Source organism: Piliocolobus tephrosceles, chromosome 4 (genome assembly GCF_002776525.5).
Source record: "Piliocolobus tephrosceles isolate RC106 chromosome 4, ASM277652v3, whole genome shotgun sequence".
Classification (NCBI taxonomy): Eukaryota; Metazoa; Chordata; class Mammalia; order Primates; family Cercopithecidae; genus Piliocolobus; species Piliocolobus tephrosceles.
The window spans coordinates 150,501,612-150,645,790 of record NC_045437.1 but is presented as its reverse complement, the minus strand read 5'-3'; the positions used below and the strand labels follow the sequence as shown (position 1 = coordinate 150,645,790).

At 43.5% G+C, this 144,179-nt stretch overlaps 2 protein-coding genes, 1 long non-coding RNA gene, 1 other non-coding gene and 1 pseudogene across 12 annotated transcripts in view; all 5 read left to right on the top strand.

The window, feature by feature from the left end:
- Positions 1-23,917: 23,917 nt before the first annotated feature.
- LOC111530970 lies at positions 23,918-24,014 on the top strand (annotated as a pseudogene).
- Positions 24,015-72,829: 48,815 nt separating this feature from the next.
- LOC111528539 lies at positions 72,830-92,447 on the top strand. 3 transcript variants are annotated; one of them, XR_002727052.1, is made up of 5 exons: positions 73,135-73,234; positions 75,164-75,193; positions 77,420-77,501; positions 78,127-78,205; positions 92,031-92,447. It is a non-coding gene; the product is annotated as an uncharacterized LOC111528539 (long non-coding RNA). The 3 variants fall into 3 exon arrangements; XR_002727055.1 differs by lacking the exon at positions 92,031-92,447 and adding an exon at positions 82,138-82,544; XR_002727049.1 differs by lacking the exon at positions 92,031-92,447 and having other exon boundaries at positions 72,830-73,234; positions 78,127-78,712.
- LOC111531044 lies at positions 77,858-78,058 on the top strand. The gene has a single exon (XR_002728118.1). It is a non-coding gene; the product is annotated as a small nucleolar RNA SNORA74 (small nucleolar RNA).
- A 3,790-nt stretch (positions 92,448-96,237) lies between the features above and the next one.
- On the top strand, positions 96,238-134,166 carry MATR3 (matrin 3). Of its 7 annotated transcripts, none has more exons than XM_023195251.2 (15): positions 96,238-96,393; positions 110,171-111,259; positions 117,541-117,602; positions 118,565-118,606; positions 118,941-119,053; positions 119,909-119,961; positions 120,460-120,585; positions 121,472-121,597; positions 121,894-122,061; positions 124,051-124,182; positions 124,650-124,693; positions 124,785-125,154; positions 127,804-128,170; positions 128,675-128,796; positions 132,156-133,481. In XM_023195251.2, exons 2-15 carry the CDS (start codon positions 110,348-110,350, stop codon positions 132,204-132,206), a joined length of 2,688 nt encoding a protein of 895 aa, XP_023051019.2. In that variant the 5' UTR covers positions 96,238-96,393; positions 110,171-110,347; the 3' UTR covers positions 132,207-133,481. The 7 variants fall into 7 exon arrangements, with proteins under 7 accessions (XP_023051019.2, XP_023051034.2, XP_023051028.2 ...); XM_023195260.2 differs by having other exon boundaries at positions 96,239-96,393; positions 127,948-128,170; positions 132,156-133,253; XM_023195256.2 differs by having other exon boundaries at positions 96,371-96,616.
- Positions 134,167-142,732: 8,566 nt separating this feature from the next.
- PAIP2 (poly(A) binding protein interacting protein 2) overlaps positions 142,733-144,179 on the top strand; it is a 28,038-nt gene continuing 26,591 nt past the window's right edge. Inside the window, exon 1 of the mRNA XM_023195239.1 lies at positions 142,733-142,863. The gene's annotated coding sequence lies outside the window, so the exon portion shown is untranslated. The remainder of the gene's footprint in view (positions 142,864-144,179) is intronic.

The window sequence follows — 144,179 nt, the reverse complement described above, 5'->3', positions numbered from 1 at the left end:
ACCTGATGAATAAAATGACTGCCCCCTCCTCCCCTCAGAGCCCCCACACAGTGATTCCTGGTCATTCATGAGTGGAGAAAACAATAATCCAGACAGTGCAGACAGTGACCTCCCCAAAGGGCAAGTATTCCCCAATAGCAAACAACCTATCTCTGGACTTCCTTTCCCTTTTCCATGTACTCTGCCAGCTTCTACCACTCAATTTACCTTCTTGATTATGTTTACTTCAAGCAGATGGGAAACTTCACAGCCACTGAGCAAACCTTGGTTACTAGTATGGGAAAGGAGAACAAGCCCCTGGGCAGTAGTTCAGTGAATAGTGCCAACTTATGAGAAAGGTCTAGATAAAACACCTGGGGCCTGATTTGGAAAGAGAACAGCTCACTTTTTCCCTGGAACACCCGCAAGACCAGTGAGAAGAACTGGGCCTAAGAATAATTCTAGCTTATGTCACTGCCTAGTACCATGAGTACAGATAATAAATGTTCAACAAATATCTCATGAGTGATAAATTACAGAATGAACATATAAATTATAATAGAGACTGGCACAAGTTATAAAAAAGATATTAATACAGTGCTACAAGAGTAAGAGCCTTAAAAATAGAATAAGCTCAAATCTTCTAATAGCATGAATAAATGAATGCTTGAGCCAAGAGAAGAGGCCAGCTGAACACAGCTGCCAGCGCTCAAAGTGGGGCCTTTCTCCTTGGGACAGATCTAACCAGCTCAGGGATGTGATAGGAAAGGGATAGTCTGTCTCCCACTGCCACCCCACGCCCGGTCTCCAAACCTTGAAAAGCCCTGCCATGGTCTGAATGTTGGTGTCTCCCCTAAATTCATGCATTGGAACCTCATATCCAATGTGATAGTGTTAAAAGGTGGCCAGGTTGGGCTGGGCGCAGTGGCTCACGCCTGTAATCCCAGCACTTTGGTAGGCTGAGGCAGGCGGATCACAAGGTCAAGAGATCGGACCATCTTAGCCAACATGGTGAAACCCCGTCTCTACTAAAAATACAAAAATTATCAGGGCATGGTGGTGCACACCTGTAGTCCCAGCTCTCAGGAGGCTGAGGCAGGAGAATCGCTTGAACCCAGGAGGTGGAGGTTGCAGTGAGCCAAGATCACACCACTGCACTCCAGCCTGGCAACAGAGCAAAACTCCATCTCAAAAAAAATAAAAAGGTCAGGTTGAAGGGAGTTGCCTTGCCCCTTCTGCCATGGAGGGACACAGTGATCTTCCCTTCCACCATGTGAAGCAAGGCAGCAAGGCCCCATCTTTGAAATAGAGAGCAAGCCCTCACCAGCCCCTAAATCTGTTGGCACCTTGATCTTGGATTTCCCAGTCTCTAGAGCAATGAGCAGTAAATTTCTATTTGTAAATTACCCAGCCTAAGGTGTTTGTTATAGTAGTCCCAACAGAAAAAGCCATACCCTGACAGAACTACCTATTCAGAGGAACTTGCTCTGAAATCAAGCCTGTTGAGCTGCTGAAGCCAGTGTGCAGGGTTGAACCTAAGCAGACAGCCTCTACTTACACAGCCTTAAGCAAAGAGGCCCACTGTAAAGGTGAGAAGTTTGAAGTCCAGTGATCACAGTGGGTGCTGGGATTTTGGTAGTCTCCTCTCTTTGTTTCCTTATATAAGTCTTGTAATTGAGCAAAAGTAAGTTTAAAATTTCCTTATGGGCTGGGCGCAGTGGCTCACGCCTGTAATCTCAGCACTTTGGGACGCTGAGGCGGGCGAATCACCTGAGGTCAGGAGTTCAAGACCAGCCTGGTCAACATGACAAAACCCCGTCTCTACTAAAAAAATACAAAAATTAGCAAGCCATGGTGGTGGGCGTGTGTAATCCCAGCTACTCGGGAGGCTGAGGCACGGAGAATTGCTTGAACCTGGGAGGTGGAGGTTGTAGTGAGCCAAGATCACATCGCTGCACTCCAACCTGGGCAACAGAGCGAGACTCTCTCAAAAAAACAAAAAATTCCTTTTAAATAAGTAACCAACAGGCTAAAAACCATCTCTCTTGCAGTTCTGTTGGAGAGTTTCTAGAATCCCTCTTCCACTCCCTCAGAAGAGCAAAGGAAGGCTTGGAAGGGTAGAGAGCCTGAGGAATCACCTTCAACCCAGCCACCATCAATCAAATCAAAGGAAACCACAGCACCCACCCCCAGAGCCCTGCCAGGCGGAGATTTTTAAGATCAATTTGGCCTTCCTCAATGAGCAGAATGTGTTGAGTAGATCATTTCTCCTCTGATCAGCCTTTCTCAATTAATCTCCCACAAGCCTCATACCCTGTTGTGTGAAAGTATTCCTGGCTTCAGGAGTTGGCTCCCTGCTCTCTCTGGATGGGTCTCAAATGCTGAGTGGGGAGCAGGAGCCCTCACTCTGTCTCACCACTGTATTGACCTGCCTCCTCCCTTCGTCCGCTTCCTCTTTGCCCACCCAGCTTTCACCACACACCTCAGATCCTGCTGCCAGGAGTCCTTTCTGGACTGCAGACATTTTATTCACTTGAACATGAGCACCAAGCTACATGCCAGCCATTGGCTGTGGGGGTACAACTGTGAAACAGTCCTGCTGGTTCTTACCCTTGAAGAGCTCAGGGTCAAATGAGAGACACAGAAATGTAAACAGATCAAAACAGCCTGGCAAGCACCATTTAACAGAAATATTAACAGGCTAGGTGCAGTGGCTCATGCCTGTAATCCTAGCATTTTGGGAGTCCAAGGCAGGCGGATCACTTGAGCTCAGGAGTTCAAGACCAGCCTGGGCAAATGGCAAAAACCATCTCTACCAAAAATAAAATAATTAGCTGGGCATGGTGACACATGCCTGTGGTCCCAGCTACTTGGGAGGCTGAAGTGAGAGGATCGCTTGAGCCTGGGAGGTGGAGGTTTCAGTGAGCTAAGATCGCACCACTGTACTCCAGCCTGGGTGAGCGTGAGACCCCATCTCAAAAATTAAAAAAATATATATATGTGTATATATGTGTGTATATATGTGTGTATATATATATATATGTGTATATATAAACAGAGTTGTATGAATAAGCCCACTCAGTTCACACTGCTGTCTTTTCAGATCCCTTTTGTGAGTAAAGTCCTTTCACGTTCATCACCTTGTTTGTTCCAGACACCTCTGTGAGGTAGGTGGGGCAGATTTATTTCACAGATAAACAAAACCTCTTCCTACTGAACTCTTCAGAGCTGTGCTGTCCAATATGGTAGCCAGTTGCCGCATGTTATTTAGATTTAATTAAAATTAAATAAAAGTTAAAATACAGTTTCTTAGTTACACTAGCCACATTTCAAATGCTCAGTCCACTATACTGGACAACAAAGATGATGGAACATTTCTATCAAAAAGCTCTATTGTGGCCGGGCACAGTGGCTCACGCCTGTAATCCCAGCACTTTGGGAGGCCGAGGCAGGCAGATCACCTGAGGTCGGGAGTTTGAGACCAGCCTGACCAACATGGAGAAACCCTGTCTCTACTAAAAATACAAAAATTAGCCAGGTGTGGTGGTGCATGCCTGTAATCCCAGCTACTTGGGAGGTTGAGGCAGGAGAATCACTTGAACCTGGGAAGCAGAGGTTGTGGCAAGTCGAGATGGCGCCGTTGCACTCCAACCCAGGCAACAAGAGCAAAACTCCATCTCAGGAAAAAAAAATCTCTGTTGTATAACAGCGCTTGAGAGATCCTGAGAGGCAGTGCTAGGGCGGGGGTGTGAAGCCAGGGCACTCAGCATTCCCAGAAAAGCTAAGTCAAGCGGCCAACATGGAAGAAGCAGGAAGCTAAGGTGCATTCCAGGGGAAATCAAGAGGAACTGCTCCCGAACCAGATTCCTGCACTTCCTGGGCTGCACTCAGATGGAATGGGTTGCCGCCGCCAAGGCAGGGCAGAGACCAGATGATCTCTACTGTGAGACCCAAGCGGCACCTGAGCAGCTTCTTCCTGGCAGTCAAGAATTCTAGGTCTCTCCACCCCAAGAGGCTTCAAGGACTCCAGTAACTGTGCTTTTCTCTGTCTCTGGCTCATTTCTGAAGGCCTCAGAAGAAGAAAAGGGGGAAAAATAAAATAAATAAAAGCATTTCCAGCCCCTGTGAAACGGATGTGAGGGTTCTAGATGGCAGCTTCCCGCCTGCTGGAAGTCTTTGGCAGCTCCAAGGGGCTTGGACCAGAAGAAGGTCAGTAAATTTAAGCTGCATTTGCTCTCAGCTAAACAAGCCTTTCGGGTTCAAAGGAAAAACACTCAAAAGAAGGGACCCAGAAGACAGACAAGATTTCAAAGTGTTCTCACCAAATAGCTTCCCACCGAGGCCAAAGCGAAGCCCCAAGAACCATGACTCTGCCTCCAGAAGTGCCTTCAACCACACACCTATTAATGTACACAGACACCTGATACCAATGCACTGCTTGCAGACACCCACAAAACCACAGAATCACAGGAATTCATACACAGGGCAGACACAGCCACAGCCCTGTCCCAGTTATCTACTGCTGCGTAAAAAAGCATCCCTAACTTGGTAGCTTAAAACAACAATAATTTATTTAGCAGTTTGGACAAGGCTTAACAGGGAAGAGTTGACTCTGTTCCACATACTGTCAGCTGGGGTGGCCCAACTACAGGAAGATGCTCACCCTCATGGCTGGCAATTGATGCTGGCTGCAGGTTGGAACCTCAGCTGGTACTGTCAGCCAGGACACTGACAAGCGGCCCCTCCAAATAGCTACTTGGCCCCCTCACAGCTTGGTGGCTGGTTTCCAAGAATAAGCATCCCAAGAGAACACGGCATAAAAGTGCGTGGTATTTTTATGATCTAGCCTCAGAAGTCATGTAGCATCACTTCTGCAGCACTCTATTGGTTGAGTGAGTCACAAAGGTCAGCCACATTCAAAGAGAGAGAAAGAGAACCCACCTCTCATTGAGAGGAGTATTAATACTCTATTGTAAAGAGAACGTGTGGGATGGGCTGTATCCTGGCAGACACTTTTGAAAAATACTGTGTGCCACAAGCCCTGACATACACGCTTGTGAACACAGCTTACACATTCAGACTCATACACACAGCACATAGACATGTTTATATATGTAGATAAATTAAAACATTCTGCATCCACTTACATGAACACTGTCACACAAAGATATGCACGTTGCTACAGGTGTATTAATTATACAACTAGACATGTATAATCAGATGTGCCAACACACACATATAGAGTAGCCTTGAAAACTCTAAGAGATCCTAAAGAAATCAGGCTGGAAGGCCAGGCACAGTGGCTCACGTCTGTAATCCTAGCACTTTGGGAGGCCGAGGCAGGCGGATCACCTGAGGTCGTGAGTTCAAGACCAGCCTGACCAACATGGTGAAACCCTGTCTCTACTAAAAATACAAAATTAGCCAGGTGTAGTGGTGCATGCCTGTAATCCTAGCTACTCAGGAGGCTGAGGCAGGAGAATCGTTTGAACCTGGGAGGCAGAGTTTATAGTGAACCTAGATTGCACCATTGCACTCCAGCCTGGACAACAAGAGTGAAAGAAAATAAATCAGGCAGGAGAAGATGGAGTATAACCTAGATGTCAGCTGTTCCCTCCCTCTCCTCTGTTTCCCTACCAAGAACTGATACCTACAAAAGTATGAGTGTGAAATGCAGAATTTACCAAAGGTATCATAGGGGTGATGGAGGAAGAAGTTAATATCACTCTCTACAAGCAAACAACTTGAAAGCCCGCAGGAACAATCCTCTCCCCACAAGTCCCTCTCCCGCCCCGTAAGGCCTCCATGGATCACTTTTTACCTCCTCTTTTCTTTGCACCGCACCCTTTCAGCCTGGTCACATCTCTTCGTCACATTCTCCCTCAAGCCTCCAAATTCCTCACCCTTTTCTCATACAGAGAGTTCAGATTTGCTTTGACCCATAAAAAAGGGTTGATGTAAAGACAGACATCAGATGTAAAGGAGACAAGGCTCCCTCTCATGGGCCACTTGTTCTCTCACTCTTGTCATCTGCATCACACCCAGGAGTCTGATGGGCCAAGAGCAATTCACTCTACGTTCCAAATTTGGGACGAGCCAGGTTGCCTGGTGACATAGTTTGGATACTTGTCCTCACCTAAATCTCACGTTGCAATGTAATCCCTAGTGTTGGAGATGGGGTCTGGTGGGAGTGTTTGGGTCATGGGGGCAGATCTCCCATGGCTTGGTGCTGTCCTCACCATAATGAGTGAGTTATCATAAGATCTGGGTGTTTAAGTGGATAGAACCTCCCCCGGCCTTGCTCCTGCTTTTGCCATGTGGCATACCTGTTCCTGCCTCACTTTCCTCCATGAATGAAAGCTGCCTGAGGCCTCCCTGGAAGCTGAGCAGATGCCAGTGCCATGCTTGTACAGCCTGCAAAACTATGAGCCAATTAAACCTCTTTTCTTTATAAGTTACCCAACCTCAGGTATTTCTTTATAGCAATGCAAGAAGGGCCTAATACAACTAGAATAGTTCATTGTAATCCTCACCACCACCACCCTCGCCCCTGCCCAACCTGGAAGAGTCCTATAAACCAAGCCACTGCAGGGCTGTTGTAGGGCAGCCTATGTGGACCCCATCCCTGTTCCAATCTATGCCTACCCTGACACAAGAGCCAATGCTGTTTCCTTGAGCAGGGAGCTGCAGAAGGGATGGTGCTGTAAGAAAATCCTGGGCATGGTGAGTGCAGTAACTGACCACACCAGCACAGTCCTCGGTGACCCTTCCCTCTGCTGACACTGTCTCTAATAAAGGTTTCCAAGCTCCAGAGCTCTGGGAGACCACATGTGGAGAATAAAGATTGCTGTGCAGCCTGTCTGAGAACATTAGATAATCGAATCCAATATAATTGTCATCAGAGAATGTGAATTTGGAATTCTGTAGCAGTTAAGACAACTTTGGAATCAGAGCCAAGTCCTGACTGCCTCTCACTAGCTAAGCAAGTCGCTCAACTTTAACCAACCTTAGAGACTAGCTTTCTTATCTGTAAAATGGAGATGATATCAGTACTCATCTCAACTATTATCATGGAGATTAAATGAGATAATAATACAAGTAAAGCATTCAGCCTAGTGCCTGGCACACAGGAAGTTCTGAATATATCTTAGCTTTTTTTTTTTTTTTTTTTTTTGAGACGGAGTTTCACAGTTTCACTCTTGTTGCCCAGGCTGGAGTGCAATGGTGCAATCTTGGCTCACTGCAATCTCTGCCTCGCAGGTTCAAACAATTCCCCTGCCTCAGCCTCCCAAGTAGCTGGGATTACAAGCATGGGCCACCACTTCTGGCTAATTTTTTGTATTTAGCAAAGACAGGGTTTCACCACGTTGATCAGGCTGGTCTCGAACTCCTGACCTCAGGTGATCAACCCTCCTCAGCCTCCCAAAGTGCTGGGATTACTGGTGTGAGCCACCGCGCCCAGCTGATCTTAGCTATTATTAGTACTACTCTTTTCCATGCCTGTTGGCTACACAGACATTGTGCTAGAGACTGAGCAAAGTTAAATCACACACAAATACATGTGTGAGTACTTACAAACTCACACAGGGGATTCTGCTTTATATCCCTACTTAACATTCCAAATAATTACCTCACTCTCAGACCTACACGCACATTATACATCATGCCCAGGCTATATGGATGCTTTCATGGAAAGGTTGAAAGAAGAGGTATTCTTTGTCTACTCAGGTAGACAAACCCTCCCTCCAGTTGAAAGTGAGACACACAGGAAGTGAGAAGTGTGGGAATGTTTCTGGACCAGATAATTTTGGGGACTTTTCTGGGGAAAGGAATACTGCATCTTCTGAGCTGGGGGAGGATGACAAGTTGAATGTGGCTTTTCTCAGAAACGTCTTTATTACTCCACATATTGGTGCACAGAATAGGCTGACTCAGACAACAAGAGGTTGGCCACATGCAACTAATCATTCTTATTTGTTTAGCTATTGTGGCTTCCCATTTCACCATGACCTCTGCAGAGACGCCCAGGGTGAGAGGCATTAGCTCCAAGATCATTATGGAATTATGAGACCCATCGAACCATCATTAGAGCTACTGTTGGGAAGTAAATCTTCCTCAGCTAGGACTGGGTTGCATAGCTATAGGAACCCTGCTTCATTCTCCTAACACCTGCTCCTCAGGAACTGGCAAAGGTAAGAGCTGGGGAATGGAGTCCGGTTGAAAGGCACTTCCCCAGGGCAGGGAATCTAAGGGCCATGGCCTTGTCCACACCTCACCCTGGGCAACAATGACAATAATAACCTAATATTGAGCAGAATATTACCGTTAACAAAATTTGCTCACATTCCTTATGCCATTTAATTCTCACAGGAATACCATGAGATACCTGTTTTATTGCCCCTCATTAACCAAAAAGGAAACTGAAGTCCAAATGTGCTGAGAGATGCAGCATAGTGCTGGGCGCACGGCAGCCCCAAATTGGAATGTGTGGACCTAAATGCTCCCTAAGGGTCCAAGAAGCCCTCAGCCTTGATTTAGCTCCAAATCTAATACTTTCGTATTACAGATGGGTCAGATTCCACCTGCCAGAGTATGTTCACTAGTTAACAAGTTTACTGAGTTCATGTGCTGGGTGCTGTGCTACGCGCTGGGAATACAATTGTGAGTGAAGAGACTGTTAAAGATTGCCTCAAATTCTTTGCCACTCCTCTCATCAGGAGATGAGGTATCTTTCGTCTCCCTTTGAATCTGGGCTAGCCTGTGATTGCTTTGACCAATAGAGTACAGAAGAGGTGATGCTATCCAGTCATGAGGCTAGTCTTTTTTTAAGACAGGGAGTTTTTAAAAACTCCCTAGGCTGGAGTGAAATGGAGTGATCTCGGCTCACTGCAACCTCCGCCTCTCAGGTTCAAGCAATTCTTCTGCCTCAGCCTCCCGAGTAACTGGGATTACAGGCACGCACCACTGTGCCCAGCTAATTTTTGTGTTTGTAGTAGAGATGGGTTTTCTCCAGTTGGTCAAGCTAGTCTCAAACTCCTGACCTCAAGTGATCCGCCCACCTCAGCCTCCCAAAGTGCTGGGATTACAGGCGTGAGCCACCGCGCCTGGAAATGAGCCTAGTCTTTAAGAGCTTCCACTTCAGTCCCTTGGAGCCCTTAGCCACTCTGTAATAACTCCAACTACCTTGACAGAATGTGAAAAGGGAGAGGGGCCCAGCTGAGAGCAGCTTTCCAGCCTCCTACTAAAGCACCAGACATGCGAGTGAAGCCCTCTTGGATCTTCCAAACCACACCAGCCTATAGCTAGAGTGCCACTGAGAGGCCCCCGTCAATATCACATAAGACGGAAGAACTTGCCAGCCAAACCCTTTCTGAATTCCTGACCCACAAAATTATGAGATATAACAAAATGATTGTTTCAGTTCATGGGTTGACAAACTTTTCCTATAGTCTTTCATGGGTCACATACCATCTCTGTCACATATTGTTCTTGTTTTTTGTTTCATTCTTTTTTTGTTTTTGTTTTTGTTTTTTTCCCAACCCCTTAAAAACGTTTTTTTAAAAAAATTATTAATTTGCCAGCTATACAAAAAACAAAAAAAAAAAATGTGGGCCGGGCACGGTGGTTCATGACTGTAATCCCAACATTTTGTGAGGCCAAGGCAGGTGGATCACTTGAGGTCAGGAGTTCAAGACCAACCTGGTCAACATGGTGAAACCCCATCTCTACCTAAAATACAAAAACTTAGCTGGGTATGGTGACGCTCATCTGTAATTCCAGCTACTCCAGAGGCTGAGGCAGGAAAATCACTTGGACCCAGGAGGCAGAGGTTGCAGTGAACCGAGATCACACCACTGCACACCAGCCTGGGCAATAGAATGAGACTCTGTCTCAAAAACAAGAAACAAAAACAGACTGTGGGCTGGATTTAGTACATGGGTCCTATTTCATCAGCCTGTTTTAAGCCATGAAGGTATAGGGTAGTTTGTAACCTAGCAATAGCTAGCCAGAACAGTCCCTTCTTTCAGGAAACTAAAATTCTGCATGTAAGACAGGCATGAAACAAAAAAATAAACAATAATTAGTAATTAATCAAATTATTACACATAAAGGAGATAAACCAGGTGCTGTGGGACTTAATGTCATTGGGGGCTCCAGGAAGCACTTCCCCCAGAAAGCAACACTTATGGTTGAGATTTGAAGGACCACTTGAAGTTTTCAGATTAAGAAAAAGAGGGAAAAGTATAGTGGCTCAGCCATTTTGGCCCAACGTGGAAACTTCTGAAAGGCAATACTTTCTCCAGAACTCTCTACTGAATTGGCCAAGAGCCTGCATCATATTTAACTTCTTCTTCTGCCCAATTCTGCTTCTGCCTCCTTCTTTTCAAAGGTGTTGTTCCACAATAAATATCTTGAACCCTAAACTGTCTCAGTGCCTGCCTCCAGAGAACCCAACTTGTGATGCTGGCAAAAACAAAAAGAGATTTTTTTTTTTTTTGAGATGGAGTCTCACTCTGTTGAGAAGCTGGAGGGTAGTGGCGCGATCTCAACTCCCTGCAACCTCCGCCTCCCGGGTTCAAGCGATTCTCCTGCCTCAGCCTCCCGAGTAGCTGGGATTACAGGCACGCACCACCATGCCCAGCTAATTATTTTTGTATTTTTAGTAAAGACAGGGTTTGACCATGTTGGTCAGGCTGGTCTAGAACTCCTGACCTCATGATCTGCCCACCTTGGCCTCAAAAGTGCTGGAATTACAGGCGTGAGCCCAACCTTTTTTTTTTTTTTTTTTTTGAAACAGTCTTGCTCTGTCGCCCAGGCTGGAGCGCAGTGGCAGGATCTCAGCTTACTGCAGCCTCTGCCTCCTGGGATCAAGCGATTCTCCTGCCTCAGCCTCCTGAGTAGCTGGCATTACAGGTGTGCGCCACCATCCCCAGCTAATTTTGTACTTTTAGTGAGAAGAGACGGGGTTTCGCCATGTTGGCTAAGCTGGTCTCGAGTTCCTGACCTCAAGTGATCTGCCCACCTTGGCCTCCCAAAGTGCTGGGATTATAGGCGTGAGTCACCTCGCCCCACCAAAAAGAGAATTTATTGACTCATGCACAGTTATGCATTGCTTAATGACTGGGATATATTCTGAGAAATGTGTCTTTAGGCAATTTTGTCCTTGTGCAAACATCATAAAATGTATTCACACAAACCTAGATGGTATAGCCCGGGGTCCTTAACCATGGACTGGTACCAGTCCATGGCCTGTTAGAAACTGGGCCTCACAACAGGAGGTAAGCAGCAGGTGAGTAAGCAAAGCTTCATCTGTATTTACAACCCTCCCCAATCGCTCACGTTACTGTCTGAGCTCTGCTTCTTGTCAGATCAGCTGCAGCATTAGATTCTCTTAGGAGCACGAACCATATTGTGAACTGTGCATGTGAGGGATCTAGGTTGTGTGCTCCTTATAAGCATCTAACTAATGCCTGATGATCTGAGGGGGAACGGTTTCATCCTGAAACCGTCACTACCTTCCATACTGCCACCCTACTCCCCACATCCATGGAAAAATTGTCTTCCATGCAACCATCCATGGTGCCAAAAAGGCTGGGGACCACTGGTATAGCCTACTACACACCTAGGCTATACAGTATAGTCTATGCTCATAGGCTACAAATCTATACAGCGTGTTACTATACCGATTACTGTAGGCAATTGTAACACAATGATAAGTATTTGTGTATCTAAACATATCTAAACAGAGGACCGGACGGTGGCTCACACCTGTAATCCTAGCACTTTGGGAGACTGAGGCAGGCGGATAACCTGAGGTCAGGAACTCGAGACCAGCCTGGCCAACATGGTGAAACCCTGTGTCTACTAAAAACACAAAATTAGCCTGGTGTGGTGGCGGCTGCCTGTAATCCCAGTTACTCGGGAGGCTGAGGCAGGAAAATCTCCTGAGCCCAGGAGGCGGAGGTTTCAGTGAGCCGAGATTGCACCACTTCACTCCAGTCTGGGTGACAGAGCGAGACTCCATCTCAAAAAAAATCCAAAAATACAAAAATTGGCCAGGTATGGTGGCACACACCTGTAGTTCCAGTTACTCAGGAGGCTGAGGTACAAGAATCGCTTGAACCCAGGAGGGAGATGTTGCAGTGAGCCGAGATTGCGCCACTGCACTCCAGCCTAGGTGGCAGAGTGAGACTCTGTCTCAAAAAAAAAAAAAAAAAATTAAAATTAAAATTAACATATCTACGTATAGAAAAGGTACAGTGAAACTACGGTAGTATAATCTTATGGGATGACCATCACCTATGTGATCCCTTGTTGACCAAAACATCATTACATGGTGCGTGACTGTAATTGAAAAGTCCACAGGTAACATCTTGAGCTTCAAGCAGAGGTGGATTTGGAGCTCCAGCTTAACATGATATATAGACTTTCAGTTCTAAAACCAGGAAAGTCCCAGGCAAACTGGGACAATTAATTACTGTAGCTCCAATGTGTAAACAGGTCTCCGTGTCTCCATTTCTTGGCTCTGCTTTCAGCTGAGTTGGATAATTCAGTCTCCGGAGCTACACATAGCAAGACAGGACAGCAGCTCCAGACTCTATATTCTCTCAAGTTAGAGTCCTCAAAGAAAGGAACTAGTTTACTTCCCTCATGACTCCAAAGAATTAGAGTGGGTCTTACTGCCTCTCATTGATCTACTTGAGACATGTGTCCACTGTTTTATCTGATTTAGTTTTTTAAATTAAGATATAATTCACATTCCATAAAATTCATCTTTTTAAAGTATGCAATGCAGTAGTTTTTAATATATTCACAGTGTTGTGTGATTATCATCACTATCTAATTCCAAAATATTTCTATCACCCTAAAGAGAAGCTCTAGGCCAAGAACAGTGGCTTACGCCTGTAATCCCAGCATTTTGGAGGCTAAGGCAGGCAGATCACTTAAGCCCTGGAGTTTGAGACCAATCTGAACAACATAAGAAACCCCTTCTCTATAAAAAATACAAAAATTAGCTGGGCGTGGTGGCGAGTGCCTATGGTCCCAGCTACTCCAGAGGCTGAGGTGGGAGGGGTGCTTGAGCCTGGGAGGCAGAAATGGCAGTTAGCCATTGCACTCCACCATGGGCGACAGAGCCAAACCCTGTCTCAAAGAAAAGAAAAGAGAAACCCTATACCCAGTAACAGCCACTACCCATTCCCCCCTACTCCAGTGCCTGGCAACCACTAATCTTCTTTCTGTCTCCATAGGTTTACCTATTCTAGATATTTCATATAAATGGAATCAAATAACATATGGCCTTTTGTGTATGTCCTCTTTCACTTAGCATAATGTTTATAAGGTTCATCCATGTTGTAACATGAATCAGTACTTTATTCCTTTTTATTGCTGAATAATAGCCCATTGTATGAATATAAGAAAGGTGTACATGAACGTTCACAGCAGCATTCTGCTGCCAAGTGGTGGACAGTTGGGTTGCTTCCACTTTTTGACTATTATGAATAATGCTGCTATGAGCATTCATATACACTTGACCCTTGAACAACACACGTTTGAATTGCAAGGGTCCACTTATACGCAGATTTTTTTAACCAAATGCAAATTGAAATTACAATATTCACAGGATGTGAAACCTGAGTGTATGGAGGGCTGACTTTTTGTATACTCAGGCTCTGCAGAGCCGACTGCAGGACTTGAGTCTGCGTGGATCTTAGTGTACTCAGGTGTCTGGAACCAATCCTCTGCATACACTGAGGGTTGATTATACAAGGTTACCTATAAGTGGAATTGCTGGATCATACGGTAATTCTATGTATGTCCCCATTCTTGAACCAATCACTGTGGCCTGAGAATAGAATGGTAGGAATGATTTAAACCTAAGTCATATGTTCTATTTTGTTTGTTTGTTTGTTTTTTAAAGACAGGAAACAAACAAACAAAAAGACAGGGTCTCACTTTGTTGCTCAGGCTGGAGTGCAATAGCACAATCTTGGCTCACTGCAACTTCTTCCTCCCAGGTTCAAGCAATTCTTGTGCCTCAGCCACCTGAGTAGCTAGGATTACAGGCATGTGCCACCACACCCAACTAATTTTTGTATATTTAGTAGAGACAGGGTTTTGCCATGTTGGCCAGGCTAGTCTCAAACTCCTGGCCTCAAGTGATCCGCCTGGCCCAGCTTCCCAAAGTGCCAGAATTACAGGCGTGAGCCACCATGCCCAGCTTACGCCACATGTTCTACTCCTGGTGCTGAGGATGGAGTTGGTTTCATTAAGACCACATGGAATGAGAAGAAAATGATGGTTCACCAGGAATAAATGGGGTACAGTTATCAGATGGAGGATGAATGGAATCTAGGCAGCAAATCTACAGATGGTCCTTGCAAATAGCTGTATTAATTGAATGCTCACTATGAGCCCGGCACTGTGTTAAGTACATGCATTATCTCATGTGACTTTACAACAACCTCATAAGGATTCTGTTATTCTGTTACTCCCCTACAGATGCAGAAACTGAGCTCAGAAAAGTTGAATAAGTTGCCCAAGTTTATATAGCTGAAAATTGAGTGTTTGAACCCAGGTCTGATGCAAAGTGTCAGAGAAAAACAGATCTTGAGTTAGGCTAAAATACACCTGCTAAAGCCTCTTTTGCATCATTTGCCCAATATTTTTATAATCATCAGGGAAGAGTCTGTGTAACCAAAAATTTCCTTTCACACCAATGACAGGGAAGAACAGGTTTTTATCATGAAAAAAATCATAGTTGACATTTTTTCCCTTTAGATTTCCAAGTAAGCGTCCCAATTTTGTCAGATATCACATTATTGGCATTGAGATTAAGCAGCTATATTTCTCAGAAAGTCTCCATGCTTTTTGTCACCACTCATCTTTTTCTAACAGGCCTAGAAATTCAGCTAAATTCTACTTGTCATGAGATTAGGAAGTGCAGAACTCCACACCATGCTCATAACCTTCTCCAGATATGATTTACGAGAGCTCTTCTGTAGTCCTCATGATGAGGACCTGGGGCCAGGGATCTCTGACTCCCTACTCTCTACTCCTGTGGACCAGAACCCCAATGATGTGAGATGGGTGGGACAGAAGATGTGAGGCAGCCAAAGAGTTGAAGAATATAAGAAGTTGCATTTCATTGCCACCACCCACCACCAATTCCGAAATGTCAGTCCTTAGAGTATCACAGGAGAATAACCTCATATTAAACTATGTACTATATTAAACTTCATACTAAGCTGCAAGCTTATAGCACCACACTGACTCCTCCTTGAGAGACCCCATCCCACCACCCCCTCCTCCCTAGTACACACACATCGCCATCAAAGCAACTTGCATCCCAAACCCTTGAAAGATTTACTGCCAGAACTGCAGACAAATCAGTGAATACACGGCAGTTGATTCCAAAGACAGGATGCTCATTTGCATGAGGAGTTGCATGTCATTTGCATTATATTTGCAATCCATTTGCATATCACGTCTGCCTGTCAAAATGTACATAAATGCTTTATACTTTCACTTTTTTTATTTTCGAAAGAGGACTACGCCCCCACATCCTGCCCAGACTGTCTGGGAAAATTACTAGTTGAGTATTCCCAGCTTAATTGTGAAGAGCCTCACGTGCCATACTGAGGCGATTTCAAACTGTGGAAAAGCCCCAAGGATCTCAGAAGCTAGCTTGAGAAACTTCATTCATTCATTTATTCAACACATCTTTATTGAACACTTATGATGTGCACTGTTGTTCTAGGTGCTGCATATATATCTGTAAACAATGAGATGAAAATAGTTACAGCATTAAAAGTTAAATGCTGTCATTTCACAAAATCACTTGGCACCAACCCAATCAATAAATAATACAAGTGCAAAAAAAAAAAAAAAAAAAAGGCACTAAAATCTCCTGAAAGTGCTTGGTTATGAGGTCATCCAGGTGTTACAGACTATGCTTATGTTGTTATTATTATTTTGTTAAGATTAATCCTGGCCTGGCATGGTGACTCAGCCTATAATCCCAGCACTTTGGGAGGCTGAGGTGGGAAGATTACTTGGGCTCAGAAGTTCGAGACCAGCCTAGGCAACATGGCAAAAACCCCATCTCTACAAAAAATACAAAAATTAGCCAGGTATGGTGGCGTGTGCCTGTAGTCCCAGCTACTCTGGAGACTGAGGCAGGAGGATCACTTGAACAGGGGAGGTCAAGGCTGCAGTGAGCCATGATCCTGCCACTGCATTCCTGCCTGGGCAACAGAGCGAGACCTTGTCTCAAAAACAAAACAAAACAAAAGATTAATCCTGAAATTAAAACAATAGTAAGCTCCTTATTTTTTTCTTTTCTTTTCTTTTTAAAATAAAAACAGGGTCTCACTATGTTGCCCAGGCTGGTGTCAAACTCCTGGGCTCAAGTGAACCTCCCACCTCGGCCTCCCAAAGTGTTGGGATTACAGGTGTGAGCCATTGTGTCCAGCCAGTAAACTTCTTAAAGTTTACTCAAGACACCTGAGAACCAAGGGACTCCATGAACTCCAAGTTTGAGAAACACCAATTAAGGAGCCATTAAACAATTTAAATAGGGAAATAGCCTGGGTTTACATCTTAGAAAGATCACTCTGCAGCCATGTGGAGGGAATGCTGGAAGGGGTGGAAGGCCAGAGGCAGATAGACCAGTAAAAGGCTTCAATAATCTAGGTGTGACTCAGATGTGGGATTGTTCACACTGTCAGCAGCATAAATCCTGTGGCCCCTTCACTGATGTGCATCTGAAATTAAGTCACACCACACACTGGGTGGCTTTGGAAGTTTTCAGTGAAAATTTGTACAGTCATGGGGGGATCATAACATACACTGTTTCCGTTGAAAATTCAGCTTTGAGGTGGGCGCGGTGGTTCATGCCTGTAATCTCAGCACTTTGGGAGGCTGAGGTGGGCGGATCACTTGAGGTCAAGAGTTCGAGACCAGCCTGACCAACATGAGGAAACCCTGTCTCTACTAAAAACACAAAAATTAGCTGGGTGTGATGGTGAGCACCTATAATCCCAGCTACTCGGGAGGCTGAGGCAGGAGAATTGCTTGAACCCAGGAGGCGGAGGTTGTGGTGAGCCGAGATTATGCCATTACACTCCAGCCTGGGCAACAAGAGCAAAACTCCATCTCAAGAAAAAAAAAAAGAAAGAAAGAAAATTCAGCTTTGGACATATCTCTCCAAATTCTCACACAGTCACTAATACTTCTCAGCTCTTCCTTCACCCAGCTGTCAACTGACTCTAGTCTCTTCTAGTTCCTCTTTTCTTGATCTCTTAAACCCTGGGACTCCAAATTCATCATCCCTTTATTTTGTGGGGCAATTGAGCTTCTATTCCAAAATCCCAGGATGTGCAGGAAAACAAAGGGCCCTTTGGTTCTAAGACATACCCTATGGGAGGTTACAAATAACTTTTTAAGGTCTATCCTTAAGAAAAAGCTGGTAAGGTCCTTATCAAGAGCAAAGCTCTGTAATGGAGACAAGAGATGGAGACATGGCAGAGGGAGAATCAGGAACATGGCAAGGAAAACCAGCCTAAGGCCCAAACGCAAGGGTTCAAGGGGTGGATCACAAACAGTTCTCATTAGGTCTCAGAAACACGGTTAGGGCCGGGCACGGTGTCTCACACCTGTAATCCCAACACTTTGGGAGGTCGAAGCAGGTAGATCACAAGGTCAGAAGATCAAGACCATCCTGGCTAACATGGTGAAACCCCATCTCTGCTAAAAAAAAATTTAAAAAATTAACCAGGTGTGGTAACATGTGCCTGTAGTCCCAGCTAATTGAGAGGCAGAGGTAGGAGAATCGCTTGAACCAGGTGTAGCAGGACGAGCCGCAGACAAGAACCCCTCAGACACCGAGTTGTGGAAGGAAAGAGCTTTATTCAGCTGGGAGCATTGGCGGACTCATGTGTCCAAAAACCGAGCTCCCTGAGTAATTCCTGTCCCTTTTAAGGGCTTACAACTCTAAGGGGGTCCATGTGACAGGGTCGTGATGGATTGAGCAAGCAGTGGTGCGTGACTGGGGGCTGCATGCACCAGTAATCAGAACGGAACAGAACAGGACAGGGATTTTTATAGTGCTTTTCCATACACTGTCTGGAATCTATAGATAACATAATCGGTTAGGTCAGGGGTCAATCTTTTAACTGCCAGGCCTGGAATACAGTGCCGGGCTGTCTGACTACTGATTTCACTTTTGTCTTTTCCTTAACTCCGACTTTTTCTTTGAGGCAGAAATTGATCATAAGACAATATGAGGGGTGGTCTCCTCCTTACAGGGAGGCGGAGGTTGCAGTGAGCCAAGATCGCGCCACTGCATTTCAGCCTGGGTGACAGAGTGAGACTCCATCTCAAAAAGGAAAAAAAAAAAGAAAGAAAGAAAGAAACACGGTTAGAATGGATTGCCTGGTTTATGCTCAGAGGTGCCCAGACAGAGTCTGGTTCAAAACCCAGGGTGATACCAACATATAAAGAAAAGAAGGGTAGTGAAGGGAAGCCCAAGGGGAGGAAATGATGAGTGGGGTAGAGAGAAAGTATAGCAGAAACCAATAGAAGAGTTTCAAGAAAGAGGGAGCCAGCAATACAAAACTCCACGGAGAAGTACAGTATGAGGAAAACTGGAGAGAAGTCATTGGGTCTAGCAATTAAGGTGACTTTCTTAGAACAGTTTTGATGAGGTCTTATTTAAGACACTCTTGATTACAGATCCAAAAGCCATTTTCCCACTCTTCTTCCTTACTTTCTGAGACCAGCTCGGTCGTGGAGACCCTAACCCACCGCTGCTAAAGGAATTAAAGACACACACACATAGAAATACAGTGTGTGGAGCCAGGCGCGGTGGCTCACGCCTGTAATCCCAAAACTTTGGGAGGCCAAGGTGGGTGGATCAAGAGGTCAGGATATCGAGACCATCCTAGCTAACCCCGTGAAACCCCATCTCTACTAAAAATGCAAAAATTAGCCGGGTGTGGTGGCGGACGCCTGTAGTCCCAGCTACTCAGGGAGCTGAGAATGGTGTGAACCCAGGAGGCGGAGCTTGCAGTGAGTCAAGATCCGCCATTGCACTCCAGCCTGGGCACAGAGCCAGACTCAAAAAAAAGAGAAAAGAAATATAGCGTGTGGAGTGGGAAATCGGAGTTTCACAGCCTTCAGAGCTGAGAGCCTCCACCAGAGATTTACCCACATATTGTCAGCAATCCAGTGATAAGTATTGTTTCTATAGATCGTAGAGTAACTAAAAGTATTCCTTGCCGGGAAACAAAGGGATGGGCCGAAATAAAGGGATGGGCTCTGGCTAGTTAACTGCAGCAGGAACATGTCCTTAAAGCACAGATCGCTAATGCCGTCCTGGGTGGGCCAGGTGTTCCTTGCCCTCATTCCAATAAACCGACAACCTTCCAGTGTGGGGCGTCATGGCCATCGCAAGCATGTCACAGTTCTGCAGAGATTTTGTTTATGGCCGGTTTGGGGGCCTGTTCCCAATACTTACTGGCAGGGACTGCCTCACATTGTAAGGCCTCAAAACTGCTAGATACTTTGCCAACACCCCTCCCCCAACCTCCTTTAAACCTAGGGGTGGACATGTGACCCAGTTCTGGATAATGAAACTTGGGAGGAAGTTTTCTGGAAGATTCTAAAAAGGATTTTCCTCCCTAAAACAATAAATATGTTCAGGGAGAAAGCTTCCTTTTTTTTTTTTTTTTTCTTTTTTTGAGATGGAGTCTCCCTCTGTTGCCCAGGCTGGAGTACAGTGGCATGATCTTGACTCACTGCAACCTCTACCTCCCAAGTTCAAGCGATTATCATGCCTCAGGCTCCCAAGTAGCTGGGATTACAGGCGTGCACCACGACACTCAGCTAATTTTTGTATTTTTAGTAAGAGACGGGGTTTCACCATGTTGGCCAGGCTGGTCTCGAACTCCTGACCTCAAGTGATCTTGTTGTAACCAAGCAAGTTATAGAGAAACGCCATACTCTGAGACTAATTCAGGAGTTCTTTATTGCTGGCGACCCAAAGACACTAGAGCTTAAAATTCTCTCGGCCCCGAAGAAGGAGCTAGATTTCTTTTTACACCTTAGTCTAAATAGGGAAGGGGGAGTCTAGTTGAAGCAATTTTACAGAAGCAGAACGGGCAAAAAGTTAAAAGATAAATAGTTACAGAAATCAGTTACAGAAATATAAACAGTTCCAGGTGCAGGGGCTTAAACTATCACAAAGAGATAAATGCAGGGGTTTTGGGTACCATCAACCAAGTGCGTTCCCAGGAGCTGCTGGTACAACTTGCCTCACTATCTTATTAGTAAGTGCATTCCTGGATGTGCTTGGAGTCAGCTTGCACCAGTTATGTCCTTAAGTGGGGGGGGATAAGGGGCTGCAAGTGAAGAAACCAAAATGGAGTCTGTCTGGCTCTCTCAGCTAAGAGAGAGTCAATCAGGTTAAAACAAGGTAGGGTATCACAATCTGCCCACCTCAGCCTCCCAAAGTGCTGGGATTATAGGCAGGAGACATCCCTTGCTTTTCTGCCTTGGGAGTTGCCATGTGAGCTCATGCTATTCAGAGCTGTGACAGCCATCTCAGGACTATGAAGAATAAGCCCAAGAATGGAGCAAATACTTTGAAGACAGTGAAGAGGAAATGAGAAAAGCCTGGCTATTTGATGACATTACTGATGGCTGAATTAACCAAACCTGGACCCACCTATCTCTGGGTTTCTTGTTATATGAGATAAAAAAATGTCCTTACTACTTAATTCACTGTTGGTCAATTATTCCATTATTTACAACCACAATACATGGTGGCCAGAATTACAGTTATTGAAGAGGGAATGAAAAACAAGAAAGTAAAGATACTAAGATATTCTCCAGTGGTTTCTAAATGCCAGTCAAAAAACCACCTACATTACAATCACATGGGGCTGGACGCAGTGGTGATCAGTTTACATTCCTGTAATCCTAACACTGAGAGGCTGAGGCAGGAGGATTGCTTGAATACAGGAGTTCAAGACCAGCCTGGGCAACAAAGGGAGACCCTGTCTCTACAAAAAATAAAAAAATAATAATTAAAAAAACTTAGCCGGGTATGGTGGCATGTGCCTGTGGTCCCAGCTACCTGGGAAGCTGAGATGGAAGGATCACTTGAGCCCAGGAAATTGAGGCTGCAGTGAACTGTGATCACACCATTGCACTCCAGCCTGGGCAACAGAGCAAGATCATGTGTCAAAAAAAAAGAAAAGAAAAATTACATGGGAGCTTCTTTATGTCCTCTATTCTGATAATATTCTGATTCAGTAAATTCAGCACAGAGCCCAGGGATCTTCCTCTTTAATAAGAGCCTCAACCAGTACACCATTTTGGAAAATCATTGTCACTTTTGTTTGTTTGTTTGAGACGGAGAATCTCGCTCTGTCGCCCAGGCTGGAGTGCAGTGGCGCAGTCTCAGCTCACTGCAACCTCTGCCTGCCGGGTTCCAACGATTCTCCTGCCTCAGCCTCCCAAGTAACTGGGACTACAGGCATCTGCCACCACACCCGGCTAATTTTTTTGTTGTATTTTTAGTAGAGCCAGGGTTTCATTATGTTGGCCAGGCTGGTCTCAAAATCCTGACCTCGTGATCCCCCTGCCTCGGCCCCCCAAAGTGCTGGAATTACAGGCCATGAGCCACTGCTTCCAGACTTTGTTTTTTTTTTTTTAATTTTTTTTTTAGATGGAGTCTCGCTCTTGCTGCCCAGACTGGAGTGCAATAGTGCGATCTCCGCCTCCCAGGTTCAAGTGATTCTCCTGACTCAGCCTCCCAAGTAGCTGGGATTACAGGTACCTGCCACCATGCCCAGCTATTTCTTTTTTCTTTTGTAGTTTTAGTAGAGAGGGGGTTTCACCATGTTAGCCAGGGTGGTCTTCAACTCCTGACCTCAGGTGCTGGGATTACAGGCATGAGCCACCATGCCCAGCCTATTATCCCTTTTTTTTGGGGGGGGGGGGGGGGGGGGACAGGGTTTTGCTTTGTTGCCTGGGCTGGAGTGTAGTGATTCAATCATAACTTACTGCTGTCTTGAATTCCTGGGCTTAAGCAATTCTCCCACTTTAACCTCCCGAGTAGCTAGGACTACAGGTGCACACAACCATGTGCAGATAATTTAAGAAAAAAAACTTTTTTTTTTTTTGTAAAGATGGGGGTCTTACTCTGTTGTCTCACTTTGATGGAGTCTCTGAGTCTCCGACTCCTGGCCTCAAGTGATCCTCCCACCTCGGCCTCCCAAAGGGCTGGGATTACAGGCATGAGTCACTGCATCCAGCCTCATTTCCTTATAAAACTAAATATACACCTGTCCTATGACTGGCAAATCTACCCTTAGATTTTTTACAAGAAAAATAAAAACATATGTCTATAAAAAGACATACATGAGAATGTCCATAGCAACTTTTAAAAAATATAGATAGGAGCTGGGCACAGTGGATCATGCCTGTAATCCCAGCACTTTGGGAGGCCAAGGCGGGTGGATCACGAGGTCAGGAGAATGAGACCATCCTGGCTAACATGGTGAAACCCTATCTCTACTAAAAATACAAGAAAAATTAGCCGGGCATGGTGGTGGGCATCTGTAGTCCCAGCTACTCGGGAGGCTGAGGCAAGAAAATGGCATGAACCCGGGAGGCAGAGCTTGCAGTGAGCCAAGATCACACCACTACACTCCAGGCTGGGTGACAGAGTGAGACTGTCTCAAAAAAATAAAATAAAATAAAAAATAAAAAATAGATAAAAACATAAAAATATAGATAGAGGTCTTGCTTTGGTGCACACGCTGGTCTCAAACACCTGGCTTCAAGCAATCCTCCCGCTTCAGCCTCTCAAAGTGCAGGGATTACAGGTGTGAGTCACCCTGTCCAGCCCATAGCAACTTTATTTACAACAGCTAAAACTGGACACAACCTCAAATGATCATAACAGAAAGACAAAATACATTGGAGACGGGAAAATCTATTATAAGGATTACCAGCCAGATGTGGTGGCTCATGCCTGTAATCCCAGCACTTAGGAAGTCTAAGGCAGGAGGATCATTTGAGGCCATGGGCCTGAGACCAGCCCTGTCTCTACAAAAAAAATTTTATTTGTTTTGTTTCTTGTTTTGAGATGGAGTTCTTGCTCTGTCGCCCAGGCTGGAATGCAGTGGCGTGATCTCAGCTCACTGCAAGCTCCGCCTCCCGGGTTCATGCCATTCTCCTGCCTCAGCCTCCCGAGTAGCTGGGACTACAGGCGCCTGACAACAAGCCCGGCTGATTTTTTTGTATTTTTTAGTAGAGACGGTGTTTCACCATCTTAGCCAGGATGGTCTCGATCTCCTGACCTCGTGATCCGCCTGCCTCAGCCTCCCAAAGTGCTGAGATTACAGGCGTGAGCCACCGTGCATGGCCAGTAAAAAAATTTTAAATAGACATGTGTGGTAGCACACAACTGTAGTCTTAGCTACTCAGAAGGCTGAGGTGAGAGGATTGGTTGAGCCCAAGAGTTCAAGGCTGCAGTGAGCTATGATTGTGCCGCTGCATTCCAGTTTGAGCAACAAAGCAACATCCTGTCTCTTAAAAAAAAAAAAAAAAAAAAAAGGCCAGGCACAGTGGCTTGTATCTGTAATCCCAACACTTTGGGAGGCCGAGGCAGGCAGATCACGAGGTCAGGAGATCGAGACCATCCTGGCTAACATGGTGAAACCCTGTCTCTAGTAAAAATACAAAAATTAGCTGGGTGTGGTGGCGTGCACCCGTAGTCCCAGCTACTCAGGAAGCTGAGGCAGGAGAATCGTTTGAGCCTGGGAAGCAAAGGTTGCAGTGAGCTGAGATCTCACCACTGCATTCCAGTCTGGTGACACAGAGAGACCCCATCTCCAAAAATAAAAATTAAAAAAAAAAACTCCCTTTGCCAGCACATATACTAAAATTATAAAGATACAGAGAAGATTAGCGTGGTCCCTGAGCAAGGATGACAGCAAATTTGTGAAGCATTCCATATCTTTAGGAAAGGATTACTAAGTAGCATTGAAGGTCTGATCACAACTGAAAATCAGACATTGGAGCTAGCGAACATAGTTTTTAGTTTTCTCTAGTAGCCTGAAGGCAAGAGGCAGAAACAGAGAAAACGAACCTTGTCTGATCTAACTTGTGGAAATTAGAGTAGGAGGGACAAAATGACCAGAGGCAAAGGAACTGGAGGTAGTGGTGAGAATGGAGGGAAAATGACTCCATTTGTCTGAGAGCAGTTTAGAAACATACTGTCTGGAGCTTCCCTTGTTCTGTTCCCCACACTTCTGTGCTTCATGCCTCCACCTGGACTCAAAGGTAAGAAAATCAGCTAATCCTCTTCGTACATTGGGACTCAGGCTTAAAGGAGAGAAGGTAGTAGAAGCCACAGTTTGTGTTAAAAGGAGGCTCAGCAACAGATCCAGGACAAGGCAGGGGTGCCCCTGAGATGTTGCTCTAATCTGGGAAAGCAAGGAAGGGCAGAGGCAAATCCTGACTTTGTGTGGCCACCAAGGAGGATGATGCTGCTCTGAGGGTTTGAGGAGCCGTCATCTGTGATGTGTGGCAACTCACGGCCTGAAAAATTAATTGGGCTGTTCCAGATAGGAAATAAAATGGAAATTCTGTCCAAGCAGGTGTCCCACTAACTCAGCAGGAAGCTGGGAACTGATTTGCACGTTCCAAGTTCCAACATCCTCTTCTCTCTCCCTTCTCCCTAGTCACAGCTGGTTTTACACTGCTCTCCGGGGAGGGGCATCAGAGATGTACAGTCTTACAGAGCTGGGAAAGAGGCTTCCTTGGGAGAGAAGACCAGGAAAAAAGAATGGAAATGGTTGTACCATTACAACTCTAATTTCACTTCCTCTCTGTTCCTGCAGGTTCAGTAGAAGGAAAAAGAGGTAAACTAATACTTGCGAAAGGTCTACTTCATGTTGGCTGGGCATAGTGGCTCATGCCTGTAATCCTAGCACTTTGGGAGTCCGAGGTGAGTGGATCACTTGAGGTCAGGAGTTCGAGACCAGCCTGTCCAAAGTGGATCACTTGAGGTCAGGAGTTCGAGACCAGCCTGTCCAACATGGTGAAACCCTGCCTGTACTAAAAATACAAAAATCAGCTGGGCGTGGTGGCAGGTGTCTGTAATCCTGGATATTTGGGAGGTTGAGGCAGGAGAATCACTTGAACATGGGAGGCAGAGGTCGCAGTGAGCTGGAATGGCACCACTGCACTCCAGCCCGGACAACAGAGCAAGACTCCATCTCAAAAAAAAAAAAAAAAAAAAAAAAAAAAGGTCTACTTTGTGTCTAGCCCTATGCTGAAGACTTTCACATTAATCCTCCCAACAACTCTGGAAGTCCAAAATCATACTCGTTCTTACACATAAGGAAAACGGAGTTTGGGGGAGCAGAAATGTCACACAGCTAGCAAGGGGCAAGCCAGGGACCCAACACAGGGCAGTCTTACTCAAACTCTGAACTTTTTCTACTCTAGTAAGCTGAGTCGTGTTTTCTGTGTGTATTAAAGATTAATTGGCCCTATGGTTAGTGTAGGCACTGCACACAGTTTGTCGAGCACTGACTTGTGGGAGAAGGCTCAATTACACAATTCCCAGGGCACCTAGGGACACACAGACCAATGACTGAGACTGTTATTCACCAATAATAATAACAGCATCAACCATGAGATCCACCATTTCTTGAGATTTTACTAAGTGGTGAGCAACTTTTTAAGTGCTGTATATGTATTATCTAATATTTATTCTCACCATAACCCCGAGAGGGAGCCAACAATTATCCTTTCAAGAATCCATGGAACATCTGAAAAAACTGATCACATGCTAGGCCTGAAAGCACATCTCGTCAGAAACCAAAAAATCAATTTGTTAGCAGCAGAACATAGCTGAGTCACAAGTCATGTGGCACCAGAGTATATTATCAGTGGCGAATCTGTATGGGTCTGCAGCGATGTTGATCCTTGCCTCCTCAGAGGAAATAATTTGACCAAGGGGCATAAGGCAGAAGGAGAGACCGAGGCAAGTTTTAGAGCAGGAGTGGAAGTTTATTACAAAGCTTTAGAGCAGGAATGAAACTAAGTAAAATACATTTGGGGCTGGGTGTGGGGGCTCACGCCTATAATCCCAACACTTTGGGAGGCAGAGGCGGGCAGATCACCCGAGGTCAGGAGTTTGAGACCAGCCTGGCCAACATGGTGAAACCCTATCTCTACTAAAAATACAAAATTAGCCGGTCATGGTGATGTGCGCCTGTAATCCCAGCTACTTGGGAAGCTGAGGCACAAGAATCGCTTGAACCCGGGAGGCGGAGGTTACAGTGAGCCAATATTTGGGACTCTGTCTTGAAAAAAACACAAAGGAAGTAGAGTACACTTGAGAGATCACATGCGTGGGTTTTATATGTTGTCATACTTCTGGGGTCTTGCATTACTTCTCCCCCGATTCTTCCCTTGGGGCCTTGGGGTGGGCTGTCCGCATGAGCAGAGGCCTGCTAGCTTGGGAAGGGAGCATATGCAGTGTGCTTACTGAAGTCATAGCATGCTCGCTTGAGGCGTTCTTCCCTTACCAGTCTAGCATTTCTAGAGCAAGGTCGCATACCAGTTGAACTCCACCATTTTGCCTCTTAAAATGAATTCTTGGGCCCCCTCGCCCAACTCCTGAGATCTTACCAGAAAGCGGCTGATAGCAGTTTCAGGTGTTTTCTATATATTAGGAGACTCCCCTTCCCTGGTACTGGCTCTGACCAATTATTAGTTTAGAGAGACAGTTAACAACTGCCTAGCCATCCCCTGATGGTCACCTGGCATTCCTGTTGTGTGCATGTTGAGAGGAACCCTCTCCTGCCCTGCTTATGCCTTACTAAGCTACCTACTGTAACACATTGACTTTCTCTAATCAAAATAGAATTCAAGGCCAGGCATGGTGGCTCATGCCTATAATCCCAGCACTTTGGGAAGTATTTCTGAGGCACACAAATCAATGCAAGGTGGAGAATGGCAAGAAGAGAGGGTGGAGGAGTGGCCAAGGTCCAGGTCATCGCAGGCACTTTATGTCATGCTAAGGAGCTTAGACTTTACCCTAAGGGTTTAAGCAAGGGAGTGACACAGACATAATAGTATTTCACAATAATTCTTCTGGCAGGAATGTAGATGGTGGTGAGGATGGAAACAAAGCAGAAAGCGGAGAGATGAGTTACAAGGCTTCAGCAGCATCCAGGAAAGAGAGGAAGACAGCCTGCACTAGGGCAATAGTAATTGACATGAAGAAAAGGAAATGGATTTGAGAAATATTTGAGATGCAAAATTGGCAGGACTTAGTGGTTGATTGGATGTGGGAGGTGAAAGTGTGGAAAGAATTATGAATGAGGCCCCTCATCACCTAGTTTTTATCCTGAGTGACTAGAGAGTATAGTAGTGGCGGCAATGTCCATCCATCTGTTTCTCAATTCATTCATACACCCAATAATGTATGAATCTGGTTAGTATTAATTAATTCATTTGTCCATTCATACATCCATGTATCCATCTATCAATACAACTATACTTTGATCAAATTCTTATGACATAACACCATGAGGAATGCATATGTAAAAAGGCACAATACTTGGCCTCACTAATTTATTCATTCATTAACTAAGCTTTTATTGATATCCTCCTATGTGCCAGATACTATTCTAGGTAATGAAGATACAGCAGTGAACAAGCAGAAAAGGTCCTGATTTTAAGGGCCTAATGTTCTAATGGGAGATACAGATAGAATGCAAAGAAATAACAAATTTTTTTTTTTTTTTTTTTGATACAGAGTTTCGTTCTTGTTGCCCAGGCTGAAGTGCAATGGCACTATCTCAGCTCACTGCAACCTCCGCCTCCTGGGTTCAAGCGATTCTCCTGCCTCAGCCTCCTGAGTAGCTGAGATTACAGGTGTCTGCCACCACACCCAGCTAATTTTTTGTATTTTTAGTAGAGGCGGGGTTTCACCAGGTTGGCCAGGCTGGTCTCAAACTCCTGACCTCAGGTGATCCACCAGCCTCAGCCTCCCAAATTGCTGGGATTACAGGCGTGAGCCACCGTGCCCAGCCAGAAATAACAGTTTTAGATATGAAACATATTTGTAATAAAAGAAAGCAGGTCTCCTTGGAAATATGGCTGATTTTAGGTTGGGGCAGGAAATATATAATGCAAGCCTGGAGAATCTTGTAGTATCAGAAGGAAAGGAAGAGTTCAGACAAAAACACGTGTTGGGAGTGTGTCAAAGGGACATAGGAACCAACTGAAAGAACTACCAGTGACCAAAATTGGAACCATTTGAGCAATAAAATGAAGCATTATTAGATTAAAACCCAAAGTACAAAATAAATATCCATAAGTATATATGGACATAAATGAATTAACTAAATAAACAAATGGCAAAGAGAAAAATCTTCCTTGCAGAATTCCAAATAATTTATTTAGACACTTCTCCCTTAAGGACATGGATTACAACTCCCCACTCCTTCAGTGTAGGCTGTGAATAGTAACTTCATTCCAAAGAGTATAGGATGGGAAGAGGGAGATAAAGGACTAACTTTATAGTGTAGAAACCTGGCAAATGTAAGCTTAGGTGATCAAGCTTAAAATCAATAGTAATAAGTCATGTTGCTTGATATGATGTGATGAGAATGTCACTTTACTTCTCTGGTCTTTCTTCCAGAACTCCATGACCCTAATTCATGAGAAAAACTTAGATAAATTCCAGTCAAAGCACGTTCTACAAAATATTTGACCAATACTCCTCCCAACTGTTAAGGTCATTAAAAATGAAAAAAGTCTGACTTGCCAGACGCAGTGGCTCACACCTGTAATCCCAGCACTTTGGGAGGCCAAGGCAAGTGGATTGCTTGAGCCCAAGAGTTCGAGACTAGCCTGGACAACATGGTGAACAGCCCTGTCTCTACAAAAAATACAAAATTTAGCGGGTGTGATCATGCACACCTGTAGTCCCAGCTACTTGAGAGGCTGAGGTGGGAGGATCGCTTGAGCCTGGGAGGTTGAGGTTCAGTGAGCCGTGATTGCGCCACTGCACTCCAGCCTGGGTGACAGAGTGAAACCTCGTCTCAAAAAAAAAAAAAAAGAAAAAAGAAGAAAAGTGGCTCAGAGCATGTGAGGAATGTGGGGATCTGCAAAATTTATCAGGCACAGAGAGACATGAGCCTGAGACTCAGTTACATCCCCCACCCCATGCCTGGTAGAAATTGTTTAAAGGTATTTTGTTTTTCTTCTTTCCTTTAGTTTCAGATTAGCTGATAAATTATCTAAAATGTTCCCACAAGTTGCACAATTTGATCCTCACTCATTATTTTCATGTTCCTGGAATTTGTGATACAAAGAACAATGTATAGTCAATCGATAGCTTATGTTATTTTAATGAACCAATAAATTATTGGTAAACAATTTAGGAACTATCCTTTCATTTTTTTTTTTTAAACCTTTTAAAAACTCTCTTGTAATTGCTGCTAATTAGAACATATATTCAGGGCAAATTGAACCTATGACTCTGGGCTGTGGTTTTCAACCATGGTCCAAATAAATTATCTATATTAATTTGCTTCATTTTATTATTTTAGATCAACAGTGCTTTACTAATGTAAGATGATAATAAAGAGGGAAACTGGATGTGCAGTATGTAGGAACTCTATATTGTCTTGCCAACTTTTCTGTAAATCTAAAACTATTCTAAAATTACAAGTTTGCCCAGGTGCCATAGCTCACACCTGTAATTCCAGCACTGTGCCAGGCCAATGAGGGAGTGTTACAGTTACAGTCTCACCAATGCACCACAGTGTAGCAGTCTCTTGTTGTGAGGTATCACCTGGAGTTCTTTGATAACCAAGATAAATAAGGAGAACAGACACAAAAGGTGAGGTTGGAGTGAAAGTTTAAAAAGTCAAAGAAGCTTGGCCGGGCATGGTGGCTCACGCCTGTAATTCCAGCACTTCGGGAGGCCAAGGTGGGCGGATCACCTGAGTTGGGGAGTTTGAGACCAGCCTAACCAACATGGAGAAATCCCGCCTCTACTAAAAATACAAAACTAGCTGCGGGTGGTGGCGCATGCCTGTAATCCCAGCTACTCGGGAGGCTGAGGCAGGAGAATCGCTTGAACCCCGGAGGCAGAGGTTGAGGGGAGCCAGAGGTTGCAGTGAGCTAAGATCGCGCCATTGCACTTCAGCCTGGGCAATGAGCGAAACTCGGTCTCAAAGAAAAGAAGAAAGAAAGAAAGCTCTCAATAGAGGAAAGGGAACCAGAAGAGGGTTGCCGTATTTACAGTTGAATGCAAAAACTTTTATAAGAAACAGATGAGGGCTTGGCATCTCATTTGCATGTGGCACGAATTTCTGGTAGCTCCACCCCATCCTCCTAGTGCACATGCAGGCCCTTAGCTTGAGTTACTCTATATTGCTTTGTTCCCCTTATTGTGCATGTGTCAGAGGACAGAATTTTCCATTGCGGGCATGTGTGGGCAAGTCTCCTGTGTAGCCTTTCTTATCTATGCGGCTGTGGGAATGTCTTAGACAAGCCCCTTTGTGCAAGTTCTTTTGTTTGAAAGAATTCAACCAAGGACCCACCCTAACTGCCTGCCTGACCAGCTTCTTTCTTTCTCCTCTCTCAGGCGGATCCCTTAAGGCCAGGAGTTTGAGACCAGTCTGGGCAATACGGTGAGACCCACTTCAAAAAAAAAAGAAAAAAAAGGCCGGGCGCTGTGGCTCACGCCTGTAATCCCAGCACTTTGGGAGGCCAAGGAAGGAGGATAACAAGGTCAGGAGATCGAGACCATCCTGGCTAACACGGTGAAACCCCCTCTCTACTAAAAATACAAAAAATTAGCCGCACGTGGTGGCAGGCGCCTGTAGTCCCAGCTACTCAGGAGGCTTAGGCAGGAGAATGGCGTGAACCCAGGAGGCGGAGCTTGTAGTGAGCGGTGATCGCACCACTGCACTCCAGCCTGGGCCCAGCCCAAGTTTATTTTTTAAAAAGCGCTTTGAAGACCAGGCACGGTGGCTCACCTTGTTTGTTCCAGACACCTCTGTGAGGTAGGTGGGGCAGATTTATTTCACAGATAAACAAAAACTCTTCCTACTGAACTCTTCAGAGCTGTGCTGTCCAATATGGTAGCCAGTTGCCGCATGTTATTTAGATTTAATTAAAATTAAATAAAAGTTAAAATACAGTTTCTTAGTTACACTAGCCACATTTCAAATGCTCAGTCCACTATACTGGACAACAAAGATGATGGAACATTTCTATCAAAAAGCTCTATTGTGGCCGGGCACAGTGGCTCACGCCTGTAATCCCAGTGCTTTGGGAAGCCAAGGCAGTTGGATCACTTGAGGTCAGGAGTTTGAGCCCAGTCTGGCCAACATAGTGAAACCCCATCTCTACTAAAAACACAAAAATTAGCTGGGCATGGTGGCAAATGCCTGTGATCTCAGCTACTTAGGAAGCTGAGGTACAAGAATCACTTGAACTCAGAAGCCAGAGGTTGCAATGAGCCAAGATGGTGCCACTGCATTCCAGCCTAGGTGACAGAGGGAGACTCTGTCTCAAAAACAAATGCTGAGCGCAGTGGCTCACGCCTGTAATCCCAGCACTTTGAGAGGCCGAGGCGGGCGGATCACGAGGTCAGGAGATCGAGACCATCCTGGCTAACACAGTGAAACCCCGTCTCTACTAAAAATACAAAAAATTAGCCAGGCGTGGTGGTCCCAGCTGTAGTCCCAGCTACTTGGAGACTGAGGCAGGAGAATGGCCTGAACCCGGGAGGCGGAGCTTGCAGTGAGCCCAGATGGCGCCACTGCACTCCAGCCTGGCGACAAAGCGAGACTCCGTCTCAAACAAACAAATAAAAAACAAACAAAAAAAAAAGTGCTTTGAAGAAAAATAAAGCCAGCAAGTGCTGGAATGGTGCCTACCTTAACTAATGGTGGTCAAGGGAGGCCTCTCAAAAGTGATACTAGAACAGTCTGAGTGAAGTGAGAAGATGAGCCAAGGAGATATTACAAGAAAGACTTGACTGGACAGAAGGATCAGCAGATGCAACGATTTTGAGATTAGGGCATGTTTAGTGTGCTCTTGGTTAATGAGCTGGAGCAAAGGAACTGTAGGCAAGGGCCAGATCATGTGGGGGCTTAATTTTATTTTATTAATTGTGGCAAAATACACATAACATACAATTAACTATCTTAATCACTTTTAAGTTACAGTTTTCAGCCAGGTGCAATGGCTCATGCCTATAATCCCAGGCAAGTTGGGTGGATTACCTGAGGTCAGGAGTTGGAGACCAGCCTGACCAACATAGTGAAACCCCATTGCTACTAAAAAATGCAAAATTAGGCCTGGTGTGGTTGTTCACGCCTGTAATCCCAGCACTTTGGGAGGCCAAGGCGGATCACCTGAGGTGGGTCACCTGAGGTCAGGAGTTCGAGACCAGCCTGGCCAACATAATGAAACCCCGTCTCTACTAAAAATACAAAAAATTAGCTGCGCGTGGTGGCAGGCACCTGTAATCCCAGTTACTCAAGAGGCTGTGGCAGGAGAATTGCTTGAACTAGGGAGGCGGAGGTTGCAGTGAGCCAAGATCATGCCATTGCACTCCAGCCTGGGCAACAGGAGCAAAACTCCATCTCGAAAAACAAAAACAAAATACAAAATTAGCTGGGCGTGGTGACACATGCCTGTAATCCCAGCTACTTGGGAAGCTAAGGCAAGAGAATTGCTTAACTCGGGAGGCGGAGGTTGCAGTGAGCTCAGATCACGCCATTGTACTCCAGCCTGGGCAACAAGAGCGAAACTCTGTCTCAAACTAAATAGATAAATCAAACAAACAAACAAACATAGAAAAGGTACAGTAAAAAACAGTGTTATAATCTTTTTTTTGGGGGGGGGGACGAAGTTTCGCTCTTGTCGCCCAGTGCAACCTCCACCTCTCAGGTTCAAGTGATTCTCCTGCCTCAGCCTCCTGAGTAGCTGGGATTACAGATGCCTGCCACCATGCCTGGCTAATTTTTCTGTTTTTAGTAGAGAAGGGATTTCATCATGTTGGCCAGGCTGGTCTTGAACTCCTGACCTCAAGTGATCCACCCACCTCAGCCTCCTAAAGTGTTGGGATTGCAGGCATAAGCCACTGCGACCGGCCACAGTATTATAATCTTAGGGACAACCATTGTATATCTGGTCCATTCCTGACCAACATGTCATTATGCATATACAATACTTTTTGTATTTTTTGGTAGCAATGGGGTTTTGCCATGTTGCCCAGGCTGGTCTTGAACTCTTGAGCTCAAGCGATGCCCCTGCCTCAGTCTCCCAAAGTGTTGGGATTATAGACGTGAGCCACCATGCCTGCAGCTGGCCTAGATATGTTTAGATACACAGATACTTACCAGTGTGTCATATATTCAGTATGGTGACATGCCACGCAGGTTTGTAACCTTGGAGCAGTAGGCCTAGGTAAAGCCTAGGTGTGTGGTAGTCTATCTAGGTTTTTTTTTTTTTTTTTTTTTTTTGAGACGAAGTCTTGCTCTGTCGCCCAGGCTGGAGTGCAGTGGCATGATCTTTGCTCACTGCAGCCTCCAACTCCTGGGTTCAAGCAGTTCTCTTACATCAGCCTCCCAGGTAGCTGTGACTACAGGCCTGCACCACTATGACCCGCTAATTTTTGTATTTTTTTGTTTGTTTGTTTTGCTTTGTTTTGTTTTTTTGAGATGGAGTTTCACTCTTGTTGCCCAGGCTGGAGTGCAATGGCATGATCTCAGCTCACTGCAACCTCCGCCTCCTGGGTTCAAGCAATTCTACTGCCTCAGCCTCCCAAGTAGCTGGGACTATGGGCACATGCCACTGCACCCGACTAATTTTTGTAGCTTTTTGTAGAGAGAGGTTTTGCCATGTTGACCAGGATGGTCTCAAACTCCTGACCTCAGGTGATCTGCCCACCTTGGCCTCCCAAACTGCTAGGATTACAGGTGTGAGCCACCATGCCCAGGCCCATCTAGGTTTCTGTGATGCTTGCACAATGACAAAATCACCTTACAACTCATTTCTCAGAGGGTATCTCCATTGTCAAGCAAGTCATGACCGTGTACCACAGTTGATTTAGCCATTCTCTCATTGCTGCGTATTTGGGTTATTTCCAACTTGGGGCTATTATGAGGAAGATTTCTTTGAACATGTCTTTTTGTAGATGTATGCATTCATTTATCTTCGGTAGTTACCTAGGAGTAGATTAATAGGTAATACAAAAGGTGTATGTTTAGCTTTAATAGAAACTACCATGTACCTGCCTTACCTAAGTACCTACCATGTACTTACCTAAGTGCATGTATCGATTTACATTCCCACCAGTAGCAGGTGAGTATTCCAGTTGCTCCATATCCTTTCCTACACTTGGTGTTGTCAGAATTTTAGCATTCTGGTTGGTATATAATGGTATCTCAATGTGGATTTAATTTGCATTTCTGAAACTGCCTTTGTAAAATTAAAACAGTAAAAGAAGTCTGACATGGCTCATTCTGTCTTGCTTCTAACCTGTAAGCTATCTGTGCTCATTCCTGAGCATAGGCCAAGCCAACTATGGGAGGAATTATAGTTGATAGTTTAACTTGAAAGCAAGGATGATAATAGTCCTTCCCTAAAACTAACCACTTCCTTACTCAGGGACCAAAAACCAGCTTTGTAAAACTAATGAAAGACCACGAGATTAGGATTATGGGAGGAGGCTGAATTCTGCTAAAATGTAGGCATAGTTTCTATAATCCCTTACTATTCAGGAATCATGTGACCAGAGGCCACAGGATTTGTGACTTCCCCAGTTGCTCCTATAGATAACGTCACTATTGTAGAATCTAAGATTAGTCTTTTGAGATATTTTTAGATATTCTGGCAAACAACTGATCCTGCCCAATCCTGAGACTCATGACTTAATGGGTCCTGTGACCCCACCCAAAGGTAGACTCAGTGCAGGAGAACTGTTTTGCATACCCCAGTGATTTCATGCCCAACCAATCTGCAGCACCCATTCCCTGGCACCCTGCCCACCAAATTGTCCATCAAAACCATCATCTCTGAGTTCTTAGAGAGATTTCAGTTCTCCTGTGTGGCCTTGCATCAATTAAACTTTTTTGTTGTTGAGATAGGATCTTGCTCTGTCACCTAGGCTGGAGTGCAGTGGCACAATCTCAGCTCACTGCAGCCTCAACCTCCTAGGCCCAAGTGATCCTCCCATCTCAGCCTCCTGAGTAGCTGGGATCACAAGCACTCACCACTTTCCCAGTATTTATTTATTTATTTATTTATTTAGGTAGAGATAGGGTCTCCCTATGTTGCCCAGGCTGGAGACTCTTTCTTTACTGCAATACCACAGTTTCAGTGAACTGGTTTTGTCTGTGCAGTGGGAAGGAAGAACTTCTTGAGTGATTACATTTCCTCAAAGAATAATAATGTTGAGTACCTTCTCTCTTTTTTTTCATGAATAAAACAGGATGCATTTTTTTTTTTGAACACCTTCTCATTGGACAACTTTGAGAAGAAGGCAGATAAGATTTGTCTTAACAGTGGGTTTTTTTTTTTTTTTTTTTGAGACAAAGACTCACTCTATTGTGCAGGCTAGAGTGCAGTGGCACAATCTCAGCTCACTGCAACCTCCACCTCCTGGATTCAAGCAATTTTCCTACCTCTGCCTCCCCAGTAGTTGGAATTATAGGTGCCCACCACTGTGCCTGGCTAATTTTGCTATTTTTAATAGAGACAAGGTTTTGCCATGTTGGCCAGACTGGTCTTGAACTCCTGACCTCAGGTGATCCGCCCTCCTCCACCTCCCTAAGTGCTGGGATTACAGGCGTAAGCTACTGCACCTGGCCTTGACTTAATTTCTTTCTTCCTTTCTTTTTTTTTTTTTTTTTGAGACGTAGTTTTGCTGTTATTGCCCAGGCTGGAGTGCAATGACGCAATCTCGGCTCACTGCAACCTCCGCCTCCCACCTCCCAGGTTCAAGCGATTTTCCTGCCTTAGCCTTCAGAGTAGCTGGGATTATAGGTATGCGCCACCACACCCAGCTAGTTTTGTATTTTCAGTAGCGACAGGGTTTCACCATGTTGGTCTGGCTGATCTCAAACTCCTGACCTCAGGTGATCCACCTGCCTCAGTCTCCCAAAGTGCTGGGATTATAGGCGTGATCCACCTCACCTGGCTGGTAGGTGTGATTCTTGATGGCACACAGGAAGAAGACTACTCTGACTACTGAGTTGAAAATCAACTGTGAAGTTAAGTGGAAGAGGATGATGGCTCAGATCAGAGTGGTAATGACAAAGTTGGTGTGAAGTGGTCAGATGCAGAATATATTTTGAAGACACTGCTTACAGAACTGACAGATTCTGTGGGGACTAAGAGAAAGAAAGGAGTCAGGGGTCATCCCTAGGTATCTGACTTGAGCAAAAAGGTAAATGGAGATACTGCTTGGAGAGAATTGGGTCCTAAGCAGGTCCAGGGGATGGTGGGCAAGGAATCAAGAATTCTCTTTTGGACATATCAAGTTTGAGATTCCTATTAGACATACAAGTGGAGATGTCAAGTAGGCATTAGATATCTGAGTCTGGAGCTCAGAAGACGGGGTTCAAGCTAGAAATATAAATTGGGAGTTGTCAGTATTGATAGTACTTATAGATTAGTGCTGGAGAACATAACTTAGAAATGAGCATGGACAGAAGACAGCTCCCTGGGCGTTCAACACTCAGAGGATGAAGCTGTCCTCACAGGGTTAACAAGAATTCTGGACAGAAACACAGTTTAATTAAGCATTAATCAGGCTGCACTCTGACATTCTTCCTTGTAACTGAAAGTCACGTAACACTAGATACTGACCATCTGCATCCTTGTTGTTCCTATAGATAGGATTTCTTATATTAGAATCATAAGGCTACTATTTAAGAATTGCTTAAGTAGATCCTGAATTCCAGCAGAACAGCTGATCCTAACTGGTTTAAAGACCCCAGAGAGGAATCAAATCAGCATCAGAACAGTTTCTTCATGTCCCGTCCCATAACTTCACCCTGTACTCTTCAACCAATCCACAATCTCCATACTTTGGCCTTAACCCTTAATAACACTCCAAAACCCTTAAAAACCCTAGCCCCGGCAAGGCGCGGTGGCTCACAGCTGTAATCCTAGCACTCTGGGAGGACGAGGCAGGCGGATCACAAGGTCAGGAGATCAAGATCATCCTGGCTAACACAGTGAAACCCTATCTCTACTAAAAAATACAAAAAATTAGCCAGGCATGGTGGCAGGTGTCTGTAGTCCCAGCTACTCTGGAAGCTGAAACAGGAGAATGGCATGAACCTGGGAGCCGGAGCTTGCAGTGAGCCAAGATTGCGCCACTGCACTCCAACCTGGGTGACAGAGCAAGAAAAATAAAATTTTAAAAAATAAAATAAAATAAAAACTCTAGCCCCAAAGTCCTCAGGGAGATGGATTTAAGAATTCCTCCCATTTCCTCATTCGGTAGCCCTATGATTAAACCTCTTTCTCTGCTGCAACCTGGTGTCTCAGCATATTGACTTGCCATGTGCATCAGTCAACAGAGCTATGAAGTTATAACAACATGAAGACAGGGGAGGGAGCTGCTAGGAAAACGGGAGGAAAACCACAGGAATGTTGGTTTTCACAAGAAGCCAAGTGAAGAATGTGTTTCAAGAGGAAGGGTATGTATGATAAACTAGGTCAAATGTTGCTTAGACCTTGAATAAATGACAGATGAAAATTGAATAGATTTGGCAAGAGGCTTCAAGTTGCTTCTTTATTCAAGAGGGGAACTAAGAAAAGTGAGGAAGACAAGGGACCACCTGTATTGCTCTGGGAAAAAGCCAGAATATAATCCTTAACCAGGCTGAGGGTGAGGGTGGGGATGTTTAGAGAAAGAAGATGAAATGCTCCAGATTGTCCACATCAAATGCCTGTGTCTCAGGCAATCAGCCCAAACAAGGCAATTACTGAATCTTCTGGCTAGAAGGATCATCACTGAACAAAAGAATCTCTCATCTTCCAGGGAACTACACCTAAACTAACCACAGGTCTTAACAATCCTATCCTTTAGTCTCCATCATTTATTATCTCCAAAACTTATTAGGTCCCTAGTGGGGAGGGGAGGATCTTGCAAAGAGAAGGGCTTCCTGGCTGAAGGGATCATTCTGGGATTTTATTCCTTCTTTCATAAGGTATTTATGGAACCCCTACTGTGTTCTCAGTAGTCTACAGATACTATGGAATCAGCAGAGAACAAATCAGACAAAACTCCCTGCCCTCAGGGAGCTGAGAGCCTCCAGCATCCCTGTACTTTCCTTTAGTCTCATTCTCTTTCTTCCATGCTCAGAGGCCGTACCTCAGGCTATCAGGCAGAATTGGACAGGTCCACCCATTACTGAGCCTTCAGAGGAGGTAAAAACTCTCCCTTTTAGAACAAAGTACAAAGATCGGCTCCCTTCTCAGAAGGTAAATTTTCCTCAGGGCCAAACTTGGGCTGGGAGCAGAGGCCCCACATCTGGAGTGCAATTAGTTTGGATGTCACCGCAATTACCATGTTGGCTCCAGACAAAGCCCAGTCACAATTGAGGACAGGATTTTAAATCACGACTTTCCAGAGTCTCATTAGGTAATTGATGCTGATCACATTGCTTAATGGGGACCCATAAAATGCTTGCTATTTATATTACAATTGGTAGAGAAAAGGCTCAACTAACCAGATAATTAACAGATGATATGAAGGACTAGGGCAAAGGGGTAGAAAGAGGCAAGGAGACCTGGTGAAGTTTGCCTGTCTCTGCGTTTTAACTTTTTATTGGTGACAATTCTTTGACCAGATTCAGAAGACTGTGCTCTTGTCTTCACAAAGCCCAAAGCTGCTCTTCCCAGGAGCAAGAGACGGAGATAAGAATTGTCATTTAATAGGATTTTCTACAGCTGGCTAAATCGTTTGCTAAATGAGCAGTTTTAATCGTCCTTTCTCTATCCACTAGGAGGGAGGTAAGCTCATTTCTCCTCTAGCCTGTACCCCCACCTCTCATAGCCTCACTCCCTCACCAGTTTTTAGCTGGAAAGATGGTCTGGTTGAAGGCAGAGATTATAGCAAAACACTTTGGGCCAAGCTGAGTTCACCACATCATGAGGCTATAAGAGTCAACCCCATTCCCCACCCTGCACACCCCACAGCACACTTAGGGATCCATGAACACCCTCCATATGCCAGTCTCTCCAGAACAGAGGTCCCAGGACAGGCCAACTCTCCTGATAGTCACCAAGAAGGGCTATAACACTTCCCACTGCAGAAAGGTGGTGGGAATGAGATTCATTTATTTCCATTATTGAGACATAGGGCTTTTCAACAGGGAGCTTTCATTCAATCCCATAACCAAGGCATATAAGGCATCCTCATAACCACCAGGTATTTGGAAGAGATCCTGGGGAGAAGAGGAGGATAATTTGGGGAGGGAAAAAGTCAGGCCATCTACCAACATATGGGCTGAAATTGTGGTAATAGAGTATGTACCTGTTGAGTTAGAATTCATTTTTCCCGAGATTCTGCCTCTTGATTGGCCTGGGACCTCCCCACCCCTGGATTCACTTCAGCTTGCTCCATATGGATGCCTATTCTTCCTTTCTTCTCTTCGTCCTCTTCTCTTCTCTCTCTCTCCTCTTATATGCTTTTCTCTTCTCCATTTGCACTGGAATGGAGAGATGGTATGGTGTACTGGCTAAAGGCAAGGGCTTTCTCCCCAAATTGATCTACAACTTCAACAGAATCTCTATCAAAATCTCAGCTGGTTTCCTTGCAGAAATTGACAAGCTGATCCTAAAAATTATATGGAAATGCAAGAGACCTAAAATAACCAAAACAATCTTGAAAAAGAACAAAGTTTGAGGATTAACACTTTCTGATTTTAAACCTTACTACAAATCTATAATAATCAGGACAGTGTAGTATTGGCCTAAAGACAGACCTGTAGATCAATGGAATAGATTTGAGGTGACAAGCGGTGGGTAGCACACACCTGTAGTACCAGCTATGTGGGAAGGTGAAATGGGATTATCACTTGAGCCCAGGATTTCAAGACCAGCCTGGGTAATATAGCAAGACCTTGTCTCTATAAAATAAAATAATTTTTAAAATAATAAAAAGATGGGCAAAGGATCTGAACAGACATTTCACTAAAGAAGATCTGCAAGGCTGGGTGCGGTGGCTCGCGCCTGTAATTCCAACACTTCGGGAGGCTGAGTCTGGCAGATCACAAGGTCAGGAGTTCGAGACCAGCCTGACCAACATGGTGAAACCCCATGTGTACTAAAAATACAAAAATTAGCTGGGCATGGTGGCACACACCTGTGATCCCAGCTACTCAGGAGGCTGAGGCAGGAGAATCGCTTGAACCAGGAGGCAGAGGTTGCAGTGAGCTGAGATCACACCATTGCACTCCAGCCTGGGCGATAGAGGGAGACTCCTTCTCAAAAAAAAAAAAAAGAAGAAGAAGATCTGCAAATGGGCAGTAAACACCTAAAAAGATGATCAGGCGGGGTGCAGTGGCTCACACCTGTAATCCCAGCACTTTGGGAGGCCAAGGCAAGTGGATTGCTTGAGCCCAGGAGTTTGAAGTCAGCCTGGACAACATGGTAAGGCCCCATCTCTATAAAAAATAAAGAAAGTAGCCAGATGTGGTAGCATGTGCCTGTAGTCCCAGCTATTCCGGAGGCTTCAGCCCAGGAGTTTAAGATTGCAGTAAGCTATGATCATGGCATTGCACTCCAGCCTGGTCAAAAGAGTGAGACCTTGGCTGGGCATGGTGGCTCACTCCTGTAATCCCAGAGCTTTGGGAGGCCGAGACAGGCGGATCACATGAGGTCAGGAGTTCAAGACCAGCCTGGCCAACATGGTGAAACCCTGTCTCTACTAAAAATACAAAATTAGCCAGGAGTGGCAGCACACATCAGTAATCCTAGCTAATTGGGAGGGTGAGGCAAAAGAATCACTTGAACCCGGGAGGCGGAGGTTGCAGTGAGATGAGATCGCACCATTACACTACAGCCTGGGCAAAAAGAGCAAAACTCCATCTTAAAAAAAAAAGAAAAAGAAAAAAAGAAAAAAGAGAGAGCTTTTCTCAATAAAATTAAAAAATATATATATAAACCAACGTCATTAGCCTTTAAGGAAATGAAAAGCAAAAACCATCAGATACCACTTCACACCACTAGAATGACTATAATTTAAAATATTAATAATAACAAGTGTTGGAGAGGATATGAAGAAATTGGAACCTTTGTAAACTGCTAGTATTACAAAATGGTGCAGCTGCTTTGGAAAATAATCTGGCAGTTCCTCAAAATGTTAAACATAGAACTACCATATGGCCCAGCCAATTCTACACCTAGATATATACCCAAGGGAACTGAAAACATGTGTTCACACAAAAATTTGTACACGAATGTTCACAGCAACATTATTCATCACAGCCAAAAAGTGGAAAACAATCCAAATGCTCATCACCTGATGAATGGATAAATACAATGTGGTATATCCACACAATGTAGTATTATTCAACAATAAAAATAAATGAAGTACTGATACATACTGCAACACAGACGAATCGTGAGAACATTATGCTAAGTAAAAGAAGGCAGTTGGCCGGTCGTGGTGGCTCGTGCCTGTAATCCCAGCACTTTGGGAGGCTGAGGCGAGCAGATTGCCTGAGCTCAGGAGTTCATGAACAGCCTGGACAACACGGTAAAACCCCGTCTCTACTAAAATACAAAAAATTAGCCAGGTGTGGCAGCGTGCGCCTGTAGTTCAAGCTATTCTGGAGGCTGAAGCAGGAGAATTGCTTGAACCTGGGAGGCGGAGGTTGCAGTGAGCCGAGATAGTGCCACTGCACTCCAGCCTGGGCGACACAGCAAGACTCTGGCTAAAAAAAAAAAAAAAAAAAAAAAAAAAAAAGCCACGCACAGAGGCTCACGCCTGTAATCCCAGCACTTTGGGACGCCAAGGTGGGCAGATCACTAGGTCAGGAAATCGAGACCATCCTGGCTAACACGGTGAAACCCCGTCACTACTACAAATACAAAAATTAGCCAGGTGTGGTGGTGGGCACCTGTAGTCCCAGCTGCTCGGGAGGCTGAGGCAGGAAAATGGCGTGAACCCGTGAGGCGGAGTTTGCAGTGAGTGGAGATCACACTACTGCACTCCAGTATGGGTGACAGAGTGAGACTCCCTCTCAAGAAAAAAAAAAAAAGGCCAGGTAAGAAAAGCCACACATTGCATGATTCCATTTATATAAAAAGTCCACATTAGACATATCTATAGAGATGGAAAATAGATTAGTAGCTGCCTAGAGTTGGGGCAATCTGGGATTGACTACAAATGGGTATGAGGTTTCTTTCTGTGGTGATGAAAATATTCTAGGATTGGTTGTGTTGATGGTTGCAGAGCTCTGTAAATATACTAAAAACTTTAATTGTGCGCTTTAAATGGGTGAATTGTCTAGTATGTAAATTAAATCTCAGTAAAGAAACAGGCAACCCACAAAGTAACAGAAAATTCTATATGAAATTGTTACCACTAAGACGTCTAATAGTTATATTTTAAAATAATAATAATAATGGTTTTCTTAGTTTTTTTGTTTGTTTTGTTTTCTGAGACGCAGTCTCGCTCTGTCGCCAGGCTGGAGTGCAGTGGCACAATCTCGGCTCACTGCAACCTCCGCCTCCCAGGTTCAAGCAGTTCTCCTGCTTCAGCCTCCCGAATAGCTAGGACTGCAGACACATGCCGCCATGCCCAGCTAATTTTTGTATTTTCTTTTTTTGTTGCTTTTTGAGATGGAGTCTTACTCTGTCGCCCAGGCTGGAGTGCAGTGGCTCGATCTCGGCTCACTGAAACCTCTGCCACCCGAGTTCAAGTGATTCTCCTGCCTCAGCCTCCCGAGTAGCTAGGATTACAGGTGCACACCACCATGCCTGGCTAATTTTTGTATTTTTAGTAGAGACGGGGTTTTGTCATGCTGGCCAGGTTGGTCTCAAACTCCTGACCTCAAGTGATCCGCCCACCTCAGCCTCCCAAAATGCTGGGCTTACAGGTGTGAGCCACCAGGCCCGGTCTATTTCCTTTTTTTTAGTAGAGATGGGGTTTCACCATGTTGGCCAGGATGGTCTCAATCTGTTGACCTCGTGATCCACCCACCTTGGCCTCCCAAAGTGCTGGGATTACAGGAGTGAGTCACTGTGCCCAGGCAATAGCTTTTTAAAACAGAACAAAAAAGTGAGGGCTTTGCTGTCAAATCTCAGTTCTGCCACCTGCTGACTCTGTAACCTTGGACAAGTTACTTAACCTCACGAAGCTCAGTTTTCTCATCTGTAAAATGTGTATTAGGTCATTTCGAGGATTAAATACATGAATATGTAAAGACATCTGGCACATAGTAGGTGCTCAGTAAATGGAAACTATAAAGAAGAGCCAAGGAATGGCAACAATTAAAGCAGTGAGGAAGAAAAAAAATATATGTGGGCCAATGCTATATCCATACATTTATGCCTAACATTTGGCTGGGTTCTAAGGACATAAGAAAGACCCTGACTTTGAGAAGCTGAAAGGCTGAGGTACAAGGCATTCCTGGCATAAAAATCCCCATAAATAAGCTAAGGGCCAAAACAGAGTCATGGGCAGGTTGTTCAGAGGCAGAGAGAAAGGCTTTGAAAGGGGAGGAGACTTTAAGAGGCAGCCAGGTGGAAAAGGGCAGAGTAGACCTTTGTCCCCTCCCCTATTGTGGGTGACCAGAAGGATATGAAACAGACCTCTCTGGAGAAAAGGATAGAGTTTACTCAGGACAGGCAGGGGCAGAAATCAGAAGAGAAATTGTAGGTCGATTTTTCATGGCCAGGATGGGGAATGAAGCTGGCATGGGAGGTGGAAGATAAGGCCTGCCTCCCTGGCCTTGCAATAGGTGAACTGAGCCCTAGGAATTCCTGCCCTCTCCCCTGGACTAGCTCCCCTTGGCCCCTAAGCTCTGGATCTCCCTCTGCCTCCCACCAGTCCTCTTTTGGGGAACAGAACCCGATGCTCTGTGGGCCGAGCATGATGGCTCCAGCACTCCTCCCTCTAGTGACTCATTCCCAAGACTGGGGGTGGCAGGAAGTGCCAGGGCCCCAGAGTTGCAGCCCCATCCGGATTCTGGCAGCTTAGAGACATCTTATATTCTTCCTTCCTCCCCCCACCCCCGCCACCTCCCTCACTTTCAGCTCTGACTCTTGACATTTCTACATAAGAGACACCCACCTCCCCCAAATCTCTTCTTGCCTTTCTATTGCCTCCTCCAGTCCCTAAACTGCAGCCCCCAGGGGCTGCTGGGTTGAAGCAACCTGATCCAAAGGGGGAATGGGCACAACCCACATCTAAGGGCCCTTTCCTAGGAAAGCCAACCAGGCAAGTTCTGTATCCTCATGGCCAGGTCTTTGACCGGCGAGGCACAGGATCTAGAAAGCATTCTGATTGACACTTAAAACAACAAAATGGTTGTTTTAAGTTCCATGCTAAGCTCCTCACAAGTTTGTCTCATTTATTCCTCACAACAACTCTAATACAGATACCATTATCACCGGCGTCTGGCAAATAAGAAAAGTGAGAGGAAATGTGAAAAGTAGCAGAGCTGGGGCTTAAACGCAGGACTCACATCCTGGGCCTTTAACTGCCAGGCTTCTTTTCCTGTCTTGGGAACAGAGGGCAGTGTAGGCCTCTTTGAGCACAGTCCCCTGAGTAATCTGGGGCAGCACATGCAATCTTGAGGCCCTTGGCACAGCTACTCTGGGATCTGGCTTCAACTCTAGCCTCCCTTCTAGTTCTCCATCCCTTTGTGGACCTGCCCCACTCTCCGGGATGGAAATGTGGAGGGCTACTCAGAGGATTCTCAGCCCCCTCAACAGTTTATCTTCCTATTCAACTATTAGGACAAACAGACATCAATGTGATTCCAGGGTTCCCAGGGACTACCTAGAAAGAAGGAAATCAGATAGTAATGCTTATAGGTGCAGGCAGGCAAAAGGAGGCTATAGACACCCAAGCATGGGGTTAGCCGAGGCTTGCAGGCAGAGCAGACATCTATCAAACCAAAGAGGCATAGAGACAGCCCACATGACAATAGAAATAATGATACCCTTGAATTATGTAGCACTTTATAATTTCTCAAGCACTTTGCAAACATTTGATCCTCCAGATGACCTCCTAGGGTCCAAGGAAGCAGAAAGCATCTTTTATAAGCTGTCACCACCTGTCAAGTTGTCCCCCAAGATGGGGAGAGGCAGGAGCCAGGCAAGGCAGTGAGTGAGTTAACCAAACCCAAGCCACAGTGAGTAACTGATAGTTTTTATGGAGACTTTATCCTCAGACTCCTTAGATATCATATTTCCATTAGATTACATTTACATAGCAGTGCAGGGTGAGAGACCCTGATAAATCTTCTCTGCATGGGGATGAATACTGTGAAAACTTACTTTTGTTGACAGCGATTTGTTTTACTATACTACTGCCCTTCAATCTAGGGAGGAAAGAGCAAGGCTATTGCTTTATGGAGGGAGGGAAGGAGGGAAAGGAGGAGAAGGGGAGGTATATAAAAATCAGAGATCTGGAACAAGAGGAATAAATGAGAGGGGAAGAGACAGGGCTCTGAAAGGGAGAGCTTTAGGCAAAGTGGGCAGAAGGAAAGGACAGGAAAAAGGAAAACTGGGCTGGGTGTGGAGGCTCACGCCTGTAATCCCAACACTTTGGGAGGCTGAGGCAGGCAGATCACCTGAGGTTGGGAGTTCGAAACCAGCCTGATCAACATGGTGAAACCCCATCTCTACTAAAAATACAAAATTAGCTAGGTGTGGTGGCATATGCCTGTAATCCCAGCTACTTGGGAGGCTGAGGCAGGAGAATCACTTGAACCTGGGAGGTGGAGGTTGCAGTGAGCTGAGATCATGCCATTGTATCTAGCCTGGGCAACAAGAGCAAGACTCTGTCTCAAAAAAAAAAGAAAGAGAGAAAGGAAAAAGGTAAAAGGAAAACTCAGTAGCCAAGGGGATAGTGGTGAAAGGAATGGATGATTCTGCAGGAAGTGTGGCTGGCTGCTAGGGAGTAGCCCGCAGCTGCAAGGATGAGCAAGATCCAGACGTCTTTTCGGTGACAAGAAGACAAGCTCTTCTTATCTTTGTAGTTGGTCAAAAGATATTGGGAGAATAAGGAGAGTCACAGGGCACAGGGGTCCTTTTAAGCTCACTTTTGAGGTGGTATCAAAAGCCTCTCTGAATCTCTTCCAGCCACATCCCACCATTCTCCATCAACCTTTATCCAGAGAGCACATGGGCTCTAGAGCCATCAGGACTGAGCTCTACCAATCCCTGGGTCTGGATCCTTCTCATTCAGAGGCTTGGGTTCTGCCACTAACTTAGCTGGATGGTTTTAATCCCCAAAACTCTCAGCCTTGGTTCTTGGTTTCTCCCTTTTTTTTTTTTTTTTTTGAGACAGGGTCTGGCTGTGTTGTCCAGGCTGGAGTGCAGTGGCACAATCCCAGCTCACTGCAACCTTTTGCCTCTCAGGCTTGAGCCATCCTCCTACCTCAGCCTCCTGAGTAGCTGGAACTACAGGTGTGTGCCATCATGCCCAGCTAATTTTTTGTATTTTTTGTAGAGATAGGGGTTCCACCATGTTGCTCAGGCTGGTCTTGAACTCCAGAGCTCAAGAGATCTGCCTGCTTTGGCCTCTCAAACTGTTGGGATTACAGGTTTGAGCCACTGTGCCGAGTGGGCCTTGGTTTCTCTATTGGTGAAATGGGGATTTGTGGTCAGGTGTGGTGGCTCATGCCTGTAATTCCAGCACTTTGGGAGGCCGAGGTGGGTGGATCAGTTGAGGTCAGGAGTTTGAGACCAGCCTGGCCAACATGGTGAAATGCCGTCTCTACTAAAAAACAAACAAACAAAATTATCGAGGCATGTTGGCACACGCCTGTAATCCCAACTACTTTGGAGGCTGAGGTAGGATAATTGCTCGAACCTGGGAGGCGGAGGTTGCAGTGAACCAAGGTTGTGCCACTGCACTGCAGCCTGGGCAACAGAGCAAGACTGCATCTCAAAAAAAAAGGTAGGGGGCAATGTGCTTACTTATCCAACAAATATTTACTGATTATATGCCAGAAATTGTGCTATGGGGTTGTCTATTCAACAGAAAACAAGATACACAATAGTCCTTTCCTTCAAAGAGCACACAATCCAAGGATGGTAACAAAACACCCTCTAAGAAACGGGCCCTGCCTACACTAGGATAATAATGGTGAGAGTCGCTCTCTGCCAGGCTCTGTGCTCAGTGCTTACATCCACTAACTCCTACAATCCTCACGGTGATCTGGTGAGGAAGGTCCTGTTAACTGCTGTCGTTGCCCACATGAGAACACCTAGTTGGGGCAGCCTCCTGGACACATCCCATCGTTTTACTGTTTCATTTTCTTCATTGTATATGCTGCTGTCTGAAATGGGCTTATTAACTCACTTACCTGTTTATTGCCTGTTCACAATTATATCCCCAGCACCAGACTGGGCGTAATGGTTCACAACTGTAATCCCAGCACTTTGAGAGGTCATGGCAGGTGGATCACTTGAGGTCAGGAGTTGGAGACCAGCCCGGCCAACCTAGCGGAAATCCCATCTCTACTAAAAATACAAAAATTAGCCAGGGATGGTAGCACATGCCTATAATCCCAGCTACTTGGGAAGCTGAGGCATGAGAATGGCTTGAACCCAGGAGGCGGAGGTTGCAGTGAGCTGAGATTGCACCACTGCACTCCATCCTGGGCAACAGAGTGAGACCCTGTCTCAAAAAAAAAAAAAAAAAAAATATATATATATATATATATATATATACACACACATATATCCCCAGCACCTTGAACAGTCTCTGACCCAAAGTCAGTTCTTAATAAATATCTGTTTAAGGAATGAAGGAATGGAAGGACGAGAAGCTCATGGGGAGTGATGGCTGCCCTGCCTCTCCTGCGGGGTGCTAGTGAGGGTGAACTGAGCTCAGGTGCTGAAGCTGCTATATCGCTCTGTAGAAACAGAGGGGACAATGATCAGCTGGCATTTATTTCAGAGAAAGTGCATTTTCTCCTTACTACTCTTCAGCTGTTTTCTTTTTTTTTTTTTATTTAATAACTTGCCTCAGACATTCTGCCCCTTCCTGCCCCCTGATTCATTCTTCACCCTCTAATAGTGTTGTCTTCAGTTTTTCTAGCTCTCCTTTTGACTTTCCTGCTTCTTTCTCTTTCCCATGCCTCTCTGGAAGGAAAGCTCACCAAGCTGAATTGTAATTGATTTCCAAGGCTAAGAGGAAGTTCAGTCTCACACCAAAGTCTTCTGCCTGCAGAAGGCACTTTTCTCCATCTGTAAAAGGGGCTGAGTGTTTTGCAGGGTTTTTTGAATCAGTGCTGGTGAGTCTGTGGGGGAGGGGCCTCAGGACCACAGCACTCACAGTTCCACTCTAGCCAGAGGCTTGCCGAAGCCTTGGCCACAGGAGCCCCATACCCTAACAGAACAATTTCCTCTCCCTCTGTATGTGCTATTTAGTGTTACTTACAGTAATACTAGTTTGAGGATAAAAGGCCTTAGGGTTTTGGGAACTCCTTAATCCACTGCATGGCAGGGTCTGCTGGGGGTATAACTGGCAAGACCATGAGTTAAGTGCAGGAGGGGCTTCTCACATAGGACCAGCCGTGTGTCGGGGTAGATGGAAATAACTAAAGAGCTTCTGCACAGCAAAAGAAACTACCGTCAGAGTGAACAGGCAACCTACAGAATGGGAGAAAATTTTTGCAATCTACTCATCTGACAAAGGGCTAATATCCAGAACCTACAAAGAACTCAAACAAATTTACAAGAAAAAAACAAACAACCCCATCAGAAAGTCACCAAAGGATATGAACAGACACTTCTCAAAAGAAGACATTTATGCAGCCAACAGACACATGAAAAAATGCTCATCATCACTAGCCATCAGAGAAATGCAAATCAAAACCACAATGAGATATCATCTCACACCAGTTAGAATGGCGATCATTTAAAAGTCAGGAAACAACAGGTGTTGGAGAGGATGTGGAGAAATAGGAACACTTTTACACTGTTGGTGGGACTGTAAACTAGTTCAACCATTGTGGAAAACAGTGTGGCGATTCCTCAAGGATCTAGAACTAGAAATACCATTTGACCCAGCCATCCCGTTACTGAGTATATACCCAAAGGATTATAAATCATGCTGCTTTAAAGACACACGCACAAGTATGTTTATTGTGGCACTATTTACAATAGCAAAGACTTGGAACCAACCCAAATGTCCATCAATGACAGACTGGATTAAGAAAATGTGGCACATATACACCATGGAATACTATGCAGCCATAAAAAAGGATGAGTTCATGTCCTTTGTAGGGACATGGATGCAGCTGGAAACCATCATTCTCAGTAAACTATCTCAAGAACAGAAAACCAAACACCGTATGTTCTCACTCATAGGTGGGAATTGAACAATGAGAACACTTGGACACAGGAAGGGGAACATCACACACTGGGGCCTGTTGTGGGGTAGGGGAAGGGGGGGAGGGATAGCATTAGGAGATATACCTAATGCAAATAATGAGTTAATGGGTGCCATGTATACATGGCACATGTATACATATGTAACAAACCTGCACATTGTGCACAAGTACCCTAGAACATAAAGTATAAAAAATAAATAAAAAGTTCAAAAAAAAAAAGAAAAAGAAAAAGAAATTCAGCAGCTCTGAGTTTGACCTGGCTCAGCCACCTTCTCCGAGCCCTCTGTTGCTGTTAAAGTGGGCACAGGATGGTTGCTGTTAAAGTGGGCACAGAAACACCTCTGGGTTTTTGTGAGTGCTATACTTTCTGCCTAGCAGTTCCTTTCTCTCTTCTCCATTTAGCTAACACTAAGTCTCCTCTGGTAGTTTGCCCAAATCAGGCATTCCTCCCAGCACCCTCAGAATCCCTATGCTGAACCAGCTGTAGAACTTGGCCCGTCATGTTAGAATTATTTCTCGCAGGAATGTCCAACCCCCCAACTCAGCACCTCAAAGTCAAGAAATGAGTTTTCTCTTCCTTATATGCCCTGAGCCAAGCCACATACTGAGCATTAAAGAATAATGTTCAAACCCAGAGATTCTCATTTACTCCTCTTGACACGCTTTTCCTTGCTCTATTGTACTGAGCACCCACTATGCATCAGGCACCCTAAATGTGTTGTCTTATTTAATCTTCATAATGGCCCTTTAGTTAGATATTTTTTTTTTTTTTTTTTTTGAGACGGAGTCTTGCTCTGTCGCCCAGGCTAGAGTGCAGTGGCCGGATCTCAGCTCACCGCAACCTCTGCCTCCTGGGTTCACGCCATTCTCCTGCCTCAGCCTCCCGAGTGGCTGGGACCACAGGCGCCCACCACCTCGCCCGGCTAATTTTTTGTATTTTTAGTAGAGACGGGGTTTCACCGTGTTAGCCAGGAGGGTCTCGATCTCCTGACCTCGTGATCCGCCCGTCTTGGCCTCCCAAAGTGCTGGGATTACAGGCTTGAGCCACCGCGCCAGGCTAGTTAGATATTAAATTAGATAATAACCATTATCTCTCACCTGGACTATGGAAAGAGCCTCCTGCTGAAGGAACACTGAGTTCTTCCTCATCTGACACCCAGCTTCCACTCTTGCCACCTATAGTCTATTCATACAGCAACCAGAGTGATCCTTTTATTGTTTTTTATTTTATTTTATTTTATTTTATTTATTTATTTAATTTTTTTTGAGATGGAGTCTTGCTCTGTCACCCAGGCTGGAGTGCAGTGGCCGGATCTCTGCTCACTGCAAGCTCCGCCTCCCGGGTTCACGCCATTCTCCTGCCTCAGCCTCCCGGTGGGGGACTACAGGCGCCCGCCACCTCGCCCAGCTAGTTTTTTGTATTTTTTAGTAGAGACGGGGTTTCACCGTGTTAGCCAGGATGGTCTCAATCTCCTGACCTCGTGATCCGCCCGTCTCGGCCTCCCAAAGTGCTGGGATTACAGGCTTGAGCCACCGCGCCCGGCCTATTTTTTTATTTTTTTGAGACAGAGTCTTGCTCCATCACCCAGGGTGGGGTTCAATGGCACGATCTTGGCTCACTGCAACCTCTACTTCCCAGGTTCAAGCAATTCTCATGCCTCAGACTCTCGAGTAGCTGGGATTACAGGTGTCCGCTACCAGGCCTGGCTAATTTTTTTGTATTTTTAGTAGAGATAGGGTTTCACCATGTTGGCCAGGCTGGAGACCTCAGGTGATCCGCCTGCCTCAGCCTTTCAGAGTGCTGGGATTACAGGCGTGAGCCACTGGGCCCGGCTGAGTGATCTTTTTAAAATCATGTCATGACTGGGTGCAGTGGCTCACGCCTGTAATCCCAGCACTTTGGGAAGCCAAGGCGGGTGGCTCACCTGAGGTCAGGAGTTCGAGACCAGCCTGGCCAACATAGCGAAACGCCGTCTCTACTAAAAATACAAAAAATTAGCCGGGTGTGGTGGCTTGTGCCTGTAATCCCAGCAATTTAGGAGGCTGAGGCAGGAGAATCACTTGGACACAGAAGGTGGAGGTTGCAGTGAGCTGAGATTGCACCACTGCACTCCAGTCTGGGCGACAGAGTGAGACCCCCATCTCAAAATAAATAAATAAATAAATAAATAAATAAACAAATAAAATGAAATAAAATCAAATCAAATCAGGTCTCTCCTCTACTCAAAGCCCTTCAATGGTTCCCCATTTCACCCTACATAAAATCCAAATTCCTTACCATGTCCTACAAAGCCCCACATGAACTTCCTAGCTCTCACTCCACAAACTTTGACCTCACGCCCTAACACTCTTCCTCCTTGCTCTCTCTGGCAAGTCACATGGGATTTCTGACTATTCCGCAAACATTGCTACTCACACTCCTGCCTCAGGTCCTTTGCACTGGCTGCCCCCTGTGTCCACAAAGCTTTACCCATGATACCCCCATAGTTTGCTCCTTTCCTTATTTCAAGTCTTTGTTCAAATGTCACTTCATTAGGGAGGTCTTCCCTGACCCTTTTGTGGTGTTTTTAAGGCCGAGGGTGGTGGCTTACGCCTGTAATCTCAGCACTTTGGGAGGCTAAGGTGGGCAGATCGCTTGAGCCCAGGAGTTCAAGACCAGCCTGGGCAACATATCTAAACCCCATCTCTACAAAATATATACATAACAATTAGCCAGGCATGGTGGCACATGCCTATAATCCCAGTTACTTGGGAGGCTGAGGTGGGAGAATCACTTGAGCCCAGGAGGTTGAGGCTGCAGTGAACTGTGTTCATGCCACTGTACTCCAGCCTAGGTGACCCCCCAAAATAAATAAATAAATAAAGCCTAGAGCATGACCCCCAAAAATAAACTCATAAAATAGGCTCACAAATTCTTTGATACTCCTTCCTTCAAGAGATAGAACAAATTCCACTCCCCTTAACTGTTATATATACTTACTGACACCTTTCTAAAGAATAGAATGGAATAGAAGTAATGGTGTGTGACTTCTAAGACAAAGTAATAAAAGGCATTGTGCTTACCCCAGTCTGCTTATGAGAAAGCATCAGACAAACCCAAATTGAGGGATGTTCTACAAAAGATCTAATCAGTACTCTTCAAAATTATCAAGATCACAAAAAAGACGGACTGGGAAACAGTCACAGATTGAAGGAGACTATAGGAACATGATGACTAAATTCAACATAATATCCTAGATGGGATCTTAGAACACAAAAAGAACATGAATGGATAAACTGATGAAATCTGAAAAAAGTTTTGTTAACAGTAATGTACCAATTTTTTGTTTGTTTGTTTGTTTGTTTTTTGTTTTGAGACAGGGTCTCACTCTGTTACCCAGGCCGGAGTGCAGTGGCACAATCTCCACTCACTGCAGCCTCTGCTGCCCAGGTTCAAGTGATTCTCCTGCCTCAGCCTCCCGAGTAGCTGGGATTACAGCCATGTGCTACCACATCCAGCTAATTCTTATATTTTTAGTAGAGACGGGGTTTCACCATGTTGGCCGGGTCTCAATCTCCTGACCTCGTGATCCACCTGCCTCAGCCTCCCAAAGTACTGGGATTACAGGCATGGGTCACCGCATCCGGCTCCCAATGTTAATTTATTAGTTTTGGCAAATGTACTATGGTTATGTAAGATATTAACATTAGAGGAAAGCTGGGTGAAATGTACATGGTACAATAGAAACTCTTTATATTATCTTTGCAACTTGTCTGTAAATCTGAATTTATTTCAAAATGAATAGTTAAAGAAAATGCATTGTGGCTGCCTCCTTGCCCTCCTTCTTCGAGAACATGCTGCCATGTCATAAGTACATGCAAACAGTCCTGTGGGGAGGTCCACATGGTAAGCAACTGAGGCCTCCAGCCAATAGCCATATGAATGAGCTGTCTTGGAAGCAGATCCTCCGCTCTCTGGTTAAGCCTTCAGATAATTGTGGTCCTAGCTGACATCTTTTTTTTTTTTTTTTAGATGGAGTTTTGCTCGTGTTGCCTAGGCTGGAGTGCAATGGCGCAATCTTGGCTCAATGTAACCTCTGCCTCCCAGGTTCAAGCGATTCTCCTACCTCAGCCTCCTGAGTAGCTGGGATTACAGGCGCCTGCCACCACGCCCGGCTGATTTTTTTTAAATTTTATTTTTAGTAGAAACGGGGTTTCGCCATGTTGGCCAGGCTGGTCTCGAACTCCTGACCTCAGGTGATCCACCCCACCTCGGCCTCCCAAAGTGCTGGGATTACAGGCATGAGCCACTATGCCCGGCCACTGACATCTTTTGACTGCAACCTCAAGAGAGATCTTGAGTCAGAACCACCCAGCTAAGCCACTCCTGAATTTCTGACCCTCAGATATCATAAAGAGATAATAAATGATCACTGTTGTTTTAGGCCTTTAAGGTTTATTTTATTTTTTATTTATTTTTTAATTTTCTTTGAGACAGGGTCTCACTCTGTCACCCAGGTTGAAGTGCAGTGGCAAAATCTTGACTCACTGAAACCCCTGCCTCAACGGCTCAAGTGTCGTCCCACCTCAGCCTCCCAAGTAGCTGAGACTACAGGCCCACACCACCATGCCTGGCTAATTTTTGTATTTTTTGTAGAGACAGAGTTTTGCCATGTTGCCCAGGCTCGTCTCAGATTCCTGGACTCAAGTCATCTGCCTGTCTCAGCCTCCCAAAGTGCTGGAATTACAGGCATAAACCACAACCCCTGGCCTCAATTCCCCTTTCTGACCTTAACTTTCCTGATATCACCTGCCACCTGATACGTGATAAGTTTGTTTATTAACTTGTTTCTCCACACTAGAATCTGAGCTAATGAGAGTAAAGTCTTGGTTCTGTTTGTGTCTCCAGCATCTATAACTGTGCCCAACATACACTAAACGTTCAATAAAGGATAGTTGTATTTATTATCATTAGATAGCAAGGTTAGGTAAAAATTCACTTCCTGCCCTCACCTGGAAAAAAATATCCAGCCCCTGAGGTTGGGGGATAAATGATGAGGAGAATGTGGGTGAGGCAATGTGGCCCTGAGAAATGTGAGCAGAGATGAGTCTGAAACTCTGAGTTCTGGGTCTAAGTTCCTCATCCATTGAGAGACCTTAAACAAGTCTCTTCTTCCCCCTGGGTCTCCATTTCCCCAACTGCAAGATTTAAAGATTGGAATGACCTACAAGATCACTAAGATTTCTTTCAGCTCTAATAATCAATGATTCTAGCTGGGCACAGTGGTTCATGCCTGTAATCCTAGCACTTTGGGAGGATGAGGTGGGAGGATCGCTTGAGCCCAGGAGTTCAAGACCAGCCTGGGCAAACGAGGGAGACCCTGTCCCTACTAAAAATTTCAAAAACTAGCCAGACGTGGTGGCACACGTCTGTATCCTAGCTACCGGGGAGGCTAAGGTGGGAAGATTGCTTGAGCCCAGGAGTTCAAGAGCCACGACTGTGCCACTGCACTCCAGCCTGGATGACAGAATGAGACCCTGTCTCAAAATAATAATATTTATCATCATCATCAGTAGCAGCAGCAGCAGCAGCAGCAGCAATGATTCTAAGGATGAGCCAGGACAGAGAGAAGCAAGGAGAGCTCAGTTCTGGAGTTGGAGGAAAGGAGAGGGAGTGAAGAATCTAGGCCGGATGCAGTGGCTCATGCCTGTAATCCTAACACTCTGGGAGGCAGAGTCATGCAGATCCCTTGAGCTCAGGAGTTCAAGATCAGCCTGCCCAACATGGCAAAACCCTGTCTCTACTAAAATTACAAAAATTAGCCAGGCGTGGTGGCACATGCTTGTAATCCCAGCTACTTGGGAGGTTGAGGCACAAGAGTTGCTTGAACTTGGCACGTGGAGGTTGTAGTCAGTCAAGATCCCATCACTGCACTCCAGCCTAGGCAAAGGAGCAAGACTTTGTCTCAAAGTGAAAAAAAAAGAAAAACTACTCTCCTTCTCCTTTTCTCCTTTTCCCCTTTTCCTCCAAGTCCAGGGACCAAGCACATCCTGACTCCATTCACGTTGTGCTCATCAGCGGGAACCCTTCCCATTTGATAATCTCCTCTTTTTCCAAGGCCCAGCTCCCCTTCTCTGTGAAGCCTTTCCAGGCTCCCCTAGGCTGGGTTAGCCATACCTTCTTCCTGGCTTCCACAGTCCTTTGCACATGCCTTTTTTTTTTTTTTTTTTTTTTTTTTGAGATGGTGTCTCACTCTGTCACCAGGCTGGAGTGCAGTGGCGTGATCTCAGCTCACTGCAACCTCTGCCTCCCAGGTTCAAGCAATTCTCCTGCCTCAGCCTCCCAAGTAGCTGGGACTACAGGCACCCACCACTACGCCCAGCTAATTTTTTTTTTTTTTTTTAGTAGAGGCGGGGTTTCACTATGTCGGCCATGATGGTCTCAATCTCTTGACTTTGTGATCCGCCCGCCTCAGCCTCCCAAAGTGCTAGGATTACAGGTGTGAGCCACTGTGCCCAGCCCCTTTCCACATGTCTTTCTAAAGCACTTTCCAGATAACTGGACCTTTGTATCCTGGTGCTTTAGTAGAGGCTCCTAAAAGGAAAAAGTGGGTATTTGGGCTACACTCCCAGGCTTGCAATTATGTCCCAGGGAAATTGGCCCCTAATGGAAGGAAGGAGGGAGAAAACAGGGAAGGAGGTGGAAGGCCAGGACTATGTGAGGGCTTCCCTAAAACTTTCCACTTTCCTTCTTCTCTTCTAGTCTTAGCCTCACTACCAAGACAAGCATGCCCAAGATCTGCCTGCCCGTCCCCGTTTCACCTAAGCACTCTGTCAAATGTCGTTTATTTGAGCCATATTAACTTTCTTGTGTGCCTCCTCCTTAGTGCATGGTGCTCCTCTCACAGTATACATACTCTGAGTTCCTTCCTAAACCCTGCTCTAGGACTCTGAAGGCTCCCTGACATTTGGTGTTGAAGACAGTTTTGAGGGGCCATTTTACTTCCAGAAGAACAGTTTGTGCAAAGGCTTGAAGAGCATGGTATGTTCTGGGAATCACAAAAGGTGATACAACAGTCTGTAAAGTGAGGTTGTGAACAGTGGGCGATGAGGCAGGACAGGTAGGCAGGAACCAGCCTTGGTGTAGGGTTTTGCTTTGTAGGCTATGAAAGCCATTGAAGGATCTGAGCATGCTGGAACTCACTCCCCTTCCACTCAGTCCTCATCTGCTACATCCCTTCCTAGCTCTTTCTGCTTTGTACACCCTGTCTCATCTGGCTTATACCAAAATCTTAGTAACACCAAAGATTTCTTGAGAACCTTCACTATGTCAGCTTTCTGTTCACGTTACCTCATTTCAAACTTTTAGTACCCATGGGTGAGGAAATGGGTTCAGTAAGTTATTTGCCCTAAGTCACAGATCAAGGAAGAAGCAGAGCCCAGTTTTTTAACCGTTACACTAATTTTGGTCCATTCTCTCTATTCATTTCTATCCATTTCTAAATCTCTTCTTTGGAGAACAAATTAGATTGATTTATTTCTCCTTCCTTCTTTCCTTCCTTCCTTCCTTCCTTTCTTGATGGAGTCTGATGCCCAGGCTGCAGTGCAATGGTGCAATCTTGGCTCACTGCAACCTCTGCCTCCCAGGTTCAAGTTATACTCCTGCCTCAGCCTCCCAAGTAGCTGGAATTACAGGCGCCCACCATTACATCCAGCTAATTTTTGTATTTTAGTAGAGACGGGGTTTTGCCATTTTGGCCAGGTTGGTTTTGAACTCCTGACCACAGGTGATCCACCCGCCTTGGCCTCCTAAGGTGCTGGGATTACAGGTGTGAGCCGTAGCACCCAGCCACAAATTAGAGATATCTATCAAGGCACCGTTGAGATCTGGAGGCAGAAGAGGAAAGATTGAGTCCCAACTCTGCAGGAGGGATTTCCAGGTTCTGATGGGCTCCATCTCACTCTTTGTGCTTGGCAGATCGTCTCTCCCCATTCTCCTTACCTTTTTTCTTAGTTCATTTGCTTACTCCCGTTTCCAGACCCTCCTTCACTTCCTTGGACATTGTTTGCCCTTGTGTTCTGGGTCCTGGTTGATATGTGTGTTCTGAAAATGCTTGAATGGGTCATGACCGTCTGGAACCCCTGTGGGTATGTTGGGTAACTGCAGAAGATCGCCATATCTTCTCTCTCCTTCCCCAGCTCTAACAAAATGGCTTTGGCTTCACCCTGGGCTTCCCAAATTCTTCAGCAAAGGTTGGTTCCTTCCTACCTCATCTCTAAATACATAATCACATGTGCTTCCTAGAACATGCCAAGCTCTTGAAACCTTTGTATATATATTCTTTCTCTGGAATGCCAGTATTCCCCCTACATTTTAGACCAGGAAAATTCCTAACTACCCTCAATCTCAACTGAAATATGACTTCTCCCCCCACCAACATCATTGTCATAACTCAGATCATCATTTCTTGCCTGGACTACTCCCTAACTCATCTCTAGGATTGCCACTGTGGCCCTACCCCATCCATTTTTCATACCGCACCCAGAGTAATTCTTTTAGAGACAGGGTCTGGCTTTATCACCCAGGCTGGAACACAGTGGCGTGATTATACCTCACTGAAACCTTGAACTCCTGGGATTAAACGATCCTCCTGCCTCAGCCTCCAGGGTAGCTAGGACTACAGGTGCATGCCACCATGCCTCACTCTTTCAAAACAAATTTTTTTGTAGAGATGGGCTCTTGCTCTGTTGCCAAGGCTGGTCTTGAACTCCTGGCCTCAAGCAATCCTCCTGCCTCAATCTTCCAAAGAGCTGGGATTGCAGGCATGAGCCACCGCACCTGGTCTACTTTCTAAAATGCAAACTTCATTGTATTGCTCTCCTTAAAAGTCTTAAATGGTTTCCCCTGCCCTAAAGGTAAAGTCATGACCCCTTAACCTAGTTTGGCCTCTTCTACCTCACTCCCACCCACTTCTCTTGCTGCTTGCTTTCTGGCCCCACTTACTACTCTACTGGTACTTCAGCCAGAGTTCCTGACACATTTTCTCAGCTCCTTGAAACTTGTCTCTCTCTCTCTTTTTTTTTTTTTTTTTTGAGATGGAGTTTCGCTCTTGTTGCCCAGGCTGGAGTGTAATGGTGCGATCTCTGCTCACTGAAACCTCCGCCTCCTGCGTTCAAGTGATTCTTCTGCCTCAGCCTCCCAAATAGCTGGGATTACAGGTGCACGCTACCATGCCCAGCTAATTTTTTGTATTTTTAGTAGAGACGGGGTTTCACATGTTGGCCAAGCTGGTCTTGAACTCCAGACCTCAGGTGATCCACCTGCCTCAGCCTCCCGAAGTGCTGGGATTACAGGTGTGAGCCACCATGCCCAGCCTGAAACTTGCCTCTCTTGACCCTACATGATGTTCCCTTGACTTGGAACTCTCTCTCTTCTCCCAGCTAACTTCTACTGACCCTTCAGGTAGGTCTTAGCCTGAACTCACTTCACCATAAGCCCTTCCCCAGACTCGGTGAGCTGCCTCTGCTTCCTGTTCTTACTGCCCAATATTTTTTCCAATACAACAGTGATCCTGATTGTTAACTGCTTACTTATTTACTCATATGTCTCCCACATCCAACTGGGAGCTCCCTAAGGACAAGGGCCTACCTTATTCCTTGCTTAGCCCAGAGTCTAGTAGGCTCTTTATGAATAATTGTTGAATTAGTTTGTGAACCAAGCCTTCCCTGTCTTCACAGCACAGACTCAGGCACTGCTGCAGCTTCTACCACCATCATTCTCATAGTTACTGTTCCAGATCATAGGTGATTGATTGTCTGGGTGTTCTTCTCTTTATGGACTGGGGTTGCATCTTTAATGTTTGTACCCGTAATACTCTATTTTTTTTTTAGCTGGAGTCTCGCTCTGTCTCCAGGCTGGAGTACAGCGGCGTGATCTCAGCTCACTGCAACCTCCGCCTCCCAGGTTCAAGCAATTCTCCTGCCTCAGCCTCCAGAGTAGCTGAGACCACAGGCACATGCCACCACACCTGGCTAATTTTTTGTATTTTTAGTAGAGACGGGATTTCACTGTGTTAGCCAGGATGGTCTCAATCTCCTGACCTCGTGATCTGCCTGCCTCAGCCTCCCAAAGTGCTGGAATTACAGGCGTGAGGCACCACGCCCGGCCCTGTACCCCTAATACTTAATACAGAGCTCAGCATTCATCTTTCCATCCATCCACTCATTATTTTTTAACAATTATTTCTTGTGTGCTAGATATGGTGGATATAGCAGTGAACAAGGTAGAAAGGGCCCTGCCCTCAGGCTCACATTCTAGTGGCAAACAGTGAGTGCTCAGTGAACAGGAGGCTCAGTGGACCTCAGCCCTGTTGGGAAGCCTCTGGAGTCTTTCCTGTCGGGAGCTACAAAGCAGGGAGTACAGGTTCTGTAGGGGGGAGAGTAGATTTTCTTGGTGACCTCTGGACCTCTCTTTGTCCAGGTCTTGTTGGGACTGGCCATCACATATCAGCAGCAGGGAGGGAAGAAATGAGGAAGGGAGAGAGAGGCAAATATAGACAAGGTCTGAGTCCCTAAAGACAGGCAATTATGTGTGGCTCAATGCCTGTGGCCACTTTGCCGAGGCAGTTTGGTAATCAGCTTTCTTTCCTACACTGGAGCAGAAGAAAGAAATAGAGTCACACAGTGAAAGATGTAAAAGGATAGAGATGACAGAGGAAAAGGGAAGGAGAGAAAAAATGGAACAGAGAGGAGGAGGAGCAGGGATTGGGGGGGAGGAGGAGAAGCATAAGGAGAGGGAGGAAGATTGAGGCACAGAAAGAAGGCCTGCAGGACTGAGCCCTGCCTGTGTCGTTGGTGGGCAGCTCTGGGGTATAGCTCTTCATTTGGGTCATCAGGGGAAAAAGAAGATTCAGTTTTGAACCCTTGGAATTCCCTAGATGCTTTCAGTAGTCCACTGATCCCTCAAGTTGTCTTTGGCTCCATCTGGCCATCCCAGGAGGCTCCTGCCAGGGACCTGCCAGTCCCCAGACCAAGATATAGTCATTGTGGACCCTCTCAAGCAAAGGGCAAGTGAAGGAAAAACAGCCTCTCTGGGAATAGCAGCCACTGATTTTCTTCTTTTAAAAAAAATTTTTTAGTGCCTATATAATTGCAGAAACCACTGATTTTCATCTTTCTCAGAAAAGACCCTGTGTTCACCATCTGTTTCCTGACTAGGGGCTTCAGGCCCTACTCTCTGAGATACTGGCCTGACAGCATCCTAATCTGCAGGCACAGAGCAGAAACTTCCCTGAGCTGGGAGCCTGGGAGCCTGGGAGGCAGGGCTCCCAGATGCCAAGCCGCAGTCTGAGTTCCTTACAGTGATGCTGCTCTTGCCAGAAACCTCAGCTGCTCGCTCCTGAGGCTGGGATGCCATCTGCTGCTCAGCTTAGGAAACTGGCTGATGGACTGTACAGCCAAGGCTGAGTCTGGTGGGGGCTGGGCAAGAGGCCCGCCCTGGGTCTCAGGAGAGCCATGTTTTTGTTTCTGGATAAATCCAGTACTGGCCTTCAGGGACAGAGCAAATACTCTGTCCTCAGTCATTCTTCTTAGACTAGGCAGGATGCCTGTCTTCAACAAGAAGAGACCTAGGGATTTTAGGGGGATGGGTGGGTCTGCTCTGCCCTTCATAAAGTTCAGTGTCATCTCAAGGTTAAATTACCCAGAGAGGTCCAGGCTGCCTTTGAAGTTCTATAGATTTCCTCAAAGGGTTTATTTCTTTTCTTTTCTTTTTGCTTTTTTTTATTTTTTTTAATTTGCAGGTTTAACTGAGATTATTACAAGTTGAGTTAATTGTCTGCATGAAATAATGAGGCCAGGCCTAGAGGAAGTGGGGCTTTGAAGAAAAAAGCATGCTCATGCAGAATTGAAATAAAACCTTCAGATTGTCAGCAGTTTTTGAAGCCCCTGCTCTTTGGGCTGTCTTTGTTCAGGCTTCAACCCAGATAGGGTTGGGAACTCTAGTATTTTAGGGGCCACATATTTGTTGGTATTTCTTGAAGAAATGGTTATTCTGAGGAAATTTTCTACAAGCCAGTGTGGTAGCCAGCCTCCAGGATGATCGATCCGTAATGCTATCCATGTCCTGATATTCATGCACTTGTAAATCCCCTCTCCCATATGGTACCAGCGTTTGTCTGTGTGACCAGTAGAATATGACAGAAGTAATCATATGTAACACACACGATTCGAGTATAAAAGACACTGTGGCTTCTTTCTTGGTCCCTCTGTCATCTGATCACTCACTCTGGGGCAAGCCAGTTGCCATGTAGTGAACAGTGCTGTGGAGGGTCGCGTAGTAAGGAACTAGGCCTTCTATCAACAGCCACGTGAGCCATCTTGGCAGCAGATCCTCTGGCCCTTGTCAGGGCCTCAGATGACTGCAGCCCTAGTGGACGGCTTGACTACAACCTCATGAGTGACCCTGAGCCAGCTTAGCTGAGCTGCTCCCCAATCCTGACCCCCAGAGACTGTATGAAATAAACATTTGTTACTTTAAATTCTTAAAGTTTTTGGATAATTTGTTTTGCAGCAACATAACAGATTTGTTATATGGTATTTTATTATATCATGGTATATCATCTGCATTATATCATTTCTTTTCCTTATAAAGTCTGGTGTCTGGACTCCACCCCCTTAATCTCTCTACCTCATCTCTTACCACCCTGCCTTCCCCCGGCTTAGTCTCACCCTTGGCTCAGTCTGCTACAGACCCTTTGAATTTGCTTTTCTCTCTGATGGAACTCCCTCCCACTCAACCAACCCCAAAATCTCTGCATGGTAACTTCTTTATCTCCTTCAAGTCTTCATTCAAATGTCATCTCCTCAGTATAGCCTGTCTTGACACTCTTCACTCCTTGTATAGTAACTCCTACATCTTCCTTTCCCTCCCCCACTGTATTCTTAGCTCTTATAGTTATATAACATGTAGTAAAATATCTTTTACATATTTATCTTGTAATTTCTGTCTCCCTCCACTAGAATGTAAGCTCCATGAAGGCAAGAATTTGTATTTTTGTCTATTTTAGTTAATGTTCTATTCTTAGCATCTGGAATAGTGACAAGTATATGGGAGATATGCAATATATTTAGTTATGGGGAAAAAATGAATGTTATAATTTGCCATTTATACCTTCTAGATTCCATATTATATATCATATGCCATAGTGTGATAGTTGACATATATGTTATATTTAAATGCAGTGCAAGGCAGTGCAGATACAAGGGCCATAAATAAGAAGACCCAGCCAGGCACAGTGGCTCATGCCTGTAATCCCAGCACTTTGGGAGGCCGAGGCAGGCAGATCACTTGAGTTCAGGAGTTCGAGACCAGCCTGGCCAACATGGTGAAAGCCCTTCTCTAGTGAAAATACAAAAATTAGCTGGGCATGGTGGTGGTTGCCTAAATACCAGCTACTAGGGAAGCGGAGGCAGGAGAATAGCTTGAACCCAGGAGGTGGAAGTTGCTGTAAGCTAAGATCACACCACTGCACTCCAGCTTGGGGGACAGAGCCAGCCCCTGTTTCAGAAAAAATAAATAAATAGAGATCTGGCTTTGTTGCCTGTTGGCCAGCTATGTGACCATAAGCCAGGCATATAACTCTCTGGGTCTGTTTTACTCATCTGTAAAGTAAGACTAGTATAACTTCCCTGTCTTATCATAGAGTAGTTGTAGGGATCAAATAAGATGAATGTTACAGCATTTTTAAAGAATCTAACACATGATGTAAGTGTTTCTGAAATGTGTTCCAAAGACCAGTTATTCCAGGGTGTGAAGAAAAAGAAAGGTCAAAGAGGTTTGCAAAATGTGAGTTCCCATATTCTAATTCCTGCTGGACATTCGCAATTCACATTAGCACATGACAAGCTCTGAAAATCCTGCATAGAAATATCTACTCACAGTGCACCTAACATTGGGAAACCTTGCTCTATACAAATACAGAGCATTATCTTTATTATCAGAATAGTATTGTTAGTTTATTATTTATTATTATTATTTTTGAGACAGAGTCTTGTGCTGTCGCCCAGTCTGGAGTGCAGTGGCACAATCTTGGCTCACTGCAACTTCTGCCCCCCAAGTTCAAGATATTCTCATGCCTCAGCCTCCCGATTAGCTGGGATTACAGGAACCTGTGACCACGCCCAGCTAATTTTTATATTTTTAGTATAGACATGTTTTCACCACATTGGCCAGGCTGGTCTCAAACTCCTGACCTCAGGTGATCTGCCCACCTTGGTCTCCCAAAGTGCTGGGATTACAGGCGTGAACCATCACGCTCTGCCTATTGTTACTTTAGATCAAGAAGGAATGCTCAAGTTCTTGGAACAGAAATTCCAGTGGGTTGGGCAATGAGATCCAGCAGCTGAAATGGAGATTGGAGGAGGGAAAAAGGAGGAGGAGGAGAAAATAGAAAAGGAGGTGGCACAAGAGAGGACGAAAGGAAAAGGAGAGCAAGGAAAATAATAAGAAGAAACAAAAATGGTGGTGAAGGGAGAAAAGGACAACTAAACTAATACCCTTTGCAAATAACTGTAGAAAAAAGGCAGGTCTGGCACGGTGGCTCACACCTGTAATCCCAGCACTTTGGGAGGCCGAGGCAGGCAGATTACCTGAGGTCGGGAGTTCGAGACCAGCCTAACCAACATGGAGAAACCCCATCTCTACTAAAAATACAAAATTAGCCGGGTGTGGTGGTGTATGCCTGTAATCCCAGCTATTCGGGACGCTGAGGCAGGAGAATCGCTTAAACCTGGGAGGTGGAGGTTGCCACGAGCCGAGATCACACCATTGCACTCCAGCCTGGGCAACAAAAGCAAAACTCCATCTCAAAAACAAAAAGAAAAAGAAAAAAGGCAGCCTGTGATCTCCTATGGATGGGGTGGGAGAGGGAATCCTGGAATCCTAGAGCTGCCTGCCGAACCCTGCTTATTCCTTTAAGTGTGACCTCTGCCAATTTCCACAGTTGGAGCTCAGGCTTCCTTTTCAACTTCAGGGAACCTCTGACTAAAGATATTTCTTCCTTATCAGAGAGGAGGAATCAGGTAAACCAAATCAGCAGTTTCTTAATTTAGTGTACTTATTAAGTGCCTGAAATGGCAGCTGCCATTTTTTTCCTTTCCTTGTGAGCAATAAGCCTTGGCAGCACGCCTGGCCTCAAAAAGGAAGAGGGCCAGCAATTCCTCCTGAAAGGATTCCTTAGGCTAAATGGGACATGAAGAGGCCATCAGGTTTATTCCTGACCTCTAGGTAGGCCTGCCCTGGCCCAGCCAAATAGATGCTCTTAGAAAACGAGATTTTGCAGCTCTCTCAGGCATCCACTTATATTTCCAGCCCTCATGGTGAGGAAGTCCTTTATTATATCTCATGTCAGTCTTTTTCCTATAATTTTTTGTTGTTGTTGTTGTTTTGCCTTTCTCTTATTTCAGAATAAGAGAGTGATCTGTCACAAGTTGCATGCATAGTGCAATGTATAGTAACCAATATAGAAACAACCCATCTCTCTGGTCATATAATTGGTGAATATCATTTGAGAATCCTCATTTCCAGTCAATTGGGAGACTAGGCTTTATCTTTATTTATTTATTTAAATAAATAGAGACGAGGTCTCACTGTGTTGCCCAGGTTGGTTGTTTATTTATTTTAAATTGTGGGATTCAAGGGTGGGAATAGGGAAGTAATGGAAAGGAAGCAACATGCATTGAGTACCTGCCTGATCTTTTATATATGACATCTCATTTAATCCTCACAACAGCTCTAAAATATAGAGATTACTATTCCCATTTTATAGGTGATGGAACTGAGGCCAAGAGGTAACATACCTGAAAGTCAAATAGCTAACATAAAAGTAGTGGAGTCAAAATCAAATTCACATCTGACTCCTAGGTTCATGTTCTCTCTACCCAGGGAGCTTGTATATATCACACAGAAACCTAGGTCTTCAGTTTCCTTGCATCACTGTGAGATATTTGGTTTATTGTCCAATAAACATGCTGAGGTTCTGGCTATTTTACATGCCCATTTACTATTTGGTAAACTTAGCACCACAAAGGTGCAAGTAACTCCATCAAGTGAATGCCTGGGAGAGCAGCAGAATCTCCTTTTCTTTTTTTCTTTTTTTTTTTTTTTGAGACGGAGTCTGGCTCTGTCCCCCAGGCTGGAGTGCAGTGGCTGGATCTCAGCTCACTGCAAGCTCCACCTCCCGGGCTTACGCCATTCTCCTGCCTCAGCCTCCCGAGTAGCTGGGACTACAGGCGCCCACCACATCACCTGGCTAGTTTTTTGTATTTTTTTTTAGTAGAGACGGGGTTTCAACGTGTTAGCCAGGATGGTCTCGAACTCCTGACCTCGTGATCCACCCATCTCGGCCTCCCAAAGTGCTGGGATTACAGGCTTGAGCCACCGCACCCGGCCAGAATCTCCTTTTCTTAAAGTATCTGTTTGAGCTGGGCCAGGGCAAGCTTACCGGGAGGCTTTCCTGTGACCAAATCTGAACTCACTCTACCTGATGTCCATTGTAATCTCCATAATGGTAAGGACTATGTCTGTTTTATTTATCATTGTATTCCTCCTAGAGCCTAGCACAGGGCCTGCCACATGGCAGATACTCAATATTGGTTCAATGAATGAACGATGAAGTCAGACAAAGACACTAAAAACAAGGTAAGAGAACCAACCTTTAAAAGGGCCAATGTTTAGTTTAAAGAAGAAGCAAAGAAGAGGAGAGGTAGCCAGGAAAAGAATGAGAGACAGCAAGATAAGAAAACTCAGCACAAACAAGCAAGATAAAAATAGCCTCTCGCCACCACTGTCCTTTTAAAATTACTTTCTATATTTGAGCCTAAGTGACAAGTGAAATCTCCTCTGTAATTTCCCATGTGTTCAGTTTAATGAATTTCCGGCAAATGGTTTCAGTATTGGAGGGCCAATTTGGACATTGTGGGGGTGGGGTTGGTGAGAAAATGAGGGGTATGGAAATAGACTAACAAATTGAGTCTAGAAACCAAATGAAGAGGTGATTGAAGGCATGTGAGGAAGGAACCAAGTCCTGGAACTTGTTCAACTCCAAGAAGGACTGGGAATTGATCTTGCTCTAGCTGGTGTCACCATGATGTTTCCCTACATGCTGTAGAGGGAGCCCACAATCCCAGGCTGCCTTGCAACTACGCTTTGTAGCACATTGCCTATTGTCTAAAGAGCTTCGTTTAAACAGAAGGCAATATGTTAATAACAATTTCAAACATTAGAGGGAATAATGAGACTGTGGCTCTTTCAGGTCCAACATGCCTTCTACATAGCAGGTATGCCATACATGTTAAACTGAGTCACAGTGAGGGGGTTGAGTTATGGAAGGAAAGCACGGGAATGCCCAGTCCACCCCTTTGCATCTGTTTGTGCCGTGGGCCAAATGCCTTCAGTTTTTCCATAGATGGAAGACGGAGCTCTGAGAGGCCACAGGACCCAGAATACAAAGTCCTTTTTATTTTAGTTCTTAAAATTGACAATGACAGGCTGGTCATGGTGGCTCATGCCTTAATCCCAGCACTTTGGGAGGCTGAGGCAGGCAGATCACTTGAGCCCAGGAGTTCGAGACCAGCCTGGACAACATAGTGAAACCTGGTCTCTACACAAAATACAAAAATTAGCTGAGCATGGTAGTACACACTGGTATTCCCAACTACTCGGGAGGCTGAGGCAAGAGAATCACTTGAACCCAGGAGACACAGGTTGCAGTGATCACGCCACTGCACTCCAGCCTGTGTGACAGAGTGAGTGAGACTCCGCTTCAAAAAAAAAAAAAAAGAAAATTGACAGTGACCATGCGGCCCACAATTACAAGCAGAATTACAGATTTTTTTTCAGGTTCTCAAGTATGCTGCTTTCTTTTATGTGAGTGTGTGTGTGTATGTGTGTGTGTGTGTGTGTGTATTTTATTTTATTTTTTATTTTATTTTATTTTGAGATGGAGTTTCGCTCTGTTGCCTAGGCTGGAGTGCAGTGGCACAATATTGGCTCACTGAAAACTCCACCTCCCGGGTTCATGCCGTTTTTCCTGCCTTAGCCTCCCTAGTAGCTGGGACTACAGGCGCCTGCCACCATGCCTGGCTAATTTTTTGTATTTTTAGTAGAGATGGGGTTTCACCATGTTAGCCAGGATGGTCTCAATCTCCTGACCTCGTGATCTGCCCACCTCAGCCTCCCAAAGTACTGGGATTACAGGCGTGAACCATGCACCCGGCTGTATTTTATTTTATTTATTTTATTTTATTTTATTTTTAATACATAGAGACAGAATCTTGCTATGTTGTCCAAGCTGGTCTTATACTCTTGGGCTCAAGTGATCCTCCCACCTTGGCCTCCCAAAATGTTGGGATTACAGGCGTGAGCCACCATACCCGGCCCCATATGCTTTTCATTGTTGTTATTTAAACAGCATTATGGAGATATAATTCACACACCCTACAACCTACACATTTAAAGAGTGCAGTTTGCCAGGTGTGGTGGCTCACGCCTGTAATCCCAGCACTTTGGGAGGCCAAGGCTGGTGGATCACATGAGGTCAGGAGTTTGAGACCAGCCTGACCAATATGATGAAAGCCCATCTCTACTAAAAATATAAAAATTAGCCAGGTGTGGTGGTGTGCACCTGTAGTCCCGGCTACTGGGGAGGCTGAGACAGGAGAATTGCTTGAAACCGGGAGGCAGAGGTTGCAGTGAGCCACTATCGTGCCATTGCACTCTAGCCTGGGCAACAAGAGCGAAACTCCATCTCAAAAAAAAAAAAAAAAGTGCAATTCAATGGTTTTTATTATACTCACAGTTACGTGCAACCGTTGCCACAATTTTAGAACTTTTTCATCACATCAAAAAGAAACTCCAAGCCCCTTAGCTATCACCTTGTCCCCGACTCAACCCTAAGCAACCCCTAATCTACTTCCTGTCTCTACAGATTTTCCTTCCAGTGTCTGCAGATTTTCCTATTCTGGACTTTCATATGAATGGGATCAAACAATATGTGATATTTTGTGACTAGCTTCTTTATCTTAATGTTTTCTTTCTTTCTCTCTTTTTTTTTTTTTGAGATGGAGTCTCGCTCTGTTGCCCAGGCTGGAGTACAGTGGCGTGATGTCAGCTCACTGCAAGCTCCGCCTTCCAGGTTCACGCCATTCTCCTGCCTCAGCCTCCCCAGTAACTGGGACTACAGGTGCCCGTCACCATGCCTGGCTAATTTTTTCTTTTTTCTTTCTTTTTTTTTTTTTTTTTTGAGACGGAGTCTCGCTGTCGCCCAGACCGGAGTGCAGTGGCCGGATCTCAGCTCACTGCAAGCTCCACTTCCCGGATTTACGCCATTCTCCTGCCTCAGCCTCCTGAGTAGCCGGGACTACAGGCGCCCGCCACCTCGCCCAGCTAGTTTTTTGTATTTTTTTAGTAGATACGGGGTTTCACCGTGTTAGCCAGGATGGTCTCGATCTCCTGACCTCGTGATCGGCCCGTCTCGGCCTCCCAAAGTGCTGGGATTACAGGCTTGAGCCACTGCCCCCAGCTTATTTTTTCTATTTTTTAGTAGAGACAGGGTTTCACCGTGTTAGCCAGGATGGTCTTGATCTGCCCGACCTCGTGATCTGCCCGCCTCGGCCTCCCAAAGTGCTGGGATTATATGTGTTAGCCACCATGCGCAGCCTATCATAATGTTTTCAAGGTTCATCTATGTTGTAGCATGAATCAGTACATGATTCATTTTTTTCTTTTTTTCTTTTGAGACAGAGTCTTGCTCTGTTGCCAGGCTGAAGTGCAGTGGCTCCATCTCCACTCATTGCAACCTCCGCCTCCCTGGCTCAAGCAGTTCTCCTGCCTTAGCCTCCCAAGTAGCTGGGAATACAGACTCAAGCCACCACACCCAGCTAATTTTTTGTATTTTTAGTAGAGATGGGATTTCACTATGTTGGCCAGGCTGGTCTCAAACTCCTGACCTCAAGTGATCCCCCCGCCTTGGCCTCCCAAAGTGCTGGGATTACAGGTATGAGCCACCATGCGCAGCCTCTTCTTCTTCTTTTTTTTTTTTTTTTTTTTGAGACAGAATTTCACTGTCACTTAGGCTGGGGTGCAATGGCATGATCACAGCTCACTGCAGCCTCAACCTCCCAGGCTTAAGCAATCCTCTCACCTTATCCTCCTAAATAGCTGGGACTACAGTTGTGTATCACCATGCCCACCTATTTTTTTTTAAATTTTTTGTAGAGATAGGGTCCCATCTTTATGTTGCCCAGCCTGGTCTTGAATTCCTGGGCTCAAGCAATCTTCTTGTCTTAGCCTCTTCAAAGTGCTGGGATTACAGGATTCATTCCCTTTTATGGCTGAGTAATAGTCCATTGTGTGGATATGCCACTTTTTTTTTCCATTCATCAAGTAATGAACATTTGGTTTTGGGGGGCTACTATGAATAATGGTGCTATAAACATTTCTGTATAGGCTTTTGTGTGACAGGCTTTAATTTCTCTTGGGTGCATACCTAGGACTGGATTGCTGAGTCATAAAGTAACTCTACATTTAATCATTTGAGGAACTACCAGACGGTTTTCCAAAGCAGATGCACCACCATTTTACATTCCCACCAACAGTGTATGAGGGTTCCAATTTCTCCACATCCTTGCCAGTCCAACTATGCTTTTGAGAAATAACAAGGACAACTGAAGAGCCCCACTCTAATTGAGTAGCTAGTACATAGCAGCAAGAGGAGTACACGGATGGAGGAGGGGTCCCTCCTCTACTCTAAGCCCTTAGGATCAGCCAGAGAGAATACAGCTATCTCTAGTACTCTTTCTGACCCCTTAGACTATGTTAGCTGCCCCCTGACATGTGACCAAGAATACATATAGTACTTGTCATTCTTCTCCACTGGACTGTACGCTTTAGGCAGTCTTTGTCTGCAGCATCTGAACAGAGTCTGGCACATGATAGATGCTTCGTAAATGTTGATTGACTGAGTGACTAACTGAACAAACGACTAGATATTTCTCTACTGGTGGTTCCTGTCTAGGGAGAGAGAAAAAGAGTAGTCACAAAGGCAGAAGTCATCAAGGAGGGAAGCAGGAATGAGAGGAGATGTAGGAGAAAGGGAAAGGCAGGCAAGAAGCTTGGGGACCTGGTGTAACTTGAGGTCAGCTTTAAGTTATGAGGTCAAACTTAGAGCTAATGGACTTCCCCTAGTCCTTTACTTTCCATCTAGCTGCATTTTTTTTTTCAGAAATGTTCCCTTTTATGTTTTTTTATTATTCTCAACAATTCTGTCTTTGGAAGAAGAGGAAACAAAAAAGTAGAAAAATAGTTGATATTATAGGTAAAAAAAAAACCATAAATCAACCCACCAAAATTAATCCAGAATTTAAAAGGATGGAAGTCAAAAAGGTTGACTATGAAGGATTTTTTTTTTTTTTTTTTTTTTGAGACAGAGTCTTGCTCTGTCACCCAGGCTGGAGTGCATTGGCGCAATCTCGGCTCACTGCAACCTCTGCTTCCCAGGTTCACGCCATTCTCCTGCCTCAGCCTCCCAAGCAGCTGGGACTACAGGCACCCACCACGACGCCCGGCTAATTTTTTTTTTTTTTTTTTTGTATTTTTAGTGGAGACGGGTTTTCACCGTGTTAGGCAGGGTGGTCTCAATCTTGTGACCTCATGATCCGCCCACCTTCGCCTTCCAAAGTGCTGGGATTGCAGGTGTGAGCCACCGCACCCAGCCTGACTATGAAGGATTTTTAAGTTGGGAACAAAAGAAATCATCTTCGTTTTTCTCCAAAGGTCACTGAAAGACCTATAGGCCAAAAAGTTGACCACATGTTCAACAGGACGTGAAAACACGGCTCACCTCACAGCCTTATTTATAATGGCTGGCCTTCCACACAAATCCTGCCTTCTACCTGGCCTAATCTGAATCCAATCATCACCAGGTTATCAGTCCCTCTCTCCCCAAAGGTCTGCATAGCTTCCTGTCCTCAGTTACTTCTTGTCTCTTCTTTGAAAGCACACGTGCACATTCACATTCACATACACATACACCCTCATCTTTCCTTTTCATGAACCTTCAGAGTAGCTCTGCCCTCTCCACTTTGTGTGTTTGGAAAGAAAGAAAGCGAAATATATGAGATGCCAATGCAATTTCTCCTTTAGCAGAGCTCAGCAGGACAATTACCCACCCAATCTGCCTGATTTTATAGCTCTCATAACCTTCCTTTATGAACACGCTGTGACAGCTGGATATAGGCATTGATTATGGCAGCAGTCTTCAGCCACATTCCTATTTAACTGCAAAGCAGAGCTCCTGCCTACCAGCCCAGCACTGATCATGTGACTTTTTAAATTACTGTATTTATGGAAGCCTTTTCCCAACCAGAGCCTGTGTCCAACTCCATCAAAACTGGGGAGGATTTGAGCTCGCCACTTCCCCTCCAGTGGCTCTTTGGCCCTACAGCCTAGGGTCTCTTGCTGGAATCAAACTGGGGCTCTGGGCTTTCTTAGGAGAAGTCTGCAAGAGTTAGGGTGCACAAGAAGCATACCTTTTTCTTTATGAAAGAGCTGAGGAAATAGACAATGAAACATGTTGGCAGATGCCAAGGGCAGTGGCTTGGTTGCCAGGGGTTCATCTGGCAATGGTGCCAGTGCAAGAGATCAGCAAAACCCACAGGATAGGTTGTTGTTGTTGAGGGGCGGGTATAGGAAAGGAATTTGGGGGAATTAGAGCATGGAGTTAGGAATTACTGTTTGTAGGCCTTTCCACTCTGGACCCCAGCGGAATCATATGGACTCTAGCCAGTGGGAGAGGGAAGTTTTAGTGTTCCAAAGAAATCCTGGTAGCCTTGCAGGCAGTCTGTTCTGACCAAGGACTCTGCCTGCCTGGGCCATGGTGGAGGACAAGTCTAGCAGAGAAAGCCAGTGTTCTTCAGTTACTGCAGCTCAGCGAAAAATCCCACTGCAGGGCACTAGGGATGCCGGTACTGCAGAGGTAAGCAATAGGAGTGACTGGCTTAATCTATTCGAAAACCTCCTGGAAAGATCCCGAAGACCGTGGACCAAGGTGACCTGCGTGGGTGGGCGATCCATTAGCCGAATGACAGCGTTGCCGCAGAAAGTCAGAAAAAGGATATGCGTGGGAAGCGCAAAAGCGTGGGCTGGGCCTGCAGCAACGGAAAGGCGCCACGCTCGTGAGGGGAACCAGCGTTCCGGGGGCGCTTAGTGTGGGCAGGCAGGAAGCCTGGCTCCACTAGGACACACAGATTCTCTCCTGAGCAGCTGCGAACTATGCGCCCCTTCTACCCTTAAGAGATGGGATGGGAGTCCAACAAACGCAGCCATTGCTCAGACCCCAGCCCTTCTCTCCTGTAAGAAGCAGGTTCACCTCTGCCACCGCACTCGCATTTTTTTTTTTTAAGCCCGGCCTTTCCTAGGCGGGGTCAAGGGCCCCGCCCACCTAAGCCACGCCCATAGCCGCCCCGGGGCGGGGCTCCCCTCGGCTCCCGGCTGCCCTTTCCCCTCCGGCCTCTACCAGTGCTGCTGCGCCCTGCGGAGCTCCGAACACGTGCGCGTGAGTAAGGACCCCGAGGGGAGAGTCCTTGGAGGTTTCCCAGCCTGGGGAAAGAAGCAGTGTAGGGTGGCTTCTGCCGGGGCACGAGATGAAATTGGGGTTCGTCCCCTCGTGACCCCGAACTTGGAGGGCATCGGAAAGAGACCTGGGCCCCGGAGTCGTCCCCTGTTTTTCTACCGTCCCTCTTCTCCCTAGGGAGTCCCCTACAGCCTGACTCTGACAGCCTCGATCTCCCAGTGCCAGGGGCAGGGACTTTGGAAGGTTTGTGAGAAACAAATGTCCGGTGGAACTGAGTCAGCCCCTTTAACCCGATCCTTGAAAGGGGCACGCTATTTTTAGATCTGTTTTTAGACCCAGCGAACAATGAACCCTCTCTACTCATTTTCCTGTTCCTCTAAATTATTTGGAGGAAGTTAGGAGTGAAATTTGGGGATGGCTGGAAAAAGGTATGATCTTAGCCTTACATAAATTATAATGGTGACTGTGAGGCCGGGCGCGGTGGCTCACGCCTGTAATCTCAGCACTTTGGGAGGCCGAGGCGGGCGGATCACGAGGTCAAGAGATGAAGACCGTCCTGGCCAACATGGTGAAACCCCGTCTCTACTAAAAATACAAAACTTAGCTGGGCATGGTGTCGCACGCCTCAAGTCGGTAGGCTGAGGCAGGAGAATCGCTTGAACACGGGAGGCGGAGGTTGCAGTGAGCCGAGATAGCACCACTGCACTTCAACCTGGTAACAGAGCAAGACTCCGTCTAAAAAAAAAATAGTGACTATGTAGAACTATTTATTATCATTTGTGCAAACATTTTGGTTATTTTTTTTTTTTGAGACGAAGTGTCGGTCCGTCACCCAGGCTGGAGTGCAGTGGCAAGATCTCGGCTCACTGCAAGCTCCGCCTCCCGGGTTCACGACATTCTCCCGCCTCAGGCTCCCGAGTAGCTGGGACTACAGGCGCCCGCCACCACGCCTGGCTAATTTTTTGTATTTTTAGTAGAGACGGGGTTTCACCGTGTTAGCCAGGATGGTCTCTATCTCTTGACCCCGTGATCCGCCCACCTCGGCCCCCCAAAGTGCTGGGATTACAGGTGTGAGCCACCGTGCCCGGCCTAACATTTTGGTTATTGCTTTTAATCAGTAGTTGAGGTCTTGGCATGACTACTGCCTCCAATTCCTCTCACATCCAATACTGCAGTTATTTTTCTAAGTGCTGTTTTTATTGTCTTTCAGGAAGTCCTGTATTGGACTGTCTAGTTTTCCCACTGTTCACTGCCCATTTCTCTCACTGGATAACTTTTCCCTTTTTACTCACTCATATTCACCATCTGAGCCTTTTTTGGAATGTAGCTCCTCAGGTGTTTACAGAGTGCCCACACTATACCAGACATTATCCTGGGGGTTAGCTTATATCACTTAAGCCTCCCAACCACCCTATGTACAGAGTACTATTAGTTATATCCCCATTCGGCTTGGTGTACTCGCGCCTGTAGTCCCAGCTACTCACTCAGGAGGCTGAGGTGGGAGAATCACTTGAGCCCAGGAAGTGGAGGCTGCAATGAGCCATGATTGTGCCATTGCACTCCAGCCTGGGTGACAGAGAAAGACCCTGTAATATAATATCTCCATTCTACAAATGAGGAGACTGAGGTATAGAGAGGTTACTCGCCCAGTGTCATTTGGCTAGACACTGGTTAGGCGATAGAGCCAGGCTCCCTGATACTTGTTTAATCGACTCTTTTGCTACTGTTGAACTGCCATGGTGTATAAGTAACAAGAGGTGAAAACAAAGCTAAACAAGGATAAGCTATTGGTTTTATTGTCTGCTGTTGTTTCTGTGGCTTAGGCCTAAGATACCACGTTTCGAGGGCAAGGTCTCTGAGCTGCACACATGTTCACTGTTGGCTGACTAACCTGGAGTTGTTTCATTGCAGAGAGGCCAGCTGTGGCAGATGCAACTGCAGGTGAGTGCAACCCCTTCAGCTCTCTTGGCTCCAGCTGTAGGCAGCTGCCTAGGTTGTCTTGTACCTAGGCAAGTGTTACACTGCTGGGAGAACAGCAGCCAATAGCTGGTTGGCATTCTGGCCCTGGTTCGTGCCAACTCTGTGTTGACTACCCCAGGATGCCAGCATAGTTGCTTATCCATTAATGCAGGGGTGTTTTTTGGCTTCCCTGGGCCACATTGGAAGGATAAGAATTGTCTTAGGTCGGCCGGGCACGGTGGCTCAAGCCTGTAATCCCAGCACTTTGGGAGGCCGAGACGGGCGGATCACGAGGTCAGGAGATCGAGACCATCCTTGCTAACATGGTGAAACCTCATCTCTACTAAAAATACAAAAACTAGCTGGGCGAGGTGGCGGGCGCCTGTAGTCTCAGCTACTCGGGAGGCTGAGGCAGGAGAATGGCGTAAACCTGGGAGGCGGAGCTTACAGTGAGCTGAGATCCGGCCACTGCACTCCAGTCCAGGCAACAGAGCAAGACTCCGCCTCAAAAAAAAAAAAAAGAATTGTCTTAGGTCACACATAAAATATAGTAACACTAACGATAACTGATAGCTAAATTTTAAAAAAATTGCAAAAAAAAACCACCCTCATAATGTGTTAAGAAACTTTACCAATTTGTGTTGGGCTGCGGGTTGGAAAAGCTTGCATTAAGGTTTAATCTCTGAGAGCATGACTTTTTGCAGAGAGAATAAATCCAGACCTTCCTGAATAGTTCTGGTCCAACAGGTTTGGGTAGCAAGAAGTTTACTTGAATCATACCTTGGAAACGAAACAAAGCTAATGGGAAGAGGGGGTTGGTAAAAATAGATGGAAAAGTCACACCTTTTAGTGCCTACCAAGTGCTCAAAGGGGGCCAGATACAATGGGATTTTTGCTAATTTCATGGAAATTAAAGTGCATAGCTCCCACTACCCACCATAAAAGCTAGTCATGATTCCCTCTGTAGAGGATTTTACAACCGTAGTTATCTATGGGATTCCCTATTAGGGAAACACTGATGGGAATTCACTTTAAAATTATGGACATTCTCTAGCTCTTTAATAAAATATTAAAATATCGATTGAGGAGGCTCTGGGAAACTGAACAACTACAACCACACTAATTTCTCCTTTGGGCTGACAGTATATTCGCTTTAGTTGCTTACTGATTTTCAGAAATGAATAGTTGTTGCCCCATTAAAGTGAGTTCCTTTTATAATTGTTGCCCCATTATTGAGTTCCCTTTGTAGTAATTTTGTTTTGGAATGCTTTTTCCCAAGTGGTTGGGATGATAGGTGTGTGCCACCACAACCAGCTAATTTTTTGTTTGTTTGTTTTTTTAAGTTGTGGAGACAAAGTCTCATTATGTTGCCCAGGCTTTAGTAGAGATGGGATTTCACCATGTTGTCCAGGCTGGTCTCGAACTCCTGGGCTCAAGTGATCCTCCTGCCTCCCAAAGTGATGGGGTTACAGGCATGAACCACTGCACTATGCCTGGCCTGGAATGCTAATTTTTTGAGAAGAGGTTCTTTTGAGAAGAGATGACCCTCAGTTGCTGTGAAAAGTGACATCCTAGTTTCCACAGGAGGAACTGGGGAGGATGTTGGGGGGGCAGGGGAGTTGTTTATCAAAGCTTGTTTTGTTAGATCAGTTGGCATTCCCTTAATAGGATTCTCTCAACTAAATATGAGTGCTTTGTGTGAATGCCTCAACTGTGAATAGCCTTTTACATATGGGGTCTTAAGGCTAGTGATATCTGTAGGGCTTGGGGGATGGTTACCTTTATAGTACTCTAGGCAGGGAAAAGGCAAATAATGGTAAATAAAATAATTCCTGAGGCTGTAGAAATGAGGGTAAATCATAAATGGCAAGCAGCATTCTGTTTCCATCTCTCCAGATAAGGGTACTTAGGAGCTGTTGTTTTAGACTGGGGTGCCAAACATTCAAATTCATTGGGAATATAAAAAACAAAAAAGAAATTAGGTGGGTGTGTTGGCATGCACCTGTAGTCCCAGCTGCTTGGGAGGCTAAGCTGGGAGGATCACTTGACCCAGGAGATTGAAACTACAGTGAACCATGGTCATGCCACTGCACTCCAGCCTGGACAGAGTGAGACCCTATCTCAAAAAATATATATATACACAATGTATTGCTATTTATTCACCATTCTGTGTACTAGATCACTAAATTTGCTTGTCTTCCTTTTTAGGATGACTTGAAAGTAGGGCATCCTTCACCCATCTGAAGAGAGGAAATAGTGGCAGGTGACAGTCTGCATGTGTGGTTTTCAGGTAAATATCCCTGTTCATTCCAACATTGACTACCTCCTCTGTGCCAGGCCTGTTGGCTAGTTGGTATCTATCAGGAAACAACTGAGAGGTAAATTAACCTATATTTGTAACATCCGTGAAGGAAAGGACAGTATATGTTGTTTTATTCACTGCTAGATCCCAATCACAGTGCTTGGCACATGGCAGGAACTCCCTGAATGTTGGATAAAACAATTGAAAACATGGAAGGGGATTCCTGACAACAGGGTCTGCAATCAGTGCTTCCATGCCTGTTTTGCAGCCAACATTCGACTGATAGGTCTTCCACCTGGAGTGCCTAGGTATCTGAAACAATGAGAAAGCTGTTTCAGGAATCATCCAGCGGTTGTCAGCTATCCAGGCTTGTGTGGTGCCTGTGATGGTGTTACACTGTTGGAAGAGCAAGCACTGTCTTTATTGAGGTTTGGCTCCAAGCACTGTTTTAGTGTTGTAGCTGAGTACCTTTGGGCAGTGTTTTGCACCTCTGAGAGTGGAATGACTCCTCCTGTGGAGCTGGTCCTAGTCTGGGTGCAAACAATTTTTTTCTGTTAGAAAAAGGACTCTGTCTTAGGGACAGCCTGTCATTCTTTACATCTTTGAATCCTAGATGCCTTCACCTGAATATCATCTACCTCCATCACGACCCCAGATGTCTGACAGCCCTGTGTGACACCAAGATAAGTAATGTATGTAGTCTTCTTGTCATGTAGGTTCCAATTAAATTACTGCAGCTCAGACAGGGGTAGGGTACTTAAAATTATGATTTGAAAAATTATGTAGAGTATCAGAATTTTATTTTCTTTTTTTTGAGATGGAGTCTTGCTCTGTTGCCCAGGCTGGAGTGCAGTGGCTCGATCTCAGCTCACTGCAACCTCCGCCTCCCAGGTTCAAGTGATTCTTCTGCCTCAGTCTCCCAAGTAGCTAGGACTACAGGCACCTGCCACCACGCCAGGCTAATTTTTTTATTTTAAGTAGAGATGGGGGTTTCACCATATTGGCCAGGCTGATCTCAAACTCCTGACCTTGTGATTTGCCTGCCTCGGCCTCCCAAAATGCTGGGATTACAGGTTTTTTTGTTTGTTTTTTGAGACAGAGTCTCACTCTGTCACCCAGGCTGGAGTGCAATGGTGCTATCTCGGCTTACTGCAACCTCTACCTCCCGGGTTCAATCGATTCTCCTGCCTCGGCCTCCTGAGTAGCTGGGCTTATAGGCACGCACCACCACGCCCAGCTAATTTTTGTATTTTTAGTGGGGATAGGGTTTCACCATGTTGATGAGGCTGGTCTCGAACTCCTGACCTCGTGATCCACCTGCCTTGGCCTCCTAAAGTACTGGGAGTACAGGCATGAGCCACCGCGCCCGGCCAAGTATCAGAATTTTAGAGAATTCTTAGAATCTAAAGTCCAACCCTTATTTTCTAGAGCTCTGCTGTGCAGTAGCTATATGCTACATGTGGCTGTGTAAGTTGATAAAAATTAATCAATTTCTTAATCTCAGAATCTGTTTAGCTGCTGACTACCCTACTGGAAAACTCAGAGAACATTTCCACCAATTCAGAAAGTTTATTATGCACTGCTGTTCAAAAGCAGGGATCAGCAAACTTGCTGTAAAGGGCCAGATAATATTACATTTGTTCAGCCATGTGGTTTTTGCAACTATGTTTGCAGCTCTATTGCAAACACAGCCTTAGACAGTAGCAAGTCTATAGTTCTAATAGAACATTGTTTATAGACATTGAATTGGAATTTCATAAAATTTTCAGTGTCAAAATGTTTTTCAATGATTTACAAATTTAAAGACCATTCTTATTTTGAGAGCCATACAAAACAGGCTGGAATTGGCCCTCGGGCTATGGTTTGCCAACCTCTGTCCTAGAGAATGAAATTCAGGCCTTGAAAGTCGAACAGCTCATTAGTGACAGGTTCAGAGACAGTAGCAACATGTCTCCCTGAAAAATTTAACGTTATCGATAGCTTTGCCTTAGAATGTTATACTCTTCATCTTTTAGGGCACTAAGGTGACTGCAAGAAATTAACCAGTAGTAAAAATAGTCTGTTTTTTGTGTGTTTAGGATTTGTGTTTTTTTGCATGGGTTACTTATACCAGTTTTCTCCACTTTTAATGTGCTCCAAAGGGAGACGTCTTAAGAAAGAATAGCAGTCTACACTTCTCAAATTCAGCCACAATCTCAGTCCAAGTTGGTAAAACCAAAATGGCTCCTAAGGAAAGAGGAAATTTTTGTGTTATGAACAGTTACAGTATTTTAAATCTGAGTCCTCAAGTTCTAAGACAGGTTGTCTTCCTGACTACAGTAGGGCTATCCATGAGCAGAGAGAGGTTCCTATGTTGCTACTTGAAAAGAGATAATTCATTGGTATTTCTGTTCCTGTATTCAATATCCCAAAAGGCATCAATGGTATAGTCATGTGCATTTAAATAATTTGATGGGATTTCCTACTTGATAAATAAAGTTAATTATTCACCTACATATCCCTCTTGTGTGTGTGTTTTTTTTTTTTTTTGAGACAGAGTGTCGCTCTGTCGCCCAGGCTGGAGTGCAGTGGCCGGATCTCAGCTCATTGCAAGCTCCGCCTCCCGGGTTTACGCCATTCTCCTGCCTCAGCTTCCGGAGTAGCTGGGACTACAGGCGCCCGCCACCTCGCCCGGCTAGTTTTTTGTATTTTTTTTGTAGTAAAGACGGGGTTTCACCGTGTTAGCCAGGATGGTCTCGATCTCCTGACCTCGTGATCCGCCCGTCTCAGCCTCTCAAAGTGCTGGGATTACAGACTTGAGCCACCACACCCGGCCTTTTTTTTTTTTTTAAGCAAATAAGTTTATTTCCTGGTGAGTCTAAGAAGATTAGTAAAACATTTCAGAGTAGTTTTTAAAATCTTTTTTGATACAGGGTCTCAATTGTGTCATCCAGCCTGGTGTGCAGTGGCACAATCACAGCTCACTGCACCCTCGACTTCCTGGGCCAAGCAAACCTCCTGCCTCAGCCTCCCAAGTAGCTGGGACTATAGGCACATGCTACCATGCCTGGCTTCAAAGTAGTTACTTATTTTTTTTAAAAACAGGGTCTCACTCAGGCTGGTGTGCAGTGGCGTGATCACAGCTCACTGCAGCCTCAACTTTCTGGGCTCACGTGATCCCCTGACTCAGTCTCCTGAGTAGCTAAGATTACAGGTGTCACTGTGCCTGGCCTCGAAGTAGGTTTTTTTTCTCTTTTCTTTTCTTTTTTTTTTTGAGACGATGCCTTGTTCTGTTGCCCAGGCTGGAGTGCGGTGGCACGATCTCAGCTCACTGCAACCTCCTCCTCCTGGGTTCAAGCAACTCTCCGGCCTCAGCCACCCAAGTAGCTGGGACTATAGTCGCACGCCACCACACCTGACTAAATGTTTTTTTGTATTTTTAGTAGAGATGGGGTTTTGCCACGCCACGTCGGCCAGGCTGGTCTCAAACTCCTTACCTCAGGTGATGCACCTGCCTCAGCCTCCCAAATTGCTGGGATTACAGGTGTGAGCTACCACACCAAGCCGAAGTAGTTTTTTTCTGTTAATCTTTTCCCGTGCTGCAATGGAAACTGGAATGAGACTGGCAGGGTAACTGGTCTGTAAATACCCAGGCTGCCAGCTGCCATAGGTAGCAGTAATTACAAGTGCCTCTTTTCATTGCTTAGGCCAAGTTTCAGGTCTTAGGCCTGTACCATATTAAGAGGAAAAACTAAAAATGAGGGTTTTCAAACATCCCCACCAACCTTGAATTTTAAAAAAATGAAGGAACCACAACTAATAAACACTATTCCTGGCACCTGTCCATGATTTCACTTGCTGGGTTGAAACAAACTAGTCAGTGGGATTTTATGTTGAAATTTTAGTCATGTCTTACTCAAATTTCAACCAGTAAAGTAAAACCCAGAGGGATAAATTCTGCAAGTCCCAAAGGGACACAAAGAGATGGCTAAGTGCCTAGGAATTCACACAAAGGAAAACACCATGCTAAGAGCTACTAATTAAGAACTTAAAAAGAGTGACAATGACTCCTGTGAATGTTGTTTCTTAATTAGGGCTTTGTGAACAGCTCCAGTTAATGGACCTGTCAATATACTCTTGAAAAACAATTTCACTGAATTAACAAATTAACTGTAATAACTTAAAAATCTCTGCTTAGCAACATCTTTATCCTTAATGCTATTTAGGAACACTTATAATGAGCCAACTTGCTGAGTCATAAATTTGTCAGTTTAGTAGCCTAGGGCTTGTTCAGAGGAGTCCCTGCTACTTATTTGGCCTTTCTTGCCCTCCAGTAAAGGCCCTTTAGGGTGTAAGAATGTTCTGTGCTGCTTCTAAAGGGTGATATACTCATTGGGAAAGCACAGTAAAAAGGACTTTAAATTTTATTTTATTTCACAATACTTTTAGATTTATAGAAAAGTTGGGAAGATGGTACAAAGAGTTCCCATATATACCATACCCAGTTTCCCCTAATAACATCTTACATTGGTATATTATGGTTGTCACAATTAAATGGGCTAATATTGATACATTAGTATTAACTAAAGTCCATACTTTGTTCAGATTTCATTAGTTTTTATGTAATATGTTTTGTCTGTTCCAGGATCCCATTGAAGATACCACATTACACTTAGGCTCCTGTTGGCCATGACAGCTTCTTAGACTTGTTTTTAATGACCTTGACAGTGTTGTTTTGTTTTTTTTGTTTGTTTTTATTTGAGATGGAATCTCTGTCGTCCAGGCTGGAGTGCAATGGCTCAATCTCAGCTCACTGCAACCTCCGCCTCCCGGGTTCAAGTGATTCTCCTGCCTCAGCCTCCCGCGTAGCTGGGATTACAGGCACAAGCCACTGGGCCCACCTGCCTCCTAAATTCTTTAAACATTCCATTTTCATTCTGTGGTCTTAGTTTATTCTGTCATGTAGAGATTAGTGGTTGAGCCTGTTGTCTTTGAGAGTGGATGCTGTAGTCCTTACATGGCTGATTTTCACCCCATAAGCTTATAGTAGAGGATGAGGATTTCCTTTTTTTTTTTTTTTTTTTTTTTGAGAGGGAGTCTCGCTCTGTCACCCAGGCTGGAGTGCAGTGGCGCAATCTCGGCTCACTGCAAGCTCCGCCTCCTGGGTTCATGCCATTCTCCTGCCTCAGCCTCCCGAGTAGCTGGGACTATAGGCACTTGCCACTACGCCCGGCTAATTTTTTTTTGTATTTTTTTTTTTTTTTTTTTTTTGAGACGGAGTCTCGCTCTGTCGCTGGAGCTGGAGTGCAGTGGCCAGATCTCAGCTCACTGCAAGCTCCGCCTCCCGGGTTTACGCCATTCTCCTGCCTCAGCCTCCGCAGTAGCTGGGGCTACAGGCCCCCGCCACCTCGCCCAGCTAGTTTTTTGTATTTTTAGTAGAGACGGGGTTTCACCGTGTTAGCCAGGATGGTCTCGATCTCCTGACCTTGTGATCCACCCGTCTCGGCCTCCCACAGTGCTGGGATTACAGGCTTGAGCCACCACGCCCGGCCTTTTTTTTGTATTCTTTAGTAGAGACGGGGTTTCACTGTGTTATCCAGGATGGTCTCAATCTCCTGACTTTCCGGTCTCAATCCGCCCGCCTTGGCCTCCCAAAGTGCTGGGATTACAGGCATGAGCTGCCGCGCCCGGCCATGGGGATAGGGATTTCATTATTAGCTGCTAAAAGGGAGAAGCCAAGCCCAGAACTAAGGGTTCTGATGAGTTGGAGAGGAAAGATCCCCCTCAAGGCAAAGAGCCTCTGAGTTATAATCTGTGCTTCACCAGAGTGACAATGGTAGAACTTCTCTTTCTCAGTATTAATTCTCTTGGAGAGAACTCTAGGGTTGTCTAAACCTGTTCAAATAGGCTGGCTACCCCAGCAAGTGATGGGTTGGATATAAGGCAAAGAACAGGAAGGGTGAAAGGAGGCAAAACAAACAAGTTCTGTCCCAGCCTCTGCTACCTCTAACCCCATGGCATTCTATCCTTTTCTACACTGGGCTTCCATTTCTTACCCCAACCATGATCTGTTCTTCCAGGCACTATCATTTAGTTTTCCAGGCACTTGACCTCCTTCTGATTTGTATACTCCCTCCAAGGCTGAGTTGCAGTGAGTGACAATAATCTGTGCTAATTACTTATCTTGCCAGAAGACTCACACCCTTTTTAAAGGGTTTATGGCTTTTATTAACTGAATTCTATGCTAGATGTTAGGGATAAATGGTTAACAGGACACAGTCTTGCTTATCTTGCTATGGTCTGTCAAGCCTTATGCAGTCTAGCCTTATCTCTCTCAGCTTCTTTATCATCCTTAGATTCCCTTGTTGGCCACCCTGGTTTCTTTCAGACCTTAATTAGCCTTTTGTCGCTACCTCTCTACACATGCTGTTTTTCCCTTCTGGTTCCATCTTGACATTGTCTATTTTGAGATCTCAGCTCAGTTGCAGAGAAGCTGCCTTCCCCATCTGGCCACCCATTCTATGTGTCATAGTACCATGTTGTACCATAGAGCTAGACACAGGTGCCATGTTGTGTCTTGAAATGTGTTCACGAGCTTCCAAAGGTTTACCTCAATCCCCTTTAGCCAAGAAGCCTCAATTCTACTGACAGTTGGTAATAATAACCTTTCTGTCATAATGTACCCAAAACAGAGTAACAATATCATGCTTTTCAGTAATACTCCAGTGAGAGAGGCTAAGAGTACTGTTTTTGTTCTTGTAAAAGAATTTTTTTGGACATGAATACAAAGGTGTCAGGTTACCAAATCATTTACTAGTAGACCCTAACAATATGTAGGAAACTAAATGTAGCCTTTAAACATTAAGTGATGATAATGGATTTGGCCGGGCGTGGTTGCCTATAATCTCAACACTGAGAGGCCAAGGAGGCTGGATCACTTGAGGCCAGGGCAGGACCAGCATGGCCAACATGGTGAAACCCTGTCTCTACAAAAGAAAAAAATTAAAAATTAGCTGGGTGTGGTGGTGCATGCCTGTAATCCCAACCACTTGGGTGGCTGAGGCACGAGAATCACTTGAACTTGGAAGGCAGAAGTTGCAGTGAGCTGAGATCGCGCAACTGCACTCCAGCCTGGGCAACAGACGGAGACTGTATCAAAAAAAAAAAGAAAATAATGGATTTGCAGAGACTTGCTATTTAGATTTCAGACATCTGTTAACTAAAACACATGTGCGGGCTTTTGTTATTATTTCAGTAATCTGTAAATATCTTTATATTTGAGAAAATTTGTGAAACATCTTTGTGTGTAAATTGACTTGCAGAACCTCTCTTACAAGCAGGCATATTGGTAAGTAGCTGCCAGGATATAACTTACAACCAGATTGAAGTGTATAATTATAACATGTTTATTATTCTGGGGTTCTATAAAAAATAAAATATTTAAATCTATGATTTTTGTCATTAGGGTATACTTTGGGACATGTGGTGCCAGAGAATATCAATACCATTTACTACAATGTTGACCATGTTAAATACATTTAACACATCTCTTCTTTTAACGGCCCTACAAGGTACATGTTACTTGCCCAGAGTCACAGTCACAGAGGAACTTGTGTGGTGTTGAATGAACCTGGCTCCAAAAGTAGTGTTTGGTTTAGGAGCTTTCATATATTAAGTCTTGTAAATTTCTGCTTCTTCAATCATCAACCTTGTTCAATCTAACATCTTGAAGGGACTACTCAAATGCCTTACTTACAGATTCTTACACCAATTCCAAATGCCAAATACCTTGTTTCAGACGGTCAACATCTCGGCTACTCTTGCAGTGGGTTCTGTTTGTCCTAATGGAACAAAACATATAGTCTTTTAGATTTTTAAAAAATATTCCTCTGGAAAGCCTTAATGAATGCCACATTCTAATCCCTAGTCTTGCCCTATGATATGATTTATCACTTTTTATTAAAATTCTTCAATGCTTGCCCTATTGTGTCTTGAAGAAACTATGGGTTATTTTTATTTTTATTTGAGACAGAATCTCGCTCTGTCACCTGGGCTGTAGTGCAGTGGCAAGATCTTGTCTCACTGCAACCTCCGCTTCCCAGGTGCAAGTGATTCTCCTACCTCAGCCTCCTGAATAGCTGGGATTATAGGGGTGCACGACCACACCTGGCTAATTTTTATATTTTTAATAGAGACCAGCTTCACTGTGTTGGCCAGGCTGAACTTGAAATTCTGACCTCAAGTGATCTGCCTGCCTCAGCCTCCCAAAATGCTGGGATTACAGATGTGAGCCATCACCCCTGGCACTATGACATTTACAAATTAATTCCTCAAGGGTTTACTTAAATTTTTAGAGGACGGAGATGAAGTTGGGTTCCCTTTATATATGTATATGCCTGCTCAATTGGGGATATAATAAGATTTGGGGCTGAGCATTGTGGTGCAAGCCTGTAATGCCAGCTTGAACCAAGAAGGCCGAGGTTGCAGTGAGCAGAAATGGAGATTGTAGCACTGCACTCCAGCCTGGTAACAGCAAAACTCTCAAAACACTTGAATAGGCACATTGTAAAATCATTACATGATAATACAACACAAAGTAATTCTTAGATTATTTCAAGAATATTTGCGGTTAATTGGTCTAAAAAATTACATAATCTCCCTACGTGCTAAAACATTTGCTGTCTGGGCGTGGTGACTCATGCCTGTAATCCTACCTCTTTGGGAGGCTGTTGCAGGAGGATCCTTTGAGTCCAGGAATTCAAAGCTGCCATGAGCTATGATGGTACCACTACACTCCAGCCTGGTGAAAAGATCCTGTCTCAAAAGAAGCATTTGCTAAAATGGTCGACATTCGGCACTCCCAAGCTTACAAAATGTATCTGACTCCAAAAGCCACAGTAATGCTTAATGAAGAAACCCTGGAAGTCTATCAGTTAAAAAGAGAAAGCTTTATTCAAGGCTAGCAAAGGCAATTAGGCAAGAAAAGGAAATGTATGAAAGGGAAAAAACGTTATAATGAGGTAAGATTACTTGGAATGCTGTTTCACCTGAAAATAGTTAATTGAGGTAGCAAGTAATCAGTTTTAATACAAATTTGTGCTTAACAAGGGGGATAAGTAGGAAATTGAAAGGAAAATAAGGCTTAGAATAATTAAGTTATGTATGAAGAAGGCATTGGAATGATGACTACAATAGAGGCCTAATAAAGTAAGTCATACCATGTCCAAGGAATCTCAGCATAGAATGGAAATTGTCAGTTTACAACAGTTGCTTTTGTAAACACTTGCTTTTGTAACTGGACAAGATGATTCTAACATTCATATGGAAAAATACAACAATAGTATTCTGCAAAATTAAGGGTGAAGAAGGAATAAAACACAAAAACAATAGAAGGTAGCTCAGGCTTGTAATCTCAGCTACTTGGGAGGCTGAAGCAGGAAGATTTCTTGACCCAGGAGCTCAAGGTTGCAGTAAGCTGTGGCTGTGCCTCTGCACTTCATAATCTCAACTACTCAGGAGGCTGAGGCAGGAGAATCCCTTGAACCTGGGAAGCGGAGGTTGCAGTGAGCCAAGATCCTGCCACTGCATTCCAACCTGGCCAACAGAGCAAGACTCTGTCTGTGGGGAGGGGGAGGGAATTCTGTGGAGTGATTGGGGTGTAGCCAACTGGAGGCTCCACTTTTACTTGTGGGTGACATGATCTCTCACCTGGAAGCTCAGCTGGGCTTGCTGACTGTAGCATCTTTGCTCTTTTCATATGGCTTGAGATTCTCACAGTATGGCAACAAGGTTCTAAGTCGATAAAAGCAGATCTTGAAAGTTCATTTCTGGGCTGGGCATGGTAGCTTATACCTGTAGTTCTGGCACTTAAGAAGGCAAAGGCAGGAGGATTGAGTGAGTCCAGGAGTTCGAGACCAGCCTGGGCAACATGGCAAGACCCTGTCTGTACAAAATTTTTTAAAAAGAAAACATTAGCCAAGCGTGGTGGTGGGCATGCTCCCAAATACTGGGAGGCTGAGATGGGAGGATTGCTGGAGCCTGGGAAGTCAAGACTGCACTTTAGCCTGGGCAGCAGAGCAAGACCGTCTCAAAAAGAAACCCCACCAAAACCAAAACAAAAGTTTGTTTCTGTATTCTATTATTCTGTAGGGTAAAGCCAGTCACAGGGCCTTCCAGATATAGGGTGAGGGGAAATTAATTGCATTTCATGAGAACAGCAGCACAGAATTTGTGGCCATATTCAGAAGAATATATATATATACACACATATATATGTACATAAAATGCTTTGTATATGTATAGTAACTTCTTAGAACACATGAGAAATATAGTAGTTGCCTTTCTTATTGTAGGTATATCTAAATCGGGAAACTTGATAGGACATCAGTAAAGTGGCAGAATAGAACAGTCTGGTGCTTAGGACCTCACAGAAACACCAATTTGAACAATAATCAATACAATAAAATACCTTCACAAGAACTAAGGAAGCCAAGTGGCAGATAGTACCTGGGTATGGCACAGAAATAAGAAAAGATGCAAGTGAGAACCGGATTTGCCTTGTATGCAAACTCCAGCCCCACCTCAGTAAAACCCACTGACTGGCAGGCCCTCACAGCCTCATACTCCAGGCTGGTACCTGCAACTCCAGGTCAGGTTCAAGCACCTGTGGACCTACACTTCAGGCTGGCTCCCACATACAGACTTCAGGCCCACTGCTGCACATCCAGGTGGCAGGCTAGCCTACCACATATGGTGTGCCCAGTGTCTGGATGAGCTGACTGCTGAAAGATTTTCTCAGTTAAAGCCAGGCGTGAAGACCAGAATAAGTGTCCCCTTAAAATATGTGGATACTAACGCATGACCATAAGGATCATAAACAATCAGGGAATCACAGAAAGGTGCAAAATAAATCACCAGCAACCCTAAAGAAGTAGCAATTTATGGACTGCCTGACAATTAAAAATAATGTTATTGAAGAAGCTCAGTGAGCTACAAGGGAAATCCAGATAGAGAACTAAATGAGGGCTGGGCATGGTGGCTCACGTTTGTAATCCCAGCACTCTAGGAAGCCGAGGCAGGTGGATCACCTGAAATCAGGAATTCCAGACCAGCCTGGCCAACATGGTGAAACCCCATCTCTACTAAAAATAACAAAATTAGCCTAGTGTGGTGGCACATGCCAGTGATCCCCGCTACTGGCTAGGGAGGCTGAGGCAGGAGAATCACTTGAACATGGGAGGCGGAGGTTGCAATGAGCGCCATTGCACTCCAGCCTGGACAATAAGAGCGAAAGTCCATCTCAAAAAAAAAAAAAAAAATTAAATGCGATCAGGAAAACAACACATGAACAATATGAAGTTCAACAAAGAGAAATCATTAAAAAGAAACGGGCCTGTAATCCCAGTTACTTGGGAGGCTGAGGCAGGAGAACTGCTTGAACCTGGGAGGCGGAGGTTGCAGTGAGGCAAGATCATGCCACTATACTCCAGCCCGGGCAAGAGAGCCAGACTCCGTCTCAAAAAAAAAAAAAACAAAAACGGAATAATAGTACATTACCCTCAATGGTAATTAAAATGTGTTATCAACTGCTTAATAGAGCATGTAAATAGTGGTCTATTCTACTAGACACCTGAGCTCCATGAGAACAGAGACCTTTTATTTTGTTTACTATTGTGTACTGGCAAGTGCCTAGTACACAATAGTAACAAATAGTCTCTCAAATATTAGTCAGCTGCTGAATATCAAATGGTTGACCTCAAAGGTGTGTGAATTCCATTTTGTCATCTTTTAGGACTTTTACCTTTGTCAAGCTTAATTTTCTCATCAAAAGAAATTTCAAGAAAAATAATGTTATTGGCCGGGCGCGGTGGCTCAAGCCTGTAATCCCAGCACTTTGGGAGGCCGAGACGGGCGGATCACGAGGTCAGGATAGCTGGCTAACACGGTGAAACCCCGTCTCTAAGAAAAAATACAAAAAGCTAGCCGGGCGAGGTGGCGGGCGCCTGTAGTCCCAGCTACTTGGGAGGCTGAGGCAGGAGAATGGCGTAAACCCGGGAGGCGGAGCTTGCAGTAAGCTGAGATCGGCCACTGCACTCCAGCCTGGGTGACAGAGCGAGACTCCGTCTCAAAAAAAAAAAAAAAAAGAAAAAGAAAAATAATGTTATTGATGACAGGACTCCTCATATTCACCTAATACATTTTAATGGATTTTGTGGTGTCAGAATATATGCCCCCAATCTTTTCTTGCTTTTTCCTCTACTCAAAATTGGAAAAGGTCCTCATTACCATCTCAAATCCATACTCTATTCTGGCATTGAAAGTTTCATCACAGGGCCGGGCGAGGAGGCTCATGCCTGTAATCCTAGCACTTTGGGAGGCCAAGGTGGGTGGATCACCTGAGGTCAGGAGTTCGAGACCAGCCTGGCCAATGTGGCGAAACCCTATCTCTACTAAAAGTACAAAAATTAGCTGGACGTGTTGGCATGTGCCTGTAATCGCAGCTACTCGGAAGGCTGAGGCAGGAGAATCACTTGAACCCGGGGAGGGTGGAGGTTGCTGTGAGCCAAGATCGCGCCATTGTATACTAGCCTGGGCAACAACAGTGAAACTCTGTCTCAAAAAAAAAAAAAAAGAAAGAAAATTTCATCATTAAGCTGTACCAAACTTGTCACTTAGACCTTTCAAAGTCTCACCAGCAGTTCTTGCTTTGAAAGGCCCCATTCTTTACCATTCCTGAGGCACACCCACTCCCACACCCAAATGTGAATACAGCTTTTTACCCATCCCTGTTCACAAACAGGCCCACTTTGAGCACACAAACAGCCCCACTTTGAGGTCAAACTCCTTGTCAATCTCTATCAAACCAAGATCCTAAGGGCTGGAGGTTTGTCTTTTCCATCATTGTAGAATGTCCTTTATGAAATAGGCATTTGATGAATGAAATCTTGCATTAATTTTGGTGACCGGGCATGGTGGCTCACACCTCTAATCCCAGTACTTTGGGAGGCCAAGACAGCCAGATTACATAAGCCCAGGAGTTCGACACCAGCCTAGGCAACATAATGAAACCCCATATCTACAAAAAATGCCAAAAAAAAAAATTAGTTGGGTTTGGTGATGTGCTTCTATAGTCCCAGGTACTCAGAGGCTGAGGTGGAGGAACACTTGAGCCCAGGAGATCAAGGCTACAGTGAGCCAAGATGGCACTATTGCACTCCAGTCTGGGAAACACAATGAGACCCTGTCTCAAAAAACAAACAAACCAACAAACAAAAACCAAACTTTTGTTTCTTTTGTGTCTTTTTGCTGATAAGCCCCTAAGCACCTGTTATATTTCTTTTGAATCTCCCACATCATCACTAAGTTAAATAATTACTCAGTTGAAAAAGTTTGACTTTCTCTGCACAATCACCAGATGGCATTAGAACCTTATGCAAACATGGGTAGGTGTGTATCTGAACTGAGATTTGATAGGCGGTCATGTTTCTGTCTGCTAGAGGACCACAGGCTGTTTCATCTAAGAGTTGAGAACAAGATCAGTTGGAATCAGACTTGCAGAGTAGAAAGCAGATAAGCTTTTGAGTGGAAGACTCAAGAGTCACTGAAAAGTGGGATCCCCTCCAAAAAAATTTTGTCTTTCCAAAGCTAGCTACATGGTGGGTTTAAACATCATCTTTTTTTTTTTTTTTTTCTTGAGACGGAGTCTCACTCTGTCACCCAGGCTGGAGTGCAGTGGTGCGATCTCAGCTCACTGCAAGCTCCACCTCCCAGGTTCACGCCATTCTCCTGCCTCAGCCTCCCAAGTAGCTGGGACTACAGGTGCCCACCACCATGGCCGGCTAATGTTTTTTGTATTTTTAGTAGAGATGGGGTTTCACCATGTTAGCCAGGATGGTCTCGATCTCCTGACTTTGTGATCCATCCGCCTCGGCCTCCCAAAGTGCTGGTATTACAGGCGTGAGCCACCATGCCCGGCCAAGCCCAACTAATTTTTTGTATTTTTAGTAGAGACGGGGTTTCACCATGTTGGCCAGGCTGGTCTTGAACTCCTGACCTTGTGATTTGCCCACCTTGGCCTCCCAAAGTGCCGGGATTACAGGTGTGAGCCACCATGCCTGGCCAGCATCATCTCTTGAGGGAAGCCCCAGCCCTTGATGAATCCTACCAAATTCCTTTTCCAAGCCTTTCAAATGATTGGCCTCAAAGATGTGAATCACATTTTGTAAGCTTTGCTCAAACCTTGAAAAACAGAACATAAGATACAGATTTAAGATTGCAGTTCCACTTTCACAATGGCTATTTAAACATTTTCCCTCCCTGTGCGTGGTGGCACACGCCTGTAAGTACCAGTACTTGGGAGGTTGAGGAACGAGGATAGCTTATAGCCCCAGAATTAGAGGTTACAGTGAGCCACAATCAAGCTACTGCACTCCATCCTGGTGACAGAGCAAGACTCCATCTCTAAATATATAACCTGTCTCTAAATTTATATATATGATAAAAAATAAATACATAAATATATAAATTTCCCTCTTGCAGCTCCAGCTCTCAACAGAAGACTTTCTCACAGAGAAAACTGAGGTTACTTGACTATAATGTCCATGTCTTCCTTCTACCAATCTAATGAAATTTAAGCACTGTCTGCTCCATACCTCCTAGGGAAGCAAGGAAATTATCTTGCTTCCCTATCCTTTCAGGAACCTCTGTTATGGATTATCCCATCTCCTTGTATTTCCAACAATTTCTTCGCTAAGATATCCTTACTGCCAATTAGTTGTGGTCAAGTCCCTTACGTAGTAAAACAAAAAACTCTTAATCCTGCTTTCTCTCCTCTAGTCTCTTCATAGCCGAAATTTTCTGTATTGAATAGTTTTTGTCTTCCTTCTTCCCATATTCAGCCCTTCCAGTCTGACATTTCACGCTTTAGTGGAAGCAACTCTCAATGTTACCACTGATACCCATGTTGCTAAATCTTGTAGATGTCATTGGTCTTCATCTTGACCTCTTTGTAGCATTTGACCCTGTTGATCACTTTGTCCTAGAAGTATTTTTGTTGTTGTTTTCAAGGCAACACAATTTCTGTGCTTTCCTTCCTCTGCCTTCCCCTCACATATATATATTTGCTTTTCTCCCCCTACCTCTGTCCACTAAGTGTCCTGTTCTATACTTGATTAAAGTTCCTCAAGGATTGGTGCTCAGGCCTCTGCATTCACTTAACTTTTTTTTGAGACAGAGTCTTGCTCTGTTGATCAGGCCAGAATGCAATGGTGTGATCTCGGCTCACTGCAACCTCCGCCTCCCAGGTTCAAGCAATTCTCCTGCCTCAGCCTCCCAAGTAGCTGGGATTACAGGCGAGCACCACCACACCCAGCTAATTTTTCATATTTTTGGTAGAGACGGGGTTTTACCATGTTGGCCAGGCTGGTCTCAAACTCCTGATCTGAAATGATCCACCTCCCAAAGTGCTGCGATTACAGGTGTGAGCCACCGCGCCTGGCCGCTCTTTTATTTTTTAAACATGGTCCCGCTCTGTTGCCTAGCTGGAGTGCAGTGCCACCCCCTCCCAAGCTCAATTGATCCTTCCACATCAACCACCCTGGACGCTGTCTACCCTCGCCCCAGAGTAGCTGGGACTACAGGCGCGTGTACCACCATGCCCAGCTAATTTTTGTATGTTTTGTAGAGACATGGTTTCACCATGTTGCCTAGGATGGTCTTGAACTTTCTGGCCTCAAGCGATCCGCCCGCTTTAGCCTTCCAAAGTGCTGGGATTATAGGTGTGAACCACCACGCCTGGCTTTAAGTTTATTTTTGAACTCCTGTTACTTCATTTACAGCATTAACTTGTAAATTTGTCACTAACCCACAATCTTTCCCTGAGCTCAAGACCCATATATCCTTACCTTAAATCCATATCCTTACCTTAAAATTCATGTGTCCGCAACTGAACTTGTGTTGGATAGTATTAAATAGGACTTGTATTACCCAGTTTATCTTAGATTCTGCATTTGAATTTGTAACCCCAGGGAAATGGCCCTTTCCTACATCTCCAGCCCTTTTTAATGTCTATGCGCAGGAGGCTGAGGTGGGAGGATTGCTGGAACTGGGGAGGTGGAAGTTGCAGTGAGCCATGGTCACACCACTGCACTCTAGCCTGAGCAACGGAGCAAGACCCTGTCTCCAAAAATAAACAAAATACAAAAAAAAAAAAAAAATCTGCAGTTTCCCAAAGTCTACCTCAGAGTTTTCACACATTCTGATCCCTCTGCCTGGGGATGCTTTATTCCCTTCACCTAGTTAGTTGCCTACTCATCAGATATTAACTCAAACCTCAGTTTCTCACGAAAGCTTCCCATCCCCTCAGATTATTCACTCATCTCAAATACACACATATTTATTGGTTCAAAGTCTGCATAAAGTGTAAGCTCCATGAGGGCAGTGCTTTTGTCTCCTTTCCTGCTGTTTGCCTGAGGCCTAATATATTACGCAGTAGGTACTCAAGAAATATTTCTTGTATCACTGAGTAAATTAGATTGAGATAAAGTAATATTGTGAATCAGTGGCTTACTACTTATTTTGTAGATAAAACAATTTACCCTGTCCTGAGATGGTAACTTCATTTTTTTTTGAAACGGAGTTTCACTCTTGTTGCCCAGGCTGCAGTGCAATGGCACGATCTTGGCTCACCGCAACCTCCGCCTCCCGGGTTCAAGCGATTCTCCTGCTTCAGCCTCCCGAGTAGCTGGGATTACTGGCACGCACCACCAAGCCCGGTTAATTTTTGTATTTCAAGCAGAGATGGGGGTTTCTCCATGTTGGTCAGGCTAGTCTGGAACTCCCGACCTCAGGTAATCCACCTGCCTTGGGCTCCCAAAGTGCTGGGATTACAGGCGTGAGTCACCACATGGCCAAGTAACTTCATTTTTATGGCTATGCCATTTCAGGTTGTGCCTTGTTGAGTCATCAAGACTCCACTGACTAGCTTTTTCACCTCTGTTAAATTACATAACCTTTTTTTTTTTTTTTTTCTTTTTTCTTTTTTTGAGACGGTGTCTGACTCTATAGCCCAGGCTGGAGTGCAGTAGTGCCCTAGGCTCAAGGCAACCTCCCCCTCCTGCTCAAACTATCCTCAGCCCCGTCCTCTGTACCAGGTGAGTAGCTGGGACCACAGGTGTGCACCACCACGCCCAGCTAATTTTGTATTATTATTATTATTATAGAGACGGAGTTTTGCCATGATGCCCAGGCTTGTCTGGAACTCCTGAACTCAAGTGATCCACCCGCCTCGGCCTCCCAAAGTGCTGGGATTACAGGCGCCATCTACCGTGCCTCAAATTACATAACCTTTTAATGTCTCAGTTTTGTGATCTACCAAATGGTATCCCCTAGTAGCCGCCTCTCAAGGTTATTGTAGGGTTATGTGTAAACTGCTTATTGCATTGCCCACCCTATAGAAAGCACTCCATATTATAACCATTAACTGTGCTGGAAAATTCCCAACTCTCCAGATGCGGAGTTCTGCAAGGATGGTTGGGGAGAGAGTTGCAGCCAGATTAGGTCTCCAAACAATTTACTTAAGCCTCTGAAGGCCGGAGCTCAAATCCCGCCAACCTGGGTACCTAACCAGTACCTCAATCCCAAGGGTGCAGTCAAATTCACCAAAAGGCGGCGGTGGTCTTTCCGAGGGAAAAGGCTCGCCGTCCTCCGCCTCAACGACCCTCCTGCACAGAATTCTTGATTTTAAAAACCAGCTGGCCACTTTGGGAGGCCGAGGCGGGTGGATCACGAGGTCAGGAGATCGAGACCATCCTGGCTAACACGGTGAAACCCCCGTCTCTACTAAAAAAATACAAAAAACTAGCTGGGTGAGGTGGTGGGCGCCCGTAGTCCCAGCTACTCGGGAGCCTGAGACAGGAGAATGGCGTAAACCCGGGAGGCGGAGCTTGCAGTGAGCTGAGGTCCGGCCACTGCCCTCCAGCCTGGGTGACAGAGCGAGACTTCCTCTCAAAAAAAAAAAAAAAAAAAAAAAAAACCAAAAACCAGCTGGCTGGGCGTGGAGGCTCACGCCTTTAATCCAATGCTGAATGCTGAGAGGCGGAGGCGGGAGCAACGCTTGAGCCAAGGAGTTCCCCCCAGCCTGGGCAAAATAAGAGACCCCGTCTCTGCGGAAAAAATAAAAATAAAAAAAATTAGCTGGGTGTGGTGGTGCGAGCCTGTAGTCCCAGCTACTGGGAAGGCTGAGGTGGGAGGATCTCTTGAGGAAAGGAGTTCGAGGCTGCAGTGAGCCATGATAACGCCAGTGCACTCCAACCTGAGCGACACAGCGAGACCCTGCCTCAAATAAACAAATAAATAAATTATAAATAGACATACTTAAATAAAAACCAGCCAAAATTGTATCGTTTTGCCTTTGTGGCCCCAATATCTGGCGCTTTCCACCATTCCTTGGCAAACTGAACAACCAGATAGCATAAAAGTCGGGTCTAAGCCAGGGACTCGCGAATCGCTTCTAACGCATACTCTATTTAAATTTTGTATTATGCTATTCAGGAGGTTGACAAACAGCCTTTTAGGGAATGGGACTCGAACTCGTAAGCCACGGATGTTCCTCCATTTCCCGCCTCAGCTGGATGACGGAGAGGATCTCCAGGATTAAAGAACAACTACCTCAGGCTAGGGCGCGAGCGAGGTGCGCGCGCCGAGTAGGGGGAGGGGCCTGGCGCGCGCCGAACCGGACCGAGGGGGTGGGGGCGAGCTCTCTCGCGAGAGTGGGTTTGTTCTTGGGCTGCAGCCGCTGCCGCCACCTCTCGCCAGCGCCGTTGCTGCGGGGGATTGTGGGAGCCTCCGCGTCCCGCTCGCTGGGAGAGAGGTACCTCTCCTTTTCCCTCTCCCTTTTCCTAAGGTAGGCGTGAAGCGGGTAAGAGTCGGGGTGGGGTGGCTGGGGGCTCTCCGTGTCCGCCGGGAGGGGACAACGACGGCGACAGGGGCTGTGGGAAGCCGGCGGCGCGCCTTTCTTGCTCGCTCCCGCTTTGCCTCCCTCCGCGCTGCGTATGTGAGCCGCCTGATCGGCGGCCGCCATGTTAGGAGCGCAGTGGCGGCGCAACCAGCCTTCTCGGGCGGTGGAGGTGAGCGGTCCGGGAGGGAAACACGCGGCCGGCCGAGGGCCCAGGGTGCGGCGGGAGATTGGGGGTCAGGAGGTGCGCTGACCGGCCGAGCTTCCCGCGCGTCCTGGGCTCGTTGTGGGCGGGGGCGGGACGACTAGCCCGTTACACGCGGGCCGCGGCGCTGAGGAGGAGGGAGGAGCTCGCTCGAGGCCTGAGGGACAGACTGTCTATTGGGGGCATGCCGTTTGGGGAGGATGGTTAAGATAGCCAAGTCCTTGGGTAGCGCTGGTCCCAAATAACCCGTTCGCCTTTTTTTCTCTGAAAATGTTCCCCAAAATGGAGGATTTCGCAGACTCCGAAGAGCCTGCTGTTTGAGCAGCGTTTCTTTCTTTTCCCGGTGTCACGGCCTTCACGCCGCTCCTCGCCCATCGCCTGAGAGCGCCCCCTAAGAGTCCCAGCCCAGACGCGCGCGCTCGCGGCATTAGTTGGACATCAGAAACAATTCCTCCCCGCCCCCCATCGCGTAAAAATGGCCGAAAAATGAAACGTTAACGCTTGTTTTTCGTACTGCGTCGTGGAGCTAGCCGCCTGCAGTACGCTGCGAGGCGGGTGATTTTCGCTTGTTTAGTAAGTCACCTCACATCCTTTTTCTCTTTATCAAAATACTATTAGTTCTGGTTCCTGTAGAGAGGATCGTGTGGTGTGGGACCTTCCGGTTTCCAGACAAAGGGTTTTGGAGTACCGTGGTGTAGTCGCCGCATCATTCTTTGCATTTCAAGCTCTGTGCCATGTTCTGTGTTCTGCATTTACCGTGGATGAATATCCCCTAGGTGTTTATCCTGCTCTGTGGCCATGTTCTGTGTGGAATATTTCTATTGGATCAGTTGGAGTTTTTCAGCCAGACATTTCTAGAACGATTATGGTGGTTCTGAAATGTCTAGTCTTTCGGGCGCGCTGGAATAATGTGAAGAATTGTTGATTTCGTAGGTAGTGGTCACGAGATTTTGTATTGATGCTGCATTCTGTGTTTTAAACCTTGGCTTAAGGTTTCTGAGTAGTCGGTAAAATACATTTTTCTCCCAGGGAAATCTAAACAGTTGACTATGCGGACAAAAATGATGTTTCAGGCTATTTTAAATTTTTTAAATGTTTAAGATTTCTCTTTAAAAATATCTTTACTAATGGCTCAGTCATCTACGCAGTCTGTCGACGTTGTTTTTCACATTAGTATTGTTTTAAAAAGCAAGAAGGGCCTGAGACATTTTCGTTGAAAAAACGCTCTGAATGATGCCTTTTCCACTTAAATACAATGTTTTCGCAAACTCGAAATTAAACAACATTAAAATACTACATGAAGATTCTTGTTGGTTATGTAAGATTTGAAAAAGATCATTTAGCCAGATGTGTGTGTTGAAATGCTTTAAATTTGTGTTTCTTTCTTTGGACTTAACAGTATATACTTAGAACATTACTTTGTACTTAGCCCAGGGAAGTTTCACTTTATCATCTTTATATATTTTTCAGCCGTGTACAGCTTTTGTTATCACATTTTGAACTAATTTGGAAGGATTTAACCACTCCTTGATCTGTGCATTTGTTTGTCTTTAAACATACTAATTTTCTTACTAATGCTTTTAGAGTTTGTAAACGCTAATATTGCAAGTCAGTTAATGGTTTTTACTGAGGAGTGCAATGATGATGTCATATTTTAGGAGCATCACGTAGTTCAAATCCTTAATTTTATAGAAGAGAAGGTTAAAGCCCGGATAGGTCGTGACCGGTTGCAATAGTAGTAGTGCTGCCAGTGTGGTCTACAGAGGCCTTGGATCTTTTTTTTCTCTGAAACAGGATCGCTCTGTTGCCCAGACTGGAGTGCAGTGGCGTGATCACTGGCTCAGGGCAGCCTCGACCTCCCAGGCTCAAGTAATCCTCCCATTTCAGCCTCCTGGGTAGCTGAGATCACAGGCGCGCGCTCCCACACCAAGCTAATTTTTTGATCATCTGTAGAGATGTGTTCTCATTATGTGGCCCAGGCTGGTGTCGAACTCTCGGAGCTCTTAGATCTTAATTCAGACTCCTTCATAGTATAATAGGCTTAAAATGGAAAGACGGTGCTTACAGAAATTTATCCTAAGGGAGTAATGTGTCAGATTTGCATATATAAATTTAATACTAGTTTTAAGATTCAAGTTTTGGGAATCTGCTAATTCTATTGTGGAAATGGAAATCTATACAGCTACTTAAAACAGTATTTTAGGTGGAGAGTGTGATGGGAAAATGGTAATGCTATATAGTTTTAACTGGAAAGGAAAATGTTGTAAAACTGCTAATGTCGTTCAATTGTTTTTTAAAGGACAACGTAAAACATGAAAATAGAGATATACTCCGAAATGTTTGCTCAGATGTTGGCATTACGGATGATTTCTGTTTCCTCCTGATGTTTTTCTGAATTTACCACGAGAAATAACATCTACTTTTGTAATGAGAGAAAAAAATGAAAAACGTTTTGTAAATGCTGTAACTGCTTAAAATACTAGAATCTTCTGTATTTTTAAGGGAAATTGGCATAGACATAAACTAGCTGCTTCAAGTCTGAAGTGAAAAGTACTCAGAAGTGACAGAAAGCAGTACTTGTGTAACATTTTGGATATTAGGTATAAGCAAACACAGGAATGAATCATTCTTACGCAAAAATGTTAAAATCATGATTATTGGAAATATTACTAATTAGCTTACAATATGAATTGCCGCCAAAGAATTGAGTAATAGATGTTCTTTGAACATCTTTTAGTTAGGGATACTTGCTTTTATATACCTCCTTTAGTTAGAATTACAGTACAGTTATCCCACACTTGTGGCAACAGGTTCTGAAAGTGGGTAATTGTGGCTGGTGGCCTGTTCCCAGCACTTTAGGAGGCCAAGGCGGGCGGATCATCTGAGGTAAGGAGTTCTGAGACCAGCTTGCCCAACATGGCGAAACCCCATTTCTACTAAAAAGTACAAAAATTTGCTGGGCGTGGTGGCAGGCACCTATAACATAATCCCAGCTACTTGGGAGGGTGAGGGAGGAGAAATCACTTGAACCCCGGAGGGGGAGGTAGCAATTAACCGAGATGGCGCCACTGCATTCCAGCCTGGGCAACAGACTGGAGTGTTTCATTTTTTATGTTCAATTTTAAATGTTTAATTTTTTCTCAAAAAAAATTAAAGTGGATGATTGACTTAACATTTGGGATGGACAGTGCTAAGTTTGTTGAGGTTAATTGGAAGGGTTATAGGCTGGGAGTGTAGTTTTGTAGTTTTTGCCATTTTCTGTGTATGTGATTGGTTACTATAAGGCACAGCGCTGTTCAGGAAATAAAGTGCTGTAATTTATAATTATTAGCTATGTAGCAAACCTTTCTCATTGGATCGTTAAGATTAAGGGCTCTGAAGTTCTTGATAAAAGTTTGTGTGGAAAAGATTAATGGATAATTAAAAGTAAAACAGAAAACAAGCCTATGGGTTGAGTTTTAGCTATGTACCTTTAAAGGGGTTTTATATGTAATTTAAAAAATTGTAAGTTTTAGGTTTTAACTTAACACGTTTATATTATAAGCCTATTTGTAATACAGTAAAAGTTACATGATAAAGTGCTGTTATCTGACCTAACCTGAATGTAATTTATTACTGTGGCACTTCCGTGTGGATGGAGTGCGGAGTGCCAATGATGTGATGCAGCTTTGGTATGCTTTTCCAGTTGTGCATTAAGCCCTGTTCTCTGTATAGATTAAAGCTCAAGGTTCTTTGCAAGTGGGGAAAAAAAAAACAAACAAAAAAAAAACCGAAGTACTAATGAAAGCTTAGGTTTGAAAAAACTTTTAAACTATTCCAAAATTTAAAGTATGCTTGCTTACCCGTCCCCCCTGTCCCCGCAAACCTTAAAAACATCTTATGTGACATTCTCTTTAATCTAGAATCCCACTAACGTGTGGTTGTTGATACCCTGTTCTCAGGCAAAAAAACAGGTTAGTAGGAAAGCAAGAGGAGAGGGTGCCTGTGGGACAGGAGAGAGTAGTTCTTTCCTACGCAGATGGATAAGAAAAGTAAAAGCAAACAGTGCCTATGGTAAATGTCTTGGCCAGCAGTAAATGCAACAAGTATGGAAAGTAATCATTTAATTAATATTAGGGAGCAGTATCATCTGCATTTAGTTCATGAAGATGCATAACTTTCAGGTCTTTTAGGATGAAGCATTTGGTTGTTTTCCTCCTTTGTGAGGATTGTTAGGATAGTAAGCATCCCCCTTTGGTATAGTAACACACAGGAACCTATACCATATGTGAAAATTAAAAGTCAATTATTTGAGCACCCAACTTAAGCAGTAGTTGGAGAAAGAACAGTGATGTCAAAGAAATACAAACATTTGACTGGGCATGGTGGCTCACACCTGTAATCCCAGCACTTTGGGAGGCTGAGGTGGGCGGATCACTTTAGGCCAGGAGTTCGAGACCAACCTGGGCAACATGCTGAAACCGTTTCTACTAAAAATACAAAAATTAGCCGGGCGTGATGACGTGTGCTTGTAATTCCAGCTGCTGAAGAGGCTGAAGCAGGAGAATTGCTTGAACTTGGGAGGCGGAGGTTGCAGTGAGCCGAGATCGTGCTACTGTGCTCCAGGCTGGTGACAGAACAAGACTGTCTCAAAAAGAAAAGCAATACAAACATTTGAACTCCAAATATTCTTTGTGTGTAGAAAAATTTAGTGGATAATTAAAACTAAAGCAGAGAGATAAGCCTATGAGTTGAGAGATTTTTAGATAAGTGACTGGAAAGATTAGAAAAGCTTATCAGTTTTAATGCTTGTGTCTGTTTTTGTGTGGGCTGTGGTATTTTGGAAGAGCACCATGGAGGAGGAAGTTTTGCAGTTATGCACCAAGGGACACCAAGAAACATTAGCATTGTTCTTGGTAATGGCAAGAAATTGAAAACAACCTAAATGTTCATCATCTGCAGAATAGATAAGTACATATGCATATGTAATGATACCTATATTGCAGTGAAAATGTAGGGTTAAGTCACAGTTGTGGATAAATCAGTTTTTAAAAGTAAGTCAGAACAGTACATTTGAAGTCGATTTGCTTAAAGTTCAGAAATGCAAAATTAACACTTTCTAAGGGTACATACATTAAGTAGTCAAACTTAAAAACAAGGGGAGGGAGTCATTTGAAATTGCTATGTAGATTTATTTCCAAGGTCTTTTTAATGTTCTGTTTCATATTTTTATATACATTGGTTTGTATAATACATTGAATGATTAAAAGGAGGTGGTGGGCCTTGAGAAAATTATTAGTGTTACATGAAATGAGAGAGGGATGCATCCCAGCTATTAATTTTATTTACACAAGCATTGAGTAGTTTCTGTAAATGCAATAGCAAGCAGACGTTTCTATAAGGTGTTTGGTTATGGTTGAGGAAAAGGCTTAAAGAAGTAGAACGGAACCAATATATGAAAGGCATTGAAAATTACATGTGAGGCAGGGCACAGTGGTTCATGCCTGTAACCTCAGCACTTTGGGAGGCTGAGTCAGGAGGATCACTTGAGCCCAGGAGTTCATGAACAGCTCAGGCAACATAGTGAGACCTTGTCTCTACTAAAAATGTAAAAAGTTAGTCGGGTATAGTGGTGCGTGCCTGTGGTCCCTGCTGAGACGGGAGGATCACTTGAGCCCGAGAGATTGAGTCTGCAGTGAGCCAAGATTGTGCCGCTGCGTTGGGCAACAGATTAAGACCCTGTCTTGGGGGGGAAAAAAAGGGAAATTAGTGTGGATTTCATGTGGTAAGTGGTAGGGAGTAGTAGGTTTTTGAGCCAGGAGAGTGTGAAATGAGTGATGGTTCAGATTGTTTATATTGAAAGATGATGAGATATGAGCTTTGATGCTAGGAGGCCAGCTAAAAAGCAGAGCTAAGATTATGGCAGAGAGAATAGAAAGATAAGGTCTATGGCCGTACCACCCTAAATGCACCTGATTTCATCTGATCTTGGACGCTAAACAGTGTTGGGCCTGGTTAGTGCTTGGATGGGAGACAGGTTGAAGGGTGATTTAAACACGTTGGCAATAGAGAATGAAGAAGGAAGATGTTTAGTTTGTCCTCTTTTACTAGAATTACTGCAGTATAGTGTATTGTTCTTTATCTTACCTGATAAAAGTTACTACCAGTTGGCTCACACCTGTAATCCCAGCACTTTGGGAGGCCAAGGTGGGTGAATCACGAGGTCAGCAGTTGAAGACCAGTCTGGCCAACATGGTGAAACCCTGTCTCTACTAAAAAATACAGAAAATTTGCCTGTTGTGGTGGTGTGCGCCTGTAATCCCAGCTACTCAGGAGGCTGAGGCAGGAGAATTGCGGGAACCCGGGAGGTGGAGGTTGCAGTGAGCTGAGATTGCGCCGTTGCACCCCAACCCCCGGCAACTCGTGTGAGGCTCCTCTCAAAAAAAAAAAAAAAGTTAACTACCAGTGAGTGAGACGCGATCTCGGCTCACTGCACACTCCACCTCCCGGGTTCACGCCATTCTCCTGCCTCAGCCTCCCCAGTAGCTGGGACTACAGGCGCGCGCCACCATGCTCGGCTAATTTTTTGTATTTTTAGTAGAGGTGGGGTTTCACTGTGTTAGCCAGGATGGTCTCGATCTCCTGGCCTCGTGATCTGCCCGCCTTGGCCTCCCAAAGTGCTGGGATTACAGGTGTGAGCCACTGCGTCCAGCCGTTACTACCAGGTTTTAAATCTGTTTTTGAAAGCTAGTACCTGGTTACTAATATGACATTAAAGTTGACACATGAAAAGAGACTATGGTGCAGATAAAAAGTTTATAAGCTCTTTATTCATGTGTCTTTGGATTTCAGTCCTTTTACCTCAAAGTTTTTCTCATCTAAAAATAAAGAAAAATAGATTTTACCTTCTTAGTTTTATGAGGATCAGATTACACCAAATGAGATGATTACTATGGTGCTTTGTGCCAGACACTATTTTAGATGTTTTATGTAGACTAATATATTAGGTCTTCTTTTTGAGACGGTCTCGCTCTGTCACCCAGGCTGGAGTGCAGTGGTGCAATCTTGGCTCACTGCAGCCTCTGCCTCTGGGGTTCAAGTGATTCTTCTGCCTCACTCAGCCTCCCCAGTAGCTGGGATTACAGGCACATGCCACCACGCCTGGCTAATTTTTGGTGGTTTTTTGTTTTGTTTTGTTTTGTTTGAGACAGTTTTGCTCTTGTTGCCCAGGCTGGAGTGCATTGGCACGATCTCAGCTCACTGCAGCCTCCGCCTTTTGGGTTCAAGTGATTCTCCTGCCTCAGCCTCCCAAGCAGCTGGGATTGATTACAGGCACCTGCCACCACACCCGGCTCATTTTTGTATTTTTAGTAGACACAGGGTTTCCCCACGTTGGGCAGGCTGGTCTCGAGCTTGTGGCCTTAAGTGATTATCCCACCTCAGCTTCCCAAAGTGCTAGGATTACAGCCATGAGCCACTGTGCCTGGCCTAATTTATCAAGTCTTTACAGCCTTATGAAGTAGGTATTATTTTTATTTCCCCCCACCCTTTTTGGCTCAAGATGACACAGCTGTTTGTAATAGAACCAGGATTCACGTGAAGGTTTTTGGGCCCCCCAAATTTAGTATGTATGAAATAAAAGTTGTACAAATGTTGATGGAAGTCAAGAGAGTAGGGCTCTTAGGGATACAGAATGGAGCCTTTTTTTTTGAGACAGAGTCTCACTCTGTCACCCACGCTGGAGTGCAGTGGCACAGTCTTGGCTCACCACAGCCTCCACCTCCCGGGTTCAAGTGATTCTCCTGCCTCAGCCTCCCAAGTAGCTGGGACTACAGGCATGTGCCACCACACCTGGCTAATTTTTGTATTTTTAGCAGAGATGGGGTTTTGTCATATTGACCAGGCTGGTCTTGAACTCCTGACCTCAAGTGATCCTCTCGCCTCAGTCTCCCAAAGGGCTGGGACTACAGGTATGAGCCCCCGCACCCAGCCCAGAATGGAGCCTTGAAAGAAATCACTGATTTTGCTTAAGCAGAGAAGAAAGTAGAGAGCCAAGTTTCTGTCGAGATCACATAGACAATGAACATCATCAGGTAAACAGGGTAACTTTCTATCTTGTGAGACAGGTTTACTCCATCAATTCTGTGTAGTTTCAATCAGAAACTATTTCTTGCCTGATTGAAGGTCACTGGGAAACAAATTTAAATCTAGGAAGACAATATTATTTCAGGTCTGAGTGGGAGTTTCTTACACTGGTTAACAAGTAGTGTTCTATCTTCTCAGCAGCTGATGCCACTCTGCAACACTCTTATTAATTAGCCTAAGGATCAAGAAGTGGACTAGAAGTTGATTTCACATCTGTTAGATGGATTAAGAGCAATGGTCTTAAAGCACTTTTGAAAATACTCAGGCTTGTTTTTCAGCCTTCCTGGCACTACACTCTTTTATCTTTTCTATTGTATGATGACATGTGCTACTTTACCACACCTGGCTAATTTTTGTATTTTTAGTAGATACGAGGTTTCACCATGTTGGCCAGGCTGGTTGCAAACTCCTGACCTCAGGTAATCTGCCCGCCGTGGCCTCCCAAAGTGCTGGATTACAGGTGTGAACCACTACGCCTGGCCTATTTTAAAAACTTAAGGCACTCAAGGTACATGCCATACTGAGATGAGATTGTGACACTCGAAAACATAGCATAAGATTTGAAAGTGGCTGAAACTCTAGGAAAAAAAATGGAGTAGTTCCTCAGCACACTTCAAAAAACAAACCCTTAAGTGAAATCATTGTTACAGAATATATTAGGAAATACTATATACACCAACATTAAAATGAAAACTTCTAGTACCTTTAAAATGGAAACTATGGTAAGTTCTTTATAAAACCATTACAAAATTTAATAAATGAAGAAAAATTTAAAGAGTAACTGAAACCTGTTCTTGAATTGAAAATAAGTTGGATGCTTGTTTGAAAGTCCTGACCACAGGAATCAATATTTTTGTGTGATTTACGACAAAAATCAAGCAGTTGCCTTTCCAAATGATGCTGCTTTGAAATTACTGATAGTCAACTATGTCTACCATCTGCCAGTGACATGGGTTAAGACATTTTTACTAAATTGGTATTGTTGATTGCTGTCTAAAACGTATTTGGTATATTTTCACATGAATAAGCTAATATATGATCAAGGTGATTGGCCTTGACAGAACATTTGGAAAATCTGAACACAAGAAACTGTAGTTTTCTAGCTGTTGCTTGTAAGTTTCAATGTGAAGTTAAAGGATTAAAATAATGTCACGAAGGTATTTTTTTCCCCACGTATCCCTACTTTTATAGTTAAACCACAAATAATCTTTTATAGTTTTATGGGTAAACCATCTCAAATTAGTTGTGTGTGGGTTTTTTTTTTTTTTTAGTTCTGACTACAAAGACTGAGATGAGAAAATTTTATTTTTTTGTTTGTTTTGATTTTTGAGACGGATTCTTGCCCTGTGGCCCAGGATGGAGTACAATGCCGCGATCTCAGCTCGCTGCAACTTCTGCCTCCCAGGTTCAAGCGATTCTCTGGCCTCAGCCTCCTGAGTAGCTGGTACTACAGGTGCGCGCCACCATGCCCAGCTAATTTTTGTATTTTTAGTAGAGATGGAGTTTCGCCATGTTGGCCAGGATGGTCTCAATCTCTTGACCTCATAATCTGCTCGCCTTGGCCTCCCAAAGTGCTGGGATTACAGGTGTGAGCCACCGTGCCCTGCCAGAGAAAAATTATTTAAAGGAGTGTTTATCTCACACAGTTGAAAGCATAGCTGAAGATCCATGTAGAGTAGTAGATACCTCTTAGCATTTTGGGAGGCCAAGGCAGGAGGATTGCTTGAGCCCAGGAGTTCGAGACCAGCCTGGCCAACATGGTGAAAACCTCTATCAAAGCTGTGAAAATTAACCGAGCATGGTGGTGGGTGTCTGTAGTCCCAGCTGGTTGGGCTGAGGTGGAAGGATGGTTTGAGCCTGGGAGGCAGAGGTTACAGTGAGCATGGGCAATGGAGGAGTCAGACACTGTCTTTAAAAAAAAAAAAACTTAAGATCTTTTCATTTTTTTCTAATATCTTCTAAGAAACCAAAGTTGGCTTGCGCTTATTTTAGTAATTAGGCTAAATAACCCTCTGAAAGAATGACTAAGGACTTACAGGTAATCTTTAAGGAAATTTAGATCTGGAACAGCTGTTTGCTTCTGTTCTCCATGAATTTTCAGGGTATGAAAATTTTCAGAAATATTTTAGTACTCTAGTTCTTTTAATTGGAGAAGAAAAATCCAATAACAAAAAAATCAGATTCTCATGGAATGGGAGGTAGAATATTAACTGAAACGTTTCCTAACCATACATAGGGATGATATTCAGATTTGTTTAGATGTTGAATGTGAAGCTGACATTTTTAGACAGCTTAAAATTATATCATAAAATAGTTTTAAGTTACAGTTTGTTTTGAGTTGTCTATAAAAATGAATTTTTAAGCTCATTTGTTCAGAATTTGGTTATCGGGCCGGGCATAGTGGCTCACGCCTATAATCCCAGCACTTTGGGAGGACGAGGCAGGGGGATCATGTGAGGTCAAGACCAGCCTGACCAACATGGAGAAACCCTGTCTCTACTAAAAACACAAAATTAGCTGGATGTGGTGGCATGTATCTGTAATTTCAGCTACTTGGGAGACTGAGGCAGGAGAATCACTTGAACCCAGGAGGCAGAGGTTGCAGTGAGCTGAGATTGTGCCATTGCATTCCAGCCTGTGGGCATCAAGAGTGAAACTCCATCTCAAAAAAAAAAAAAAAGAATTTGGTTATCAAGATTGTAGTAAATGGCATTTGTGAAGTGAAGTTGTGGGTAATGTTGATAGTTTTTAGGGGTTGCAGGTGCTTTCTTTTTTGGAAGTGAAAGGTTCTACATTGATGGGCATTTACACTATTACATAGAGATTTAAAATAGGTAAATTGGATTTTGATAATAAATGTTCTCCCAGAGCTACTATATTCAAAATTGTTTTAATCTCTAGTGCAGTTTCCTATAGAAAGGCAGTTTTACAATTACAGAAAAAAACATGTAGTAAAAGAAGCTAATCTTTTGTAAATCTTAGTAAATGTCTCAATATTGTGCTGCCTTTACTAATAGGCAGTGGATCCCATGTGAATGAACCTTTAAAAGTGGCTTGTACATCCTATGTTCAGCATTGACATGATACAGGAACTGTTTTCATAAATGCTTTTTCAACAATGCTGCCACATCTGGTTTCTCCCAACTTTGTTCTAATAAAACCATTTTTAAGAATTTGGTTTATTTGTGGTTTAATCCAAAATCTAACTTAAGTTGCTTTTCACTAATTTTACCCTAATATCCTTGATGGAGTTGCATTTTAAGTTGAAACTGAGTATCTTAAAAATACTAAGGTGGTGGTTATGGAATTACACGTTGTCATGGGATTTACATTGTTTGTCTTGACTCTTTTCTGAGTTTTTCTGACATCCATTTTCTGTTTGTCTTCAGGTTATCCTTTACCTTTGCTTCTCTTAGCTTTTCCTTTTGTAGATCCACTGTTTTCCTATGAGCTACCAAAAAATGTAATTGAGAGCTCTGTAATCTAACAATCACATTTCCTTAAAAATGACCATTTAAAAAATTTTAAACATAATTGTAATACCATTATTTAATTTCTCTTAGGGAAAAAATAGTTCAAAAGACTGACTTTCAGGAATACAAAGCTTTGGCTACAACATGAGGTCAAAGCTGCAATTAATAACCCTGATACTTAAACATTTTTATTTTGAAAAACCCTCTAAAGGTTTTGATTTTTAAAATATGTGTGAAAATTTAGAGGGTCCACCACCGTTTACATAGCATCTGAGCCACCATTCTGTGTGGCATTTATAAGACATATCAAAGAAACTTTCATCCAAAGAAGTCCACTTACTCTCGTCTTTATTAATCTTAAAGCTTAAGTAGTTTACATAGTGGATCTTGTCTAGAACTATTGATAGTTTCTTTGGTGTATTTTCTCAAATTCATCTTTCTTGGTGTGCAAAAACATCTTCCCGTAACTCCAGCCACCTCTTATAGCATTTCTGTGTCTTTTAAAACTTGATTATATCTGTTTTTAAAAATCTAGTCTAAATCTTTCTTGCTGCAACTTTTTTTATACTTCCTCTGCCACTGTATTTGTCCATTTGTATCCTTGCTTTAATCTATCATTGGCGAAATTGGTCCTGTAATAGACTTGTAACTACTGGATATTGTCTGGTTTTACTGTTAAAGTTTAACATATTAAGCTACCAGTGCTGAGTGTATTGGTGATCAAAAAAATAGAAAATTTAAACAATGCCTCATAGAATTCTGTACCAAACAACTTCAGATTTACCTCTGTATGTAGTTGTGATTATAAAATTGTTTCACTGAAGACGTTATGTATATCTTTTAACTAATGTTTTATGACAATCGTGATATAAATTATTTGGAAATTCTTATGTGACAGTTTCTGAGGTACAATAATGATTTAAGAAAAAACAGTTTCATCTAGAAACACGTCTTGGGGGATCATAATCAGAACATAAATTTACCAGGTGATTTGGGCTATTCTTGTGAAAAGTTTACAGGAAACTGTGTAACCAAGATCTCATTTTCATTTTTACCTGTTTTGTACTGGAGATATGCTGTAGCCCTGAGCATTAAATGAGTACTGATGGATGCTAATTGGGGAGTTCCCTTCTTTTAATCACCTGCATTTCCTGTACCTAGGTTTTTTCTTGGGAGGGCTCCTATTCCTGTACTGACCAGAGTTAGTTCTCCTTACTTTAAAAGATTAGATACGAAGAAAGCACTGCCTGATGTAGGATGGTCAGTAAGAAGGCAATTAGTTATATAACTGAAATTTGGGCAGCAATCCTTAAAACTATAGGAAATGACTTATTTTTCTTATTCACATCTATCTTCACCTCAAATTGATTTTGCTGTATAAAGGTCTCAGCTATTATGTTTGGTCTTATATCTTATATTAGGTACTTGAAACCTAAGCTTCATTTACTTATGATTTTACTTGGTTCTTTCTGATAGTGATAATAGGTCTCATTTTCCAAAGCACAATACAACTGATTCATCTTTGACTTGCTGACCTTGATTTTTTTGTTTTTAGTCTTCTCCTGGAACTTAAGCATCATACTATAGGGTGTATTTTTATTCTTCTAAAAGAAGAAACCCATCTATATTTTTACCAAAATTTTGATGTACTCAGACATCTAACCTTTCAATTTACATGTTTTTAAACTCAGTATGAAAGTCCCTTTAATAGTTAAGCTTTAGCGTGAAATACTACTTTTTAAATATCTATATGCAGGCTCTGCATACATCAGGAATCTGTTTAAGATATGTAATAAATTCCTTGTAAGTTTGAGATCTTAAATGTTTTTTTTTTTAAATCAACATGATGCATAAGTTTTTTTTTCTTAAAAAAACGGCATCTGCTTAAAGGGATTTATGACTAAAATTGCTTATTTTTCTACAGAGTTGTCTGCTGGTTCTCAGCTTGAAGAAGATTCTGCAGTCCTTATTGATCCTTTTTCTTGGCGTTACCATTTTTTGAAGCAAAGTTAACCTAGCTTTCTAGTTTGAGCTTTCTTTTTGGCCGTCTTTAAAAAAATTTTTTTTTAAATCTATAAAATAGACAAGAGCTAGTTCTACAATGTCCAAGTCATTCCAGCAGTCATCTCTCAGTAGGGACTCACAGGGTCATGGGCGTGACCTGTCTGCGGCAGGAATAGGCCTTCTTGCTGCTGCTACCCAGTCTTTAAGTATGCCAGCATCTCTTGGAAGGATGAACCAGGGTACTGCACGCCTTGCTAGTTTAATGAATCTTGGAATGAGTTCTTCATTGAATCAACAAGGAGCTCATAGTGCACTGTCTTCTGCTAGTACTTCTTCCCATAATTTGCAGTCTATATTTAACATTGGAAGTAGAGGTCCACTCCCTTTATCTTCTCAACACCGTGGAGATGCAGACCAGGCCAGTAACATTTTGGCCAGCTTTGGTCTGTCTGCTAGAGACTTAGATGAACTGAGTCGTTATCCAGAGGACAAGATTACTCCTGAGAATTTGCCCCAAATCCTTCTACAGCTTAAAAGGAGGAGAACTGAAGAAGGCCCTACCTTGAGTTATGGTAGAGATGGCAGATCTGCTACACGGGAGCCACCATACAGAGTACCTAGGGATGATTGGGAAGAAAAAAGGCACTTTAGAAGAGATAGTTTTGATGATCGTGGTCCTAGTCTCAACCCAGTGCTTGATTATGACCATGGAAGTCGTTCTCAAGAATCTGGTTATTATGACAGAATGGATTATGAAGATGACAGATTAAGAGATGGAGAAAGGTGTAGGGATGATTCTTTTTTTGGTGAGACCTCGCATAACTATCATAAATTTGACAGTGAGTATGAGAGAATGGGACGTGGTCCTGGCCCCTTACAAGAGAGATCTCTCTTTGAGAAAAAGAGAGGCGCTCCTCCAAGTAGCAATATTGAAGACTTCCATGGACTCTTACCGAAGGGTTATCCCCATCTGTGCTCTATATGTGATTTGCCAGTTCATTCTAATAAGGTGAGTTAACGCAACAGATGCTTCTAATTTCTTTTACATTGTAGTGCCTATTTACCTATATCTTTGACTCTAATTCTGTAGTCTGATGACATTGAGTTGATCAAGCATTTTTAAACTTTTGAGAACACTTACTTTATTTGGAAGGTAATTGTTTTTGAGCATTTTAAACCAGGGCTTTACATTAATGTATTCTGCCTAGATTACTTCTGGCCACAAAGCTGTCATCCACTGAGATTATCTTGTTGGTTTTTGGCATCAATATGTTCTTCTTAATCATATATTTAAGCAGGTTTTTTTGTCTGCTTTGTTGAATTGTTTTAAGTATTTTTTTGCAGTCAATGTGCTCTGCCATTCAGGATGCTAGATTTCAGCTCTCCATCTGTCTTGATTGCTGATTTGTATGTAGTAAAGATGTATTCTTGAACAATTCTCTTTTTTTCCTTATCTGTGGCTACAGGGAAAGAGTTAATGTAGAGCCCTGGTGTTTGTTTCAGTATGTTTCATATTTTAGATTAGTTCATTCTTCCTTTTTTAATTTCCCTTTAACACAAACTTTCATACTATGACTGAAATTTTTCATCATTTTTTTTCTCCTTTTCCACAACTTTCTTAAACATACTTCAGAACTCACTTTTTATTATCCCATATTACATCTATCCCTTTAGAGACTTGGACAAATCAACTACTACAGTATCCTGCTCTGTGTTCCTCATAAACAAATTCTTTTTCTGAGTTAGGCTTAGACTTCTGATACAGTCATTTGAAAAGAAAATCTAATTCTCCTTTGCTTTAATTATCACATCTGCCAAAATGGGAACTTTTTCAAAATGCCCTTTTAAATATGTTGTCCTTTCTCTTTCAACTTTTTCAGTGTTACTCGTTCTGACTTTTTTCCCCCAATATATGGTGCAGTTGACTTAAAGTCATCGTTATAGCACCCCGCTAGCCTGATCTATAATCTGTGACCATCCATTTTTCCTGATGTGCTCTACTTAACTGGAACAAGTTGCTGCCATGAAATTGATTTGGTGGTTACTGTTACAGGGTTTTTCTTTACAGTAACATCTGGAAGGGTCATTTTCTTTTCATAGCTAATCCTTTGATAAACATTTTTTAGTAAGTGAGTATGGATTTTTTTTTTAGTAGACTAAATCATACCATTGTTTTTAATATTGTTAAAGAGTATTACCAGTCACTCCCTTTCCTTATGTTTGGATCTCAGTGTTTTTGTCTTTTAATCTTTAATCTGTATCAAAGTAAATTAACATAAATACTAAATTTAGGTTTATTTAAACATTTAAGAAGATGTATTTTCATTAAGAAATACAACCCCAAACTCTCAAAAGCCAGCAAATTTTAATTGGTATATGTTTTGGGTGTTACCTTTTCCTAAATTTGTTGGCTCTACTAGATATATCATGGAATTCATTTTAGTTTTTGATCAGCACTAAACTTTAAATTTTAGGTCCCGTGTGAATTGATAGAACGAAAAGGTCCATTAAACATTGGTGACTCCAATTTTTTCTATGTTATTTCTTGCCTGTTTATAAGGAAATAATAGCAGAAATGGCAATGTGACCAATATTCTCAGAAAGGATCTCTAAATTCTGAGGAAAATAGATAGTTACGGTGTCTCAAATGAGAGTGATGTTAAGGGACTTAAAAAATCTTTGCTACTGGAGTCATTAAGCTGTTGGGACATCATAAAGGAACACAACGGAACCATGAGAGGACTTAGAGAAAAGTTTCTGTTTTTATGTATGATTATGCTTTTTTTCTCCAAATTTTGCTACCTTCTAGTTCCTGAAGAAGGCTAATAACTTAAATGGATCTAAATTAACAAAAGAGCAGTTTTTACATATTTTGATGAAACTATGGATTCAAGAGTAAGATACCCTACCCTAGTGCAAGAGGTACTTTTCGCCTGTAAAAATGCTTAGGTCCTAACCAGTTTTGGTATTCTGTCAAAATACTGAGTACATTTGAGAAGTATTTTAGAGGTTTAATTCTGTGGTTTAAATGTGTAAATTGGACCAACTTTAAGAAGTTTAAACACATGGATTATCTGAATTTCTAGTTTTCTAGTTGCCTTACTGTGTTTTTTACGTATATGCATTCTATTGAAAAAAATATTTAAATATTCACTTTAGCAGTGGACCCTCTATAACCGCTATAGAAATGACCTTAGAGAAAATTTCTGTGATGGAAGTAGATAATGAAAAATTTTTAAACATTTAATCCTGCTCTCTGGTATTGCTGCATAACTTGGAAAATCTGTTCTTTTTACTTATTGGTATTGTTAAATAGTTTACATGATCAAAAGTTCTTACTGTGAAGTAAAAAACTTAAGTAGAAAATAATTTAATTTGTCATGGAGTGTCATTATTTTTAGGTGACTTAAAGTGATGGTGTTGCTTTTATTTCTTTCTAGGTCATTTTAGATCATCAAATTGCTTTTCTTTTTCTTTTTCTTTCTTTCTTTTTTTGAGATGGAGTTTTGCTCTTGTTGCCCAGGCTGGAATGGATGCAGTGGTGCAGTCTTGGCTCAGCTCACCGCAACCTCCACCTCCTGGGTTCAAGCGATTCTCCTGCCTCAGCCTTCCGAGTAGCTGGGATTACAAGCATGCGCCATCACTCCCGGCTAATTTTTTGTTTTTAGAGACAGTGTTTCTCGACATTGGTCAGGCTGGTCTCGAACTCCCTACCTCAGGTGATTCACCACCTTGGCCTCCCAAAGTGTTGGGATTACAGGCGTGAGCCATGTCACACCCAGCCATCAGATTGCTTTTCTATGCAATCTCAAGCTTCTCAGCTTCCTTTCACTTAAGGAAAATTATCCACTATAGCACTTTGACTGTCTTGTCACTTGAGTTTATATTAAGTTATTCTTTTTTCTGCCATTCTGTAAGTGCTTCCCAAATTCTTTTTTTCTGTCTATAGTTTAAGGTATCTCAAATACATCAAGGTGAATGTAGTTTTCCTACAGAAATGTCTTGACTTTAAAAAGTGCATAAATCCTTTATTAATCTGATTTTGCAGGAGTTACCTCAGTGTAGAGTCCAGGAATATAGATACTTATAAAACTCTTTCACTTAGTCCTCACCGTAAACCAACCAGTCATAGATCGGTAGTACAGATTAGTCATGGGTGAGTTTGGGAGGTACATGACTGATTTTTTGATTTTGGCCTTCCTTCTATCACTTTGAAAGAGCAGACACAGTTTTCCCATAAGTTTGAACCTTTAAAGAACATGGAGGATTGGATGTAATTTCTGGTCAGCTATATGTCCTTTCTAGCTCCTATGAAATAGAAGCATGGCTAGTAGGATAACATTTATTCCTCTCCCAGAACTTAAGAATATTTTAAGTAAAATCTGAATATTTTTAGTTCAGAGAATTCTAAGTCATTAATGGGTATTTGTTTAATTAATCCTTCTGTCTTTTTTTTTTTTTTTTTTGAGAAGGAGTCTCGCTCTGTGTCCCAGGCTGGGGTACAGTGGCGCGATCTTGGCTCACTGCAGCCTCCGCCTTTTGGGTTCAAGCAGTTCTCCTGCCTTAGCCTCCCAGGTAGCTGGGATTACAGGCATACATCACCATGCCCAGCTAATTTTTTTTGTATTTTTAGTAGAGATGGGTTTCACCATGTTAGCTAGGCTGGCCTCCAACTCTTGACCTCAGGTGATCTGCCTGCCCCGGCCTCCCAAAGTGCTGGGATTACAGGTATGAGCCACCATGCCCAGCCAAGGCTTCTAAATTTTGTGAACTTACCTGTGGTTCCTCTGGCTTACAGCCATTTTTATTTTATTTTATTTTATTTTATTTTGTTTTGTTTTGTTTTATATTTTTGAGAAAGAGTCTCTCACTTTGTAGCCCACGCTGGAGTGCACTTATGTGATCGTAGCTCATTGCACTCTCCACCACCCAGGCTCAAGTGAGGCACGTACCACCACACCTGCCGTTTTTTTTTTTTAATAAGAGACTTGGTTTCACTATGATACCCAGGCTGGTCTCAAACTCCTGGGCTCAAGTGATCTGCCTGCTTTGGCCTCCCACAGTGCTGGGATTATATGCGTGAGCCACTGCACCTGGCCCTTACAGCCATTTTAAAAATGGTCTCCAACAAGTCAGTGGTCCATTACTCTCCAATGGAAACTTTAGATAACCCAAATAGCTGATGATTGTAGAGCCAACTGGAGAGATCTTGAGTTCCTTAACTATTAGCCATTATTTTAAAAAGAGACCTGGAAATAGTTTATAGCTTTCAGCATTTTAAGAAAGGTACCATTCTATTTGGATGAGTTCCATTTTAGTTCACAGGATTTTATTTATTTATTTATTTATTTTGAGACGGAGTTTCTCGCTGTCACCCATACTGGAGTGCAATGGCGTGATCTCCGCTCACTGCAACCTCCGCCTTCCAGGTTCAAGCTATTCTCCTGCCTTAGCCTCCCAAGTAGCTGGAATTACAGGCACCTGCTACCACTCCCGGCTAATTTTTGTATTTTTAATAAAGATAGGGTTTCACCATGTTGGCCAGACTGGTCTCGAACTCCTGACCTCAGTTGATCCTCCCACCTCGGCCTCCCAAAGTGCTGGGACTACAGGCCTGAGCCACCGCACCTGGCCTTTCACAGGATTTTAGATAATTTTTCTAGAGCATAGGAATGTACCTAAACTGTTGTCACATAAATACAAACCCGTTTTGTTTTGTTTTGTTTTGTTTTTTTTTAAAGGATCCCATTTATAAAATACCAATCCGCAACTTTTTGAAAGCATGTATCTTGTAATTTGGTACCTTACTTTAATTTAGTTCAGCTCTCAGTGAGCTACCCCCCTTTAAAAACACATCGCCTGACCATGTTTTATATTCCAAATATAATTGTATTGGGTAGTGTGGGTGTTACAGAAATTACAATTTGTGGGAGTTTGTGAAACATCCATAATAGTTGTAAAGCAGGAATTGTAAAACAAGACTGCTTTATAATCAGTTCGTTTTTTTTATTTTGTTTTGTTTTTTTTTAAGCACATTCCATGTGCCTGGCAAGGGTCTGATAAGCAGTTTACCTTTATAGACTCATTTGCTTTTCACAACAACCCTATGAGACTGCTGTCCCAGTGAATTTAAATAACACGGAGCAAAGATTCACATCTTTGTAATTTGGGAATGGAACCTAGGCAGTCTAGGTAGAGCCCACTTTTCCTGACTCCTCATTCTTACATTGCCTAAAAAGTTAACTCATTTATATCTGCATTTTTTTCCTAAAGAAATTATTTGAATAAGAGTTACTTCTTCAATTTAAAATAAACCACGAAAGAGTGAATAGCGATAGAATGTCATGTTTCCCTCCCTAAATTTGTTGAGGCATTCCTTAAATTTGCTTCTTTATTTTGGGGAAATATAAAGAAAGCTTAATATTTTGATAAATGGGATTCATTTTCTAGAAAAGCCATTCCTGTTGAATCGTGTTAGCATTTTATGGTAATGCTAATCATGGTGCATTTTTCATTCACTGTGTATTTAATAGGTAGTAAACCTGGAACATCCTCAAAAGCTGGATGTGGTTAAAGTTTTTGTTTTGTTTTGTTTTTGGTGGAGTCTTTGTCACCCAGGCTGGAGCATGGTGGCACAATCTCAGCTCACTGGAATCTCTGCCTCCTGGGTTCAAGAGATTCTCCTGCCTCAGCCTTCCAAGTAGCTGGGACTACAGGCGTACACCACCACGCCCGGCTAAAGTTTGTATTTTTTGTGGAGATGGGGTTTCGCCATGTTGGCTAGGCTGGTCTCAAACTCCTGGTCTCAAGTGAGCCACCGTGCTTTGCCTAAAAGATTCTATTTTAACTAATTGTTCAAATTTATAGTATATAGTTTCTAGAAAAGTAGATAGAAACATGGATGTTTTATCATTCAGAGTACTCTAAAGTAGCATACAATGAATACTTCAGTTTGGTCCACAGTAGAAGTTAATAAGCCTTGCTAATCTCAAGGTTAGTTACTACTCTTGATCTTTATTAACTCTGTATCTTTTCCCTGTCAAATCTCTTAAGTATGTTGACAAGTTAATCCAGTTTTTCCAAGAATGTGCATAGCGTATTTGAGGGCAGGATCAAGCCTCAAGGATTCAGAGAAATGGTTTTAAATTAAATCAATGTGATTTAGTGAATGGGCAGGTGTTTGTACAGCCTATGATACTGCATAGACATTAATGTCCTAGAGTTTGAATGGTTCAGATGAAAATATTTTAGCTTTATTTTTGTTAATTCTACTAATTTACTTTGCTGCAGGAGTGGAGTCAACATATCAATGGAGCAAGTCACAGTCGTCGATGCCAGCTTCTTCTTGAAATGTAGGAGTTTGAAATACCTTTAAAACATCCTTATCGTGAATCAGAATCAGCCGTTATTGGTTTTTGGGAATTTATCATTTACTTGTAATATCCACAATGTTAATATCACATAGTGGTACTGTATGGGCAATACTATTTACAAGTAAAATGTTTAGATCTGGAAATTTCATATTGAATATTAGATGCAGTAATAATGATATTTTGTTACTTAATATTTCTAGGATACATACACATTGGTCATTATAGAAATTGATGATTTTTACTGGATATATTGAAAGATAGTATTTGATATGTAGAGTGGATTCACAGTAACATTTTTAATAATACGTACTTTAAAAATGCAAACGATATAGAAAAGAGGGTAGGTTATTAAAAGATTCTAATTCTTTGTCCAGGAAAATCCTTGGTGGTGTTTTTTTTGTTTTGTTTTGCTTTTGAGATCTTTGGATTTTGAATTCAGGCTGCTACCATGAAATGGAATTCTTAAAGAAAACTCCCTGCTTAAGCAGCACACAGTGCCCATTGTTCACTGGAGTTGGAATTTTCACATATGCCTAACTCTGTTGGGGCTATTTCTTTCTTTCTAATGTCACGACTCAACTGTGCTCTTGGTATTAATATTGGAGAAGGAAAATCTGTGCTCTGTTCTTGTTTCTATGTAACCCACATTTCTAATTCTTTGTGCAGCACTTCCTCCTTACAATTTAACAAATAGAGGAAAAAAATTTCAACATTATCTACATTTGCAAGCAATATAAAACAAATTTATTCTCGTGGATTATTTTGAAGTTCTGAAATTTTTATTTTGAAATATCTATAGGAAATGCTTTGAAACTATGTTTCTAACACTTAGACTCTCAGATAACTTTACTAATAAATGATCTCTATTTTAGAGGCCAAACAAGGCTGTTTTGTGAAAAGGACAGTTTTATTTTAAAGTTAATTTTCTGGTCTTTTTAAAGCTACCCAGAATGGAATCCTGACAATGATACAGGACACACAATGTAAGTTAAATTTTTTAAGCTACCATTTGTAAAGGAGATCAATGTAAGGAATTCAGGTTTAACTTTCAACATTTCATAAACAAAGTATTTTCAGAATTTCTTTACTGAAAATGAGACTTGGATAAAATTCACTTCGGTTAACAATTTTTAGAATATATATTATGTAGTAATTTGTATTTTTTTATTGTTAATGTAGACTTTGATCTAGTTACTTCACAGATACCCTGAAAGATTGAAGTGGTTGTGGTCATATGTTGGGGTGCTTTAACATTAAATCTTAATTCTTTCCAATGGACCTCTTTATTATTTATATTTTATGTCTTCACTTTACTAGGGGTGATCCATTCATGTTGCAGCAGTCTACAAATCCAGCACCAGGAATTCTGGGACCTCCACCTCCCTCGTTTCATCTTGGGGGACCAGCAGTTGGACCAAGAGGAAATCTGGGTAATTATATAAAATTCATATTACTTTTCCTTACAGAGCCCTTATTGAAAATGTTTATTTTTTTGAGACAGGGGTTCGCTCTTATTGCCCAAGCTGGAGCGCAATGGCGCAGTATTGGCTCACTGTAACCTCTGCCTCCTGGGTGCAAGCATTTCTCCTGCCTCAGCCTCCCAAGTAGCTGGGATTACAGGTGCCCGCCACCACGCCCAGCTAATTTTCGTATTTTTAGTAGAGATGTGGTTTAACCACGTTGACCAGACTAATCTTGAACTCTTGGCCTCAGGCAGTCTACCCACCTGGGCCTCCAAAGTGCTAGGATTACAGGTGTGAGCAGCTGTGCCGGGCCGCAAATTTTGCTTCTTTATTTGAGACAGAGTCTCACTCTATCTCTCAGGCTGGAGTGTAATGGTACGATCTCCGCTCACAACCTCTGCCTCCCTGGTTGAAGCGATTCTTGTGCTTCAGCCTCTCCTGAGTAACTGGGATTACAAGCGTGTGCCATCACACCTGACTAATTTTTGTATTTTTGGTAGAGGCAAGGGTTTCGCGGTGTTGCCCAGGCTGGTCTCAAACTCCTGGCCTCAAATGATCCATTCTCCTCAGCCTCCCAAAGTGCTGGGATTACAGGTGTGAATCACCACACTGGCTCCTTTCTGAAAATTAAAGGCAATGATTATAGGTGAAAGAAGGCTCATTTAAATATTACTCAGAAATAACATTGCATGAAAAGTGATGGTAATCACATATTTGTAAGAGCTTTTCGTTTGTGTTTGGAAGATGCGCGTTTTTTGGTAAAATTGCTTTTTTAAGCAAATATATTGATTACAAGACTGAAAACTTTCTCTTCCCATAAAGGTGCTGGAAATGGAAACCTGCAAGGACCTAGACACATGCAAAAAGGCAGAGTGGTCAGTAATGAATGAAGCTTTTGCTTTTACTGTATTTACGATTTTGGGGAATATGATTTGTCCTAAATCCTTACTAGTTGAATATGTATCATGGTCCGTATGGGATGATTGCTATAATTTGAAAACCGTCAGGTTTTTATATGGCTTTGATAATAATTAAGACTTCAAATTTTATATGCCCATAGTCCAGTGAGCTCACCTTGATCCAGCATTTTGGAACCTTTGCTGTCCAGTTATGTGTACAATATTTAATTTAAAAATCACAGCAGAGACTATGTTTTGACACTTTGAAGTAGTTTAACCATTTGGCTATGGTCAGAAAGAACTTACCCAGTGACGTTTGATGTGTAGTTTTAAAATTCTCTAGAATGTTATGAGTTGTTGTTTTACTTACAATCCCCTGGTTAATTATAGATTATAAAAAGTCCTAATGCATAATTGGTTTCATATTTGCTTTAAAGAGACTTAATTGCTTGTTTTTTTCCCCCTAATGGACAGGAAACTAGCAGAGTTGTTCACATCATGGATTTTCAACGAGGGAAAAACTTGAGATACCAGCTATTACAGCTGGTAGAACCATTTGGAGTCATTTCAAATCATCTGATTCTAAATAAAATTAATGAGGTATGAATTAAAATAATGGTATTATTCATTTATTCATGCCACTAATACATTTTCTATAAGAATTAAATGATTTTGTATTAGAAAAATAAAACTCAAGGTAATCTTAAGTTTATCAAATGCGGAATGTTGTAGAGGAAAAGACCAGTAGTGATAAATATCAATAATAATAGAGTGCTAATGGATTATTAGTAACTATGAATTATGATCCTTAGGTAGTAATTGTCGTTATACTACTATAAAAGCTGTAAAAGGAAAATTCTGTGGAAAGCCATTTCAGATCTATACCAAAATGATGGTTTCAAGTCATTATTTTTAGTCCAGTAGGCATAGTAAATAATAAAGTAATGCAGTAGAATGAACTAATATGAGGTGGTCCTTACAATAAAATAGCAAATTGGCAACATTGTTTTGTGGGGTTTTTTTGTTTCTTTGTTTTAGGAGACGGAGTCTTGCTCTGTCACCCAGGCTGGAGTGCAGTGGCGCAATCTCGGCTCACTACAACCTCCACCTCCTGGGTTCTAGTGATTCTCCTACCTCAGCCTCCCAAGTAGCTGGGACTACAAGCGTGCACCCTCACACCCAGCTGATTTTTGTATTTTTTGTAGAGACAGGGTTTTACCATCTTGTTGGCCAGGATGGTCTCAATTTCTCGACCTCGTGATCCGCCTGCCTGGGCCTCCCAAAGTGTTGGGATTACAGGCGTGAGCTACTGGGCCTGGCCTGTTTTTTGTTTTGTTTTTTAATTCTTGGAAGTATTTTCTACTTACTGATTAAATATATCTGGAAAGATTTGGGGCATTGTTATTTTTTAGGAAGAAAAATCTGTAGTTCAATGTGAGAAGGCTGATTGGAAAAAACAGAGAAATAACTTTTTGTACAATTTCAGGCATTTATTGAAATGGCAACCACAGAGGATGCTCAGGCTGCAGTGGATTATTACACAACCACACCAGCGTTAGTATTTGGCAAGCCAGTGAGAGTTCATTTATCCCAGAAGTATAAAAGAATAAAGGTAATGTTTATTTTTGCAAGCTGTATATCAGTTTAACAAATCATTTTAATATTTATTAACTTTGGTTATTTAAAATTACTGCTAAGGCTGGGTGTGATGGCTCACGCCTATAATCCCAGCACCTTGGGAGGCCAAGGTGAGAAGTATTATGTGAGGCCCAGGAGTTCAAGGCAAGCCTGGGCAACATAGTAAGACCTCGTCTCTATAAAAATAAAATAATTGGTAAAGACTAGGATGTTTTTAACTGTTAACTAATTATTGCACGTTTTTCCTTTTGTTGTTGTTGTTTATTAAAGAAACCTGAAGGAAAGCCAGATCAGAAGTTTGATCAAAAACAAGAGCTTGGACGTGTGATACATCTCAGCAATTTGCCCCATTCTGGCTATTCTGATAGTGCTGTTCTCAAGCTTGCTGAGCCTTATGGGAAAATAAAGAATTACATATTGATGAGGATGAAAAGTCAGGTAATACACATAAGGAAGTTTTAGAGAAGATAATTTATTAAAATCCTTTAAGATTTTTCAGTATGTGACCGGGCGTGGTTCCTCACGCCTGTAATCCCAGCACTTTGGGAGGCCAAGGTGGATGAATCACCTGATGTCAGGAATTTGAGACCAACCTGGCAAGCTTGGTGAAATTCTGTCTCTACCAAAAATACAAAAATTATCTTTGGCGTGGTGGCACGTGCCTGTAATCCCAGCTGCTGGGGAGGCTGAGGCAGGAGAATTACTTAACGGTGGGAGGCAGAGGTTGTAGTGAGCTAAGATTGCGCCACTGCACTCCAGCCTGGGTGGCAGAGCGAAACTCCCAACTCAAAAAAAAAGAAAAAAGAAAAAAAAATTTCTTAAGTGTATCCCTATTTTTAGTGATGAAATCTGGAGGACGAGTTGTTTTATTTCATCCTTTTTTTTTCCTTTTATTTAAAAAATTTAGAGTTAGCCAGGTACGGTGGCTTACGCCTGTAATCCCAGCACTTGGGGAGGCGGAGGCGGGCAGATCACAAGGTCAGGAGATCGAGACCATCCTGGCTAACACAGTGAAACCCCATCTCTTACTAAAAATACAAAAAAATTAGCCAGGTGTGGTGGCATACGCCTGTTGTCCCAGCTGCTGGGGAGGCTGAGGCAGGATAATGGCGTGAACCCGGGAGGTGGAGCTTGCAGTGAGCCAAGATCGCACTGCACTCCAGCCTGGGTGACAGAGCAAGACTCCATTTCAAAAAAAAATTAAGAGTTAGGCCAGGTGCATTGGCTCATGCCTGTAAATCCCTAGACTTTCGGAGGCTGAGGCCGGAGCTGCCCAGGAGTTTGAGACAACATACTGAGGCCATATCTGTACAAAAAAAAATTTTTTTTAACCAGGCAAAGTGGCATGCTCATACAATTTTAGCTACTCTGGGAGTCTGAGGTTGGGTAGAACACTTAACCCAGGAGTCCAAGGTTGTAGTTAACTGTGACTGTGCCACTGCACTTCAGCATAGGCAGTGGAGTGAGAGCCTATCTCAAAAAGGAAATAAGGATGAAGAGAACATCTTTTCTATTTTTCTTTTTTTGTTTTAAACACTTCTGTAATTCAGCATTGCAAGTTTGTGTTCTTCCAGATTTTTATTTTTCTTACAGTATTTTAATATCTTCTGGGCTGATTACTTTTTTGCAGAAATAGTGTATATAGATGGTTTAGTATTTGGCACTAGTGATTCTTGGGGATTTTGTAAATCTGACAGGTTGGTTTTTTGGTTTTTGTTTTTTTCTGAGATGGAGTCTCGCTCTGTTGCCCAGTCTGGAGTGCAGTGGTGCCATCTTGGCTCACTGTAACCTCCCGCCTCCTGGGTAGCTGGGACTACAGTAGGCACACTCCACTAGGCCCAGCTAATTTTTGCATTTGTAGTAGAGATGGGGTTTCACCATACTGGTCAGGCTGTTCTCGGAATTCCTGACCTCAGGTGAGCCACCTGCCATGGCCTCCCAAAGTGTTGGGATTACAGGCGTGAGCCACTGTGCCCAACCCTATTCAGTGACTTTTTAACTCCGTGTTAAAGATGAAAATTTTTAGCTGGGTGTGATGGCTTTCACCTGTAATCCCAGCACTTTGGGAGGCCAAAGCAGGAGGATCGCCTGAGTCCAGGAGCTCGAGACCAGTCTAGGCAAGATGGTGAAACCCCATCTCTACAAAAACTACAAAAATTAGCCAGGCATGGTGGTGCATGCCTGTAGACCTAGCTACTGGGGGGCTGAGGTGGGAGGATCACATGGGCCCAGCACATCGAGGCTTCAGTGAGCCAAGATTGTGCCACTGCATTCCAGCCTGGGTGACACAGTGAGACCCTGTCTCAGAAAAGAAAAAAAGTAATGAAGATTAACCAGTAGGTAGAATACATAATAAGGTTTTATACAATTTTATAAAATATAATGTACTTTGTGGTTTCTCTTTTCTTGTGTTCTTTTCTTTTCAAGGCTTTTATTGAGATGGAGACGAGAGAAGATGCAATGGCAATGGTTGACCATTGTTTGAAAAAAGCCCTTTGGTTTCAGGGGAGATGTGTGAAGGTTGACCTGTCTGAGAAATATAAAAAACTGGTACTGAGGGTATGTAGTGTTTGATTTGTCATCATTTAACAGCCTGTTTTTACATATTTAAAGCCACAACATTCTTCTAAACATTTTTGTATGCTAAAAAATACAGGATTATTGAAATGTAAGTTTATTGAAAGAGGTAAATCTATTGAAAGAAATAAGTTATTGAAAAAGAACAACTTTTTTTTCTGGTCTTTAATGGCAGAACTAGTCTTCCCTAAAGGACACCTTCATTGCTCTTACCTGTTTAAGTTTTTAATAGCTTTCTGCTACCAGAATGCTTTATTTTCCACTTCTCTGTTGGTATGGTCATAATGATGAATGTCTGACTGTAGGCACCTTAGGTTCTTGGATAAGGTTATGGGGATTGAATAAGCTGAGTTGATTATAGGGATCGTCTCCAATTATTAATTCACTGGATAATTGTGTATTCTGCAAATGTATTATTTAACTTCTGTAAAACTTTTTTTGTCTTTTAGATTCCAAACAGAGGCATTGATTTACTGAAAAAAGATAAATCCCGGTAATTTCATTTTGTTTTTCATATGTGTGAGTATATTCAACTTAACTTTTTCAGATGACAAATTAATTGTGGTGTGTCCTTTTGATTTCAGAAAAAGATCTTACTCTCCAGACGGCAAAGAATCTCCAAGTGATAAGAAATCCAAAACTGATGGTTCCCAGAAGACTGAAAGTTCAACCGAAGGTAAAGAACAAGAAGAGAAGTCCGGTGAAGATGGTGAGAAAGACACAAAGGATGACCAGACAGAGCAGGAACCTAATATGCTTCTTGAATCTGAAGATGAGCTACTTGTAGATGAGGAAGAAGCAGCAGCCCTGCTAGAAAGTGGCAGTTCAGTGGGAGACGAGACCGATCTTGCTAATTTAGGTGATGTGGCTTCTGATGGGAAAAAGGAACCTTCAGATAAAGCTGTGAAAAAAGATGCAAGTGCTTCAGCAGCAGCAAAGAAAAAGCTTAAAAAGGTAAAGAAAGACATAATATTGATTTGTTTTAGTAGAACATTAGATCAGATCAGTGTTTCAAGTTATTCACCTAAGCAGTGTCAGATAAAGAGAATTACATGATTTAAATCGAAAATAGATATGAACCAGAATATAAACATTTAAACTCTGCAATTAATAATTAAATAAGACATTTTACATCAGCTCAAAGAGGAAACTTTTTAGTAAAAATGAGGGAGAAGGACTCAATATATGCTTCTGTATTGTAGTGGTAGCATGTAGGTAGGCAGCCTTATAGTGTAGCTTTAAAAAAAAAATAGTTGTGGTAGCATATAGGTAGGCAGCCTTATATTGTAGCTTTGGAGAAAAAAAAATACAGGACATGAGTTTGCAGTAAGTTAATTGACCCGAGATAGTTAAAACTTTTGCCACTCATTCAAAAATTATTGAATAATTTTTCCTATTTGAGATATGTTGGCCTGGTCAGATACTTTAGTATCTTTTAAAACAATTTCATTTGAACATGTAAGTCATTTAGAAGACACATATAAAGTGAATATAAATATAAAAATACACACATAAGAGTAAACCAAAAGACCCACATTGTGCTGACTGCCTAGCTTAAGGAGTAGGGCATTAAAATGCCTTTGAGGAAAACTTTTCATGTTAAATGACTCATAAAATTTCAGAGTCAACTAGGCCCAGTGGGTCACGCCTGTAATCCCAGCACTTTGGGAGGCCCGGCAGATCACTGGAGGCCACGAGTTCAGAACCTACATGGTGAAACCCCATCTCTACTAAAAATACAAAAATTAGATGGGTGTGGTGGCACATACCTGTAGCAGCTACTCAGAAAGACTGAGGCAGGAGGATTGCTTGAATCTGGGAGGCTAGCGAAGATCACACCACTGTACTCCAGCCTGGGTGACAAGAGCGAGACTCTGTCTCAAGAAAAACAAGTAGAGTGAAATGAAATTTTTGCCATCCTATTCCATATTCCGTTGGTTCCTTTTCTGTAACATTCAACTCAAAACCAGTATTTACCTCTGGGTTTTTATTTGATGGCTTTGTCAAGTAACTTCCTTTATTTTTCTTTTCTTTTTTTTTTTTTTGAGACGGAGTCTGTTTCTTGTCGCCCAGGCTGGAGTGCAGTTGTGCGATCTCGGCTCACTGCAAGCTCCGCCTCCTGAGTTCAAGCCATTCTCCTGCCTCAGCCTCCCGGGTAGCTGCGACCGCCACCACGCCCAGCTAATTTTTTGTATTTCGAGTAGAGATGGGGTTTCACCGTGTTAACCAGGATGGTTTCGATCTCCTGACCTCGTGATCCACCCGCCTCGGCCTCCCAAAGTGCTGGGATTACAGGCGTGAGCCATCGCGCCCGGCCAGCTTCCTTTATTTTTCTAACTAGAGCTGATCATTATGTTTACATTTATAAATGCTAATAATTATGTTTAATGGCATTTAATGCCATACCTCTTTCTAAGTTCTTTATATATATATATACTCATTTATTAATTTAATTCTCACAATAACCGTATGTAGCTCATACTGTTGTTACCTCCATTCCATAAATGAGGAAAATCAAAATATGGAGAAGTTAAATAATCCTATAAGACACAGAGCCAAAATTTAGGCAGTTATTCTTCAGAGCATGATTTTTTTTTTTTTTTTTTTTGAGACAGAGTCTCACTCAGTCACCCAGGCTGGAGTTGCAGTGGCATGATCTCGGCTCACTGCAGCCTCCACCTCCCAGGTTCAAGTTCTCCTGCCTCAGCCTCCCAAGTAGCTGGGATTACAGGCACCCAGCACCACACCAGGCTAATTTTTGTATTTTCAGTAGAGACGGGGTTTTGCCATATTGGCCTGGATGGTCTTGAACTCCTGATCTCAGGGTGATCCGCTCACCTCAGCCTCCCAAAGTGCTGGGATTACAGGCGTGAGCCACCGTGCCTGGCCCAGAGCTTGGTTTTTTAGCCATTACACTTTGAAACTGAGCGTTTGCTCTGAAGAGTAGGTATTTGTAATATACTGTCTTACAAAGGACATTGCTCAACTTTTACCAAATCAAGTTTTTTACACGTTCACTAGCAGCATTGTAGTCTCAGAAAAGATAAAATATGAATATTCTTACCTCATTTAACTTCTCTGTGTGTGAGGCAGACCTTCCATTTTTTAGTTTTAAAATAAGCTAAATTATTTTTCAAATTATCAGTAATTTTTGGGGGAGAAAGGAAGAAGTTATTATTTTGAGCTAATGAATAAAGACAAAGATGCAGCCGGACGTGGTGGCTCACGCCTGTAATCCTAGCACTTTGGGAGGCCGAGGCGGGCAGATAACAAGGTCAGGAGATCGAGACCATCCTGGCTAACATGGTGAAACACCGTCTCTACTAAAAATAACAAAAAAATTAGCCAGGCATGGTGGCAGGCGCCTGTAGTCCTAGCTACTCGAGAGGCTGAAGCAGGAGAATGGCGTGAACCCAGGAGGAGGAGCTTGCAGTGAGCAGAGATCATGCCACTGCACTCCAGCCTGGGCAACAGAGCGAGACTCCGTCTGAAAAAAAAAAAAAGAAAAAAAGGCAAAGACGCTATCCATTTCCCTTCAAGTAAAGCAGATGGAAGGGATGCTGCAGGATAATTGTTGCAGAGTAAATTTGTCTTTCTTAACAGCGTCGTTTCCCAGGGAGTATGGAAGGTTTTGTCACTCTAGATGAGGTTGGTGATGAGGAAGATTCGGAACTTCAGAAACTTCGTAAATCGGGCATGGCATTTAAATCTGGTGACAAAAATGATGATGGTTTGGTTGAAATTAAGGTGGACAAGATCGAGGAACTTGATCAAGAAAACGAAGCAGCGTTGGAAAATGGAATTAAAAATGAGGAAAACACAGAACCAGGTGCTGAATCTGCTGAGAACGCTGATGATCCCAACAAAGATACAAGTGAAAACGCAGATGGTCAAAGTGATGAGAACAAGGAGGACTATACAATCCCAGATGAGTATAGAATTGGACCATATCAGCCCAATGTTCCTGTTGGTGAGATTTAAGTCTTTGTTCTTCACCTTCCTCACTCTCCTCAAAACAAACTCTTAGGTTTTAAAATAAGATTTTAAAGTTGGTCTTATATAAGCTGTGATAGCATTTTCAATTTGCTTTGTTTCTATAGGGAACAATTTATAAATCTTAATGGATATATTTTCCTCTTATGCGTGTCTCTGGTTTTGTATTATTTTCTGTTGTCATTCCACAATGTGTTCCCTTTTCTCCTCAAAACTTCCTGCAAATTGCACATGCTTTTGTTTTGCCTTTATGTGTTGTTTTTCTATATTATATTTCTTTTTAAGAATACAGTTAGGTGGGACCTCAAACATCAATTAGGTAAAAGCAAAATATGGTTCTATTTTTGTTTTTGTTTTCTATCTTAGGCTGTATTGAACTTCTCAGAAACATGTTTCATTTAAATTATGTTGACAGATAAAATTGTGAATACTAAATAAAATCTTCAGTTTGATTTGTAAGAATGTATGTTTGTGTTTCTAGGTATAGACTATGTGATACCTAAAACAGGGTTTTACTGTAAGCTGTGTTCCCTCTTTTATACAAATGAAGAAGTTGCAAAGAATACTCATTGCAGCAGCCTTCCTCATTATCAGAAATTAAAGGTAAGGCTGAATGTAAAACAGGAGAGTTCTTTTGTGAAAACTTAACAAGTTCTGGAAATAAGTGGGATATATAAGTAAAATGTGTATAGTCTTCTCTCTAGACTCAATGCAGTGCTTTATCCTGAAGATAACTTTTTATTTACTTTTTTCTTTTTTAAGACAGAGTTTCACTCTTGTCGCCAAGGTTGGAGTACAATGGTGTGATCTTGGCTCACTGCAACCTCTACCTCCCGGGTTCAAGCAATTCTCCTGCCTCAGCCTCCCAAGTAGTTGAGATTACAGGCATACACCACCACACCCAGCTAATTTTTGTATTTTTAGTAGAAATAGGGTTTCACTATGTTGGCCAGGCTGGCTGGTCTTGAACTCCTGACCTCTGGAGCCTCCCAAAGTGCTGGGATTATAGGCATGAGCCACCGCGCCTGGCCCTTTCTTTCTTTCTTGATGGGTTATGGAAACATCTGTTGAGGCTCTTGTCATAGTTTACCCTTGTTACGTAACAATTTAGTGTTTTCTAACCATGTTATAAATTCCGTGATAGAATTAAACTTACTCAAGTATTCTCAAATTGTTGTTGGGCTGTATCTCTAATTTGGAAGATGCTGGGAGTCCGAATACTAAAAGTCGCATGACCATTCTTCATATTAAATAATTTTTTAATATTGACATTATTGATAATGACACTTCAGTTATTTTTATGACCAAAAGAATACAAAGATCAAAGACGTAAATATATAAACCACAACATCACTGAAGAATAATTCCTGTTGAGATATATTGAAGTTTGTTTTTGCAATTATCAGCCTCTTTGGACTACTTGTTGAAATAGTGACTGAAACTTAAAAGTAGTTGCTAAACAACTCAATTATAGATACCTTGGTTTTTCACACTGCTTTATAATAAGTTAACTATAGTTATTCAATCTTTAGATATGTATGTTCTGTGTTGACTAAATGGATGAATGTAATCTTTTTTTTTTTGAGACAGAGTCTCACTCTGTCGCCCAGGCTGGAGTGCAGTGGCCGGATCTCAGCTCACTGAAAGCTCCGCCTCCCGGGTGCACGCCATTCTCCTGCCTCAGCCTCCCGAGTAGCTGGGACTACAGGTGCCCGCCATGTCGCCTGGCTAGTTTTTTGTATTTTTTAGTAGAGACGGAGTTTCACCATGTTAGCCAGGGTGGTCTTGATCTCCTGACCTGGTGATCCGCCCGTCTTGGCCTCCCAAAGTGCTGGGATTACAGGCTTGAGCCACCGCGCCCGGCCTGTAATCTTTAATTTTGTAAATAATTTAGGTTCCTGGCTGTGTATCACTTCTGTTTTTTTGTTGTTGTTGTTTTGTTTTTTAATGTAGCTGCTCTTTGCCATCTATATGTCTCTTACCATGCTGTATATGAAGAAAGAATCGTGGTTATTTGGAATGGTAGCAGCAATGTAGTACAATTTTTTTATTTTTATTTTTTTTGAGACCGTTTTGCTCTTGTTGCCCAGGGCTAGAGTGCAGTGGTGTGATTTTGGCTCACCCCAACCCCCTCTCCCGGGTTCAAGCCATTCTCTTGCCTCAGCCTCCTAAGCAGCTGGCATTACAGGCATGTACCACCACGCCTGGCTAGTTTTGTATTTTTAGTAGAGATGGGGTTTCTCCATGTTGGTCAGGCTGGTCTGGAACTCCCGGCTGCAGGTGATCCGCCTGCCTCGGCCTCCAGAAGTGCTGAGATTACAGGCCTGACTGAGCCACAGTGCCCGCCCTGGTACAAATATTTTTATCTGCTTTGATTTTAAGCGGTTTGGGGTCAAAAACTGTATGTATTGTTGAGAAGAATATGGAAATAATATAAAAGATTGCTTGGTGCTTCCTGTGGCTCCTTTTATTATTGCCTTATATTTTATTTATTTATTTTTTTTTTTTGAGACAGAGTTTTGCTCTTGTTGCCCAAGTTGGAGTACAACGGCACAATCTCAGCTCACTGCAACCTCTGCCTCCCGGGTTCAAGCAATTCTCCTGCCTCAGGCTCCCGAGTAACTGGGATTACAGGCGCATGCCGCCATACCCAGCTAATTTTATGTATTTTTAGGAGAAACGGGGTTTCACCATGTTAGCCAGGCTGGTCTCGAACTCCTGACCTCAGGTGATCCGCCTGCCTCAGCCTCCCAAAGTGCTGGGATTACGGGCGTGATGGCCTATTATATTTCCTTGTATTTTAAAGAAACTTTGTCACCTTCATCAAGAAACTATTAAGCAGTACAGTAACTTGCTAATGGTATATTCATACTTTCCTAACTGGATGTTTGTGGGGTGTTTTATTTTTTTCTTAAAGGATATAATGGCTTTTAATTCGTACTATTTTGCATTAACTATATTAAGTTGATAAATTCCAATGAGATGGAAAGATACTTTGGACATTTTAGATTAGATATTTGAATGTCTTTTGTACTTCCATTAGTGTCTTAATGGAGCTGCTGTGTCTAGAGACTCTAGAAGTCCCAGGTTTAATGGCAGGGGTCAACAAGCTACACATGTTGCTCAGTCATCTGCTTTTGTAAGGTTTTATTAGAACCCATATCCATAATCATTTAAGTGTCATCTATAGTTGTTTTAGTTTATAATGAAGTGCAGTATTGAGTAGTTAAGACTGAATGGCTCAATGAGTCTAAAATAGTTACTGCTGGCCTTGCAAGAAAATGTTTGTGCAGGTGATTTAATGAATAGTGCATTGAGGCCAGATGTGGTAGCTCATGCATGTAATCTCAGCACTTTGGGAGGTGGAGACGGGCAGATCACCTGAGATTAGGAGTTTGAGACCAGCCTGGCCAACACAGTGAAAACCTTGTCTCTACCAAAAGTTCAAAAAAATTAGCTGGGCATGATGGCGAGTGCCTGGAATCCCAGTTACTTGGGAGGTTGAGGCAGGAGAATCACTTGAACCTGGGAGGTGGAGGTTGCAGTGAGCGGAGATCACGCCACTGCACTCCGGCCTGGGCAACAGAGCAATACTCTGTCTCAAAATAAATAAATAAATAAAATAAAATAAAAATGCATGTCATTTAGACTCATAGTTCTTGGGCTGGTGTCAGTTCAGTGTGACTGTGGTCTTTGTTTTCTCATCTCTCAAATTTAGGCTTAATTATAACATTCAAAATACCCATTTTTTTTACCTTTTACCATTTTTTCCCCATGCTTTATTGTAATGTCCTGAAACAGTTTTTGTGTGCTAGTAAGGATTAACTAGTTGTTGAAAATATTGACAAAATTATAGTTTAAGTCCCTAAACTTGGATATAAGATATTTGGTTTTGGAATTAATCCATTTTGCTGTGTTTCTCTTAGGTGACTTAATGGCTTTAATTCTCTCTCTCTTTTTAGAAATTTCTGAATAAATTGGCAGAAGAACGCAGACAGAAGAAGGAAACTTAAGATGTGCAAGAAGATTTAATGATTTCAAAGAAAATAATGGTTCTTCGTTTTTAATGTTAACCTTTTTTAAATACAATACTGATAGTTAGAAGAAAACTATTGTACTCTTTTGTTTTAGTGGAGAAATAATAGATGTCTGTTCATGTGTTAAGTGTTATAGCAAAAAAAAAAATACACATATGGTTAAGTTAATGAATAGTTTTTGTTTTATCAAAATGGCAACGGACAGAAGAAGTACTTTGTAGAGATTGACTTCCTAAGCTACTTAAGACAACTTGCACCACTAAGAAAGAAATGTAGAACCATTTGGAAAAATGAAATTTAGTAGTTCCAAGTTTCAAAGAAATGTCAACATTTTATTCCATTCAATAAAGAACAAAACCAATAGTATTTTTATTACTTTCATCTGAAACATTCCATGTTTTAATCTGAGCCTTGCAGACTTTGATTTGGAGTTTGAACCTGTTTTGGTTGCATTTCATTTTTGGAGAACTTCATTAACGTGAGATTGGCGATTCAAATGCAGGTGCAGTTTTCTGTTAATGTCATGCTGTTGTTTAGGTAATAAGAAATATTAAGTAATTGGCTTTAGATTTTGTAATTTTTTCCCTGAGTTCCTGCTAGATTTCGTATTCTAGTAGTCAATGTATTTTCAGTGAAATGTAAAAATATTCCCGTTCTCTTTGACCAGTATTAATTTTTGAGATCTTACTGCTTGTCACTTGAATCCCGTAATTGTCATACATCTCTGGTATAAGCAACATTTGATTTTTGAAGTGTGTAGACCATCTCTTCATATTTTCAAGATGTAATTTTACATTTCTGCATTTTTAAAACAGTTTGGCCATAATCCTAGATGCACGCTTCTAATTCATGTACCTGCACATGTGACCTTTGTGAACAGAAATTTGCATGTATAATTTGTGTTTACTTGTAACTTTCTGGTTATATACTGCTTATATCTGTGGATTCAAGTTACTGAAGTGAATACCAATAAAAAGAAAACCCTAGGCCATGTTCATTGGTTATACATGTTTGGAATGTTAACCAACATATTTGTCAGTTGTGGTTTTTATTCGCTCTTAAACTTTGTGCATGCTTTAACAATTTATTACTTTTAAATCTAGAATGAATGTTCTAAAGACTGCCACTAAAGGTCTGAGTTTTAAAAATTTTGCTGCTGGTGGATTTCTTGTTCCTGTTACATAACTAAAAGTGAGGCCATTTGTGGTTTTTAAAAACCTTACGAATTAAAAATACTGCAGGTGAACAAACAGCAAAAGCTTGTGTTTAGACATACTGTTGACTTAACAGTACAATTGGAAATAGTATGGATGAGCAAGAATTAGTTCTGCCAACTTTTCAAAATAATTACGTAGGGCTTCTTGGTATATTGGATCATCTGTTGTAAACAGTTTTTTTTTTTTTCCCCCTGAAACAGGGTCTCACGCTGTCACCCAGACTCCAGTGCAGTGGCACAGTCACAGTTCTCTGCAACCTCAGCCTCCGGGCTCAAAGGACCCTCCTACCTCAGCCTCCCGAGTAGCCGGGACTACAGGCTTATGCCATTATGCCTGGCTAATTTTTGGGTTTTTTTGTATAAATGGGACTTTGCCATGTTGCCCTGACTGGTCTTGAATTCTTGGGCCCAAGTGATCTCACTTCAGCCTCCCTAAGTGCTGGGACTGTCGGCATGAGCCACCGTCCCTGGCCAAGAAACAAAGTTTTAAGAGGATAGGCATTGTCTTTCAAATGTTCAGACCCAAATGCATTAAAGGATATTTCAAATAGTTGGATAAATTTTATGGTCTCTCCCGTTGAAAAGCAGGTGATGATTTTAATGTGACATGCACAAAAAATCCTTGCCAGTTTACTTCTGCAATTTTAGCCTTTACTAATTACCCACTTCTGTTTAATTCCCATTTTTAACTAACAGCAGGTACAGAAAGCACTATGTGCACAATGGAGTTCTTCAGTGTTTCCTGTTGGTGATGGCTTTTTCATAGCTTTTACTTTGTTAGATTTAGCAAGTTGAAGGAAAGAATGCTTTGTTTACTTTATTATCTACATTTGAGAGCATTTAGAAATCGGAAATTGTTATAATCTGCTAGTGATAAATCTATAACAGCCCTCAGATTATGAGAAAACTTTTTAATAGGAATGTTTCCACTTAAGTTTGCTGTAAAGTTTAAGAATATGTTTCCTACAGCTATTTCAGCCCTTAGTTTAATCTTATATTCTACAAAAGTGAATGAAGTGTTTAGAAGTACCTTGGGTTTGTTTCATAAGTCTTCTTTGTTGACCCATTGCTAGTAAATTTGGGATCTGAGAGTGTCCTTTATAAGACTTTAATTGGATAGCTGTAGTATTGCTTTGAGTATTCTAAAAATAAGTTCATTTGAAATATTATTCAAGAGTATGAATTTCCAACCATAGTGTGTGTACATCAGTACTTCTAGAGATTTATTTATTTGAGACTGTCTTGCCCAGGCTGGAGTGCAGTGGGATGATCTCAGCTGAATTCTCCTACCTCAGCCTCCCAGGTAGCTGGGACTGCAGGTGCATACCACTATGCCCAGCTAATGTTTCTGTTTTTCTTAGTAGAGGCGGGGTTTCACCATGTTGACCAGGCTGGTCTCAAACTCCTGACCTCACGTGATCTACTTGGCCTCCCAGAGTGCTGGGATTACAGTCGTGAGCCACCGCACCCAGCCCCTCCAGTGATTTTTAAGTGGTAACATTCTGTGGAGCTTTTTAGGAATAGCCATTATATGAGTTCCTTAAGGACAGGTTCCCCTGCCACCTTTTTAAGGTGATGGGGACTGGAAAAGGAAATGGTAAACTATGGAATGTTGTGGCATGTAGTAAGGTTATTGTAGTAAGGTTATACACGGAGAAGAGTGTACTTAAATTTGTTACTTTAGCTTTGTTCACAGTGGATTTTTTTTTCAGCCTAAAGTTTGTGACAAAAGCAGCTCATGGTATGTAATAGAAATCTGCTGGGACACTGCAGAGCATCATATGGGCTGTTTAAGATAACTTGCACTAGGACAGAAGCAGCTGTGGGTATAGTCTGTTGGTTGCCTTCCATCGTAGTGTAGCTGAAAGCCTGGGTATTCAGTGTTTAATGAGTTTGAGGTGGTTTTATACCCTGACAGAGGACCCTCACCTCATTGTTGAGCTAGCTGGGTTTGAAGTACTCTCCCACTTCGACCATTAGGTGATAAGGTCAAGATTCTTGGAATCAACACTCGTGCACAAACAGTTATGGGAATTATGTTCCTTTAAAACGAATTGTTTTCAGCCGGGTGCGGTGACTCATGCCTGTAATCCCAGCTTTGGGAGGCCAAGGTGGGCAGATCACAGGGTCAGGAGGTCGAGACCATCCTAGCCAACACGGTGAAACCCCATCTCTAGTAAAAGTACAAAAAGTCCGCCGGACGTGGTGGCGGGCACCTGTGGTCCCAGCTACTCGGGAGGCTGAGGCAGGAGAATGGCGTGAACCTGGGAGGCTGAGCTTGCAGTGAGCCAAGATGGTGCCACTGCACTCCAGCCTGGGCGACAGAGTGAGACTGTGTCTCAAAAAACAGTTTTCAAATGTTTGCATGCATCAAAATTGCCTACAGGTTAAAGCATTGCTGGCTCCCTGCCATGTTTTCTAATTTCTTAAGTTTGGGATGAGTACTGATAATTTGCATTTTTGAGAGATTGTTTGGAGGTTTTAATGGAAACCCAGCTACACGTAGTATACGCTTAAAGGAAGACCGGTCCTCCATTGGTGATGGTTGTCCTCTTCAACACACTGCACAGCTTCAGAAGGGTCAGGAGGGACACACTTGGAGCAGTGAGTGAGTAAAGGGACACCTACCTAGCCAGCCAGATCAGCTGAATCAGTTTTTGTAGTTCTAGTAGAGACGGGGTTTCACCATGTTGGCCAGGCTGGTCTCGAACTCCTGACCTCAATCCTCCTGCCTCAGCCTCCCACTCAGCTCTCGGGTGAGCCACCGTACTCGACCTGATGTGCATTTTTAACGAGTTCCCAGGTGATGGCAATGTCAGTGAGATCAAGCTTTGAGAACTTTACCTGTAACTGAAGATGTGTTGGTGGTAGGTAATTGTAACCAGATCCTACCTGGCTTGGTTGGTTACTATTGCCTGAGGTACTGGTTTTGCTACTCTTTCCAAAGCTAAAACTAAAGGAAAAACTATATAGTTACCTTTTTTAAAAAAATCATTTATGGGAGACAGCCTCTTTCAGAGCTGTAGATACTGTTTCCCTTTATTTTTAGCCAAAGTTTTGTAATTTTGTTGGGGATATGGTAAGAAATTGCAAGGAATGTTAGTGGAATAGAACTACAACAGGAATTTGCCATTTTGCCTGGTCAAGCGGTTTATTATCTTTTTGTTTTTCCTTTATTTTGCATCTCTCAAGCTCTACATAGTAACTAATTAATGATGATGCTTGGTAGCAGCTAGTTTGCTGAAATTTAATGAGAATGGAAAAATGGAAATGGTTAATTCTCTGTTTGGCAGATCTAACTTGCTGATGGATCTGTTAAAGCACTAGTAATTGGGTAATAGCCTGAAACTTGAGAGAATTTTTGTCAAAATAACTCCCTATGGAAGTTGAAAAAATTCTTGATGAGAACAGTCAAGAAGTAACATGATTAATTTTGAAGACAATTTTTTTTTTCTTTTTCTTTTTTTTTTTTTTTTTTTGAGTCATGGTTTTGCTCTTGCTGCCCAGGCTGGAATGCAATAGTGCGATCTCGGCTCACTGCAACCTCTGTCTCCCGGATTCAGACTATTCTCAGCCTCTTAAGTAGCTGGAATTGGAATTACAGGTGCCCACCACCACGCCCGGCTAATTATTTTTTCTTCTTTTTTTTTTTTTTTTTTGGTAGAGACAGGGCTTCACTATGTTGGCGAGGCTGGTCTTGAACTCCTGACCTCAGGCGATCCACCCGCCTCAGCCTCCCAAAGTGCTGGGATTACAGATGTGAGCCAGCCCAATTATATTAATTTTAAAGGATTTATCCTTAAAGTTTTTGGTCGTGTCCTGCCTTTGAAGTTTTCTTGTTTGTTGCTGAGACAGGGTCTCACTGTCACCCAGGGTGGAGTGCTGTGGTGCAATCATGGCTTACTGCAGCCTCCATCTCCTGAGTCAGGTGATTCCCACATCTCAGCCTCCACAGTAGCTGGGGCTACAAGTGCACGCCACCACACCCAGCTAAGTTTTGTATTTTTTGTAGGGGGGTTTTGCCATATTGCCCAGGCTAGTCTCTCAAACTCCTGGACTCAAGTTATCCACCCACCTTGGTTTCTCAAAGTGTTGGGATAACAGGTGTGAGCCACCGCGCCTGGCCTATGAGAAGTTTCTTCTAAGGACCTGATCCAAAAGGGTACACACAAAGAGCCGCAGGAGTCCTACCTTTGATTAGGACAAAATGCTTTTCAAGCTTCACTCCTTGCCCCTGCCTATCAAAAACGGGACCAATTTCAGTTGGCTCAACTTTGACAGGGTTGTTAAATAAGTAGCTGCTGCTTATTGGCCATTTGGCTTTTAAGATTTAAATGGAAGAGTTTGTTTTCCTACATGATGGGAAAACTTGAAACATCACAAATCAATCAGATCCCAGCTACTTTCTTAATAACTATCAACTCTACTTATTTGTTTTGGTTTGTTTTGTTTTTGTTTTGAGACGGGCTTTGGTGCTGTCACCCAGGCAATAAGTGACAATCATACATAGCTCACTGCAGCCTCGAACTCCAGGACTCAAGTGATCCACCTGCCTCCACCTCTCAAGTAGCTAGGGCTACGGTCATGTGCTGCCATGCCCAGCTAATTTTTGTAGGGGGTGTGGGTGTGTGTGTCTAGAAGATGTGGTCTTGCTCTGTTGCTCAGGCTGGTCTCAAATTCATGGGCTTAAGAGATCCCCCTACCTTGGCCTCCCAATGTGCTGGGATTATAGGGGTAAGTCACCATGCCCGGCACTTTTTACTTTTTTTGCTACACTTGCATAAACCCTAGTTTTTTGTTGATTTTTGTTTTTCTTTTTTGAGAGGGGTTCTTGCTCTGACACCCAGGCTGGGTTGCAGTGCCGTGATCTCAGCCCACTGCAACCTCCGCCTCCCAGTTTCGAGTGATTCTCCTGCCTCAGCCTCCCCAGTAGCTGTGACTACAGGTGTGCAACCACACCTGGCTAATTTTTATTTTTGTACTTTTAGAAGAGACGGGGGTCTCATCATGCTGCCCAGGCTGGTCTCAAACTCCTGACCTCAAGTGATTCGCCTACCTCGGCCTCCCAAAGTGCTAGGATTACAGGCGTGAGCCACTGTACCTGGCCCACCCCCACCTGTTTTTTTTTAGAGACAGCCTCACCGTCTTACCAGGTTGGGGTGCGGTGGCACACTAATAGCTCATGGCAGCCTCGAACTCCTGGGCTTAAGCAAGCCTCCTGCCTCAGCCTATGAGTAACTGGGATTTACAGGAATGTGCCACCACACTTAGCTATTGTTTTTCATTTTTTGTGAACATGGGGTTTTGAACTGGCTAGTTTTGAACTGGCCTCAAGCATTCCTCTGCCTCAGCCTCCCAAAGTGCTGGGATGATAGGTGTGAGCCACAGAACCCAGCCTATGCCCTATTTGAATAGGGAAACCTGCTTTATGGTGTGAGAGCCTGTGGAAAAGGATTGCAGTTTAAGTGATGATTGGTGTAATGGATAGTGAGACTTTCGTGATACCTCCTAGTTCATTTTCCTGATTTTGGTTGCTTCTGCTGAAACTCCAAGTGTATCTCTGGCCCATCTTATTTTAAAAGGCAAGCTTCTAGAGAGGCTTGGACATGGAAACAAAAAGCTGAGCTGCACAAAGTCAGCAGGGAAGGGTTTTTCCAGCTGGAAGAGAGGAATTGCTTCTGCCTTTCCAGTTATTCAGCACATCTGTAGGCACACATGATGATTCTGCAAAAACGTTTACCTATTCTACACCTATACATTGTTTTCCAAATCCTGACCATGCTGCCTATTCAACCTACACAAGTTTGGCTCTTTAAGGCCAGGTGAGTTTTAAACTTCACTAAACAACTTTTTTAGGAAAACCTACCACTTACTGTCTGTGGTATCCTCAGTGCCTAGATCAGTGCAGACACAAGTAGGCATTTTAAAAGCTGAATAATACTTTATCGCCTCACCTCATTCAGAGCAGGGACCTTGCGATGTTAGGCCCTTACTCAACCCCACGTACCTGCCCTAGCTAGCTACATTCTCTGCCTAGCTTGATACAAAGGAGCATAGGGACAAGACCATTACCAAAGCACTATAGGAACCTACGTTAGAGTTCATTTTGGGGTGGGGAAGGGAGTGTTTTCCTGTTTATAAATGCAATATGCAATTCAAGCTTTCCTAGAGAATTTAGACAATATTTTAAAATTCAGAAAATAATGACTCCTTTGAAATCTGACCACCTGGAAATACTGCTATTAACATTGTCATGACCACTCTATCGGATGCTTGGCATTTATATCTACTCGTGCCTGTTTCATATAAAATTTTGAAAGATCATACAAACATACTGTTTTGCAACCTGCTCTTTTAAAAAGCATTGATATATTCTATATCAATGAATATACACATTTTAAATGATTTTATTTTAATGCATCATTATTCTTTTAACCAATTTCCTGTTAGGCATTTTGATCTTTTGGGTTTTATAACCAGGCTATATTCTTACATGTCTCTCTTTACATCTGTCCATTTGGGTAGATTCCTATATTTGGAGTGTTGGGGTAAGAAGGTACATACTTTTTACACTATTGATGAGAAATGAAAGGTCTGTAGGAAGGTGATGATTTACAGTGGGGCCTACTCATAGCCATCCTGGGCCTTCTGATTTCTACTTCAACCTCCATCTTAAGATGGTTACTATGTGAATCAGCTAGGTAAATTTTTGCAGTGTTTTAAAACTGGATCTCTCTGTTGGTCCCATTGCAGTGTCTTTCCTTATCATTAGCAAACTTGTTAGCCTTCATTATTTTGTTTTCGATTTATAGATCATCACCATCACTATCCAACCATAATATTGCTACATTGAAGTTTATTTTGCAATCGAGCAGCGTCCTTGTGTCTAGAGAATGCCAACGAAATACTGGGCCCCTGACGCTTAGCCACAGTGGTGAACTCTCAATGCGATTTGGAAATTGAGATCTTAACCCCTTTGTGTGGGAAAAACAGCATTGGTCTTTTGAGTGTTTCACATGATGTATCAAATATTTTTTACTACCATTATAACCAGTTAAGTGGATTGTGTTACTAAATAACAAATTCAATTATCTCATGTTTACCTTTTTGTTTGTTTGTTTTAAGACAGGGTCTCACTCTGTCACCCAGGCCGGAATGCAATGGCATGGTCTCTGCTCATTGCAGCCTCCACCTCCCTTCCAGGTTCAAGCGATTCTCCTGCCTCAGCCTCATGGGTAGCTGACTACAGGAGTGTGCTAACACATCTGGCTAATTTTTGTATTTTTAGTAGAGACAGGGTTTCACCATGTTGGCCAGGCTGGTCTCGAACTCCTGACCTTGTGATCCGCCCACCTCGGCCTCCCAAAGTGCTGGGATTACAGGCGTGAGCCACCGCGCCCAGCCTCATGTTTACCTTTTAAGAGAGTCTGGGTTAGGCCAGGCCGTGTGGCTCATGGCTGTAATCCCAGCACTTTGGGAAGCTGAAGCGGGCAGATCATTTGAGCCCAGGAGTTCAAGACCAGCCTGGGCAATGTGGCAAAACCTCATTTCTACAAAAAATTCAAAAATTAGCCAGGCATGGTGGTACTCAGCTACTTCACAAGCTGAGGTGGGAGGATTGCTTGAGCCAGGAAGGTTGAGGCTGTAGTGAGCTGTGATCATGCCACTGCACTCCAGCTGGGGTGATAGAGCAAGACTGTGTCTTAAAAAGAGTGTCTGGGTCATCTCAGACTATATAAATACCTACGTTGTTCTCTTCAGACTTCCTCCAGCCTCAGGTTGATAGCTTATCTTCACAGTTTAGAATATAGACCTGTAAGTGCTGCCAAAGTGGTTGACCCAGGAGCTAGGGCAGAACCATCTGCATTCATTCTTTGGGGCTTTGGACTGGCCCAGAACAGTATTCAGTGAATGAAATAGCTCTGAAGAGAAACAGCCCTGTTTCTAAATTCAAGCCTTCCCATGGAGGGAATTTTTTGTCTTAGTAAATAAAATAAACATATTGTTTTTAAAAGATTCAAATTTTTCAGGAGAGTAAAAAGATAGTTATTTGCACCCGTTTCCTAGTTGCTCATTTTCCTTCTCCAAAGGGAAGAAACTAGTTTGTGTCCCTCTTTCAAAGATAGTGTCTACACAAAAGATAGTGTCTACACATTTGAACATCCAGATTAGTAAACACAGACTCTTGGCCAGGTGCGGTGGCTCACACCTGTAATCCCAGCACTCTGAGAGGCCGAGGCAGGTGGATCACGAGGTCAGGAGATCGAAACCATCCTGGCCAACACGGTGAAACCTCTATCTCTACTAAAAGTACAAAAATTGGTGGGGTGTGGTGGTGTGCACCTGTAGTCCCAGCTACTCGGGAGGCTGTGGCAGGAGAAATGCTTGAACCCGGGAGGTGGATGTTGCAGTGAGCCGAAATGGCACAACTGCACTCTAGCTTGGGCAAGAGAGCCAGACTCTGTCTCAAACAAACAAAAAAACATACTCTCTTCTTTACATTGCTTAGTGTCACTAGAAATGTATCTTGGGGCTTCTCAACGATGACAGGAAGGAAGCATGGGTAAGAATAACTATGGGGCCGGTGCACCCAGAATCACGGACTAGGAAATTCTTGAACCCAGAGGTCACGCTCTTCTATCCTGTGTGGAAACAGCATTTCCTCCTTTAGCCACAAAGAATTTTGCACATGTATTTGTATTTTGCGTTTGCATCCAGCTTCAAAAAGTGTGTTTTTGTGCCTGCACGTGTCTGAGTGCGGGTGTTTGCATATCAGTACGCCTCTGTGATTTCCCTTAGTTTATTATTTTTCTGTGTCAGGATCTTGATGTGACTCGGTGCATGTCGCTGTTTGTGTGACATTGTGTATCATTCTTGGGGTGTGTATGGGTGTGTTGTGCTATGTCATTATCTAAATACTACTTTTTGGGGGTGTGTGTGACCTCTGTAAAAGTCCACGCCTGTGTGTCTTGTCACGGTGCTCTTCAGTGTCCAGCTGCCTCACTCACTGCATCCCATCATTCCCGGAAGATGGGCGGGTGTGGGAACAGTGGTACGCCCCCATTCCTGCCTCTCAGAGAGAACGTGCGACAGCGTTCCCGGTACACCTGGCAGGCGGCCGCAGGGGAACGCTAAAAGGCCGTTGCGCGAGCACCCGTGGGCAGCCTTGCAGACAGCCTTGGAGACAGCCTTCGGGGTCGCGCGTTATCGCGCGCGGCCTCTAGTGGCTTCGGAGGGCAGAGCTGACAGAAAAGAGGGCGGGGCTGACGGCGACGGAAGTGAAGTCACTTCCGGGCTAGGGTGTTTGTTTGGACTGGAGAAGGGAGGCGGCGGGCGAAGCGCACGTCGAGCGGGGGAGCGGCGCTGCCTGTGGAGATCCGCGGAGGCCGACAGGATTCGTTGGCTGCCGTCCACTGGGTGAGGGGGTCCCCTCGGGTGGAGTGGCGACAGGGGTGCGGCGGTCGAGGGACAGCACGTCGGCGACGGCAGAGGGGCCTAAAGGGTTCCCTGGGTGATTGGCCACCGAGTCCCTTGCGGCTTCGGTTGTTCACTGTCTCTTTCCACCAAGTCTGAGGGATGAGCTTGGGCCGACTTCGTACTTCGTCTCTCTCTTCTCTGAGACATGGCCGTCGCTTTTTTTTTTTTTCATTGTCACTATTAATGATTTGGATCTCGCAGCTCTCTATCCGGGTCCTCAGTGGCGCGAGGGTTGCCGGGATAGCACTTTGCCTTGTTGCCCATTCCCCCGGTCCTTTCTCCCTCCGCCGGGTACCCTTTCCCCTGCCCCTCACCACCGCCTCGGCAACAAAGCTCATTGTTTCTACCCACTTTACGCCTGCGCGTCGCCACGCGCAGCTCCTACTTGCTGCGCGTGCGCGCTTTAGCCGAGGCTGGGGTTTTTGGGAAAGAGGGGCGGAGGAACTGGCGGACTCTTGGCGTCGTGGGGGAACGCTGCAACCGTCGACGGGCCTGATCAGATGATCGTTTTTCTCCCGTTTCTTTGCCATCCCGACCCCTTAATGTTGGTTGTATTGTAGCTCATGTCCCAGAAAAAAGAACCTTTAGAATACTGGGAACCCTTACCCTAGGAGGGCGTTGAGTTAGATGAACTTTAAGGTTCTCTCACTTTTTAATAATTTTCTGTGCTTACTCTCTTTCCCCGTCACCGCCACCAAAAATAAATAAGGCTTGTGGTGAACTTACGTCATCAAAACATTTGTTGCAGCAGCCACCAGTGATATTTTTTAGTGACTCTTAAAAGGGGTCTTACGTGTTTCCTTTTGTTTCTCTTTTCTCTGATTTGGCACCCGTATGAACTCATAAAAACCCCAAACTCTAGAAAGAATTTGGCTTCCAATTTGCCTTGAAAGGTGTAGCAGCTGACAGCCTTTGACGTTTATTCCAACGGAAAGCAGATGCTCATGTTGGGTGTGCTGGCTAATGTTGGAACGTGGTGGCATTGTTTTTTCAGATTTCATTAGAGCAGTTAGATCAGATGTTGGTTTATATTTTCATTAAGTCGCTTTTGAAATTTCATCTGGCATAGGTTATGTTTGCAATAAGTAAAAGTTCTCTATAATAATTTCTAATGGGACTCCACTATTTGCTTTCGTGATTCTGTTTCCAGTTAGTGAAAGACAGGATATTTGGGGGAAATTAATCTGTTTATACCACTTGTCAGTAGTGAACTTGAAGAAAACTGTTTTTCACCAAAAAATATCACCGGATAGGTA

Excerpts from the sequence above, each read along its gene's own strand:
- MATR3 (XM_023195251.2), top strand. The coding sequence starts at position 110,348 with ATGTCCAAGTCATTCCAGCAGTCATCTCTCAGTAGGGACTCACAGGGT. Across the intron at positions 111,260-117,540 it reads TGCCAGTTCATTCTAATAAG|GAGTGGAGTCAACATATCAA; the intron begins GTGAGTTAACGC and ends ACTTTGCTGCAG. Across the intron at positions 125,155-127,803 it reads CAAAGAAAAAGCTTAAAAAG|CGTCGTTTCCCAGGGAGTAT; the intron begins GTAAAGAAAGAC and ends CTTTCTTAACAG.